The 142,099-nt window shown below is 48.0% G+C and overlaps 3 protein-coding genes, 1 long non-coding RNA gene and 1 pseudogene across 7 annotated transcripts; 2 read left to right on the plus strand and 3 right to left on the minus strand.

Annotated features, from left to right (window-relative positions):
- Window positions 1–258: 258 nt before the first annotated feature.
- Window positions 259–25,062, minus strand: COPS7B (COP9 signalosome subunit 7B). Of its 3 annotated transcripts, none has more exons than XM_014862518.3 (7): window positions 24,861–25,060; window positions 18,842–19,019; window positions 15,115–15,190; window positions 12,765–12,853; window positions 10,824–11,026; window positions 8,832–8,937; window positions 259–1,488 (listed from the first exon to the last, which is right to left on the minus strand). In XM_014862518.3, exons 2-7 carry the CDS (start codon window positions 19,001–19,003, stop codon window positions 1,330–1,332), a joined length of 795 nt encoding a protein of 264 aa, XP_014718004.1. In that variant the 5' UTR covers window positions 19,004–19,019; window positions 24,861–25,060; the 3' UTR covers window positions 259–1,329. The 3 variants fall into 3 exon arrangements, with proteins under 3 accessions (XP_014718004.1, XP_014718003.1, XP_014718005.1); XM_014862517.3 differs by lacking the exon at window positions 24,861–25,060 and adding an exon at window positions 20,709–20,863; XM_014862519.3 differs by lacking the exon at window positions 18,842–19,019 and having other exon boundaries at window positions 24,861–25,062.
- LOC123278429 (large ribosomal subunit protein eL28-like) lies at window positions 17,277–18,257 on the plus strand (annotated as a pseudogene).
- A 364-nt stretch (window positions 25,063–25,426) lies between the features above and the next one.
- PDE6D (phosphodiesterase 6D) lies at window positions 25,427–70,819 on the plus strand. 2 transcript variants are annotated; one of them, XM_070489412.1, is made up of 7 exons: window positions 25,542–25,683; window positions 43,142–43,230; window positions 44,720–44,757; window positions 66,737–66,825; window positions 67,434–67,559; window positions 68,284–68,389; window positions 70,228–70,819. In XM_070489412.1, exons 4-7 carry the CDS (start codon window positions 66,744–66,746, stop codon window positions 70,307–70,309), a joined length of 396 nt encoding a protein of 131 aa, XP_070345513.1. In that variant the 5' UTR covers window positions 25,542–25,683; window positions 43,142–43,230; window positions 44,720–44,757; window positions 66,737–66,743; the 3' UTR covers window positions 70,310–70,819. The 2 variants fall into 2 exon arrangements, with proteins under 2 accessions (XP_014718000.1, XP_070345513.1); XM_014862514.3 differs by lacking the exons at window positions 43,142–43,230; window positions 44,720–44,757 and having other exon boundaries at window positions 25,427–25,683.
- A 3,053-nt stretch (window positions 70,820–73,872) lies between these two features.
- On the minus strand, window positions 73,873–84,848 carry LOC139041038 (uncharacterized). The gene is made up of 3 exons (XR_011495512.1): window positions 84,679–84,848; window positions 83,613–83,852; window positions 73,873–74,062 (listed from the first exon to the last, which is right to left on the minus strand). It is a non-coding gene; the product is annotated as an uncharacterized lncRNA (long non-coding RNA).
- A 156-nt stretch (window positions 84,849–85,004) lies between these two features.
- On the minus strand, window positions 85,005–90,928 carry PTMA (prothymosin alpha). The gene is made up of 6 exons (XM_014862512.3): window positions 90,662–90,928; window positions 89,753–89,995; window positions 86,917–86,988; window positions 86,567–86,660; window positions 86,020–86,093; window positions 85,005–85,747 (listed from the first exon to the last, which is right to left on the minus strand). The coding sequence occupies exons 2-6, from the start codon at window positions 89,795–89,797 to the stop codon at window positions 85,700–85,702; spliced, it is 333 nt and encodes a 110-aa protein (XP_014717998.1). The 5' UTR covers window positions 89,798–89,995; window positions 90,662–90,928; the 3' UTR covers window positions 85,005–85,699.
- Between the last annotated feature and the right edge of the window lie 51,171 nt (window positions 90,929–142,099).

The following is a 142,099-nucleotide window of genomic DNA, read 5'->3' on the forward strand; positions in this document are numbered from 1 at the left end:
TCCCTGAACCGCCCTAATCCCAGCCCCTCAAGATCCCCCAGCTAGGCAACCCCGCACTCCAAAGTCAGATACAGTAAATCTACACTTTTATTTTTTGTTCTAAAATGTGCTTTTTCCCTCAACGAACTTTAATATCAGTCCAGGACCTCCACCTCCCCTTTAAAAAGACATAACACACACACACATACACACACGCCACCCTCCAACCAGGATAAAAATCCCCGGCGATTAGTCTATAACAAATATTGACACAAAGGGGAAAAAAAGCATGTTGAAATGTATTAATCAGAACCTGTACAAAAAAAAAATTAAAATATAACCTGAAACTGTTCAAGTTCAGAAAGGCTAGTCAAGTCCTTTTCTCTTGCCAGGAGAATGCCATCATCAGAGGGCTCTGGGTCATCAGCCAGGAAGGGGTGGAAAGAGACAGAAGCAGCAACAGGTCCTTCACCAGATAGGGGGGCCTTGGCACCACCATCCCCACCACGAATGCAGCCAGGAGGAATTAAAGATCTTGGGAGAGCAAACGTTGGCAGACAGCCCCAGTGTGCAGCTGGGGACTTCACACTGAAAACCAGTCTGAGTAGTCAGTCAGAGGCAGCAGGAAGCATGGCCAGCAGAGAACACCAAGCTGGAAGAAACTTCTGCCACCAGGCAGACCCACAGCGCCCTTCACTGGTGCCAGGATACCAGATGTTAGCCAACCCAGTGCTCCCAACTGAGAGATCAGAGCTGGGCTTAAGAGGCTGAAAACCCGCAGGTTTAGTAAACATAGCCCAGCATCACATCCCTCCATGGCCTGATCGGAGCTGCCAACAAGGAACAAGGCAGGAGAGGGACAAGCATTTGATACCTGGCTAGAGATCGCCTGCACCCTTGTGGGTACTGTGGTACACGGGGCTGGAGGAGGAATACCCCCTCCTCATCAGAGAGGGGCCTCCTTCGCAGTCATCCCGGTGGGCCGGTTAAAGATGCCTCCGGCTTATGACCAGCCTGACACAATGACATGGAGCAAAAGAAAACTGGGAAGGAGACAAGCCCTTAAACAGAGACGAGATCCTCCTGGAGGGAAGCTGGGCAGTGTCTGACCCTGTTGGGATGGCATCAGTGGAGCCCCTGAGTCTGAAGGGAACAACAGGGAAGGAGGGAGTGGGCGAGGGAAAAAGAGTTAACGGTTCTTCTGGAACAGTACCAACAGGGTGGGGAGGTGCTGGTGAGGGGACGGGCAGGTCTGGAACTCACTGAAGGTAGAGAGGGGAGGAAATAGGCCCTTGGTGTCCCCTCCCCACCTGACCCAGGCCTGGTGAGTGCCAGCTGCCCCAGCCGGCCCTAGTGGCGGCTGGAGACCAGACCTTTCACTTTGGACATCTTCTTGGTGGGCTGCCTCTGCTCAGCATGAGGGGGACATTCCCGTTCGGCCAACTGTTGCTCCATCTCCTGTGCTGAGGAGGACGCGGTGGCTTTTAGTGTCTTCTTGATGTTGGTAACCTGGAGAGAGAGACAGAATTGGTGTGCTCAGCCTGTAAGCATGAGAAACTCACTGAGACTTGTTCTTACTATAAAGGGAGCCACCCAGGGAAGGAGCCAGAATACTCTGCAAGAAAATCTGAGATTATCTTCAGAAACCCAGATGAGGAGAAACAAGCAGGGGCTACTCCTGGAAGATACGTGGAAATAGGTCAAGCAAAAAAGTAAAACTAATGCCTCGGGGACCAGCCTAGTCACGTAGTGGTTAAGTTTGGTGTGCTCTGCTTTGGCGGCCTGGGGTTCACAGGTTCGGATCCCAGGCGCAGACCTACACACTGCTTATCAAGTCATGCTGTGGTGGCATCCCACATACAAAATAGAGGAAGATGGGCATAGATATTAGCTCAGTGACAACCTTCCTCAAGCAAAAAGAGGGAGATTAGCAACAGATGTTAGCTCAGGGCCAATCTTCCTCAGCAAGTTAATTACTTTAAAAATCTGAAAAACTAATGCTCTATTGGTTGAAAAGAGAGAACAACCCAAGTGGAAGTGGACCATTTTGCAAAGAGGTACAACACAGAACATGAAAGAAACACCGGTTAAAGCTGCCTTGGAAAAAGAAAGGGTGACCAAGAATGCTATGCTCAACTATCGTTGTTCATATATGAAACCACAGATTTTCACAACTTTGGGAATACAGCTCCATGAGCCCTTCTTGAATAAACTAGAGAAGGGACTTCAGCCAACTAAGTGACAAAGGACAAAAATGCAGTAAAAGAACTGGCAAAATTCAATCCCTCTACCGTTTCCAGTAGACCCTTCTTCACTTAACAAAGGAGGGGCTCAGAAATACTTAAGCATCTCCAGAATATTCTTCCATGTCCGAAGGCACATCCTCTGTAGCATCTGTACAATCCCATTAGGGATCTTCGACAATTTTTACATGGGTTGCCACCTGCTTTTCACTTACACACAGTGCTCCTAGGAACAGCCTTCTGTGCTTACCTTGTGTACTTTTGTGAACATCTGTGCAGGACATATTCCTAGAAGTGAGCTTTCCAGATCAAAGGGTTTGCACATTCCTTTTTAATAACTATGGCTCTACTGCCTTCTGAAAAGTGCTGGACCAACTCGTACTTCTACCAACTGTGTACTCTTGTGCCTGTTTATATATACATTCCCCAACCCAGTTCTAATGGGTCTTCTATGCCTTTGCCCATCAGCTAGCTGAGAGGAAGAAAAAAGGGATGAAAAAAACAGAAGAGAAAATATTAGCCTTTTTTTTTCTTTAATCATTAAAAGGAAGAAAGAAGATATGGCTGGTGCCGAGTAAGGTACATGTTTGTTGGTGAGAAAGGAAGGTGCTTCCATGTTTCCTGGGAAGCAGGTCTGGTTTTCTATAGAAACGAGAAGGGAGTCATCAGGGTCAAAAGTTCTCAGCAGTCAGAGCATCAGGAGCTGGAGCAGAAGAGAGTACAACTGCAGAGATGAAACACCGTGAGAGTGAGACACACGTAGCTTGCTGGAGAGGATCTAACATCTGCAGAAGGAGTCTCAACTGGATTGTAGGTCATTTTTTATCCTGATTTTTGCTGTTTTGAGATACAGAACCACCATGCCCCACCCTGCTGTCACTTCAATCAACACTATAACCTTTCTTAAAGGAGCACTGACAGAGTAGTGTGGGCACTAGTAGAGTAGACAGGGCAGCCTGTCTGGTCAGGGTTTATCCAGTGTCCTGCCAGACGATGTGGCGCCGGCTTGGAACCCGGCGACCTCCTCCCGGTGGCTCAGTGATGCTTGTCTCTCTTGTTCAGTAGTTACTTGGTGAGACAGGGCATGAAGAATCTGGAGCAGTGGAGGGCTCGCCACGCTTTCTCTTATAAAAGAGATTTGTTATTGTTTGTTTTATTTCAAGGCATATTTTGATGGCCTTGGAGGAGATAAGAAATGTGATTTCTCAGTTTTCACTGCTGGATCAAATAACATTCCAAGGTTTCTCCAGTTTGATACGCTTTCTAGGTATTCTGAGAAAGATTAATTAAAATCTTAATAGGCGGTAACAGCATCACTTAAGTTTATTTCTTTGTATATCAATTACTTCTGACTCCCAATGTGTTAAAAGATCCTACAACTTAAAAACATATTAAGAAAATGAAAAAGACAAAGATCCATGCCTCATATTTTCAGTACCTGAGATGCACTGTCTAAGGAAATTTGTTTTAAGGCTTCCCTGAAAGCTGATAAAATTTTATTTTTAAGTAAAACATTAGAAAACTAATAAGTTTTTGTTACCAGGCCTGTATTTCCAAAAATGGCATTTTTTTTTTGACTAAGGAAGATTCACCCTGAGCTAACAACTGTTGCGAATCTTCCTCTTTTTTTGCTTGAGGAAGATCTGCCCTGAGCTAACATCTGTGCCAATCTTCCTCTATTTTGTATGTGGGTCGCTGCCACAGTGTGGCTGACAAGTGGTGTAGGTCCAAGCCCGGGATCTGAACCCACGAACCTGGCCCACCAAAGTGGAGCGCACTGAACCCAACCACCACATCATGGGGCTGGCACCCCAAAAATGGTATCTTTCCAAGCAATTGATTACCTTTCCCATTTAGTAAAACAGCTTTATTAAAAATAAATTAAAAAGTATAGTTTCCTTAATTTTATCTTGGCTGATAAATACCATTTAACCTTATTTCCTCAAGTTCTTTGTGCAGTAATTTTTACTAATCAGCTTATACTACAAATGGTTTTCTATATCAATTCTTCCACTTAATATATCTTAGGTTTACTCAGTCTCATAATCCCTACATGAATAAGGAAAAAGTATTTAATCAATCCTCAAATAATGGTTCTAGTTTCAATCTCTTGCACCTAAGTTTCTGTAGAATAAGTCATTCAAGCCTAGCAGAAATTAGCTGGCATTTCTCTTTCTATCGTGGCCTCAGGTGACTTGGGCTAGCTTTGGAGTCGAGTATCTGTGGCTGAGCTGAGAAGCCAGTTCCCGACCTGCCAGCCCAAGGAGCAGACTATAACCCCATGCACCCCATTCAGCCCACTCACTAAGGCAGAGCTCCCCTGTTGGCCTCTCAACAGCTGACCAGCTTACCTGACCCCAGTGCTTTGCTGTTTGACTCTTTTGCTGTGTATATTCTTTTTTTTCCCCCTCAAAAAGTTCTGAAACTTCCTGCTCATCACCCTTCTCCATTCGCAGAAGGGCCTGTTCACACTCACGCTCGGTCTATACCATCACTCCCCACCATGGTAATGCAGCCTCCCATCTCAGGGAGGCTCGATTCTATTTAAACACCTTTGATTCAGGATCCTGTCAAAAGCATTTGACCGAATAAATAGAAGCACGGACACCACCCCCTCATCATTCAAATGCTATGTATCTCAAGCAGTTTTCTCTTACAGAAACCACGCTCCTAACAAGCTATCACTGTAGGTGCCCAGTGACCCTGGTGCACAAGGAAAAGAGGAATGAGATTTACCCCAAGGGAAAACTCGGTTCTTTCTCCAGTTCGGAAACGTCACTCAAGATCCTGTACCTCCCTCACTCCTCCTTAGCACACGCCCTCCACTTGAGCCCTGCTAGTCTGCTGCACCATGCTCCGAGGGAGGCATTCCACTTCCGCCTTTTTGCCTTCCCTGCACCCGTTACTCTAGCCTGGGTGAGCCTCCTCCTCAGCTAGCCACCCCCGACCCTTCCTGCAGACTCAAGCACCTCTGCCACAAACCTGTCCTGACCCTCCTAGGCCAAGCCCAGCTGCCTCCCCTCAACCTAGGCCTGCCTAGCAGTACCTCTCACTCTTAGACAGACGGCCTCATGTGCCACTTCACATCCAGCTTCCAGTCAGACTACTGACAAATGGAAGGCCTCCATAGTCGTGTAAACACCCCAGAGAGGAAAACAGGCCTTCCTGGGCAAGTGTCTCTTAGCCTAAGAAATGAGGCCCTTTATGCTCAACAAAGTCTCGGCCTGCACAGGAGTGACGTGGCCCTTACACTGGGTTCCACTACAGATGTGCCTTGCTCAAGTCAGCTTGATCACCAGCATTTTAAACACACAGAACTCACAGAGGAGACTGCTGGACCAATGGCAGACTCTCATAGTTGAGGGGGAGTTAAGAGAGGACTAGCATCTTGCAGTCTAACTGTAGATGGCTCCTTCTGGGACCCAAGAGTGGCTGCCCCAAGAGGTCCACCAATTAAACCTGTTTCGGCTTTGTGGAATATTCTTGAGAAGTCTAATTCCTCATTCACAGAGCCGCCCTTCAAATGATGACAAAAATCCCCACAAAATTGTCTTCTTTGGCCTAAATGTCCCTGGTTCTTTCCACTTTTCTTCCTTGAGTGGCCTGGCTTGCAGGCCATCTCTGTCCCACCTACTCCAGATAACCTAGAGTTTGTCAAGCCCTTCAAAACACGGGCCTTGGGGATTTTCAGACAGGACTGCACCAGCTGACAAAACTGCAGCCTAGCTCTATCAGAGACCTTAAATATTCAGGCAAAAGGACAAAGAGGAGCCTCCTGGGGAAGGAAAACTTCCAGTTGTGAGGCAAGGCAAAGGTAAACAACAGGAAGTAGAGTCCACAATTGGAGAAGTGCAACACAGACACGGAGAGCTGGGAGATGGAGAACAGCTCTCCGGGAGGAACCAGGAGGCACACGTTTTGCACTCTAACAGCCAACAAGCATCAAGATCTGTCACTTACTTAACTCCTGTGGGATTTCCTACATAATGGAAAACAGAGCTTACTTTGTCCAATTACGCTTTCTTACCTACATCACCGGAACACAGCCTATTTTGTGAATGTAGCAAGAGCTGTACATTGACATTGCACAGAACATCAGACATAAGCACACTCAAATACAAAGAAAAACACACTCCAAAATCAAATATAAATGAGGTGCTTTGCAATGCTTTGACTAATCACTGTCCCCCTCCAGAGTGACTGCTCAGAGATAATGAAACAGCTCATAATGTTATTGTTCTATCTCCCCCAGGTATGCTGGAATTCTAACTAATATGTGTTCTTCCTGTGAAAGAGAGCATGTGATAGGGTGACTTCATTAAGAGGGAAGGCTCTTGAAGCTAATACTCACCAGAAAAAAGCTGCTGTTACAAGATTTTGGGGGAAAACATCATGGTTTTCCCTCTGAGAACAATCCAATTTAAGGACAATTAAAGAAAAGGTCAACTTAGTTGAGAAAATGGCTAGAAAATTTAGGTCAGGGGTAACAGAAGCATAAATACAAGCAAAAGAAGACAGAATTACACCTTTGTTCTGTGTAGATTTGTTTTCAAGTCAACAGATACCTGACGAGCCTTCTACTGCCTTAAGCTGGGCTGAGGATCAGCATCCTACACGTAGTAGCCAGATCATACATTCACAGAATGGAAAAACTGACAAGGCTCTAGGCTTTGACCACATGCCTTCTCTTCTCATACGGGTCTGTTTCAGATTTCTAGAAGATTATTAAATCAGGAGAGTGCTTTAATTGGTGGCAGAGGTAGCCTTGGTCTTTTCCTCAAATTTCTTTCTCTCAACCTTATTCAAATCCTTACTGCCACCTGGTGGCAGCATCAGGCTCTGCCAGCAGGGGAAGCCATGGCTGTGTTTGCAAACAGTGGGCCATAGTAACAAACCCACGAGGGCTGGCTCTCTCTTGTCTTTAATAACCATAATCTGAAGAGCCTACACTATTGTCTAAGGATTGGTCATGCCTCAACAGCAGTCAGTGCCTTCTTTTTTCAGATGCCATTTGTCACGGAAATACACTTGAAACATTCAAATTCCAAAAACTAGTATCATCCATCTTTGCTAACGACCACAAGCCAAGCCTATCACCTACCACACAGTGAGTGACAGTCCAGGTACCATGGGGCAGCCAGCAGGGATCAGGGTCCTCCTGGGCTACCCATCAGGTTAAAGACAGTTTGTTTCACGCAGGCCACTGCAGGTCAGGTGGGCATGTTTCGTCTCCAAACCTCAGTTGTTTCCAGGGTTTGATTTACAGGGAAGAATCAATGGAGAGGAGAGAGTGGTTAGCCGTTCCTACTTTGCTCAGACCTCAACCCCAGGTCAGAGAAGAGGCCACAATACTGAAGAGGGGGGTGACACAGCTTATTAGAGGAGCAGCAGGCTCACTTTCCTCACTGTATTTGTCTCTGGCTAACACTAAATGAAATGCCGGTCGTAATCCTTTGGCTAGAAGTAGGGTTAGAAATTAACAACAGACTGAAAATTCACAGTGTAGGTATGTATATGTACACAGGAGTGGGGGGGGGGTGTATATCCAAAATAAACCTGCTCTAGTCCACAAAAAGCAGAGTTCAGTAGTCCACTGACACACTTGCAGGGTGTGCCAGAAACAGTACATCAAACACTCGAGGACCTACTACGGGTAGGGTGGGACAAGGAACTGGTCTAACAAAGACAAATGCAACACAGGTTTTATCTTCAAGGAGTACATATAACAGAGGAGAAGAAATCTTCAAAGTTCACAAATCCCCCTTTGAAAGGCACAGCTACTTATTTCTTACGTTCCTTAGCTGTAATCCTGGGCCCCACTCTGCCACACTCTAGGACACTTGATTTATAAAACTCATTAAATACCATTAACACGTCAAGCCCCATCATGCTAGAAAAGGACTTCCAATGCTAACATCTTGATCTTAAGGGCTCCAAACAAATTCTGAGGCCACTCCACACGTGTCCAGGCTACAGGCACACAAACAAGCCCCCATGCACTCAAGGCTGGGGCTGTGTCCCTCCAAGAGGCTAAAAGTGTCCTGAACACCCAGGTGCTCCTAAACCACAATCACACACATCATTTGCATTTTATCCATTGAATTTTTTCCCTTTCTTCTTTTTCAGTACGAGATACATCATACATTTTGAAAGGCTGTAACATATACGTACGGTTTAGAAAAGAAGAATAAAATGAACACTGTGCACCTACCACATGGCTTTAGAAGCAGAGCCGTACCAGGGCCCTGAAGCCCCACATGCCCCTGCCCAACTGCACCCCTCTCCACCGCGCCTGTGACCACCATCCTTCCATCTGTCTTTAACATCCATCCCCAAACTCATTTCTCTTGCTCTATAGATGCAGAGTGCGTATGTGCTGAGGAATTACAACATTCTCTGCTCTCCAAGCCTGCTCCCCCGCTCCCGACCAGAATCAGAAACGAGACAGGGAGCACCAAGAGCAGGGAGCATGTCCCAGTCATCTCTGGCCCAGCACCTAGCCCACTGCCTATCTGTTGGTGACTGTTTGCTTCATCGACACCAAGACTCACACGGCGAAGGAACAGACAGGGATACCCTGGAGTGGGGAACAAACACTCCCTTTCTTACCTCTGCCTCTACCTGCTGCTGAGTTCGGCTGTGGTTCTCCTTGTACTGATTGGCTCGCAGAACTTGCTGCTCGATGCCTAGCAGAACTGCTTCGCAGCCATCACACCTACAAAGGAGATAACCAGCCCTGAGCCACAGAAAGGCCTGGAAGCTCTCCTCCAGCCTCCGAAATCTCCCTCCCCGAGTCCTCCCAGGACTTCCTGAAACACCCCCTTGGCCAGGGTTCTTGCCCCTCCATTCCTTCCAAAAGACAAGTGTTTCTGAATACATAACACAGGGCACGTGGAGACAAACATGGAGGTTGTAGGGTATTCTTAGAATATAGCTTTAATTTCCAAACTTCGTATCCCATGGGAAAGTTTTACAGAATGTGAGATGAAATGAATTAGGAAACTTTACGGGGGGGCTGATTCACCACTTTTCTCAAGAGAAAACATTATTTTCTAAAAGCATCCTATTTTGGAGATCGCCCCTTCTCTCAGACACTTACGTTACTTCCTAATTGCCATCCCCCTCTTCATTATTTTATTTTCTCTTTTTACTTTGAAAATTTTAAAACCTAAGAAAAATCTGAAAGAACAGTACAATGGACACCTCCCTACCCTCCACTTAAGATCTAACAGTTGTGAACATTTTGCCATATTTACGGTACCACTCTACACACCAATTCTGTTTCAAATCTAACTCCCGCACCTAAACACAAGTTTTAAGAATCTGCACTAGTAAGCATCCTGGGATGGCACCTCTGGGTAGAAAGATGTTGGGGGCTAAAAAGTGGGAAGCCAGACTATGGACACAGTAAAAACTGTGTCAGCATCTCAAAAACAGAGTAAGAGAGCCCACTTTAGTAGAAGTGGAAGCCTAGATTCTACGCCAGACAATTTTCATGTCGGGGGTATTTTCTAAGTTTATTTCTCATTTATTCTGATTTAACAGTTTTATGATCTTTTGAAAGCTCCTGTTTGTGTTGGACATAAAGCGAAGGTGTTTGGGGCCAGACTTGGGAGAGAACTTGGGGAAAGGGGTGAACAGTACATGTCCTTGGGACCAATAGTAGCTGAAGTGAGGGAAACTCAGGGGCGTTGGACCCCAGGGGATCAACACTGGGCCATACACCTCTGGATCTACTCCTCTTGGGGACAGGCCAGAGATTCCGTCTGTTTTAAAGAAAACAATTTCCCCAGCCCTCTGCACAAAGCTTGCCTGCTCTGCCTCATGACCCCCGACACACCATGTGTCTGCCTGGAAACATACTCTCCTCACCTGCAATCATACTCTAACCCTGGACCTCCTTCAAAACTCACCTAAAACCTCTTTTACCCCTAAGCCCAGGTGGCTTCATAAGCCCCAAATCATTTAAGTAACTCCATAACAAATCTTTGCAGAACATGCGACAGCTCTTGCAAACATCAAATTCTATTAAAATAGAGTACATGCAAACATTTCACTTCCTTTTATATACCAGAATGTGGTTATCAAATATTCTGCGTTTGAGTCTGTGTTCCAACTGAGAATAACCCATCCTTAACTTCAATATCCCTCACACTGTTTTACAAACACGAGTCCAACATGTTACTGACACTGAACACGGGTTCTCTTATCCAAGGAATCTTACCAACACTAACTTCCTGAGCTGGTTCAGACTCTGTGGCTGAGTTTGGAAAGCTTGGGATCAGCGACACACAGCTGGGCTTCAGAGGCTTCATGTGCCAACCCTGGGCATTTCACGGCCCACTATTAAGTAGCCCCCAGCTGGACTAGGACAAGAACTGTTTTACAACCAGGGCACTGGGAGACCTGAAATGATTCCTGTTGCCACACAGCTGTAGTCACAAATGCAGCGCCCATCTCTGGCTTCCTGTCGCAAGGCCCCAGCTCCCAGGCAGCACCAGCTGATACCTGGAGACCCCATTTCCCTAGGCAGATACACGAAGGGCATGCTAGATATCCCCCTCCCTAGAGAGAAGGGATCCCTCCTTCCTTCAGCCTCACCATTCATGCAAGGTCTTGACAATATTATTGATGTCCTTCTTTCGGATGTCACGGCCAATGCAGAAATCCACTTCCAGCAGCTGGTTTCGCTGGTCCAGCTTGCCTTGAATAATGTCAGTGTAGACAGCCTCAATGATGAGGTCTTCCAATTCCCGGAGATTCCGCATCTCCAGGTCCTTCAGCAGCACGGAGTAGGGGATACACTGTAGATAAGGCCATGTGGTATTTACAAAAACCACTGACAAACATTCAAGAAAATGCAGGCATTACCCACATAGCCAACAGCTGCCTCAGGGCTTTGAGAAATGCAGTTTAGTGGTAATTATCAACCTCTACGGCAACAAGAGATGGACAAATGAGCTGTGAGACCTGTGGGATCCAAACAAGACCACAGCACCTCGGAATGCATTCTCCTAGATTCTCTGCCTCCTGGACTTCACCCAGCCTTCAGCTTTCATGCTATGAAGCATACTCTTAGAGATCCTAAAGAATCCTTCCAGAGGAAAAAGGGAAATACTTGGTATATGCCACTCTACTGCCTTCTGAAAGCTTGCAGACTTTGCATAAAATGTTGGATCATCACAAAACACCAAACAATCTCAGACACTGGAGAGGCGAACTGCCTGCGGGCCCAGCAGAGCAAGCGAAACTTGCAGGATAACATGTCACCCTACAGATGGCCAGTGGGAACTGCCAGCTCAGAGGTCATCCTCAAGTTTACACAGGTTTTCTCAGACTTGCAACCAACGCCAGTTCCCTGACAATAGTCCTTTATCGGGCTGTACCAACATTCTGCATGACTCCAAGACCACTGGATACCTAAACATCCAGTTCTCTGCAAATCATCTGACACATCACTATTAGTTTGGAAATTAACAGAGCAATCAAATCTGCAGAGACAGGAGGAAGAGGTATACAGAGAAGAGAGTAACAGCAAATGTTCCTAGAGGGGTTTTTGATGACTAAACATCTTAAATCCCAGGGCAGTAAGTGCGCTGACAATGACAGGTTGCAGAAATGAGGAAAAAAACTTACTCCTATTCTTTGCTACACTTGAGAAGTCCATGATCTGAAAAAAGATCAGGTCCTCATTTCCTAACAAAATAAGCCTTCCCCCTGAAATGCCAGGCTGAGAATGAGAAATCTGTAATTCAAGCAGGTACAATGATTTCAGCAACTGAAAGCGCAATCCAAGAATAAATATATCTCTCTCAAGTTCAATCACAGAGGGAAAGTGCAAATAGCCCCACAAAAACTTTTACACACTTAGGCTGGGATTGGGCAGAGAGCCAAAATCAATTAAAAATCAACTGAACCTGGATCTTCTTTGTTAATGGCTATGAGCAGCTGGTCGCAAGGCTTCTAAATCAAGTGGGGCAGAGAACTCAGAAAGATGTAGTGGAGTGGTATCCTACAGAAGTTAAGGTCTAAATTTAGCATATAAAGCAAAAATTCCGATCAGTATAATTAACCTTGAAAATCCCCAGAGGAAGGCAGCATATTAAAGATCTACCTCTCAGTAAGTCTGATCTAGCAAGTTTTCTTCCAGCACTGGCACAGTTCACTGTGCACTGAGCAACAGATGAAGTGGTTAACTTGCCTTGAGACGCCCTGCTGTTAGGAAAACATGTATCTTTAAACATGTGTCTTTAAGCAGTCTCCCTTTAGGGTGGCAAAATGCTCACACCAAGTGAGGCACCACGGCATGCCAGAACTGAGACCTGCTGATTCACAATCCCTCCTGGGCATACTTTTCCTGAATGGAATGGTGAGTAATTGTCTACACTAATTTAATTATCGTTTTCTCTTTTGTCCTTTGCCAAGCAAATTTTACGCATTTGTGATGTGACTGCACTGTGTGTAGCTGGGAGCTCCCACACTGATGCAATGAGACACCTGCCTCTGGGTGAGGAGGTAGACAGGAAGGGGTTTGGGACTGACCTTCATTCTCGATGCCAAGCTCACGATGGTAAGGTGCTTCAGCTTGTTCTGCTGAGCTGTGCTCAGTTCTGGCAGGCTCTCCTTGCTGGCTGCTCAGTCCCACCCACCACAAAAATCAAGACACAAAATAAAATTAGGATTTCTTTATGGAATAAGCTAACTCCCCACACAAAACCTACTACCCCTGAATCACTGTCATGACTCTGAATAAGTGACTCACTTATTCATTATGCAAATACTCCACGAGAAGCCCATGGTCTTCCAAAGAAGAATAGACTCAAGGAGCTTAGTCTCCTGAAGAGTCAGGCATGAATGCACAAAACGATTCAACAATTTTCTTAATAGAATACTATCTGTGCCCTTTGTGACATTCAATCAAGTTCAACACGTCTTTACTGAGCATCTGCTATGTGCAATGCACTGTCTTAAGTGATTCAGGGGAATCAGAGATAAATCAGATTGGCCTTGTCTAGGCTGCTATGCTACACAGCTCAAGGGGCAGCAACCACCCAGAGTTGTGCAACTCAATGGCCCTGGACTTGTCCTCAGTTTTACAATCAGATGTTTCAACAGTTACAAATGCAGGACAGAACTATCAGAAGAAAGGTACAAACTACCAGAAGAGAACAAAAGGGTGAGAAGGAAGGGGAGAGACAGAACGGGAGAAAGGGGGAAAGGGAGAAAAAGAAAAAGGGGGAAAAAGAGAGAGCAAGTGAGTGCAATCACACTGGGGAAGTACAAGAGAGGAAAAGGAAGAATGATGGAGTTTGTGATAAGCCTTGAAGGATGGGAAAATTTTAGTAGTAACAATAACGATGATAGAAGCAATGGCAGCAGCCATGGGTAACACATACAACAAGCTTTACTTAGTGCAAATGCACACACAGATCCATGAGTACGCACTCATCCAGCCAGCCCTCACAACAATCCCATGAGATAGATTCCCAATGTCTTCAAATCCTTATTCATAATCCTGGATTCCAAAAAGGGGAATCCAAACTAATGTTTTTCTCTTGAGCATGGTGCTGAAATTCACGTGGTGGCAACTCCTGACCTGATTTGAGGCAGGCTTTTCATCTCACTTGTGAATATTCACTTGTTTTGCTGCAAAATTATGAATGTGTTTAACAACAGGTGCTGCCCATATCCCTCGAGGGTGTTACATAAAAAGGTATATGCATCATATTACCTTTTTAAAGTCCCAAAATTCTAAATTCCAAAACTTCTAACCCAAAGAGTGCAGGTAAGGGACTGTGGACCTGTATTATTACTCCCATTTTACAGATAAGGAAACTGAGGTACAGAAGATTATTTAATTTGCCAAAGGACCCACAACTAGTGGAAGTGGAGGTGGAATATAATACAGGCAGTCTGGTTCCACAGTCTGTGCAATGCTGCTTCTTTAGTGAGGAGAGAAACAGAAGACACACTCGTTGGAACAAAGAGAAGGTCAGAAAGATTGGCAAGTGGCAAATTACTGAGTGTGAGAGCAGCGCAGAGTAAGTAGAAGTGACCAGTGAGAAAGAAAGTGAGGCAGAAGGGGAAGTCAGGGATGTAGCAGGGGAGGCCTTGAGTCATATCACTAAAATAAACTACCAGGCTTTTGTCAGACCACTAAAATAAACAAGGGAAGCCAGACAAAAACGGCTTGGGTGGAAGGTAAGTTAGCATTTGGACATGCATGCACCTCATTCCTGATATTTAAGATTCTAATTTAAAATAACTCAAATGACCTACAAAATAGAATGGGTGAAATAGATTATGGAGTATTAGATTATGGACTAGTAAAAATGACTAAAAAGACTAAAAACATGGATAAATGCCAATGAAATAAGAGGAAAAAGCAAGATACAAAATTGTAGACATAATCTCATTACGCCTACATAATAGAAAGTGCAAGGGGAAAAGTCCAGCACCATAATCCTAACAGTGTTTAATGGTGGTACAACCATGAGTGACTTTTTATTTTCCAAATTTTCAATATAGTCATATTATTTAGATAATATTTTAAATGCCTTAATACTTTACAGGTGGGTATTCTGACATTTCACGGCACTCCAAGCGTTCTACAAATACCAGTCCTCAAGAATCTCATCTAAAAAATATACAGGGGCTACATTTACGGATGAGCACAAACACAGTACCCATTTTACCCAGAGAGAATAAAAGGTGAAAAGGGAAAGTCTTCCTGTGGGGTCACCTACAGCGCACAGTAAAATGGGAAGCAGCCAGGTCAAGAAGTGCCCACACTGTACTTTATGTCCCAGACCTTCGTGATCCTCATGGAGGGAACACATCAAAACAAGCAACATAATTAAGACAAATCTTTGGAGGATCTTAACCAACTCACCTATGTAATCTGGGTATGTTCCATAGGCAAACAGGTTCAGCAACTGCAAATAAGCAGCATTAGCTCCTTCTGCAAGCTGAGGAGGAAAAGAAAACAGTTCACAGGGGCTGGCCCCACAGCTGAGTGGTTAAGTCTGCGCACTCCGCTTCAGTGGCCCAGGGTTTCACGGGTTCGAATCCCGGGTGTGGACATGGCACCGCTCACCAGGCCATGCTGAGATGGCATCCCACATGCCACAACTAGAAAGACCCATAACTAAAAATACACAACTATGTACCGGGGGGCTTTGGGGACAAAAAGGAAAAATAAAATCTTAAAAAAAAAAGGAAAGAAAACAGTTCACAGACCACGCTGCTACCAAGCCCCGCAGGGTTCAAGCAGAGGGTTGGGGGTGCCATGCCTCTGTACAGCTTTATTAGTTGGTCCCTGAGGTCCCTTCTGATTCTTTGATTCTTTGGGAAAAAAATAAATATGATTATTATGGCCCCAAAATTAATTTTTCTCTCTCAGGAATACATATTTTACACTCCACATAGCACAACCAAGTAACTGCTTTTGTCACACTTGTGTGCACACAAAGCAGTAAGTATTGGAAGCAGTTTGTGTTTTCTCAGGATTCCCTGGCCATTAAAACGAAGACTGGAGCAGCCTTGTCTACACACCAGCCTGGCAGGTACAGCACAGCCACTGTCAATCCAAACAGAACAAAGCAGGGGTTGTTCCAAGTCTCAGGACTACGTGGGGACCACAAACGCTGGGAGAGATTAGCACAGCTTAAGGTGCAACAGAAGAGCCTGGTGGGGACAGGAACCCAGGATATCAGGCTGCCCCAAATAAAAATTTTCGTTAAAATTACTTATTCTTCATTATTATTCCTTATTACTTACTCTTTGCTGATGGCAAAGAGCCATCTGTAGAAGAAAAACAAAAGAGATACTATTTTCCCTTGAACTGCTCTGCTCTGCTGTCAGTTACCTTAACTGGTGTTTCTTTTACTCACAATTTACCAAACTTCATAGAGTCTAAATAGGAATATCCAAGTGTATTCTGTGGACATCAATAGTAATACTACTCAATTCTAACCATGTTTTTAAAAAAAGGTTCCAAGAACTACATCCATAATTTCAGACCACTGAAAGGCCACTAGCTTATTCCCAGCTCACAAGTGGAAAAAAAAAACTGTGGGGAGATAAAGGTGATTTGCTAAGCACCCCAGTGAGAACTCTGGCATCCGAATACGCAGTCTACCTTCTCAGGTTATCAAGAACCTCCTGAGGTCCTGAACCAGAGGTGGAAAGACATCAAATCTAGCCCCTACTTTTCAAACAGACAATGACAAAACTAGCCATATTGAGAATATCTTTTCGAGAGCAGATACTCCAAAATGTCTCCCACTGGCCTAAATCAATAAGGTCTTTCAGGCTTTAATTTTCATCCATCTCCTCTTAGCCAATCTTCCATCGTTAAAAAACAACTGCTTGGGAAATTCATTCAGGCTTTCATGAACCTGAAGGAACATATTACTCCTTGGTCATCTCTTCTGTTGAAAAATAACGAGCTATCAAGCCATGAAAAGATGTGAAGGAAATTTAAATGCATATTACTAAGTGAAAGAAGCCAATCTGAAAAGGCTACATACTGTATGATTCCAACTACATAAATGACATTCTGGAAAAGCCAAAATTACAAAACAATGAAAAGATCAGTGGTTGCCAAGGATTAGAGGGGAAACAGGGATGAACAAGCAGAATACAGGGGATTTTTAGGGCAGTGAAACCACTCTGTATGATACTGTAATGGAGGATATATGTCACTATACATTTGTCCAAACCCACAGAACGTACAACCCCAGGCGTGAACCCTAACATAACTATGGTCTTTGGGTGATACTGATGTGTCAGTGTAGGTTCCACTCTGGTGAAGGATGTTGATAATGGGGGAGGCTATAAATGTGTGAGGACAGAGGACATATAGGAAATCTCTGTTCCTTCCTCCAATTTTGCTGTGAATCTAAAACTGCTCTAAAAAATACAGTTTTTTTTTTAATGAACTCAGTTTTCTTATATTTTCCTCACAAGATTCCTTTTCCACCTGATATATCAAATTTTTACTGAAAGCCTACTGTGTGTCAGGCTACATGTTAAGCTCATGTAAAGAAACAATGGGGAGCACAGTAGATCTCACCCTCACAGAGCTTACAGTCTGGCAAGCAAGACTCACAATAAATAAAAATTCACAATTAAAAAATAAAAGTGGCTCTTTCTGTCTCCAGCTGTGGCAGGCAAAGGAGATGACGCCATGTCCACACATCTGCAACGGATAGTCATGGGGACCCGATCCAGTTTCCGGATCAAGAGGAATAAGCACACATACAACAGCCAGCCCAGTAACCTGAAGGCCCACAACTCCTGCTACAATGGGCTGATTCACCACCAAGCTGTGGGCATGGAGCCAGTAGCCAACAGCAAAGGTGTCCTAGTGGTCATGACGTGAAGAACCGGCCAGCAAAAGCCAGCCACCTCCCAGGGCCTGCCCAGTGGTGCAGCAGTTAAGTTTGCACACTCTGCTCCAGCGGCCCAAGGCTCGCCAGTTCAAATCCTGGGTGCGGATCTATGCACTGCTTGTTAAGCCATGCCGTGGGAGGCGTCCCACATATAAAGTAGAGGAAGATGGGCACGGATGTTAGCTCAGGGCCAGTCTTCCTCAGCAAAAAGAGGAGAATTAGTGGCAGATGTTAGTTCAGGGCTAATCTTCCTCAAAAAAAAAAAAAAAAAAAAAAGCCAGCCACCTCCTAGGTGTGGATTACCATAAACAGGAACGCCCTGGCAGCCCTCAGCAGCATCATGCACGTGATCCACAAGAACAAGTACCGCCTAGATCTGCAAATGGCAGCCATCTGCAGAGCCGGCACCCACCCACAGAGCCAGCACCATCCTGGACAGTCAGAAAGAAGCTGTGATGATGAAGAGGAAACCAACCTACCCCACCAAGAACCCCTGAGCACAACCACCAAAGTAATAAGATGTCACCAGACTTTTCAATCAATCAATATAGAAGTATCAATCAATACAAAAGTATCCAAAGTGGGAAGGAGGGGTTGCAAAGTCTAGGTTTCTTTACATCTCTTTTTCCCACCTGGTCATTCTTCACCAGATCTCATTTTTAAGGCACAACAAACATAATCAGATACCTAAGGCTTTAACAACAACAAGCAAACAAAACAAAAAGGATTGCTTCCCAGCTAGTCACATCGTATCTTTTCCACACATCTACTTTAGCACATCACCCTTTTCCACAGGAATAACATATCCCCTACTCATACCCACTGCACGTCCAGGAGCAATCACTTTCTGCTATGCATGTACCTAACCAATCTTCCTTGTCTATATTTGCAATGGAGGTATTTTGTCCCTAAGAATGCCTGAAACTACCCATTCAACATCAGTCCATGCTTATACTCTAATTTATCAGGTTCAATTAGATTTTTCTTTATTTTTCAAATTAGCAACCCAACCTAGTTTTACCCCAAGTTCAGATGAAAATATTGACTAGAAGGAACCTAGGACATCATCCTTGCTCTCCTCCCCTGCCCCACCAATCCCCAGCCCTCCCTCAACAGGGCACCTCACAGGTCCATAATGCTTCAGCCCTGGAACTCCTTGGAAACCTGGAGAATCAAAGGAAGGCTTAGAACAAAGAAGACAAACTGTTTGGAAAATGCTCTTACCTCCTGCACATTGGCCAGTTCCAGCAGTTCTCCAAAGACATACACTCCAGGAGCCTCCAAGACTTGGCTTATGAGAGCAGTGAGGGCTGAGCCACTGGTACCTTTGGCTAGTAAAATAAACTGTTCCAGGAGGTTACTTGAGGGTTTCTGTTCACCTGCCATTCTCCGGCCTTGAGATCTGTCCAAAAGAAAGCTTCAGTCATTCCTCCTTCTCCTCTACAAAGTCTATGCTTATTTAATGCTGGGTCAGACATCAGAATACTTTAACTTTATAGAACTCAAAAAGGAAAAACAGCTCCTGAGTCCGGATGCTATAACCACTTTGTGAGATGGGTAGGGTTCAACCTGGAGTTAAACAGATTTTGTCCTTATTCTGAGGTCTGAAACACACTTAGTAAAAGCCACTTCATCCCCATCTAGCCCTCTCCCAGAGGCAGCACCTTCTAAGCCCTTAAACCTAACCAGGAGCTAAAGAAACCACAGGAGTTTCTCAGTAGCCATTTTATATCCACCTCATTTATAGACTCTAGTTAAGAAACAGAGAATCTCACCCATACACAGAGGCAGCAGGTGTGAGCAAAAGCAATCAGTTATAGCTTCCAGTGTGTCATTAGAATCTCACCTACAGCCAAGTACGGATAAGAAAAAGACACAAAAAGCAGACAAGAAAGACGTGAATTTAATCAAAGAACTTATTGAAGCATAGAAAAAGCGGAAAAATCATCTTGAAAGATAAGCAATAACATATTCAAACTAAGAAAATACATGCTGTCCACGAGGAAAATCCCTCTATTTGGCCTTCTACTGATATGCGACATTTTACCAAACATGACTTCAGAACTTGTAGAAAACCTCCAGAAGACAATAAAAAGACTTGAGAAAACAAGGAAGATACTCTTTTGCCATCCCGAAGACATTAGGTACATGAGGGTCCCTCCACTGTACCATCTAATTACATGCTGAGTGTATGCGAACACACACTGCCTACCTACTCTACAGGGATCCTGCATAAGAAAAGATTATTCCTCTAAAAATGATACATATTGGGGCAGCGTGACAAAATGAAGGAAAAGAGGTATAAGAGAGTAAAACCGAGAACCATTCAAAGAAGGATCGTTGGGTGCAAGAGAAACTAAGTTTTCCTGTGGAGGCAGGCACACAGAGCGGCAGCCCTTTCACAGTATTAGAGAAACAAGTATGCCGCCTCACTTAGGGTTACCTAAGCTCTTATCAGAAACAGCAAAGCGAAGTGCTAGGGAATAAAGGTTGCTGAGGAGGAGAAGGGGAAGGAGGAGAGAGAAGGAAGAGGGGGAGAGGGAGAAGGGGCAGAGGTGATGGTTAGGAGAGGAGGACCGAAAACCTCCCTTCCAAGTGGACACGTGTGAAGAGACTGAAGGGAAGGGCCTGGGGGTGGGGAGAGGGTACAGAAATGGACAGAAACTTCGGTCCCTCAAGATAATCTCGGCCTAAGGAGCAAAGTCCGTGGAGGCAAAGAGGTAAGGAGGCGCTGCTGGTCGCTTTCTTCTGGAGTGGGAGGGCCCGAGGAGAAGGCTAGGGACACAGGGAGATGGATTCCCATCGCGGGGAGCGCTATTTTGATAACGGCAGAGGGGCAAAGAGGCAGCCTTCGGCGGTGCGGAAGCGAGAGCAGCCGCGGGGCGGGAGCTGAGGGTCGCTAGCCGTGGTGGACTCCAGGCAGGGAGCGTGCTCCCGGCAGGGCCGCGGACGCGGAGGGAGGCACCGCGGGGCGCGCTCCCCGGGGCGGGGGCGGGGCTGTGGGGCCGCGGGCTTTCCCGTCGGCGAGCGCGAAGTCGGACGGCTAGAACTAGGCTGGCGCGCCGGGCCCTGCCCTTTCGCCAGCCCCTACCTGTCCTCGCCGCCTCTCCGTCCTCTGGGTCGCTGGCTCAGCCTCCCGGCGCCTGCCCGCAGGTTGTCAAGCGTCCATGATCGGCCCGGCGTCCGACGCTTTTCTGCCTCCGCCGACCCGTTGCCCTTGCGGCTCCCCCGGAAGCCTCCCGCCGCTGCACTCGAGTTCCGCCCACACTAGGTTCCCCCGGGCGCTTTCGCAGTCTCAGACCTCCCGTGAGGCCCGGGCCGGGGACAGAGGGTCCGAGCCCGGGGTATAATCCAGGAGCAGGGTGGGGAGGGACCTGAGCAGAGCAATCCAACCTGGGCAGTACTGGGGCCCAAACCATCGCCATCACCATCCTGGGCCTGAAATCCACCCGTCTGGCGGAGCCTTACCCCTCAGAAGCTCCCTATGGCGACTGCCGCTGCCCTGGGGTCCAGAGACATATTAAGCCTATTAACAATACCGTTTATTGAGCGTTTTCCTATGCGACAGGTACTATACATTGCCTCGTCGAATTCTCCTAACTCCTCTATGGCCTGTAATATTATTCCCATTTTTCAGGTGACTTAACTAAACCTAAAAATCCAAAAGCCACTAAGTGGCAAAGTCCGATTGGAACCCAGACTATCTGAAGCCAAAGACCACGTTCTCGCACTCTATTCAAAAAGCGTTTTAAAATAAACAAGAGGTGGGTTGAGCCAACTATGGTTCTGTGACCGAAATGACATTCGTGGGGTTGCATTTGGTACTTACCGACTCCCTTGGAAGACGGCTAAGGAATGCTACATAAACTGAATGCCTAAGTTGATTCCTTTAAAGTATGCACCACAGACTTTCAGGTCTTGGTGCCTTTTGTGCCTTAGAGTGCATATTTGCCTTTTGCCCATTAGAGTGCAGAAATCAGACAGATGCACAGGAGCCTGGCACCAACCTATTCATTTATTCAAAAAATCTCTTTAGCACCTGTTATGTTCTAGAAGTTTATATGAAGATAAGGTTCTTGCCCTCAGAAAGCTTCAGTGTATTAAGTGCTAGGAGAGAGAGATGACAACACTTTGGAAGCACAGAAGAGAATACCGGAGAAGAGAAAAAAGGCATCTTCCAGGCAAAAAGGGGAAGAGAAGGGGGCAGTAACTATAATCACAGAGGCTTGCAGTGTGCAGCATATACTGATGTCGGAAAGAAACCCAGAGTGGCTGGAATCCTGTGTTCAGGGGTGAGAAACGAGGGCTACAGAGCTGGAATCGGGTCATCAAGGGTCTTGGAGACCACATGCAAGTCACTATATCCAGTAAAAACCTAAATACAGCAAAGTTCCCACCTGGGAGAGCTCATAGCCCCCTGGGAGAGACAGGCCTGTCTGGCTACCACACACGCTAGGGGTACAGATAAGGCTCTCCTGACTGTGCCCTGGGGAGAGGTGATTTAAGGCAGACTTCTGGAGATGAGTCTCGAGTTGAGCCTGGAAGAATGAGCAAGCAGATCATAAAGGGCGTAAGCCACGTAAAGGAGTTTTTATTTCATTTTAAGAGCACTGGGGAGCTATGTAGGGTTTTTAAGGTTTGGAGAGGTATGAATAATTGCCATTTTAGAATGATCACATTAACTGCTCTAGGAATGGATTGGATGTGGAGAGTAGTGGAAGCAGGGACCTCTGGAGGTGACTGATATACTCCAGATAAGAGATTGAGAGGTCTTGAGCAAAGGTAGCGGCAGTTGTGCATGAAAAAGAAGGGACACTTTGGAGACATTTAGACCATAGAATCTGTCAGACTTGGTGACCAGTTGAATGCAGGACTAGGGAAGGAAGATGTCACCCGGGATTCTGGCTGGGGAGGCCAGAGCTGTCTGGAGGTGGTGTGAACAGGGCTGTGGAGGAGAAGAGGCAAATTTGGTGGCGGAAGGAAGACAACTAAGTTCTCTTTGAATTCATAAATATTCTGGCAGAGCCTCCACTTCCTCCAGAATAATGTCCAGGCTCAAGACTGCAGTTAAAGCCCTTCTCAGTATGTCTCCCTCTTGCCCTTCCAGCTTTGTTTCACCCTAGCTTGTTTACAGCCGGAACTCCACGCCTTCCCATGCCCAACACGATTTACACCCTCCCTCTCTGATCCCAGGGTCTATGCTCAAGCTTGCTCTCTCTTCTTTTTTGCAATGCTCTTCTCTCATATTTGCCTGTTAAAATCCTACTAACCCTGTAGGCAAAGGTTTCTTAAACTCGATGCAAAAAGCACTGATCAAAAAAGAAAACACCGAACTATTGGACTACATTAAAATTAAGAGTTTATGTATATCAAAAGATACCAGGAGGAGACTGAAGAGATAAGCCACACACTCGGAAAAGATATTTGCAAATCATGTATCAGACAAAGAATTCTATATCCAGACTATATAAAGAACTACAAATCAGTAAGAAGACCAACAGCCCAATTTAAAAAGTGGGCAAAAGACTTAACAAGCACTTCACAAAAAGAGGACATTCAAATAGCCAGTAAGCATATGAAAAAGTGCTCAACACCAGAGACAATGTAAATAAACTATAATGAAATACCACATCTAGCCAAAATGGCTAAAATTAAAAGGCTGACAATACCCTCTATTGACAAGGATAAGAGTCAACTAGAACTCTCTTACATTGCCGATGAAGGCGAAGATTGGTACAAACACTTTGGAAAACTGGCAATATCTACTATTGCTGATTATATGCACACCATACAAGCCAGCAACTCCTCTCCTAGAAATAAGTCCATGAGTCCACAAGAAGCAACATATAAGAATTCATTGAAGCTTTGTTAATGAAAGCCAAAAATTGATAACTGATAACCTAAATGCCCATCAACAATAGAATAGATAAACAGTGCTATGTGCATACAATGGAATACTACTCAGCAATTAAAAAAAATAAGCTACTGCTACATACCACATGGATGAATTTCACAAAAATATTGATGAATGAAAAAAGCCAGACATACTGTACATATTGTATGATTACATTTAAATGAAATTCAAGAACAGACAAAACTGAGCTGTGGTAATAGAAGTCGGAAGAGTGTTACTGGGTGGGAGGATGCAGTACTGATTGGAAAGAAGCACAAGGGGTGCTGGAAAGGTTCTGTATCTTGATTGGGGGGTGGTGACACAGGTGTATACATATGCAAATATTGTGCCCTTCCTGTATGTTATACCTCATTAACAAAAAAATGTAAAGATAAAATTTTTAACAGAGAAAAAAATCCTACCCATCCTTCAAGTTCAAATGCCACCTCCTCCATCAATATGTGGAATAAATCTCTCCATCAGAGCCTCTGTAGCATTCTGATGGCCTTTTTTAAAATGACATTTATCACAGTCCATCTTGAATCTCAGTTGAGTCTCCTTATTTCCCTAAATAGATGGTTATCTTCCTGGTGGCAATGACCATGACTTTCATCTTTTACCCAGAGAGAGCCTGGCAAATAACGACAGCTGAAAAAGCTGTTTGTTGAATTACACGGAAGGAAACATTGGGTGGGTGCCCAGAGAGGTGAAAGGGGGACAGGAAGAGGAAGGCAGGCCTAGGAAAAGAGATAGAACATCTCCCAGGAAACCTTAGCTTACACTACAATATTACCTAGTTCCTGAAATCACATGAAATGTCACCTTGAGCAACAAACAAAGAACAAACCCAAACACCAAGTCCTACCTAGACTGAAGATAAACATCACACTCCTTCACTTGGAGGAAATCCACCAAATAAATGCTTACCTAACCTCTGGGTGTTTCAACCTGGTTGGGGAAACTTTACCAGGAAGAATAAAAATCACGTAGCCATGCTGCTAAAAATATCGCCACCCTAGTGTGGTGCAAAGAGTCCAGACTGCGGGTCAGCAGACTGAGGGCTGAATTCTAACTTCATGGACAATCTCTTCGCCTCTCGGGGCCTCAGTTTCCTCATATGTAAAACAACAGGAGTTTGATTAGCAAATTCTCTAAAGTCCCTTCCTGTACTGATATTCTGAGTACACTATCGATATCTCTCCCAGCCCAACGCAGAAGCACACCAAAAACCCCTGCAAAACACTAAAAGACGCCCCACACGAACAAACAACCACGACTTGAAGGAGTCATTTTTTTTATATTATCTTTCATGGTTTAATTAGTGTTTTTGTTTGTTGTTTGCAGGCTTACCATGATTTGCAGGAGACTTCTGAGTTCCATGTAAACAGAAGTTACCTCTCTGTGGGCTGTCATCTTCTTTTGAGGGTGAAGAGGGTCTTCCTGCCTGGTTTCAAGTCCCGGGATTCACAAACTACCAAACCTGAGGTAAGGTTTACGAATTTGCGCACACTGCGCGGCACACTGGAGTCTAAGTTACAGAGGACTAGGTTGCAGGGAATGCTGGGATTTGTAGTCCCTGGGCCTTTTTGTTGCGTTCTGGGATCTGTGGTCCCCCGAGCAATCCCCTAGAATGCTGGGAAATGTAGTTTTCACCACATCGCACGGTGCAACCCGCTGTCATCTCAGAGCCCTTGTGTGCCCAGCAGCAGAATCGGGCCCCTCGAGCCTCTGCAGATCCGAAGCCAACCCTCCGCTGGGGCAAACTCTAGGCAACAACACCGAATGAAAAATTTGTCCTACGGGACTTCCAGGGGAGGGCCCTTCCCATTGACGCTCCTCGTCTCCCTTCGAAGCCGCTGAGTGTTTCTATTGGCTGGCCAGGATGCCAATCGCAAAGACGGGCTTTCCATTGGCTTCGGGGCGGGCGCTCTGAGGCTAGAGGGAAGGAGAAGGGATCAGGAGCGGGAGCTGAGGGGAGAGAGAGGCCAGTCCGGGTCTGGCCGCTACCGCTGCTCGCCCGAGGTCTTCAGGCCGGGTTGCAGCTCTATCCACGACTGCTGGGCACCGTTTACGAGGCTCCTCCGGGCCAGCGTGGGAGAGCCGCAGGCGGCGGCCGCCGCATCATGTCAGCCAAGGACGAGCGGGCCAGGGAGATCCTGAGGGGCTTCAAACTGTATCCGCCCGGGAGCGGGGCGGGGCCGGGAGGACTTGGGAGGTGGCCGCTCGTGGAGTACACGGGCCAGGGACGGGGGCCGCGCCAGGTGGGTGCCGAGGAGAGGGCGGGCGGAGGAGAAGGAAGGAGCGGCGTCCCGGGCCCCTGGCGGGACCGGGTTCTGACGGCGGGGAAAGGGGCGTCCTGAGGCATGAAGGGGACGTTGACGGGAGCGCCGGGGGTGCAAGCGGCGGAGCCCCGGAATCGGTCAGGGAGAGGCGCCGGGCGTGGGAAACGGGTGGCGGGGAGGCCAGCGTGGGTCCGAGCTCCGGCCCGCACGCAGAAGCCGGGAAGGGGCTGCGGCCCGCGGGGAAGGGCCGAGGGGACGCGGTGGGCTGGCCTTGAAGCCCAGCAGCCTCTTGGGCGGGAAGCCCTCCGCTGGAGCAGGGAAAAGTGGCTTGGAGCGAGTGACCTTGTGTGGGACAAACGCAAATGCTTGTGTTAAACTCTCTCGGGTGCCCGCATCTCATCCCATCCCACCCCACCCCCGTCTTGTTTCTGCAACTTCTCTTCCTCACTTGTGGCTCCTTCCAGGGCTGGAGCAGAGCAAGGTGGGGAGAGGGAAGTCCCAGATCGAACTCTCTTGGCCTTTTGAGGCATTGGACGGTCGCTGCTTCTCCCTCCAGTTTTCTTTCCAGAGAAAATGAGGACCCCAAACTTTTGCGTGAGATGCCTTGAGGGGTTTTGGTCTTGTCCTGGAACTCTTGGCAAAGGGGTCTTTGCGTGCTCGCGTGTGTGGTTAACGCGTAGACATGGTGGAGCTGTCCAGCAATTATTTGATTACATTGGGGGCACGATAGGATATAGAAATCATTGCCTTAGGCCTGTGTGGTGCCTCTTGTGCAAGCCTCTTAATGTAGTGAGGAAGTTTTGTGTTTTATTGGAGTGTTAATCTCTAACCATATGATGAGGATGAAAAAAATGCAATCTTGTGCATTCCAATTTTACATTTTCCTGCTGACCTTAATCTCTTCTTACATCCTCTGCGTACAATATGGAACATTCTTAAATTCCTCTCTCAGTGAAAATGTAGTCGTCCCTTTAGGGCTCCTCCCCTGGAGGTTTAGTAAAGCGCTGTTCTCCGAGCTGCCTGTGTGTGTTCACAATGCCCATTTCACCCCTGCACATTTTAATTGCTTTGTCATAATAAGACACCAAGTTGGCAGTCAGTTTTAGAACACAAAAGGCAAAAAAGTTCCAAGAAGTTTCTATGTACAAATGAGATTTTTCAAATGGAAGATGACCTGCTGTGTATTTTTTTTTTAATGGACAGCATTATTGCCTTTGCATACTGCCATTCATGATATACTTTCAGTACTTTTATGCAGTGAAGTTTCGTGATAGGCTCTTTTATAGCTCCCTGTACCTTTCCGTGTTGCTCTTCATAACGGTGCCTATAAGTAGATAGGGATGGCTGAAGTGTTTCAACAGCTGTGACATGGATTTTATTTTTCCCTTAAGTAATTTGTATTGTTACTTAGCATGTATGCTATAGACAGTAAACTGGAGACTATGGAGAATGGAGAGATTTCAGAAGTTTTTTGTCTGATTGGAATTAACATGTTGCTGAAAACAAGAAGGGGTCCTTTTAATGGCTTTTGAACAAAGCAGAAAGGGAAAGTTCGAGCTTCACACTTTTGGCTCTTGAACCTGTTGAGAAAGAGGCTAAGGGACAAATCTGGGAAAGAATAGAAAGCAGAGCCTGTGTCAGCCCACTAGAAGGGAAGGTAAATGAACCAATTCAGTGATGACGTTAATGCATCAAGAAACGGGCTTTCAGTGAAAGTTTAACCTTAGCTGATTAAATTGCAGGGGAAGCTGCCACATAAAAGGTTAGCGTGGGAGCGATGGAATGCTTATCCTCTGATAGCCTTTATTGGCATCTGAGGATTATGACGGAAATGGAAGGGAGTTCTAGGATTTGCTGCTACCTTCAGGAAAAAAATAAAATTAATGTTTTAGGAAGAAATTACCTATTGTCTACCTTTTATTGGGTAAATTCTTTTTGTAAACTCTCAGAGTGTCTGTTTTAAGAAGTTTTTACTACAAAAGGAAAGCACTGTTATATTCCCTTATCAACAGTGTTGACAATACTGTTTCCATATTGACTATATCGATCTTTTTTATTTTTGCCAATTTGGACAACAAATGATGTCTTGTTTTACTTTGTATTTCCCTGGATCTCTAGATTGCAGGAGAGGTAATATAGCATAGTGGTTACGGGCTGTACTGGACTGTAGAGCTCTACTGCCTGCGTGGGAATCCCAGCCCTGCCTTCCTGGTTGTGTGTCCCTGAGCAACTTCTTTAACCTCTGCCTCAATTTCCTCGGTTGTAAATGGGGATAAAAACAGTACCTGTCTCATAGGGTTGTTGTGAAAATTAAATGAGTTGATATCTAAAGCATTTCGAAAAGCACCTGATGCCTAGTAAGCATTGTGTATTAACCTTTATTATTCTTGTTGTAAGAGAAGTTGCAAAATGTTCTTTTTGACCATTTCTTCTTGTTAATTTTGTTTTTAGTCACTTCACTATTGAATTGTTTATTTTTCTTATCGCTTCGTAGGTGTTCTTTATTTTAATATCTATCCTTTGCCTGTTAAGTATCTTGCAAATATTTTCCCTCAGTGTATTGCTTGTGTTCTTTTTTTGTCGAAAAGGAATTTTACATTATCATTTCAAATTCATCAGTATTTTCACTGTGGCTTCTGCATTTTGTGTCTTGTTTAAGAAAACCTTCCTTATCCCAAGATTAATTAAATATCCTCCTATGTTTTCTTCTCTTTTTAATGTTTAGCTCTCTAATCCTCCTGGAATGTGTTTACACATATGGTATGTGGTAGAAATCCAACTTCTTTTGCTGTTTGGATAGCCACTTGTCCCAGTACTATTTACTAAGTAGTTAGTCCATCCTTTCCCCACTGTTTGGAAATGCTATCTTTGTCGTATACATACTTTACATAAAACATAAGTTTATTTTTGGAATATTTCTGTTTCATTGATCCATTTGTCTCTTCCCGTGCCTGTACACATTGGTTTAATTATTATTGTTTTATGGTATGATTTAGCATAGTTAACAGTAGGATTGATATGTCATGAATAGAGTGTATATGTTTAAAGTCATGTTATAAGGTCCTTATAAATATTTGTATCCCTTTTATACACATAGAACCTTGCCCATATGCCCATAATAGATACTCAATAAGTATGAGTAACATACTTCATAAATCAGGGATAGTTTTTGTCTGAGAGAATTCAGTAAAAGCTTTTGTATTTCCCATAAGTTATTTCAAAAAAGAAATATTTGTAAGATTTCTTTCTCATATCACCTCCATTCTATCCCCTTTCAGCTCATACACATTGTCTTGCATTTTTTTTCTTCTTTGTTAAAAACATAACATTTCCTAATCGTAAATTAAAGTTATGAATGAAATATTACTTGGGAAACAAATGTGATTCTCCTTCAAAGTTTTTGAATTTGAATATTTTAAGTAGCTCATATAGATATTGTGTTTGTGAATCCCATGGTCCCCATTTCATTCATTCAACAAAGGTCTGTTGAGTGACTTTTTTTTTTTTTTGAGGAAGATTAGCCCTGAGCTAATATCTGCTGCCAATCCTCCTCTTTTTTTTTGCTGAGGAAGATTGGCCCTGAGCTAACATCCGTGCCCATCTTCCTCTACTTTATATGTGGAATGCCTGCCACAGCATGCCTTGATAAGCGGTGCACCTGGGTATGTGCACCCCCAGGCCACCGAAGCAGTGCGTGCAAACTTAACTGCTGCACCACCAGGCTGGCCCCTCTTGGGTGCCTTCTATACAGGGCACTGTGCACTTGAAGGATACAAAAATGAAGGAGTCACAGTCCCTTCTTTCCAGAAGCTTAACCATCTTTATGTCTGTTTGGAAGAGGTATCTTCAAAGGCAATGATTTTTTTTAAAATAGTATTTAATCTTTCTACTACAAACTCCAGCCACCCAGAAATGATGTTTGTTAATATTTAATATAGCTAATGTTTAATATATTTGCTTTTATAAAATGGAAGCATAAGTATTATTTTGTAACTTGCTTTTTTCACTTCACAAATCTACCATGTTCATAATTTCCAAAGATACTTTCAGTTGCTTTCAGTGACATAGATTTGTCACAGTCCTCTTATACTAGTTTTCTAGTATAGTCTGTAATGCACTGTTCTGCCTATTCGAATTACTTTTTCTTCAACATAAATATAGAACTTTATTAAACTGATATCAATGAAAAATGACAGACTGCCATAAGAAAGAATTATGCTTTTATGATTTCATTATTTTTAATCCATCCAGAATTTGCTTTAGTATGAAATAGTGATTTAATTTTTTTAAGATCAGCTAATTGTCCACATTTATTTATTTATCTATACTGCAGATGTTAATAAAAATGACTGCCCACAAATCAATAAGGTAAATATTTTAACTCAAAATGGACAAAGGAAGAAAGATACAGAAGAAAAACACAAATGACCAACACAAATTAAGAGATGGTCAATCTTATTAAAACAACAAACTAACTCTTTTTTCCCCAATTAACTGACAAAAATTACAAAGATTGATAATGTTCAGTGTTGGTAGCTATTGGGGAAAAGGGACACTTCATTTCCTCTGTGTGTGTGTGTGTGTGTGTGTGTGTAGCCTTTGTGGAGAGTCATTGGTGGCTATTAGAATTTACATGTAACTGCAGTAGAGCCTAGAGCAGAGGTTAAGAGTGTGGACTGTGGGTTCAGGCTTCCTGCCTCCACTGTGACCCTAGGCAGAGCACTCAGAGTCTGAATCTCCATGTCTGTATCATTTCCTCAGAGGGTGGTTATGAGGACTAAATGAGACTGCGTGTAAAATGCTTAGTACAGTGCCTGGCACATCATAAGTAACAAACATTAACTGCTGTTAGTATTTGTTTTATTAATAATTATTAAAGTTGTTAATAAGAGTAATGTTAATATTATTTAAAGCCACTTATTTTTCTGAGATGTAACCAATGCCTTCATGCTGTTATTCTCTTTTCTTACTGCAAAGCTATAACATTTCTATTTTGCCTCTTTGAAGGAATATTCAGTTAATAAGCATTGACGTACACTTAGTGCTTGTCTGTTTTCTAGGAACAAATCACATTCCACTTTATGGCAGGTTAGCAAAAAAAAAAAGAACTAATTTGGCTCAGAAGGTTTCTGAAAGCACCTCTCACTTGTGTTCTTGCTTTCCTCTCCCATAATTTGCTCCTGGATCCCCCATATCCTCTTTCTCATAGCACCTTCATCTTTGACTTGACTTCCAGTCAAAAATAGTTGGCTTTAAATCTTCTATTCACTTAGATTTTCTTATTAAGAGTAGTAGACTGTTGAACTTCTCTTAAATGTCAGTATTGCCTAATAGATGCCTTGGCTAAATGTTAAAAATGAGTTTGAGGTTTGTGATTTTCTAAAATGGTAAGTTTTGTCTGTCAACCAAAGTTCTGGGAAAGCAACCAAAGCATTCCACCCATACAGCCAGTGAGCACTGTTGGTCACAAATTGTCTAGTGATGGACTTCGTGTAGACTGTGATTGGCAGTTTGTTTTCCAAGAGCCTCATGCATAGACTCTGAGACATTGTTATTGTTATCCTGAATGGATTAAATAAATATAATGTCCTATTGACCGTGTTGTTGAGGATTTTTAAACCAGCTTTCCTGCTTTCACATTTTTGGGAGGAATTTGTAGTATGATTAAATACTTACAGACTTGTTCAGACCTTCTAAATTTCTTTCCAGGATTGTGTATGTGGTTTATAGTGAAACATGATAGTAACTTCTGGAGAAATGGAACATAACTCAGTAAGACTTTCATGGAAAATTCAGTTGTATCATCACAGTATTTGACAGAGGGCTGGCAGTGGTGCTGAGGTTTGGCAGCTCTAGGTTCTTGTTAGGATTGACCTCACTCTTGCCTCACAGGCCTCACTGTCAGCACTCTCCATGATAGAGGAGGACTTGACTTCTGAATATATGGACCTCTCCTTGTTCCTGAGCTTTAGCATCATAGGAGGGTATTTTAAAGACCATCTTGTCTAGTAATCTCACTGTTCAAACCATTGCTTGAATGCTTAAAACTCAAATTGTCAACATTTTAGGAGAAGCATTCTTTTCTTGCTTTTGACCCGGTGATAATTTTGAAGGTGAAAGGAAAAGCAAATATATTTTCTTACAGTCCACCATCCATAAAGATCTGAGTGGATTGAACTAAAGAAGCACACTGTTTGTAGCAAAGAAGGTGATAATCCCACTATAAGAACACATGAGGAATTATTTAGTCTACAGTGAATTGGGGCACGGCAAAGTGGAGCTGGTCTAGAGGAGAAGCGCTTGAAACATGCCATACATACAATAACTGCAGAACTGAAGATGAAAAGAGTTGAGCAAGGGATGTGAGTGTTCCAACGTTTAAAAAACTGTTCTTAAGAGGAAGAATTAAATGTGTGCTGTGTGGCTATCAGAGTGAGTACAAAACTCAAGGGTAGAAGTTACAGGGGACAGAGTTTAGCCCAGTTTCTAACAATTAGAGTTACCTGGAAAAAAAAAAACATTTTCCAGAAAGTATTTTAAGCAGCAGATAGATGGTTGTCCATCAAGTGTATTGCAGAGGGAAATTACGTATGCGTCAGATAAGACATTAGAGGAGGTGATCTCCAGAAGAACTCAAATCCTTTCTAACACCGCAGTTCTTGATTTGGTCACAACCTTCCTTAGTTAATCTTAGGATTCTTGTCAGCAAATATTTCTAATAAGATATGTGTTACACCTAAAATAGGCAAAACATTTTTTGTGATTTGATGTAATTAAAGTAAGATATCACTTTCTTTTTGTTTTTCAGACGACTCTTTTCTTAGATACTCAGTATTGGTGAAGTAATTTGTTTAATGCATTGTGGATCCACTGATTCAGAGTCACACAGAGCAGTTATTGCCTCTGAATTTAGATAAAGTCTAGAGAACTAAACATAAATAACTCTAATATAAATAACACTATAAATATAGCCACCAGGATAAAAGGGGTGGCCTAATAATATCCAACATTCTTGTAGTCTTTTTCAGGTTTTCAAAGCACTTAGATACATTATTACATTATCGCAACAATTCTGTACATTATTATCTCCACTTTATAGAAGGGGAATTAAGGATTGATGAGAATGTCGCTCAGATAAATGCAGAACCTTAATTTAAACCTTGGTTTGTCCTTCTATAAACTGCTGTTTTCTTCAGTAAACCATAATGCCCATCTGGAGAATTTATTTTTTTGCTGTATCGCTGATTTTGAGTTTAAAATTTTTCCTCAGTGTTTAAGTCACGATTTCTTGTTCACTTGAAAATTATTCTCTTCCATTGTGGTCATATCCCCTATATTCTTCTTTGTTTTCCCTTAACTCTTGGATACAGAGGGCAAGGTTCAGACTGGGCTAAGGAAGAATTTCCTAACAATCAGAGTTACCTAAAAAATGGACATTTTCCAGAAAGTCTTAGTCTGCTAGAGCTGCTATAATAGAATACCCTAGACTGGGTGGCTTGAACAACAGACGTTTATTTCTCAACAGTTCTGGAGGGTGGGGAGTCCAAGATCCAGGGGCCAGCTGATTTGGTTCCTGGTGAGAGCTCAGTTCCTGGCTTGCAGATGGCCACCTTCTCCCTGTGTCCTCACATGGTGGAGAGAGAGTGGATGGGCAAATGGTAGGGGAGTCATAACTATACCATGTGTGGCACTGCTGCCTGGGTGACAGTTCTGTTGGGAACGGATGGTTCGTGGACAGGTCACTACTATCTTGAAAGATGAGTAGGTGTTGAGCAGTTTAATTTTTAAGATACTGGAGAGTAACAGTAAGGAAAGTGATGACATGAAAAATGAGGGAAGAGAGTGTTTCAGAGGGGAGTTGGCGTCAAGAATAAGGAAGAATAAGGATCAAAAACCACGTCCTTGGAATTTCTGGAAATTTCATTCATTCAACGAATATTTGAGACTACTGAGAGCCCCATGATACGTTTTAGATCAGAGGTGATCTTTTTGAGAAGAGAGGCTATTTGAGGAAACAAATTAACTATAATCTGCCAAGATTAGAAAATGGAATATAGATGAGAAAATAAAGTCACCAAGAATATATTACTCTTTCAAGAAACCTGGTGTTCTAGAGAAGCAGACATTAGGGGAGTAGCTTGAGCAGGTAGAGAGATTTTATTAAAGAATAGAAATCACTTGTTTAAGCCGTCTAGCTTTGTGCAAGTTGCTTAACATCTATAAAACAAGGATAATGCTTTCTCTGTCAGCCTTACAGAGATCTTATGAAACATGAAAGAAATAATATATGCCAACTCACTTTAAAAACCATAGCTCTACAGAGCCATTATGTTTACTATGGCATTGTTACAATTATTTGTTTATCTTTGCTTTAAAGTTCAGGTTGCTTTCTATTTTGCAAATTTATAGGTTTCGTGTTTCAGGGTGTTGATAAAGCCAGAGTGTAAGTGATTCTTTTTTACTCCAGCTTAGATATCTGAAGCCTTTTTTCACACTTCTGGGAAGTAATGGTGGCTGTTGAGTGATAGCAAAGAAAGCCCTCTATATGACACATATGTCCCATTTGAAAGCCAAATCATCTTTGGCTTTGCTTTTTATTTTTTAAAAATTTTTTAGAAGATTGGCCCTGAGCTAACATCTGTTGCCAGTCTTCCTCTCTTTTTTTTTCCTCCCCAAAGCCCCAGTACATAGTTGTACATCCTTGTTGCAAGTCAATCTACTTCCTCCATGTGGGATGCCACCACAACATGGCTTGATGAGCAGTCCTAGGTCCTCGCCCAGCATCGGAATCTGCAAACCCCAGGCTACTGAAGCAGAGTCCGTGAACTTAACCTCTCAACCACAGAGGCGGCCCCACCTTTTATTTTTGTAAGAGGGTTGTAACTTGAGGAAGTTGATTTCCCTCTTAATACTGTAGCATTTTTTTTAAAACTAGGTTAAATTCAGGGATCTCTGAATGTAGATTTTGATAGGATTCAAAGCAATATTTCTATGCGTGCGAATAACATATGTGAAACAGTGGCTGATCCTTTTGGGAATGTCCCCTTGGGAGAGGGCCTTGTATTATCTCTTCTTCAATCAGGAGGTTCTGGGAAGCAAATAAAAATGCAAAAGGAGTCTTTAAGAATCTCTTTGGCTATGTCTATTTTAGCTCGTTTCTGACCGGTTTCAGGCACATAACTGCACATACCAGTGGAATAATAGGCTTAGTAGAAAAAGAAAAGTTTGTTTCATTGTTTGATTTTGCTAGTTAGAAGACTGTGTTATGTTTCAAATAGCGATCTTTTTCTCATTACTAAATTACTTGCCTCCACTGTTTCCCAGGCCAGTTTGAATTTGGATTGTGTGCTTTCCAAGCACAGTAGCTTTGCCAGCGCCAGAGTATTATTTTACAGGGATATTACCACTGATTACACTGCTGCATATTGTGTTTCAAGGATACTGAAGCCTGGTTTCTCAGGGCTCCATCTATATTTCCTCACCATGTTCCCCATAAATAGGAAAAATACCACAGGGAAAGTCACCGGGAAATTATTGGGCAGAGTAAGATGTTTAAATGTCCCTGAATTGGAATTGGTTCTTAAGGATGTACTAAAAGACAAGATGCTCTGTATAACCAATGCTGGTGCAGAAGAAGCCTAGAAGGAGGGTTTTGACAGAAGTGATATTTAAGAAGTAATGAAGGTGGGAGTAAAAGAAGGACGTGAGTTCAGAAAGTGAGTAAGGAGGAGAGAGTTTGAGAGGGGAGAGATCATAAAGGCAGAGTGTTAAAAGACAGAGAACAAGAAGAAAAAGAAAAAGTCACAACCAAAAACTAGGAAAGCAGAGCAAAGAAAGGCCTTGCTATGATGAAAATGCTCAGGATACCACTAAATACAAACTCCCTTTGTTTCCTGCTGGTCGCTGCAGCTCTTCCACCCCAGAGGAATGAGAAGGGAGAGGTTTTTCTTATGCCCGTGACCTTGGTGTTGAAGCTTTGCCTCCCGTTGCTGTGGTCTGCCATGGTAGATATTAGCATACATCATTATGTGCTTAGTCAGCCATTTTGCCTGAAAATTTGACTTACCTTGAAATTCCTCAGACTACAGGTAATGAGCTGCATGTCCGTATATAATTTACAGGTACTCTGCCAAGTCATGAATTCAACTTATGCAGGATGGGCTTTTAAATTCTACTATGTTTTCCCCTGCAATTTCGCTGACTGACTGAGCCGTTCTCCTTAGGGAGAATGGAGGTTTTTTTTGGTTTGTTTGCTTTTTGTTTTTTGCTGAGCTCCAGCTCTAAATTGCCCTTTCCATGGCCCGCTGAACCCTGAATTCGTAGCTCTCCTGCTTTGGTTCCTAGACGCTCTTCAATGAGCCTTGCTTTCTAGTTGCTCAGCCTGAAAGAAAATTCTAATAATCCCTCTGACTTGCTGTCATGCTCAGTGCAGTTCAGCACATATTTGAGTATCGATTGTGTGCTGAGCACTGAGAAGAGAAGGGCAAATAATATAGTGCCAATGGAAGCTGACTTGTAAGCTTATATGCACAGTACATTCTGTGATGCAGGTGTAAACAAGTGTACAAGAGCACTGAGGAGGGATCCAATAGCTTTGCCTCGGGTGTATCAGGGGCCACGCTTAGAGGGGAGGTTGACAGCACTAGGTCTTTAAGGAGAGTACTGGGGGGGGGATGCACATTCTAGGCAGAGTGGAGCGGCTGTGCTAAGGCACTGAAGCACAGGCATATAATGTCTGGGAAGTGCAGCAGCTAGGCACGGCCGGAGGATAGTGTGCATCTAGGGGCTGGCGTAGGAGGTGACCCTGGAGAGTGGAATGGATGCAGACACTAGACTCAGTGTCTTCCTCCCTCCAGTAGTTGCCTTCTTGACTTCTTCACCCCAGGCTTATAGCAGTTTATTATACCTGCTGCCTCCTGGTTGATTTCTTCAACCTTCCTACTGCCTGTTGATTTCCTGTTCTTTATCAAATTGTCCTTTCTACTTGACACTACCTTCCTATCTCACACTTCTCTATTGCTTTTTTTAACTTACAACCCTTTTTTTAAAAAAGTCAGTATTCCCCAAACCTCTTTACAAAACCTGAACTTTATATGTTCCTTGGAAATGTGTATGTCTGAGGATGGAAGGACTTTTTTTATTGGACACACACATAGGATTAAACTGAGACGGAGTCCAAAGCAGAGAGCTTGTCTTTCTCTAGAACTGCGCTTCTTCAACTATCACTGGTAAAGAACCAGGTCTTTACTTCTAATTTTTCAGACCAATGTTTTTATAAAATAAATAAAAACGAATTATTAGACAAATGACATATAAAATAAAAGTGAAAAAAATTTATTATTAGAATCAACAAACAGATTACTCTGCTAAACTGCTATTAAAAAATTGGAATGTTTATCTTGTCACAGACTGGTAAAAAATGGATTCACAAACCAGCGCCATTCTGTGGACACATTTTGAGTAACCCCAGTACAACTTGTGCCTGATACACAGTAGAACTTCAGTGCATATTTGGGGAAAAAATATGTGAATTAGATGGTTAGCATGATTATAGTAGTAGGAAGGAAGAAATGATAGTAGCAGCTGTCTTTGGAGAATTGGGAGGAAATAATTAAGTGAGAAAGTAAATTGCACTACAATAATGTTACCCTCCATGTAAGACAAACTTTTTCACATCACTCTCTCTGAACATCGTTCCTTTGGCTCTCTAGTGAGGCAAATATATATTAGTAAATCACTTGTGTGAATTTCTGAGAAATACTAGTTTTGATCTTGCTGTATTTGTAAAACTTACTTAAATGTTGGCAGAAAGATATCAACCTGCTTATCTGAACTAGCTCTTATGAGCAAATGTACAGTTGGCTAGGATTGATTTCAAATACTAACCCCGCTGTTTGAATCAAAGTGTTTCTCCATGTCATGATAAGGACCATACTGCCAAATGCTCTCCTGGCCTGAGATTTTGTTTCCTTCTGTGTCTTCTCAGAAGATTAGCTGAATAGGGTAATAAGTCTTCTTATCAAAAACTTTGTAACAAACAAATAAGGCTTCCATGTCAATTAAGATAATTTCAGATTGCTTACAACACTGCAGATTTTCAGTTCTTAAAAGCAAATTGTAAGGTCTTGAATCCCCTTCAAATGAGAGGAATTCACAGAATCATTCAGGGGATAGGAAAACAGGAGTTCTGCTTTTCAACTTTCAAACACATAGCTGCATTTGAAGGAGAACATTATTTTGAAATATTTAAACTAAATAATATTTGAATGCAACTTATAATATAGAAGTTTTATTACCATAAATAGAATTTTGTTTCCATCATGGATCAGTACAGCATCAGTAACTCAATACATCATCTCATTCTCTACTAAGCATATCCCAAGAGAACATTGTTCAGAAGGGCAAAAGGACCATTTCCATGGTATATTTGGGGGTCTGCCTGCCTTGCTCTCCCTCTCTTCAGTTCCCTCAGCTCTTGTAGCTCTGGAGGGCTGCAAAGATACCCAGGACCCTGCAGATGACTGAAGCCACTCTCTTTCCAAGAGTATGTAGGTTGGACAAACTCTGTCTGAATGCTATGTAATTTACTAGCTATGAGCTCCTGAGAAATGTATTTCACTTCTGAGAACACCGCTATTTCATGTGGGCGCCAGTATTAGGACTCAAAAATAAAAAAGAGAGGGGCTCTTAGTACAGCACTTGGCATGTGTATTGAATGTAGGTACTCAGATGTTAATTCTTTTACCCTGCCTCCTCTGTCTTTGAGGACTAGGTTTAAGCGATGAATGTACCAGATGCCAGAGAAACCGGGAAATATTGTTCACCTTTTCCCTGGCCTTATACTGTATGCAATTATCAAGTTAAACAAGACTGTTAGGAAGCTAGCTCTGAAAAAGGCAAGAGTGAGGGCTTTATCTGTCTGCATTGATAATAAACCATAGATTAAGAATTATCCACCCTTACAGGCATTGTTAGGCTAATGCAATGAATGGGGTTTCCTTTAGCCTTTGGAGATTTTATAGAAACTCAGAAGAGACACCCGAACCTCAGACTGCGTCTATTCTCCTAATCCTGACTGGACTGGATTGTCTGGCCACATCCCTTGTCATTTAAAGGTGGAAGAGACCAACGCCTCAACTAGTACTAGATCTGCTACCCGGACGTGGTCATAGGACTTGACTTGACCATCCCAGAAGATGCTGCACACCAGGGAATTCTTAACCATGTTTGGATTGCAACCTATGTGTCCTATTGGAGGGAATTATTTTTCTAAACTTCCTCTTCAAATCCTTTCTCGATTTTATCTATTTTGATGTGATTCAGTAATTTCTGGAAAGTTTGCCTAAGCTAGAAAATAGTTTCTCGAGTCACGCAACACGTCCTCTTTGTAAGTATATCTATCACACATCAAGGATATATAAAAGATCAAGAATTAGGGGGCCGGCCCCGTGGCTGAGTGGTTAAGTTCACGCACTCTGCTTCGGCAGCCCAGGGTTTCCCCAGTTCGGATCCTGGAGGCGGACATGGCACCGCTCATCAAGCCGTACTGAGGCAGCATCCCCATGCCCCAACTAGAAGGACCCACAACTAAAAATATACAACTGTGTACCAGGGGGCTTTGGGGAGAAGAAGGCAAAATAAAATCTTTAAAAAGTAATAGTAATAGTGCTAATTTAAAAAAAAAAGAAAAGAATCAGGGACCCCCAAAGTGAGTGAGTTCTAACCTGTGGAACACACTAGCAGCATAATCTGAACCGGTGTTCCATGACACCAAAGGCATCCTATGTCCTGCAGTATTTGGAGGTGCCTTTCTAGCCTCATGTCTTGGAAGGATTGCTTGTCCTGTACCCTGAGCTTAGGAATCATGACTCATTCATCTATCCCCTAGTCTTGAGGATAGCCTCTCCCTGGTACAAACTGGGTGTGTAGGATAGCTGATCATATCATATAAATGTTAAGAGCCTGGATGTTGAAATCAGGCAGTCAAAAACCAACTTTACCGCTTAATTGGCTTCCTAAGCAAGGTACTTGCCATCCCTAAACCAGAGATTCCTCATCCATGTAAGGGCTCTAATAATAATGTCTATTTCATAGGCTTGTGAGGATTAATTTAGATATAGATAAAGCAGTTAGCTCATTATCTGGCACTCAGTACACGTTAGCCATCGTCATTATGCAGTAAAGAGGTGCTGGATGTAAAGATCAGTGGTGCTGTTATGATTGCGTATGTTTCTGCCAAAGATTCTTACACCTGAGAGATGTGTAACATGAATCATCTGACGACAGAATTCTTCCCATTTCTTGGTAAAATCTTCCCTTTAAGTTTTTTCTGTTCATTTATACAGAAATTTACTGGGGCTGGCCCCATGGCCAAATGGTTAAGTTCGCGTGCTCTGCTTCGGCAGCCCAGGGTTTTACCAGTTTGAATCCTGGGCGCGGACATGGCGCCACTCATCAGGCCATGCTGAGGCAGCATCCCACATGCCACTACTAGAAGGACCCACAACTAAAAGTACACAACTAGGTACTGGGGGGCTTTGGGAGAAAAAGGAAAAATAAAATCTTTTTAAAAAAAAGAAATTTACTTAGATATGGCCCATTTGATAAGGAATGTCAGATAAAGTGTGCCAGCTGATTCATATAATTGCTCCAGATAATTTTATTTGAAAGTTTTCCTATTTTACTGTCTTTAGAAATTATTTTGGAGGAATAACGATCTGGTAGTACTTAGAAATATTTTTATATTAAATATTGAGTTTATCATTCTAAAAAATATACTAAACGTTTCCAACTTCTATGGAAAAGCCCTCAGGAAAAAAATGTTTTTCCCTTCTCTTTTTTCTTACAGCTCTAGTGAAGTTTAGAAATTTGAAGAAGGCTATTGTCAAGAAGCTACAAAGGGAACCCAAGCTTGAGCTTCTTGACGTTCTTTCTGCGCACAAAGGGAAGCATTTGGGCATACAGTTCACTGTTTGTTGTTGGTTCCTAAAGCACTGCCAGGGGAGACTTAGACTCCTGGGGTCTCTTCTTAAGTCCCCAGCGGGGAGTTGATGGAAGATGGTTATTAATCTACACCAACTTCAGTTTATTAGCTGTGCTGGTTCTCAAACATGGTTTTGGCAGAGAAATGAATTCTTCAGATCCCCTTTCGGTGTTTCTCTATCCCTTTCCAGTACTGCAGCCAAGGGTTTCTTTTCTTCCTTAACAATTTTTAGACATTTGATCTTTTTCTCTCACTGCCCACCTCTCTTCTCCCCCATGCTAGCTTGCCCTTCTTTATGCACACAACATATATAAGCTCTAATGACTATTTTTCCCCTGAAAAATGTGTTGTTCCAGACTTTCAGTTCCCTAAAATCTTATTTCCTAGAAATAACTTTTAACTCCCAGTATCAGTTCTTTGTTCATCCACTGTAGACACCCTATCTCTAATTGGTGGTATAGAACATGGGCTTCAGTGGCTATAATTTTTTCTTTCTGTTCTTTAAAAGTTTTCATTCCCAGAACCCTAAAGCTACTCAAAGTATGGTCCCCAAGACCGTAGCCTTGGCATCACCCAGGAACTGGTTAGAAATGCAGAATCTCGGGTCCTACCCCAGACCTACTGAACCCGAATCTATATTTTAACAAGATCCCTGGGTGATTTGTATGCACGTGAAAGTTGAAGAAAGCATTGCTGTAAATTATGTTTTGCTCAAAACGGGGAAAACTCTGTCAAGTAATGGTTCTCAGCTCTGCTGTTCAGTGGAATCACCTGGGAAACTTTGAAAAATCCTGATGCTTGGGTTCTATCTGGAGATTCTGGTGTAATTGGTCTGAGGGGTGGTCCAGGCATTGGGAGTTTTAAACACTCCCTAGGTGATGCTAATATGCAGCCAAGGCTGAGAACCACTGTTGTACATCAATCTTTAATTTGTCCTATTTCTTAGAATATCATGTGTATTCTAATCAATGCAAGACTAATGACTAAAAACACTATATTTTTTACAATTCCGTTTAATGAGAGAGGAAGTATATATGCATAGAAAAAATTGGAAATATATACACCAAAATATTAAATGGTAATTATGGATTACAACTATTTGTTGTTTTTTGTCCTCTATTTTTCCAATCTTTCTATAATAGCCATGAATTCTTTTGGTAAAGAATCTTCATATGTGTATATACACTTTTTAATAAATGTGGTCACATCATCCATGCTTTGTAAACTGCTTTTTAAATTTTAAAAATTTTTATCCTTTTTCACCTATCAGTATATTAGAAATATTTTCTCCTACCATTAAATATCACTTACATAGGCCTTTTTATTGTTTAAAGTGAATCCTTACCCAAGATGACTGGATTTTTACCTTAAAAATTACGTTTGCATACTGACTGGGGTCTTTGAGAGACCGACTGTTTGACTCCTGGACACCTTTCGTGTTCGGAAGCTTTCCTTGTCCACGGAAGGGGAGGTGTTTAAATGGAGCTGCTGAAACTGCAGTGAGTGAGGTCAGAGCAGACCTTCCCAGAGGCTTTTGCAACTGTCATCAGTTGAGTGCCAGCATTTTTTTGAGCTCTTAAACACATAGGAGTTGCCTTTACCGTCCTGGAAGAGGCTGCACCCCAGGGAATTCCTAACCATGTTTGGATTGCAACCTATGTGTCCTGGTGGAGGGAATTATCTTTCTAAACTTCCTCTTCAAATCCTTTTGGTTTAGTTGGAATTGTGCTTCAGGACAACTAATATCTCTTACATTTTGAGTTTCCTCTGCATTAATACGTACATTATGATATGGTAAGCTGGAAAATCCTTAGAGCAACATCTTGAAAACCTCAGTGGTGTGTGGTTGGCCAAGCTCTGTTGTAATCAAAGAAAGTCAAGTAATCCTCTTTCCCAAACCTTGGGAGTAAATACCAGTCCTACAACTTCAAAAAAAATGATTCGCCTATAAAATTGTTCTGTTCTTGACCTGGTCCAGTTGCATTGTATGGAAAAAGAATAATTTTACTAATGGTTTCTTTACAATCAGGAGAAGGGAGACATGTTTTGGAGTTGGAGAACCTCTCTAAAGACGCAGGAGAACAGCTCTGTTTCTCAACTTTTTACCTCGTTTAACCTTTTCTCTACCAGAACTTGTATATAAAAGTTTCAGAAATGGGTGGTTTTTAGTTTCAGAGAAGTAGCCTTGGTATTTTACTCACAGAATTGAAGTTCTGACTAAAAGAGCTTTTAAACTTAGCGTTTCTTCTCAGGAGAAGCATTCCAAGGCACTTCACAACCTAAAGACTTCAGGAGCTGTTCCTATTGACTAAGGTCATGACAGGGTGGAGTTTGATCTGAGTTTGTGCCTTAACCTGAGATGGTAGCGCTATCGACCTTGGCTATCTTGTCTGCATATGCAAATCAGGAAGAGATGAGACCTCTGGGTGCGGCATGGTATTGAAAGGTGATACAGGTTAGTGAGTGGATATTCAGCTCTGGAGGCATGTTCTAGACACTGATACTTATCTTATCTCGCGAGACCTGATCACAAGCAAGCCAAAGATGGTACTTTGTACAAGCCTCCATTTATAGATTGTCCTTCTCACATTGCGTTGTAATTATTCTTTTACCTGGTGTTTTCCCTACGTGGAGGAGAACTATGGGAATCATGTCTTATTAATCATAGTCTATCCTAGCCCTGAGCCTAAGACTCACAAATGTTCGGTAAATGCTGGACGACTGAAATGTCCAATTTAGCCTTGTTATAATCCAAAACCCTTTGGTCATATTCAAATCTGGGTTAACGTGATATTTTTTAACCAATTGTAAGTTGATTGTTACTTAACACCAGTGTTTAACAACTGTAAAGCAGATGACTTCTGGACCTTCTGGAGGGAAAATAATTATGAAGACTTTTATCTAAAATTATAGCACAATTTGGGGATTCGATTTTTAGACCACATTTGTTTATGTTCAGAATGATACTGTGTTTTAGAGGATGTGTCTATACTGTACTGTCTGTTATCATAATGCCTTAACTCTTAAATAAGATATGATAATTCAAATTAAGGAAAGAATATTGCTCTGACCACTGGTGTTAATGTATTAGGGAAATTAAACGGATGAGACACATGTTTGATTTTGGGATACCTAGCAAAGCTATTGCTCTGAAGCATTGTTTTGACTTCTTAACCCTTAGTCAAAAACTATTTGTAGTAGTCAGCTTGGAATCTGTTTATCCTGAGTAATAGTTTTTTGATTTTTAAAAATTGAAATATATGATTGAGATTAGTGTAAAATATATATTGTATATTAAACTGTGTTTCAGTATGTACCAAATGACTATTTTAAATGAGTTCCAAACACTATATATAAGAGAACATTCATCAAGAAAAAATTGTAATAAAATAAAGGAATATTCTATGCAAAAGAGCCATTTCTTTGTAAGCTTAAAAAGTGGCTTAGTAGAAGAAAGATCTAGGTTCTGTTCCATCTCACCAGCTGTGAGGCTTTAAGTAAGTCTGCTAATGTCTCTGAGGCGGTTTCTTCATCTTTAAATGGGGATAATACCTGCTTCAAGAGGGTCAGCTGAGATAATGTGTGCAAAAGTGATTTATAAACTTAAGGTGCTGTGCAAATGAATGATGGATTTTCACTGATGGCCTTAGTGGGGTTGATAGCCCAGTTCTGTATTTTTTGTTATTATTAGAGCAATGGTTTAGAAAACATGAGGGTGGAAGGTTTATTTGGGCCTGAGAAATAACTAGTATTGAGCTTTTCATATAAATGCAGAGGTCATGTGCAGACCAGACTCTTTTTTTTTTTTATTATTTACACACTAAGACTGCAAACAAAGATGGAACAGGTTGTGCTAGATTCTCCTTAGTGTTATTTTTTCCAAGTTTTATTGAGATGTAATTGACTTATAATGTGACTTTGTTTTTCATATGTTTGTTTTTCAGAATAGATCCAGACGAAGAAAATATTTCATCTTTGTGCTGGATCCTTTCCATTCCTACAGACCCCTTTTTCACATGATTACCAAGTGTCTCTGATTCTTTTCTGGATTTTTGCTTTTGAAACATTTTGTGACCCTTTTGTTCATTTTGAAGGCCTGTTCTTGATATCTGTATAATTGTTATATATATATATATAAAAACATGGGCCAGCCCCCATTGCCTAGTGGTTGAGTTTGGTGCACTCTGCTTTGGCAGCCTGAGGTTTGTTCCCAGGTGCAGACCTACACCACTCGTCTGTCAGTGTCCATGCTATGGCAGTGGCTCACATGCAAAGTAGAGGAAGATGGCAACAGATGTTAGCTCAGGGTGAATCTTCCTCAGTGAAAAAGATGAAGAATGACAACAGATGTTAGCTCAGAGCTAATCTTCCTCAGCAAAAAAGAGGAAGATTGGCACAGATGTTAGCTCAGGGCTAATCTTCCTCAGCAAAACAAACAGCTTTATTGGGATATAATTCACCATAACATACAATTCACCCATTTAAAATATACTATTCAATGGTTATTAGTGTATTCACAATGTTGTGCAACCATCAGCACAATCACTTTTAGGACATTTCATCACCCCAAAAAGAAGCCCTGTACCCATCAGTAATCATTCTCTATTTCCCCTACCCTTCCACCCCAGCCCTAGGAAACCATTAATCTACTTTCTGTCTCTATAGATTTGCCTAGTCTTGATATTTCATATAAATGGAATCATAGAGTATGTTATGTGGTCTTTTGTGACTGATGCCTTTCACTTAAGATAATGTTTTCAGGGTTCATCTGTGTTGTAGCATGCATCAGAACTTAATTCCTTTTTATGGCCAAATAATAGTCCATCGTGTGGATATGCCAGTTTTTATTTATCCATTCATGAGTTGATGAACATTTGGGCTATTTCCACTTTTTTGGCTATTATGAATAATGCTGCTGTGAACATTCATGCATAAGTTTTTGTGTGAACATATGTTTTCATTTCTCTTGGGCATATACCTAGCAGTAGAATAGCTGGGCCATATGGTGACTCTATGTTTAACCTTTTGAGGAACTGCCAGACTCTTTTCCAAAGTGGCTGCACCATTTTACATTTCCAACAGCAGTGTATGGGAGTTCTAATTTCTATACCTCCTCATCAACACTTATTATGACTTTTTGGTAATAGCCATTCTAGAGGGTATAAAGTGATACCTCGTTGTGGCTTTAATTTGTATTTCCTGATGACTAATGATATTGAGCATCTTTTCACATGCTTGTTGGCCATTTGTGTATCTTCTTTGGAGAAATGTCTGTTCAGATTCTTGCCCATTTTTTAATTAGGTTATTTGTCTTATAATGGAGTTGTAAGAGTTCTTTATATATTCTGGATCCAATTCCCTTATCAGATCTATGATTTGCAAATATTTTCTCCCATTTTGTAGGGTTTTTCACTTTCTTGATAGTGTCCTTTGAAGCATAAGAGGTTTTAATTTTGATGAAGTCCAATTTGTTTTTTCTTTTCTCACTGTGTTTTTGTTGTCATATCTAAGAAGGCTTTGTCTAACTCAAGGTCACAAAGATTACTCCTATATTTTTTTCTAAGAGTTTTATAATTTTAGCTCTTACATTGGGGGCTATGATCCATTTTGAGTTAATTTTTAAGTATTGTGTGAGAGTTGGGTGTCCGACTTTATTTTTTTGCATGTAGATATCTTGTTGTCCTAGCACCATTTTTTTGAAAAGACTATTCTTTCTCCCATTGAATTGTCTTGGCACCCTTGTCAAAAATCAATTGACCATAAATGTGAGATTTATTTATTGATTCTCAATTGATCTGTATGTCTGTCTTTATGCCAGTACCACACTGTCTTGATTACTGTAGCTTTGTAGTAAGTTTTGAAATCAGCAAGTGTGAGTTGTCCATCTTTGTTCTCCTAAGATTGTTCGGCTGCTCTGAGTTCCTTGATTTCCAGATGAATTTTAGGATCACTTTGTCAATTTCCACAGAAAAGTCAGCTGGGATTTTGATAAAGATTAAGTTGAATCTGTAGATCAACTTGGGGAATATAGCCATCTTAACAGTATTAATTTGTTCAATCCATGTAATTCTTTTTTGACCTGTTTGAAAGAATAACAAAAAGCATTGTAAAGAAAGAAGTTCTTTGCTCTCTCTCCACAAGTAAAGAGCCTCTAGGGAGAGTTTGACAAGGGGATGAACAAAGGGGGAAACCTCAGACCGGCTGTTAGTCATCCATGAATCCCAGTCTCCCAGCTCAGGGAGTTGAATCTACAGAGCCTTCGAGAATCCACGCCCAGGGTTTCCAGAGGCTGGCAGCGCACTGGTCCCCTACTGATGGGGATGTATATTCCACTCCTAGTATCCTAGGTTGTTAGAGACAGTAGAGCCAGGGGTGGGGCCTGGGGCATACTTATTTCCGAAGTAGATGAACCTGTTGTTTTTGTAGCCTTTAAGCCTTTAACTTTCCTGACATGAGAAGTTTGCTTTTTGTTGCTGTTGTTTTATGGCTGTTGGTTTCTTCTTCTTTTTTTTCTTAAAGATTGGCACCTGAGCTAACAACTGTTGCCAATCTTTTTTTTTTTTTCTGCTTTATCTCCCCAAATCCCCTCCAGTACATAGTTGTATATCTTAGTGGCAGGTTGTTGGTTTCTTTTGTTTGGCTATTTTGGAGTTCTTTTTTTTTTCTCCTCTTCTTCTTCTCCCCAAGCCCCCCAGTACATAGTTGTAGATCCTTCAGGCTGTGTTATGTGGGACACCGCCTCAGCATGGCCTGATGAGCGGTGCCATGTGTGCGCCCAGGATCTGAACCAGTGAAACCTGGGCCACCAACGCAGAGTGTGCGAACTTAACCACTCGGCCATGGGGCGGCCCCTTGGAGGAGTTCTTTAAACTTCATCAGCCAAAATAGTTTGAGAGTTAGCAAGGTAAAATTTCCAGGTTTAGCTCAGAGACCATGCTTTTTCACATCTGGAAACTATAGGCTCCTAAAGAGGCCTAATGTGTGATGATGCCACTGGAAATCAGTTTGTAAACATAATTATAATATCAGTTAATGGTTCATTTTTTTTTCATTTAATTCTTACCCCCCAAAAAATTCTACTTGTATGTGGTTGCACTCTCATGTAATAGATCAGAGTAAAGGATAAATACTAGTGGGGTCCATCCTTCCCATGCCTTTTAGGGTTTTGTCTTTCTGACTCTTAAGACTCACACTCTTTGGAATGTTACCTTTGGGAAAAGTTGGCCTCTTCTATACTCAGAAGACTTGGCTCCTTCCATTAAGAGCCTCCCCCTCCCCCCCACCCCCCAGAAAACTAAAGGAGGATAAAGGATGCTTTTTGCTAATGGAAACTTGGTTTTTGTTCTTGATGTCTGATGGCTTGATTTCTGACTGGAAATGATCTTCCTCTCTTAAAACAAAACATGGGGCCTCTAGTATGCTTTCTTTCTGAAAGTCAAAGGGTAACAGCAGTCCCTGGAGGAAAACACAGGTTCTGGCTGTTTGGGGAGTGATGTTGAAGCCACATCTAGTGACAGTGCTCAGTCCTCCCTGGGGGAAATCTCCAGGTAAGGGAAGAGCAGCAGAACTGGCTCATTAGGACTGCCTAGTGATCGTTTGTAGAAATCCTCGGCAACTTTCAATTTTAAAAATAGTAAATCAGTCAAAAAAACCACCTGCATCCTCATCCCACTAGTTACTAGCTGTTTAATATTAGGTAGAGCTTTTAATATCTCCAAACCTTAGTTTTCCCATCCCCAAAGTGAAGTAATAGAGATAACGAGACCTAACTCATGGGGTTTGTGTCTGTAAAGCACCTAATACAGGGCTCGGCTCACCAGTGTTACTGAAATGAAGTATATAAAGTATGAGGAAACAAGATCTAAGTATAAAAAGTTTAAATGTAAGAGATAAAATAACAGGGCACACAAACTATTACATGCTAGTAAGACTTTATACTCAGAGAAAAGAGTGTATTTGGACAATAATATTAATACTAATCTAGTGAGTACTTACTGTGTTCCAGGCACTGTATAATTTTACAGTCATTAATTTTCATTGAAACTTCACAAAAATCATCTGAGATAAGTAGTTATTACATTATGGAGATGAAGCAAACTAAGCCGTAAGAAGCTAAGCCCGAGTTCCCGAAACTGAAATGGCAGAGCCATGATCCGCACCAGGGCCATGAGACTCGGCGCTGTGCGTTACCCACACGGTCCACTGATGGGAGGAGAGGGCGCGCAACTGCGTGTGAAGGAATGCCCGCATATGGAGAGGCAGAAGGGAAAGAAAAGGGTGTTTCGGGGGGAAATCAGGCTTGGGAAAAGCAGGGAAATGATTTCGGGGGATGGTGTCACAGGTACAGGCAGGTCGGAGGGGTTGAACCACTTTCCCTGGAGCAGATGTTTTCTGAGGTGAACTGGAGACACCTCAGTTAACTCTGGATGTTGGACAAGGGTGTGTGTCTACACTTGATCCAGTGACAGTGGAAGGCACTGAAAGATTTTTGAGCTGGGAGGTGACACAATCCAAGTGATATTTTAGAAACAATAGTCTGGCAGTAGTGTACAGATTGGATTGAAAAAACCGTGAAGATGGAAGAAATAGCAGGCTTGGTGACTGACTGGAAAGGAAGGTCAGGGAAGGTCATGAAGGTCGATGCCCAAAGAGACAAAGCCCTCAGGCAATTTTGGCACCAAAATAAATGTGTTGAAGTTGGAAACCTTGAGATAGGCTATAAATGAGTCCATGACTCTGTTCCTGTGAACTTCCTGTACCTCCCAAAGTACAGGCTCCTCCAGGCACCGGTCCCTTCTGGGGGTCTCATCCCCTTGCTCCCCAACACCCTCTGTCAGAAAGCCCTTTCTAGTCTGCACAAAGTCCCCTCCCTCTCACTGCTGTCTCACTGGAACCTGACCCTCCCCAGGGAGGTGGCTCCCTGGGGACCCTGGGGAGGACAGCTCTCTCCCTCAGCTACTCTAAGGGACCAGTTGAACAGGTGAACATTTGCATTTCTCCTGTGTTTTGCCTAGTGTTCTTTTGAAAGCGGATTATCTTTTTCTTATATAAGTGCTCCTCATAAAGACCTTGTCCCCTTGCTTGTCATAAATCTTCTTCTAGTTTTTCAATTTGACTTTATCATGATTTTGCGATGTCGAAGATGTTCTGTTTTTACTTTCTGAAATACTTTTAAAATTAAATTTAATTAACTCAAATAATACACAAATACATTCTCCTTGTAAAAACTTAAAACAATTCGACTACGTGATCTCTGTCCTCACCCCTAGTCCCCTCCCCCTCCTGCTGAAACCACTCAGGTCCTGAACTTTTCCTACGGAATTGTATATACTTTAGTCTTTTTATGACTTCTCTTTTGCTTTTCTGCTTAGAGGCCTTCCTCATCCTTGGGTCATATAAATATTATTTTATTGATCTCTAACTCTCGAGACCAGTTGGCGTATATTATAGTAACAGTGTGAGATATCCACTTTTCTTCACTGATTTGGAATTTGGCATATACAGAAGCCTTAATCTCTGCAGGGGTCATGATTAGGTTTTCTGGTGTATCAATTTGCCTATCTTTGTGCTAGTAGCACACTAACTGCAGCTTGAAGTAACTTCAGTGTACTTTCCACCACTACCACCTACATGTTCTACATTAGCTTTTTTTTTAATTTCATCCTTGAGGGTTTTGAAGGGCCTCCCTTGTTGGCATCCTCCTCCATCAGACTATTACCAACTCTTTTCCCCTCCTCTCTAAAATAAAATCAATTTTCTCTCTTGAATTCCTTAATTTTTATAAAGTACCATTATTTTTCTAGTGACTGGGTTCAGAACCACCGCCAGCTGTTTATAACTCAGCAGCTCTCTCCACGGCTATTAACTCCTCTGCATCCTTCCCTTCCCCCGAAGCCTGTAATTCTCAGGGTGAGAAATAAAACTCCAGTCAAAGGAGGACAGGAAACTCCTCCTGGTCCTTTCCAAAGTTTCTCTTGGATAGCCTCCCGGCCTCTCTTTGCCTTATTTCCCTATTGAAAATTTTTGTTATATTACTGAGGAAAAAAATGAAGAGATAAGGTTTAAACACAAGAAAACAACAATGGGATATTGAAGGCCATAAAGAAAAGCACAGCCTTAGAGTCTTAAATGTCTGAGAAACTAGTAGTGTGGATGTGCATATGGGTGTCTAGTTCTTTATTTTTAAACTTCATTTTAAAATAATTTTAGCTCACAAGTTGCAAAAATAGTACAGTGACCTTTTCTATCCAGTGCCCCTCAATGATAACATCTTACACAGCCAAGTATGTTATCAAAACCAGGAAATGGACATTGGTGCAATACCATTAACTACCGTTTTACCTGGATAACATACATTCTAGAATTGCCCTGAGAGTTCATCTTGTGAATAACTGTGCAAAAGAGTCGGGGACCCGGCTGCTTTCAGCTGTCTTATTTACAGTCACACTCAGCAATGTATATTAAAAGAAGTGAGAAGTTGAGCAAAGAAACAAAGGGTCACCAGGAGCCTAGTGGACTTTCTGGTCAAAGCCACCTCTCCAGAGTTTCCTTTCGTTCCTTCCTCTGACAGACGTTTCCATGTTCCCCAAGTAGCCAACCTAGCAGATTACTCGTCCTGTTTGGTATGTTCTGTCTCCAGTTGCACCCTGTTTCCAGGGGAGGAGCCAGGAGCCAGGAGCCAGGTTAGGCAGGGGAGGGAATCCATAGCCTCTGCTGTTGTTACAAGTCAAAAGCAAACCCTGTAGCCCTCCCCTGTGGCTTCTGAGACAAAGGAAAATAATATGACAGGGGCACATTGACAGTGGCCACCTCTGCCGGCAATTCCTAACACAGCATAGAGTTTCAGGTTCTCTAGGTGGAGCAAAGCTAGTGCTGCCTTGGAAGTTGTTTCCCATACAAATCATTGGGGCTTGGCCCTTGCTTGAGGCAACATTAAAAGTGTATGGTTATTATAAGGTGGCATTAATATGACAGTGATGCATTTCAGGTTCTTTGGCTTTAAAAAAAGGAAAAAAAATGTAGCTTTATGAAGACATCAAAGGAATTTTCTTTTTTTAAAGAGAGGTCTTGTGCAGTAGGGAAAGATATATTACAATGGTGTGACAAATTAAGTTCTGGCTTTTTAGGGGGTTCAGTATCTGAAATATGAATGTATCTAAATGAGGTATAATCTTTAGAAATTGTTATCATCTAACATGACTGGAATTCTTCCCTATCACATGAAGACTTACCATGGACACACCCTGCCTTAAGAAATCACAGTAAACAGAAATTCACTTACAGCTCTCAGATTGGGGCTTTAAAGGTTAATAGGACAGAAAATTTGTTCCATTTATAAGATAACTCATTTGGAGCCTTTAAAAACAGTAAATTCCTACAGAGCTTTTAAAATTGTTTAATTTACAAAAAAAAATCTTCATTTTCACACAACTGTTTTAAATTGCTAAAATTAAATTCACCTGTATAAAAAGTGTTTTCTCTGTGCTCGTACATTAAGGCATCTCACAGGATTTTTGATATGGTACCTTTTTCTAGTTAAATGTGTACATTCAACTGACCAGCAAGCAGACATACTCATTTATTTTCAAAAGCTAGCAAATCTCTAAAAATGGTATGAAAATATAAAGGAGACTCGTCATATTTTCTAAATTATTGTATTATTTATAATAATAATATCCCATTTAAAAGTAATTCTTTGCACTTGGTCGTTTCATGCTAATAGAGCTAACGATCTTTGTTTCTCTGGCACAGCTTTAGGAACGTGCCCCTGTTTTGACTTTGGTAGCATCTTTAAAAGATTCCATTTTCCAAAGTTTATAATTCTAAAATGTTCTTAAACTGGCAGGAAAGCATTATTTCTAAAATTTGATTATTTTTGAAATAGATTGAAAATAAGAACCGAGTCCTAGATAAGTAAGAACTGTACAATAACTCTAAGATACTTGTTAATAAGTGCCATGAAAAAGAGAGAAATTTATTTGGACTTTACAAAGTAGAATAAAAATAAAATACTGATTAAGAAATTAGTCCTCTTTTTGCCTTAATTCAAACATAATTCTAAAATATTCTTTCTTAGAAAATGTACCCTATAAAAAATTAATATTGACTATTCTTATATAGAGTACCCCAAACCTAATAATCTGTAAGCAGCTTCTCCATTGTTCATTCTTCTTAGCCATATTACCCAAAAGAAAAATAAAATCTTTGCTAAGTACTTTTGGTACACTGGAAAGTTACTGATTGACGTAACCAAATGCCAGGAACTCACAGCCAAAGATTTCCGTTGTTTTGCTATCAACTCAACAAGAGGAAACACCTCTGCCCTCAAGAAGCCCATAATCAAATTAGGGGAACAGTAACTAGTAGACAAAACACCCACTAAAAGCACAAGGAGAGTTCAGAATAAAAGGAAGTGTAATTGGGAGCAAGTAGTGCTAGAAAATCAGACAGAGGAAGACAAGAGACAGGCATTGAGGAGGGGCCATCTGGCAAGTGGAAGCTGATTTTTAAATGTTGGTTCAGAGATGTAGGACTCTAGTGTCTGTTTTAGCCAGGAGGTACAAATGTGTGGCCTGGCATTTCTGCCCCTCTAAAGAAGCCACACACCTCTGCCTTTGGTGAGGGGAAATCAGCGAGACCAGAGTCGACATGGCAGAAGCTGCTGCAAAGATTGTCTCATCAAATTCAACAGATGCTGCTGGAATCCTCTCCTTCCACAGGAGGTTCCTGTATATGAGAGTAATGAGGAACCCAGGTCCGAATCATCACTAAAGAGAAAAGCTTCCAGTGAAAGAAGGAAATTCAGGTGACCTGGGGTATGAAAAACTAAGCCTGTCCTTTGGTTAATAATTAAGAGTTGATTGTTATCAAAGTTATTTATGCTTTTATTTTTAACTAATATACAGATTTAAAATTTCTCAAACAGTATGAAAGGTTATACAGTGAACACTAAGTCTCCCCTAAGCAAAAATGTTTTTTCAGTTTAAAAGATGGACTATGTTTTTAAAAACATCAGGTGGAGGAATAAATTATATATTAAAGAAACAGGGAGCCTTTACAGGCTTTAAGTGGGAGGAATAAGACAATGACAGTGGCACTGAAGTAAGAGTCCTGGCAGTTGGCAGGTTTGGTCAGAGAAGGAAGAGACTGCCTACAAAGGCTTCTGGATTTTTTGCCATAGTAGACCTTTCCCACTGCTAGATTATAAAAAAGATTCCCACATTTTCCCTTAGTATTTTTCTGGTTTCTTTCTTTTTTTAATCTTTGATCTGCCTGAAATACATTTTAATGGAAAGAGTAAGGGAGAGATTTAATTTAATTTTTCTAGATGGCTACCCTTTTGTCCCAACACTATTTATTCAGTAGTCCATCTTTTTTGTCACTGATTTAAAATGTCGCTATTGGGACCCACCCGGTGGCGCAGTGGTTAAGTGCCCACATTCCACTTTGACGGCCCAAGGTTCGCCGGTTCGGATCCCAGGTGCAGACATGGCACTGCTTGGCAAGCTATGCTATGGTAGGCGTCCCACGTATAAATTAGAGGAAGATGGGCATGGATGTTAGCTCAGGGCCAGTCTTCCTCAGCAAAAAGAGATAGATCAAGGCTAATCTTCCTCAGAAAAAAAAAAGTGTCGCTATTAACATATACTAAATTCTGTACGATTTTGTTTTCTTGGTGAACTTTCTATTCTGTTCCATTGAACTGTCTAGTCATATCCAGCACTGCACACTATTTTAATTACTGTAGCTTTGTAAGTTTTAATATCTGGAGGATATGTTTCTTGTTGTTTGTTTCTTGTTACTCTTCAGAATTTTCACGGTGATTCTCATACTTTCCATACGAATTTTAGAATCAGTTCATCTGGTTTTAGAAAAATACTTGGATTGCATTAAACTTACAGATGAATTTATGGAGTATTACATCTTTATGACATCAGGTTTTTTTCTATCCAAAATTAGGGTATTCTTTTCCATTTATTTAAGATTTCTTTTGTGTCCCTCAGTAGTATGTAAAATTTTTTTCTTATAGAGCTTACAAGTTTTATGATATATTTCCTCCTAAATATTTTAACTTTTTGTTGTTTCTGCTAATATTTTTTGTTCCATTACATTTTCTGATTTTTGTTAATATACAAGACATTTATTACTTTTTGTATATTAATTTTGAGCCACGCAGCCTTACTTATTTATTATTTACAATAGGTTTTCATTTGATTCTTTGGGGTTTTCTAGATATATAATCATATCACTTTCAAAGAATGATAATTTTACTTTGTCTTTTCCAATTTTTATATTTCTTTCTCTTATATTATATTGTCTAGTACCTCCAGAATAATGTTAAATAATAGTGGTGCTGGGCGGTATCTCTGTCCTATTTCTGACTTTAAAGGGAGTGCTTCTGGTGTTCCCCCAGTAAGCGTGAATCATGGCTTACTTTATACATCGCATCTTTATTTCTCCTTACTCAACATTTCTTGACTCATTCTCTTCCCTGAATGCAAATATTTCTTTTCACTCATTATTAAAACTTACATTCCTCTTCCATCACCTAATATTCATGTTCAACTCTATGTCATCCAAAGACCATAAAACTCAAGATATACAAGAATGAGCAAACTAAAGGAGACCTCAACTGCTACTGGTTGAAAGGATTAAAAGCGTATTTTACCTGTGAATCACTTTCATGAGCAATCAGCTTTGCCTAGAGTGGGAGCCTATGACTAAAATTAGAATTGCCATTGGTTTGAGCAGTTTGGTGTTTATAGAGACACTTAAGACTTAGTTTTCCTGAGTCTTTTTACAAATAAATTGTTTTTATCTCATTAAGAGAAAAACACGGTAATTTAAAAAGTTGTAATAGAACCAAGGGTGAATTTGGGAGTGGGAAGGGCGGGGGGTGGGGGTGGGGGGTTTGTGAGCAAGATTGGCCCTGAGCCAACATCTGTGCCAGTCTTCCTTTATTTTGTATGTAAGACACCACCACGGTGTGGAGTGATGAACGGTAGGTATGTAGATCCACACCTGGGATCGAAACCTGAAGACCCCGTGCTGCCAAAGCGGAGCGTGCGAACTTAAGCACTACGCCACCAGGCTGGCCTCCCAAAGGTGAATTTTAATCTTTGGAGAAAAGGATAAGAAAGATGATGGCAGAGCACGAAGAATAAGATCTTTGTTTTGTCATTGCTTCATTGTTGTGGGGAGGCAGCAGGGGATAGTGAAAGAAGCTTGAGCTTCAAAGTATGACCACCCTTCCAAATCCTGGGCTGCTACTGCCAGCTGTGTAACTTTGGTTACGGTCCTTAACAGCTCTGCTTCATTGCCTTTCTCTTAGTCTCATCACACAATGAAAATCTCTGCCATTCTTTGGAACAGATTTTGGTGCACAGTGTTTATGGCATTACACAAAAAAGACAAAGGGCGTTTCCTTCTCTCAGCAGTGGAAGTGAAGACTGGTCACACTTGATGTATTGTAGAGAGATTTTCTTGGGGCTGTATGAATGGTACATCTGGGGCATTTATAGCTGACCTCTGCCAGTGATAATTACTGTGTCTTTGTTACTCCCATTTCTCTGCCCGATTGCCTCCACAGGGGTCCTCTAAACTAAAGAAAGGTTTCTTCCCACCTCCTTTTATCAGTTTGTCTGGTGTGGCCTTGTGCTGATCATAACACTTGACTAGGTCTCCAAATGGCAACTCAACCCTTGATTTTGCTGGCTCCTCTTGTGAGATACTTCAGACAAGTGTCCGAGCCGACCAGAGAGCATGGCGTGTGTGAGGGCAGAGTTTATTCCCTGTACCTGGATGAGTGGGATGTAGGAAGGGAGATGTTTGGGCCACAATGTAAAGAACTTTAAATGCTAAGCTAAGAAGTTAGGAAATTTTCTCTGAACACTGAAAATCTTTTGAAGGTTTTTGAAGAAGTAATGACACGATCCAGCTTGTATTTTAGGAATGTAACTCTAATCACAGTGTATTAATTGTAAAGGCTAGACAAGAGGTACTTCAACTTCATTGCACATAAGAATTGCTTTTTAAAAGGAGCATTCCCAGGCCTCGCCTGGAGAGATTCTGATTAAGTAGGTCTGAAATGAGGCCTTGGAAATGGCATTTCTAACAAGATTATCAGACCACACTTTGAGAAACAATGCAATAGAGATTGGAGGAGAGAAATTAGTTGAGAGGCTATTTATCAACAATATAAAAGAGAAAAAATACCTTCAGAGAACCAGCTTAACAGCAAGTACCAAGAGTAGAAAAAAATCATTGTTTTCTAGTGATTTTTCTCAAAAAAATTCTACCTACCTCTTAATTTTAGTTAATCTATATCAGTCATGAGGTCTGTGTCAAATGTGGGTAAAGTAGAAAACCATAAGGAATTAAAGTTAGGTTTTATTTGAAGTTCTGAAACTAAGGGAGCCATCCCATCCTTTAATTTGTTTTCAGTTTAAGATACTCAAACCCCTCAAATACAGTTTCTACTCTCTTTATACCTAGTATTGAGGATATAAGTGTTTACAAGTGTAAAAGTGGAATTAGATCTTATCTGTACTCTTAGATGAAGATGGGAGAAGGGACACTGATTAACATAGGAGCAACACAGGGACTACAGCAGATTTTCTAAGAATTTTAAGGTTTTAAGTGAATAAAACCAAAGTCAAACATTAATTAATACAACTAAGCTTTCAGTGAATTTTCTCTTAGTGAAGATTATTGAGGGTTTAAGATAATATGTGCTTTTATTAGAGAATTTGAAATAACTCATAAGAAGTTATTTCTGTAATTTTTTTTTGCTTTTTCCAATCCTGAATAATTAGAATGTAATAATGTCCTACAGTTGTATTATGTTTTATGATTTATAAACCATTTCTGTAGCCATTGCATATAACCCTGTGATAACCTTACAGCTTTGGTATTATCTGTAGTTTACAAACTAAAACATTTAACCTCAGGCAGGTGAAATGACTTATCTAAGATCACACAGCTATTATGTGGTAGAGACTGGACTCCAATCCAGGTGTGCTGCTCTAAACCAATTGTATTTTCCCCTCTCTCAGCTTTTTCTTTATTTTTATTTTTTTTTCCTTTTTCTCCCCAAAGCCCCTCGGTATATAGTTGTATATTCTTCGTTGTGGGTTCTTCTAGTTGTGGCATGTGGGACGCGGCCTCGGCGTGGTTTGATGATCAGTGCCATGTCCACGCCCAGGATTCAAACCAACGAAACACTGGGCCGCCTGCAGCGGAGCGCACAAACTTAACCACTGGGCCATGGGGCCAGCCCTCAGCTTTTTCTTGTGACTATACACTAATACACCCTGTGGTCTCTATCTGCTCCCCACAGCCCAGATGAATCCCTGAGACTTAGAGATGAGCATCTTAAATAAATATTTTTTTTAAAGATTTTTTTTTCCTTTTTCTCCCCAAAGCCCCCCAGTACATAGTTGTATATTTTTAGTTGTGGGTCCTTCTAGTTGTGGCATGTGGGATGCCACCTCAGCATGGCTTCATGAGTGGTGCTATGTCTGCACCCACGATCCGAACCGGTGAAACCCTGGGCTGCTGCAGCGGAGCATGCGAACTTAACCACTCGGCCACAGGGCCGGGCCCTAAATAAATATTCTTAAGCAGACTGGTTAATGTTGAAATATTTTCATATTGGAAATAAAAATTTAGGTATTGGAGCACAGTCATTTGATAAGAAAACAACTGGATTGATATAAATAAATAATTGAATTAAAAATAAATGGGAGAAGAGACAAATCTCCACCACATAATTCCAAATAATTCACATAGTTATTCTTCCCTCAAGGTGGTGGAACCTGACTCCCCATCCCTTAATTTGGGCTGCATATAGTGACTTCCTTCCAAGAGTACAATGTGGAAAGGAGGGAGAAAGTGACAGTGGAGGAGCCTGACAGGCACTACCTCAGCCAAGTCATCGAGGTCAACATAACAGTGCTAAGTCATGTTAATAGTATGTACCCTTGACGTGATATAATCAAAACGACTGCCTCTGTGGTCTTCCTCCCAAAAACCCACACCCCCAGTCTAATCATGAGAATATCATCAGACAAACCCCAATTCACCGACACCCAGAAAATCCCTGACCAGTACTCCTCGACTGTCAAGGTCATTAAATCAAGGAAAGTCTGAGAAACTCACAGGCAAGAAGAACTTCAGGAGACATGACAACTAAATGTAATGTGGGATCCTGGTGACTTTAGTTAATGATAATGTATCAATATTGGTTCATTAGTTGTAACAAATGTAACATGTTTATAAATACGGGAAACTGGTGTGGGGTATATGAGAACTCTACTATTTTACAACTTTTCTGTAAATCTAAAACTATTCTAAAATTTAAAGTTTATTTTTTAAAAAAAGATTAGAATAACACCTGATAAACCAATTCCCTTCTTGATGAATTGTTATGAATTGAAATGTTGTAAATTTTCCAGCCCTAGATTAGTAATCAGGATTTGGGTTAATATCATTAGAGAATTATCTCAGTATCCTTGAGAATTATCCAGCTTGAGTATAAATTGTTTTGAAGGAGATGAGTAAATAAGTTACTTGGTTTTAAGCAGAGGAAACCCACAAAATTATCAGAAAAATGCCCAAATACTGTATAAGTTGACCCTGAATATAAGGTAATATCTTATCTTTCCAGTGAAAAAATATTTTTAAAAGAGATGTGGATAGAATAGACAAATATATATTTTCACATATATATTTAAGACCATAAATTTTATAAAATAATGTATGAATTTAGAGATACTGTCCCCCTTCACCTGTCACTTTTTCTGAAACAATATTGCCCAAATTTTTTACATGCAACTTTGATGTCAATACCTGACTCGTAGTAGGTTGTCAATAAGCACTTAGTGAATAAATGGTAGTTTGAGATCAAATAGATAGAGAGCCCTAGATCAGTCTGTGAGGATCCATTGAAGGTCTTTGGCCGGAAAGTAACACACTAAATTGGAGTGTATTTAGGCTCTTCTCGGGGGAGATGGAGATATCACGAATTGCCTGCTTAGGGGAGGCCAGGGTGTGGCCAGTTGTTGGTGTGGGGGCACAATAGGAACCCTGACTTGGGAGTCAGGCAGATCTGGATCCAGAGACTGAAGTAGACTGAGTGGTCCCAAGAGCCTCTCTGAAGAGAAACCACTGAGGCCAGGAGCTGAGGGTATGGAGAGTAAGGGCCAGAACACTCGGCGGGCATCACAGGCGGAAGAGACTGGAGTGTGTTGGAGAGAGAGAAAGGCGTCCATGTGGCTAGAGCATAGTGACGGGGCCGGGTTGACCATGCAGAGGACTCAGAAAGGAAAACAGGGAGTGACACCTGACTTACAGTTTTAAGAAACCACTTCCTTTTGTGAGGAGAATGGATTGGAGGGAGAGTCAAGAAAGGAAGCAAGGAAAACCATCAGGAGGCTAAATAGGAGATGATAATGAATTAATAATAATAGTAATAGCCAACACTGCTTACTGAAAATGCCCAGGTGCTGTTGTAAGCAAGCACTAGACATGAACCAGCTCATTTAAGTGTGCTATGCAGTTAGCATCCGCTTTCATTCTCAGCAGTGCCACAGCTTGGATGACAAATTACAGAAAGCTATCAACCAACCAATTAACATTTTCAGAGGGACTTAACGGTTGGAGTGCTTGGTCTTCGTCCTCTGCCGTCCATTTCAAGCCATTCTGTGACAGCCACTATCTAAGACAACCCTATAATCCAGTATTAAAGTAGGAAAAACTGTGGAATGTCATCTCCAGACGTCCGGAGCCTCTTCCTTTTTGCTCCCTTCTATCTTGACCCTGTCTCTTGGTTTTGAGTTATATGTGGGCATTTCTGTTTGTCTCTTTTTCTCAGTTTCATTTTTTCTTTCCCTCCCTCCCTTGGGTCTTTCTCTCTCTCCCTCTGTTTTTGTGTGTTTCTTTCCTCTTTCCACTCTTTGCCTTCCCCATTCCCTCTCTCTCTGCTCTTCCCTTCCCCTGATGTCCCGCATTCCTCCTTCCTCAACTGGCCAGGGAAGCACTGGCATGTACAGTGGATCTGTTCTGTTTAATATATAAAAATTGATGTTGACCTTTTCCATTTAAAACTCATTAAGACTCTAAGAGCCAGTGTACTCATTCCAAAATGCTTCTATAGATGATTGTTACAAAAAGTTTTAAATCCTTTTATCCCAGTTCCTGCATTCACGTCTCAAGGAAGTTTACCCAGTACCCCATTCATCTGACTGGTTTCTTCCAGTCCCCAAGCCTTCCCCTGCCACGCCCCCACCACCTCCCTGACCACCTTCTCCGTCTCTGGTCTGCCCCCGGCACCTGCAATGGCCTGCCCCCTAAATCCTTCCAGGCCACATCACTTCTTTAAAGCATGAGGACCATGCATCCTTCCATGTTGAGCCAAGTGTCTCTCATTTTTCCATAATGTTTATCTCAGTTGATTTCCTTTGTTACCTTTCCTAAGGCTTGACACTTTACAAACTGTTGATTTGGCTCTGAAGCTTATTTTTAAGATGCTCCTACTTTTAAATATAAGAGTGCTTCTTTTGTCTGCCTGGTTCCAAGAAGAGGCTCCCAGGGACAGCTCTCCTCTGAGCAGAGGCTTCCCAGGGTACAGGAGCATTCCTTTGTGCTCATCCTGGTATAGATCGCAAGGGAGCTTTTAACTGAGAAAAGACCTGGCTGACCCAGAAGGTGTGGTATTTATAAATAGTCCTCCAGCCCCCTCCTTAAAGCCTGTCCACCTAATCCTCTCCTCTCTCAAGATTGGAAGTGACTTAACCTTTGAGTCTTAAAACTCAGGCTCTTTTTCTCTGAAAACTCTGGTTAACAAAAAGCTGTTAAAACAAAAATATTTTCAGCCAGATGATGATCAGCCATCAAAACTTGCCTTTCATTTCCAACATTTTTAGCTAAACATGCTTCCTCTTTTGAGGACCAGCTTTTCTCACTGTTACTATTTTAAGACACCTACCTCAATAATTTTTATTTCTTTTTACTAATAGGCTATCATAGATTTGTATTTTTATAATTTGTAAAGCTGTTCCCAAATGTCTGCATCTCTACCATGAACTAGGAACTTTCCTTTTCACCCCTAAAATTGCAGAACATGGAGGGGCTCTAGTAGCCTCCATCCCAGCCTCGTTGGATGGAGCTCTGTCTGTACGTCTCTAATTGTGTATCATTTATTGAGGACAGGATCTTACAGGTCTTGTTAGGATTATAAAATGAAGCATGTGATATAGACACTGATGGACAGTTTTCTAGATTAGAAGACTTGCAGGAAATGCCTAATCGTTGAACTGGCTAAAGATATTTTGAAAAAATATATTTTCCTAAAAGATAATTAAGTCCTTAACCTGATTATTTATAAAGACAAGAGACGCTTATGGGGGCCAGCCGGTGGCGCAGCAGTTAAGCTCGCACATTCCTCTTCGCTGGCCCAGGGTTCACCAGTTTGGATCCCGGGTGCGGACATGGCACCACTTGGCAAACCATGCTGTGGTAGGCGTCCCACATATAAAGTAGAGGAGGATTGGCAGCAGATGTTAGCTCAGGGCTAATCTTCCTCAAGGAAAAAAAAAAGAGATGCTTATGTTAGGGAGATAAACCATGTATTTTTAGCAGGTTCTCTCCCTTGCTATAAAATGGAAGGATCTTAAATCCACTACCCGCTAACTATCACAAGGAACCCTCTAATTTAAGGCTTTTTTTCTTATTATCCCCCAACAGAATGAAGAGCAAGTCCTGGTCCCAGGCTTGTCTTTGCTGACCTGGGCCCGCGGCAGTAATGCTTTTTCTGGAAGCTGCTGGGTGTCATCCAGCTGTTGCTCTGTGAAGGGAGTCCCTTCTCCAATGCTTTTCTTGCAGTAGTTTTGCTAAAATGCCCCATTTGCTTGTGAGCTTAGAACTTTAGAAGTAATTTTAGTTTTGTTTGGTTTTGTTGTTTAACTTAAGAAGTCTGGTGTCCAATGTGGCTGTATCGGTACATAAGAGACTATGTGTAGAGAAGGAATGAAAAGTATGTACAGAGCAGATTGAATGAGTACTGTGTCTTTGGAAACCTTGGGTTTCAATGTCTAAGGCAGTTCTGTGTAGATCTGAGCTCAGGGTGGACTTGCTAGAGCACTAGTATGTGTTGTTGTATTTCTCCAGTTGGGGAAGCGTTCTTTCAATATGTGGATACCCGGGGCTGGCCCCATGGCCAAGTGGTTAAGTTCACGCGCTCCGCTGCATGCGGCCCAGTGTTTCGTTGGTTCGAATCCTGGGTGCAGACATGGCACTGCTCATCAAACTACGCTGAGGCAGCATCCCACATACCACAACTAGAAGGACCCACAACGAAGAATATACAACTATGTACCGGGGGGCTTTGGGGAGAAAAAGGAAAAAATAAAATAAAATGTTTAATATGTGGAGACCCCCAGAATGGGTAAGGATATTTGTAGTAATTAGAATTTAAGACATGACCTAAGCAAGTATGTATACTTTTGACTTGCTTTTGAATTTAGTTATTAAAAAAAAAAAGTGGTGAGGCTGGCCCCATGGCCTAGTGGTTGGGTTTGTGCACTCCACTTTGGCGGCCCAGGGTTTCACCAGTTCAAATCCTGGGCGTGGACATGGCACCACTCGTCAAACCATGCTGGGGCAGCGTCCCACATGCCATAACTGGAGGGACCCACAATTAAAAATGTACACAACTCTGTGCTGGGGGACTTTGGGGAGAAAAAGGAAAAATTAAGAAAGCTTGAGGAAAAAAAACAAGTAGAGTTTGGAAATATGAAGCAGAGGAGAGAGAACCACCTAATCAGTATCTGCCAATATACAGCCATGCGCCACATAGCAACGTTTCAGTTAATGACAGACTGAGCATACAACAGTGGTCCCATAAGATTAGCACCATATAGATGAGGTGTGTAGTAGGCTGTACCGTCTAGATTTGCATAAGTTCAGTCTGCTGTTTGTACACAATGAAATCACCCAACGACGCGTTTCTCAGAACGTATCGCTAAGTAACGCATGACTGTAATGAGCATTCCAGGAGAGTTTATTAGGATTGCATACACAGAGGGGAGAGTAGCACAACCAACACAGCTTCAAAGCAGTGACAGGTCCATGCGTGGGGGAGGCAGTGCACAGGTTGAGGGCACAGGAAGCTAGGGTCCACATCACATCACAGGCCTCTACTGGAGAACCCTTGGGTATCTTTTGTGACTTCTTTTATGTAGCAGCAATCTCTCCAGAGGCTTAAATGTAGTACCATTGCACACACAACGATGTGAATCACCTGTGTTGCTCACGGTTCCCCACTGCAGGCTGCCCAACAGTGGGAGGGGTTCGCAGGCTCTCTGGGCCTTTCAGAACTGACTGGCGGTTGGAGGACCAGAGCCACTGACATGAAAGGAAAGGTCAGGTTGGCACTACCCACTGCCCTACCCTGAAGAACTGCTGACTTTTCCTCAAGGCGTTGTGTGACTACAGCTTCAGGGCCCCAGAATGAGGTACCCAGATGTCAAAGCCCAGGTCACATGCTTGCCCCCAGCTGTACCAGAATCGGGAGAGAAGGATCTGGATCATCTAGTTGCTATAGTGCAAAGCAGTCACTGCCTCCCATGGGGAAGCGAGGCTGCAGGGTGCTGTTGGGAAGAGGGTTTGGTTGCTAGACAGCAAAAAAAAAAAAAAAAAAAGACGCTTGTAAACTGTATCACCTGTATTTATATGAAGCTCAGTCTCTTTACAAATATTAACCATCTTTCTCAGACTTAGCCTCCATGCATGGATAATATTCACTTTCTTTTCCTTTAATGATTCATCCATTGTTTTAAATTTTTTTAGAACTTGGAACTATCTTTTTAAATTTTGTCTTTATTTTTATCACAGTTGTATGTGTACGTTGTTTGGAACCATAGTTCTACCGGTTTCTAATGAGGAGCAGCATTCCATGTCCTCCCACTCCTGTTTTCGCCCCAGAGAAAACTATTTTCAATTCTTTCTCGCTGATTTATTCAGTATTTATCTTGATATTTCTAAATGGTACACTGTGGCTATGTCTTCATATTGCCATTTTAGGCATTATTTATCGACTTCCTACTATGGAAAATGAATTTTGTTTTTCTCAACACTTTAGGCCTAACCGCACCTACGTGCTCTTCTCCTTCCCCCATCGCAGGATAATTGCATCGGCCCGTATTGTTATGACTCCGTCAGCTCTGCTTGCGGTGAAGCCCGTGGTATACTGTGACTATTGCCTTCTTCCCGTACCACCTTTGATTCTTCCCTGATATTAATTGTCTTGGTTTTTTATTAATTTGCTTAGATTTTCTGTGCTTCTCACTAATTTAACCCCCAAATCTTCCCTAATTGTATAAATCTTCTTTCCATATAAACACATTAGATATTCTATGAATTTCACCTTTTTAAAGGAAATCTGTCCCTGAGCGTCTGACCTGCTCTTGTCTGGACCCCGGACCAGTTGCCCTCCAGGCCTACTAAAGAGCTGTTGTTCTGGAGTCTCCTTCTCTGTCACTCCCAGGACCCCTTCAGCTGTCTCTTGTTTTGGATCCCTTGCTTCCTGGATCCCATGTCATCCTCTTCCTTGGTCTTCCCTGTCATTCTGAAAGAGCATATTATCATTAGTTTTGGAGATCATTTCCCTGAGAGTTTAAAGGCACTGCTCCATTTTTTTCTATCCTCCAGCGCCCCTATTGAAAAGTCTGATTCACTCTGATTTTTTTTCCCCATTCTACTTCTGACCTTTTATGTGAGAACTTGTTTTCCCTCTGGAAGCTTCTCTTTATCCTTAACATTCTGCAAGTTCACAATGATGTGGCGTGGGCGCTTGCTGTAGCCCTTCAATCGGGGACGTTTTCTTGAGTTAATTCACTGATGGCGTCCTCTCCCTGGTTTTTTCTGCTCTTTCTCGAACTCCTGTTAGCGAGATGTCGGACCTCTTGGACTAATGTCCAGTTTTCGTATCTTTCCTCTCCTATTTTCTATCACTGTTATCTTTTTATTTTTCTTTCTGAAAGAGTTCAACTTTGTCTTCCAACCCTTGGATTGAGTTATTTGGTTCTGCCATCAAAATGTGTGTTTTCTGGAGTTCTTCTTTGTTCTCTGTTCTTTTTTTAAATTCGTATTATTGCCTCACATCTTGTATGATGAACAATACAGGACCTAGAAAGTAAAAATACTTAAGTTAGAGGTATTTTCTGACTGAAAGAGATTATCGACTCACCAGCCTCAAAAGTTTTAACCTTGAGCCAGAGAAAATCACCTAAAATACACAAAATTCAATTGTATATAATTTTTACTGTCTGTAAGGGTTATGTTGTCTCTGATTGTTTGTTTGTTTGTTTATAATGCTCCTTTTTAAAAGTGTGTCTTCCTCAGTAGTCTCTTTTTTCCTCTCAGTTGCTTTTTTCTCTTTGTCTTGGTCTGTCTTTCATGGTAAATGCTTTCTTGGGTTTCTGGCCATGCTTGGCTATCTTCTCACATTCAAGAGCAGACCACTAACAAGCTACAGGAGAGCTCTGGGCTTGTGGGTGAAGCTCCTGGACTGTGATCTTCACTGTAGGGCGATCTGCCTGAGTCGTTTCCTGGGATACCTCTCAAGTCTGTTTCTTTAGGTCTTTTATCTTGGCTGGTCAGATTCTGTTGGAAATTTTTAAATTTTGCACTGTTCATTTTCTCCCTCTTTCTTACCATTTCTAGATGTGTACAGTCTTTGGGTTCTTATGTCGTGGACAAAAATATCTCCTCTGGGTCTCTGCTTCTTCCTCTAGCTGCCTTTTGGACTCTCCTACACATTCTTATTCACTTTCATGGCACTTAGCAGTTAGACTGACTTACTGAAAAGTAAACAAGAGTTGGTAGGAGCAAATCTGAGACACCTAGAGTACAAAGTAGGAGTCACTTTGAGTGCCTTGTTTTTCCTTAATATATTTGATCAGAAATTGGATGAACCTTCGGGATGCTGAGACAGGGAAGATACTCTGGCAAGGAACAGAAGACCTGTCCATCCCTGGAGTGGAGCATGAAGGTACTCCCCACCCCTTTGTCTGTCTGCACTGGGCAGTCGGAGCAGGACCTAGGCGTCAGGGAGCTGAGTTAATGCAGACCTCACAGGGGGCAAGCTCCTGGAGGCACAACATGTTGGTCCACATGGTGTTGAGATTTCCGGTTCCTTTCTTTGTTTCTTTCTCCCACTTCCCAAAACCCACTTTGTGCTGAAATTTTAGCATTAGAACATACCCAAATATATAAACTAAGATCTCAACTTTCTTTTCCAAAAGAAAATTTGCATTTTTATCTCCCTGCAATAAAAGAAAAACTAAGGAGTTAAAACCAACAGAGCAGAGTAAAGAGAAGGTGCCCATTCAGCCCCCTTCCTGATGAGAGTAGGTAGGTAGGGCTCTTAGATGCACTAAATTGGGTAGACCTCGAACACTGCGGTCAAATGCACTCGACCACTTGGGGACCTCTGCCTTTAACTAAAAATTCTGTAATTCTATTACCAAGGCATTCTCTGAAATTTAACGTAGATAACGTGCTCTCTAAATCAGCTCTCAGAAGCTCCCAGAAACTTGAAGCACCACGGGCATGGGGTTTTCATTTAGAATGACTTCGATATTTCTTTTTCTTTACCAGCCCGTGTTCCCAAGAAAATCCTCAAGTGTAAGGCAGTGTCTCGAGAATTGAACTTCTCTTCAGCAGAGCAAATGGAAAAATTCCGCTTGGAACAAAAAGTTTACTTCAAAGGGCAATGCCTAGAAGGTATTCTGCTGCCTGTGTGCCTGAAATCTGGGCTTAGGTCACAGGGACAAAAGGCACATCCCAAGGGACCAAAGCACTGCTTCGGTAACATTCATTTTGCAACTCAGTTTGTGATAGGATTCCTATACCCTGTGAGATTGGGACCCCCAGCGAAAACAAACAGAAACAACGCTGACAGCTACAAGGGGCTTTGAGCCCAACAAAAGGGTTTCTGACACTGGTGGGCCTGGGGTTGGTACCTCCTTTGTCAGTGACATGTTATTGTAACATGGTCACAAGGCAGCTGCTGACTAGGGCCTGGTACGGTGCTCTCCATACGGTCTCCTACAGATTGACCAACAAGGCCACTCTGCACTGAGTTTTCAGCACAAGTGTAAGAGTGCACATGTGTGTCTCAGAGCTGAAATTCCAAGTCAAAGGGCCTATTCTGTACTTCTCTTTATACTTTACATCCAGCCTACTTCTAAGAAAGTGTTGCTTGTACTGTATCCTCCTACTGGTTCTTGTCCTTTAGACCCCAGTGCATAGGGAGCAGGCCCCTCATGTGGTTCAAAGGACAGCCTGAAGGGGGCTTCCGTGTCCTTTCTTATGCCTCTGGCCTGGGAGGTTTCTGATGGGTTCTTTGCGGGTTCTCCAGGTAGGAAGAGGTTCCCTCTAAATAAGGGGGACAAGGAGCCCTGAAACTCTGGGGTGCCCTCTCACCTGCTTTTCCTTCTTCCTTCAGAATGGTTCTTCGAGTTTGGCTTTGTGATCCCTAATTCCACAAACACCTGGCAGTCCCTGATAGAGGCAGCACCCGAGTCCCAGATGATGCCAGCCAGCGTGCTAACGTGAGTGACAGGCCACGGGAATTGTGGAGTATGTCTAGAAGCAGGCATTCCAGGCAGGTGGGACTCGTGGTCCCGTTTAGCAGGAAGGCAACCTAGGCTGAACATAAGAATAAAAGAGTATCCAGGGGAATCCGGGTTACCGGTCACTGACATTGTCATGTGAAGAAGACAGTGTGATGGAATGGAGAGAGTGAAAAGATTTAGATTAGACTTTTAGACTAAATTCCTGATTAACCCTCACTAGCTGTATAATCTGGGACAATGTACTTTACCTCTCTGGGCCTTATTCTTCTCCTTTCTAAACAGAGAATTAATAATTCTCTTTCACCAAGGTGTAGTGAGGATAAAATGAGATGATACGGAAAGAAACTGGTATATAATATATATTAAACCTATGCTAATTTGCTCCCTTTCCTGACTACCAAACTTTTGGTACTCTATACTTTGTTTGGATGGCCTTTAATGGAATTTGGCAAAGTCCTAATTCTGTTTCAGAGGACAATGTTTGGTTGCAGTTTTTCAGAGACTAGCATAGCTTAGCTATGCTTCCTGCTCAAAGAATAGTTTGTCCATTGTCCAAAAATAGTCAATAACTGCCCACCTACCATTTTTTCTTGGGAAAAGATATCAGTCTTTCAAAGGTTTTGGTCATAGTGCCTAGTAATAAGTTATTCACACAGATAATTGTGTAGTATTGGCCCATCTCTTTAAACAGGTCCTTTAGGAAAACCACATTGAAATTTATACACAGAGGTTATTTACTTTATAAGTCTTTAATAGATTTTTAATTACAATAGTGGGTATTTTTATATTCTATCAATCAGTCAGATCTTGAGTTCCTTATCTATTTTATAACTAATTACTAAAAAAAGTATCTGCTGGCTATTAATTACCCTGGGAAAGTACAGTGTAGTATGTAGAAGGGCATTTTTTAGGTTTCATTAAACTTCGTTTGACTTCTTCTTGGCCAGGCCTGATTTCTTTCAGGTACTAAAACCGGTAAGTCTGATAACATACTTAGGTTAAGTCCTGTCTTGCTTTTTAGAACCCAAAACAGTGCCTCTCTTGCCCTTATCATGATTCAAGTGTGGTTTGGTTTGGAAACCCTGAGATACCCACCAAGAAAAATGAAATCCCACTCTGCACAATACAGCTGTGCCGTTTGGTTTCTTTGGTTAAAGCCACAGAAACTGACTCTGGCTAACGTGACAGAGTTGAAAGGGTAGCGCTAAGACCTGGGCAACTAGAAAGATGCAGCAACCTGGGGGTGGTCTCCTCCTCAAGGAGCAACCATAGGAAGGATCCTGCTCAGGGGAGAGAGTCTGATTGGCCCAAATTCCATCCTGTGCCCACCCCTTTGCCAGGTGAGGGAGGGACCACTTGATTGACCCAAGGACTGGCGATGGGGTGGTTCCCCAAAAGAAGAGCAAGTGAGGAGAGCAGATGCAGGACAGGCCGACCCACAGCTGTCGACTGACATGGGCATTGGAGGGACAGCTACCCTCTGAGTTCTGCAGGCTTCCATGTGTATCAGGAGGCCAGCCGTATCCTAAGCACCTCTGTGTGCAGAGCACCCTGCTAAGGGCCATAAGTGTACCAAGGATTAAGACGTGCTCTCTCTTCTGATTTCTGAACTCGAGGAGGACACACCTAGTCACGTAAGTTAAATGTCATGTTAGACTTCTAACCCCATATGGACACAGATTTAATGTCCTCGAGCCAAGGTTCTAGGTGGGTGCACGTCCGTGGGCCCAGCAGACCCAGATTGAAACCACTTTGCGCCAATGAAATCGGTTGCCTAACATGCTCGCTCTTTCACCCTCTCTTCTTCCTTATAGTGGGAATGTTATCATAGAGACAAAGTTTTTTGACGACGACCTTCTTGTAAGCACATCCAGAGTGAGACTTTTCTACGTTTGAGAGAAGAATGTGTGTGCATTTCAAGAATTTGGGGTTTTTTGGGGGAAGGAGGAAATGGTTTACTTTTTTCCTCCACACTTTTGATTTTTGACACTTCTACCCCTAATTCCCTCTATGGCAAAACCCACCTGCGGCCACCAGGGGACCAGCTCTGTGTAGGTAGCCAGATGGCTTTTTTCTCTCAAGCTGCCATCTTCCACCCACCAGACTAAATTCCCAACCCCAGACCGGGGCAGAGGACGTGCCTCAACTCCTCCCAGAGTAAACCTGGGGACGAACACATACCACGAGCTGATGCTGTTCCTGTCACCCTCCCTACCTCTTCCTTGGGCCCGGTAGGCAACATGTCTTCCTTTGGCCCCCCGTTTTGGAAAACTTCTAGTTCGTGACCCATGTTTAGTTTTTTCGTACCATTTCTATTTCATACATTCTCATACATTTAACTTGTAAAATAGACTGTGATATTATTATGTACTGAATTAAAACATGAATTAAAACATTCCTACAGTCTTTAGCATGGCACTGCTTTCATCTCTCCTTTTTCTGGAACGTGAACCTCGCTCCATGACGAGAAGGAAGATTTATCAGACCGTCGGATCACAACTATATTGTACTCCGGAGATCAACTGATAGATCTTGCGATTCCTGAGCGCTTCAGTTGCTGCTTTCCAAGAATGTACAACGAACCCGAACAAGACCCATGACCTTAACATTTGTCTTCAGGCAGCATAGTCAGTGGTTCTCTTCCACAACACATGCACCCTTGTGTTTGTTCATTGTCATTGTTTTTAACTTTTTCCATTCCTTTATAATGTGCATTTGTTCAAGAGGTTTCCAGAAAGTGTAGAAGTGCTAAGCTGGTAGAGTAGGGACTAAGTGAGAGAATAGAAGTTACAAAATGAAGAAAAGATCTCCTGAACTTAACTGGAGGACGATGGGCAAGCATTGGGATGCGGCGGGATGCTGGGAGGCCTTACAAACCGTGGTCAGAGGAAGCCAGTGTGGGGGAGCAGTGATTACATCTGCAGTGCTCTCAAGTCTGGCATAAGAGAGAAAAATAAAAAGCGTTCTGTTTTAGGAACTTACCTCTGAGCTACCAGGAGCCTTCACTGTCCTTTATAAAATACCAACAATTAAAAGTTTTCTGGTTCCCAAAGTAGTAAGATCTGAGCCAGAGGAGAGCAGAATACACCAAGAGATGGGCCTTCTTTGGTGTGCCCCTGCTCTGGTTCCTGCTCTCCTCTGTTGTTCCTGAAGCGTCTGTTTGCATCTGTGCGGGGGGAGGAGAAGCAGTATATTTAAGCATCCTCTCGCCACCTTTCCCTGATGATTCTGTTCCTCACGTTAGATCTCTTGTCTTCAAAAACTGATTTTTTTTCCTTTTTTTTCTGCTTTATCTCCCCAAACCCCCCCTGTACACAGTTGTATATCTTAGTTGCATGTCCTTCTAGTTGTGGGATATGGGGCACCGCCTCAACGTGGCCTGACGAGCGGTGCCATGTCCGCGCCCAGGATCCGAACCCTGGGCCGCCGCAGCGGAGCGCGCGAACTTAACCACTCGGCCACGGAGCCGGCCCAAAAGCTGATTTTTAAATACCAAAGATTGGATTTAAAAAAACAAGGTAAAAATGAGTCAAGGATTCCTTTTGCGTTCTAAAAATGCCATCAATATTCTCAGAGTAAACCCGTCTCCTTCCCATTTCCTGAACCATATCTGCTCCCCAGAATTCCATCAGGGAAGGCTCTCAGAGCACGGGACACATTCTCATGGAGAAAGGGCTTCCCAGCGAATTCTCTACCTGCTTAGAGCCTCCTTCACTGTCTTCTCCACTTGCTCACCCAGCCCGGACGGTCAGGGACACACTGCTTTGCTAGCTGCTCTGAGAACACAGAATTATAGGCCAATTGTAGTTAGAAGCTTACCATCTCTCTGGGTAACAATACATATGCTCAGGAAATATTTATCATTTTATTATGAAATAAGCAAGGCAAAAAGTGTGTGCTCCAGGGACAGCACTGATCAAGGGGTTCTGTAAGCTGTGCAGGTGGGATCTGAGCTGGCAGAGGGGACGGCTGAACGCTACGGTGGGAGCACAAGGGAAGTGGTACAGGCCGGGGTGAACGCAAGCAAGAGGAGAGGACACAGGAGCTGCGGGGACGAAGACCCTTGGTAGGTCCAGGGTGGCCCCTGTAGGGTGGGTGCAAGTGCAGATGCCTGCGTCTGGGGTTTTTGTGGATACATCGAAGGCCACAGAATGTTATTGGAAGCAGCAGCATGCAGACCGGGCCTGGCACGGTGTACAGCCACTGGTTCTCAAACATTGATGGGCACCTGCCACACCCCAGCAATTCTGATTCAGTAGATATGGGGCCCAGAAATCTGCCTGTGAAAGCACCCAGGTTTTGATGCAGGTGGCCTGTGGACCATACTTGGAGAAACACTGGTCGAGGCACTTGGTGAATGTTAGAGACGTACGCACAAGCGCGATGGCTGTAAAATAAACAGGTCTCCGAGCAGCATGCTCAAGGAACAAAGTGTGGGCCCAGTCCCGCCCTGTGAGGCTGAGGGGAAGCGTTCAGCCGCTCAGGGCAACAAGAAGACGTTTAGAGTCTGTGTAGGGGAGGAGAGGACAGAAGAATCAGGAAGCACAGCCCTGCAGAGGGATTTGGGAGAACTTAGAGACTCTTTCAAACATAGATTTCTATTTCAAGAATCGTGGTTAACCTCTGCCATGTGCATCCATCTCCCCATCTGTGTTACTTGGCAGTATTTTGAGAGTTGGACTTGTGTGGTGGGGCGTGTGGTGAAGCACTGAGTCTGACCCTCTTTGGGCATGAGGGGGTAGCAGGAAGCAAAGTCTACCAAAGGGGATCTAGCCACACTCCGGCCACACTCACAGGCCTATTGTCTGTATCAACAAGATGTCGTGCGAGGCACAGGGCTGCCTTGACGGAGCTTCCTCTCCAGCAGAGGGATATGACAAGTAATTAGAAATGCCTGCCAGCAGGGAAGTACAAGGTGGGAGTTTAAAGGAAAAAGAGATTACACACAATTCAGAAAAATCAGGAAAGCCCTCTCTTCTCTGGATCCTTCAACTCTGAGCCTACAAAACATGTTCAAGTTACCCTAAAAAATAAATTTTTAAAAATAAGGCTTTCCTTCAATCCTGCATCGCCTCCAGCCCCTGCTCCATCCTCTTTCTCTACAGATCCAAACTTCTTGGGATTGTCTCCACTCCCTACCTCTCATTTGCTCCTCAAGCCCGTGCTGTCTGGCTCCGGCCAGTGTTCTCCTCCACTGGGGTGCATCAACGAACTCCACTGATCTACCCCTTCCAGTCCTCCTTGCTTAATCTGCTGCATTCTGTTCTTGCGCCGTCTCCTGGAAATTCTCTTCTTGGATTCTGGGAGCCCCTTTCCTGGGTGTTCTCCTTGCTCCTTTGCAGGCTCTTTATTTTCTTCCAGCTGCCTTGTCCCTAAAATATTTGTTGGTGGATTTTGGATTTTTTTTCTAGCTGTTGTATATTGAGAACGTGCTATGTACAAATTCTTGAAGCATTATACATTCCCTCCATGCATATTTATTGAGCACTTTTTATGTACCAGACGTTGTTCTAAATGATGGAGATACTTGCTGGACAAGATGAGTGAAGTCCCTACCGTTAGATTCTAATGAGACGAGACAGAAAGCAAACCATTTCAGGTGGTAATCAACGCTCTGAAGAAACAGCACAGCACAATGGCAGCGTCAGTCTGGAGTGAGGAGGTGAAAAAACAGAGAGAAGTCAGGATTCAGCTTTTGACCACCAAAACAGGAGGGACAGTCCCCAGCATGTCAGTAGTCTGGAAAGCCACGTTTTACTTGAAAGAAAAGATTTTTTAAATCCCTTAAACCATCATCAACAATGCAAGAATCAGGCGTGCCACCCGCCTTTGTCTCCTTTACTACAAAGAACCCAGGATGTGACAGGATAGGCCTGCCCTGCGGGAGGAGTGAAGGTTGCCCCTCCAGCCTGGTGCAGGTTAGAGAGGAGAAATGAGGAAGACGAGGGGCAAAGAGGTCAGGTGCTGATGTCCTGCTTCCTTCACCCCCCAGGCTTGGCCGGGAGGGGTAGATAGAAACAACCACCCAGGTGTGGGAGAAAGATGAGAACTTCCTGCAGGTTAGAGGGGAGAATGGGCTGCCCCACAATCCAGTAGACGGAGGCCTATTGACTGAGCTTCAGGAACATCTCCCCCATTGTGTCCTTCATCCCCACTGCCCCGGCGCACTTCCTATAACCATCTGGGGCCAGTCCAGCCAATGAATGGCACTGCCTCCCCTTCTGATTTATCCTTCACATCACAAGAGAGAGCCCCAAGATGTGCATCTGGTCACCAATCCCTTGGTACTGTCAAGTTTATTTTTAGAACTTGATAGTGCCCTGGTAATTGTTTTGCAGCATTCAAAATGCACTGTTACAATGGCCCTCAAAGTGAAGACATAATCTGCTTTAGCAGTTCTTTTGGTGCTTTTATTTGGTCTGAAACAGTGGCTTCGACTGTAGCTTTGAATAAACTGAGGCGCAGAGTGCAATGGAGTAAGAAGCAGAGATTTGGTGGATACATTTGGTTCTCAAACTGTACATCAAGGCACCCCAGGGCACTGCAGCAAAGTCACAGGGGTGCCTCAGGATCTTTTAATTTTCAAAGGAAACACAGCAATACGAGACATCTGTCGCACGCTGCTCAAACCATTAGCTTGAGATAGTTCGGTTTCAACATTAGACCACACTACATTCTTTTTGATGAACTATCTTTGGGAAACCTGATTTTTGAAGGTTTTGGTGATAAAAAGCAAGTACCCTTCAAAAGTCACTGTGAACAAGAAGTGAGGATGGTGGTGTCCAATCTGATTCCAAGGTCTGAGAAGCTGTGCAGTGCCCAACAGGCACACTCACTCCATTAGTAAGTCATTGTGATTATAAATGAAATAAAAGTATTTTTCCTCTCAATTGATGTGGCTTTTCTTTCTCCAGAATAATACAACAGCTACTAAGATATAAGTACTTAATAAAGAGAATTGTTATTTATTTTGGTCAACTTGCACTGTGAAAAAGTTACTAAGACACTAAGTATGCTGGAACAGAGAAAGTTTGGAGAACTCTGGTAAGCCCTTAGTTTTAAAATATGCCTTTCAGAGGGTTAGAAATGTTACTGCACAAAATTGGGGTTCTCCTACCCAATGCACATAAAAAAGCCAGCTAATTATGGCAACAGCTTTTGGGAAAAGAAATCAGCTTATTTTGCGAGGTTGATCTGCAAGGAGATAGAGGGTGTGTCCCCCCAGATCTCTCTCCTTGATCCTGGGTATGGGGCAATTTATGGGATGAAGGGCAGGGTGGTCTGAAGTGTGGAGATAGATGATGGGAGGTGAGGAGAGGTGAGGTAATTGATGATCTGTGCAAGCACAGTCAAGCTTCATGCCTCTTCTAGGATGCATGGTTACAAAATGGCAGTGTTACCATGACAGAGGGTGGAGTTTAGCTCCTTGATGTCAATAATATTGAGCATTTGCACAGGCCCAGTTGATGGCTTGGTGGCCTCAACTGGCCTGAACTGGACAAGGGGTCTCAGTTCCTGAGAAACCACTCTGAATTTCTCTGTTGACAAGATGGGGTCAGTTGAACTGGTTGTGGAGGGCCCGCACTTATAGAAACATACATCACTGACGGCAGCAACAACAAGTGGGTATTGACCACTGTGGAGGATCAGAACTAGCCACCCCAAAATGTGTCTCTTTAGCTTGATTATTTTGAGAGACAAAAGACTCTGAAAGAAACGTTGACCTTCCCCCTAATTGCCTAAAAGAATTTAAGATAGAAGGCCTGTTCCAGGAAGTAGCTAATACAATAAGATAGCCCTAACATAATATAAACTAGGTGTGGTGCAGGAGGAGACTCGCAAGCCCATTTTTATCAAAGTTCTCTGCTCTCATTGTCTATAGAGGCCCAGCAAACTTTTGTTTACCAAACATTTGCTTTTCCATCTCCATATAAATTGCCTTCCTCCCCTTTGAAGTCCCAAACCACTATCCCCAACATCCTCCTTTGTCTTTAGCTAAAGATGGTATTTAAGGTGGTGGCTTTGGCTGTTTTGGAGAGTTACTCAAGTTTTCCTGGGTTTCACCCATGTATACGTGTTATTAAACTTTTATTTCCTCCTGTTATTCTGCCTCATGTCGATTTAAGTCTCAGACCAGCCAGAAGGACCCAGAGGGCACAGGAATAGTTCCTCCTCCCCTGCAGCACCTGCTTCTGAACTCTGAGACAGCTCTTGGTTCCAGGGAATGCTTTTGAATTCTTGTACTTATTAAAGAAATGCATTCAAAGAAAGAGAATGCATTTACTCAAATTTCCTAGAATGACTTTTTAAGTGACTTGATTTATTCAAATCATCCCCCACATAGCTCTTCTCAATTATTAGAGGATAAGCAAAATTATTGTCACTTGGATGTTTCATTTATATTATAATCATTACTTTGATTTTGGGCTAAAGTGTGTGCATGAGAGCTAAACATTATGGCATCTGAATATTTGTGGTACACAGGGCACCCCTATGTAGTAGAGCTATACATGGTTGGTCTACCTATTTACAGAACTTAGAATTGCATTTTACTGTTCTATGTTATCACAGAGGTTGATAATGGTCATTTCTCTTCTTTCATGGGAGATTGTTGGTCATACATACTGTGTACTGGGGGCCCAGCCCTTGGTCAGGATTGGAATCCAAACCATCTCTTCTGGCAGATGGTCTACTAATCGTTACTCTCTTTTAATTGGCTTAGATTCAGCAACAGTCTACAATGCATTTGCCACAATCAGGCTAAGGTTCTTCTTGGAGGGTTCACACTTACTTAAAAGTAGATATTTTATGATATTGAAATGCTTGTATGACAATATCGATCCTCAGACACTTCCTGGCCCCAATGGTATTGTTATGGCAGGAGTTCTGGGACCTCAGTTGTGGATCTGGCGGTGTTCTGGAGGAGGTGCACAATCATTTGATGAGGAAAACCTTGCCCCTGCCCACAGGCACCTCCTTAGCCTCCCTGGGGAGGCAAGTAACCATTGGAAGTGCCACAGCTAAAAAATGGCATTGCATAACAAGAGAATAAGCATTTAAAAGTGAAGTCGCTGTTTGTGATTTTGGCAGGCCCCAGAGCTGAGCAGAAAAATAACAGAAAGCCCACCTACCTAGTAATGGGACCCACTTGATGCCAAGGTCAGGAAATGTTCTCTCTTTAAAATGGATTCAGGGGCTGGCCCCATGGCCGAGTGGTTAAGTCCATGCGCTCCACTTCAGCAGCCCAGGGTTTCACCAGTTCGAATCCTGAGTGCAGACATGGCACCGCTCATCAGGCCATGCTGAGGCAGCATCCCACATGCCACAACTAGAAGGACCCACAACTAAAAATACACAACTATGTACCAGGGGGCTTTGGGGAGAAAAAAGAAAAATAAAAAACCCTTTAAAATGGATTCAGACTACATTGTCTCCAAGGACAGGAATGAGCATCTCCTGGGGAGAGATGCTTACTGAGAGGTTGACTGGTAGAGAAGCTAGCAGGCCCTCAAAGCTCACCAGGAACACTGTTGCCCAAGGGTTCAGAATTGTAGAATCCACTGCCACCTCTCCTATGGGACTGGAACCTGTCCTTCCTCAGCACCTTCTAGGTGACGGCCCAGCATCACTGTCCAGCAGGCCACGGCCCCAGGCTCCAGTGGAAGCCACAGGAGTCAGAGTTGGGACATTGTGGGGAGGCTGGCCAGAAGGATCCAGAGAATAACTAACTGTGGGAAGCGGTAGATGTTTTCCTAGGATACAGAATGGGACTGCAGATGAATTTCTAGGTCAAAAAAAAATGTGTACATTTTTTGGATCTTGATATATAGGGTTAAATGCTTTCCAGAAAGGTTTGTACCAGTTTCCACCCTTTACTGTCCCCCGACCTACTGACATCAGTCACCTCCTGGGCTGTGTTGACAAGGGACACCACTGTGAGCACAGGGCCCCGAACCCCTGCAGCCAAGGGAGCCTGCATGAGGCCCACGCAGGGTTCTAAGAGCCAGACTGTGAAACTGGTTCCCAAAAGGAATCCTTTTCCATCATCTGTTTAGTTCAGCAAATATTCCTGAGCCCTGGTGAGGGTCCTTGTTGTGCAAGATCAGCTTTTTCTGGACACTAATGTCCTTCACTATGTTAATAGGCTTTTGGTGAAAAAACTCCAGGTCAAATAAATTTGAGATGAGCTGCATGTTAAACCTTCCTCTTGGAGACTCCTCGGTTTATTAAAGACCCAATGAGTTCTGCAGAAAGAAAACCCTTTTAACACTGCTTACCCCAGCACTTTGCCAAACGGGATGGATCTCATCTCTCAGGCAGACCTTGGGGCCGAGAGACAGGTAGGAGGCGCCGGGCTGCATGAAGATGGGGGTCTCACCCCTTATCCAGGAGCCTCACAGAGCAATCGACTCAGTTCAATGAGACTGTGTTTGGCTGTGAGGCACGGGTGGGAACAGTGTAGGTTCAGAGGGTCCCTGGGAGGTCAGAGGACCCAAGAGCACCGCCAGCTGGAGAGGAGGGAAAAGTGGACTCCAGGCAGGGGACACAAGGTGGGCAGCTCAGATGACCCTGGGCCACCCCCCGCACCACCACCACCTGGCTGGGAATGAGTCAAGCAGTACTCTGCGATTCCATTGAGAGTTGGACCATGGGCATCACAGCCTCTTCTGAGGCCCATTCATCTCCTTCTGTTCCCTATCAACCTGAGACCACACCAGGGAAGCAATCCCCCACAACTCTGAGCTCCTCTCTCCTCTAGCTGTCTGTGTTCATGGAGGCCTGGTTGGTCTTGGAGACTGGAGCTGGGAGCCCCATAGTCTCCTGTTTACTGGTATCACTCAGTTAGAGATGACAGAACACCCAACCTGAACCTTCCTAAGCCAGGAAGAAACTGATTGATATATAACTGAAAAGTCCAGAGATTGATCTAGCTTCTGGCATGGCTGGACCCAGGGGCTCAAGGAATGTTGTCAGAACTTAGAGTTCCTCTTCCTCTTGGCTCAACTCTGCTTCTATCTGCATGGGCTACAGCCTCTGCCTCTCACTCAGCTGCCTAAGTTCAAGGCGCAAGGCCCAGGCCCAAGTTTCTTCCCTTCCCAGCAACTGAATCTAAAATCCCAGGGCTCACTCTGATTCAGTCACCAGCTTGGGTCATATGCCAGCTCTGAGCCAATCAGTATGGCCAGGGAGAGCAGGCTCAGAGCACTGACTGGCCAGGACGGAGTCACGTGTTCTGCCCATTCGGCTTGATTGAGAGCAGGAGAGAAGAAGTTCTCCAGGAGGCAAACTGGACCCTGTTTCAGGAGATTACTGCCGAGAGGAGGGTGAAGGGATGGCTGCTGGTGGCAAAAACAACAGGTGTCCCCTGGTACCTTCTGGAATCCTCACCAGCAGCTCCTTCCTGCAAGGGATCTGCTCCCTGCCAAGAGCCTCGCAGCTGGGCCCCAGCACGGGTGCATGTGAAATGAGATTGTCTCAAGTGACCACCTGGCACTTCCTGTTGCTATGGGCAGCAGCCTTGACAGACAGCTTGTGAAGGCATCTACCCTCCAAACTGGGTCCCTTGGCTGTGCTCAGGACTTCACAGAATCTACACCAGCCACTGGCTGCTAGGCCTTTTTCATAAATAATGCACATATCCTTCACCCGGTATACAAGGTGAGTGTCCCAGGCAGCCTTAGAATGTTTCAGCTGTGTTTCCTGATTTGAGCTTTCATCACCACCAATCGGAGCTCAGACCAGACCCTGTGAATGTAGGCTGAGGTCTCTGGAGAGATGGTCCTGGGGAGAGCCCTGCCCCCTTCCCTGGCTGGCCCTGACCTTGCCTTCAAAGGCTTGAGATTCAGGGTGGGGACAAGCAGCCACACTGCAAAATTAGACTACTTCAAGTAAAGCTGAGACCAGGGTTTCCACCCCCATTAAGCAGCTTCCACCAGGAGGGCACCAGGGAGTGGCCAGGGGCCTGAGGGAGGCAGAGCTGGCCTGCATCCAGGACACAGGAGGCCACAGAGGAGACCTGGTAGGAGGATGCCAGCCGTCGGGGCCCTGGAAGGACTCAGATCCAGGAGGCCTTTGGACCCTGGGCCAGTGATGGCAGTAGAGGAGAGGTGGCACCAGATCCTGACCCTCAGGCCTGGGGTAGAGAGTGCCAGGGAGTGCAGCTGGGAGCCCCCACCCCCAGTCCCCAATTCCAAGCAGCTGAAGGCCCTGGGGCTGCACTCAGGGCAGCGGCCAGTGTGAAGAGTCCTACAATAGGGCCCAGAGATGACCTAGAGCTGGCCTGCCCTGGGAGGGCACTGTGCACACCGAGCATTTGAACAGAGCTAAGCAAGAGGGAGCCTAGGAACCTAGAACCCAGAGATGGCCCGTGACTCCGGAGGAGCTGACTCGGCCTCAGCTCTGGCTCTGGGGAGGCCTGGGGTCTCCCTCCAGGAACAGAAGGACCAGATTCCTGGGATGGGCCATCAGCTGCTCACAGGGAAGACTTGGGAAATGCCACTGACTCGCACATCTAACTGGGGTTCCAGCCACAGAGACAGAGGAAGGTCTTGTTGCGGGGAGGGGGTGGCCATGTCCTCTGGGGCCAGGGCCCATTCAAGGACTCTTTCCTGGTCTGAGCAAAACCCAGGGGAGCCCCCTGCAGTTCCTCTGTGTCCACCAGAGGGCGCCCGTCCCCTGCAAATCTTCCAACTTTGGCTCCTTGGGTGGCCCAGTCCTTGCCCCTGGAGGCAAATTTGGGAGTCCCATCCGGGTGACCCTTGACCCCGAAGACAGGTTGCCAGGCAGTGATAAATCAGGACTAGAGGAAAGGGGGTTCTGCTGAAAAGCCCTTCAGCAAGGGCTGTTCCAGGCCAAAGCTTTGGTGGGGCAAGGCCATGCCAGTGGGACAGAGGGTACAACGAGCTCAGCACCGACGTGGGACCCTAAGACAGGCAGCTCTGGCCCTTGGCTCAGGCCTCATGCCATTGCTCCCACTGTGCAGAGGAGGAGATGGAGGCCCAGCAAAATCCAGTTACTCGCCCCATATTAACATGGCTGCCACGTCTGCATCTGGACATGGCTAAGATCCTCACCTCCTTTCTGGGGCTTTCGGGAGGTAGTAGTTCTGAGTGGGCCTCAGCCTGAGGGAGCTGCATTAGACCTGGTCCCAGCCCCGGGCGTTGCCTGCTGTGTGGTCTTCCTCGCCCCTTCTCCTGCCTTGGAGACCCCGTGGCACTGGGCCTTGGGAACATCCACAGGACGGAGCTGCCCTTGGCAGTGGGACAGAGAGCAGCCGGCCAGTCCGGCTTTGAGAGACCAGCAGCCAGCCTGCGCAGGGCCATGGGGTGGGCACACAGGGTCACAGGGTCGCTCCTACCAAAGCCTGGGTCTGACCCTGACCCTGGCCGCGGTTTGGAGACAGCTCCGTGGGAGACGGGCCTGGGGCCTGAGCGGCCAGGGAGGGCACCCCACACTGTGTCTCCCTCCATAGCTCCAGCACCTGGGAGCCCCCAGAACGTGGCGCCTGGCGGAAACCACAGATGTGGGGGAGTCAAGGTGTGGAATGGTGTCCCGCCACCCGGAGGTGTCCTGCTGTGTCAGGAGGGGCCTCGTCTCTCTTGCTCCTTTCTCTGTCTCTGGAGCCTAGAACCATGGCTGGCACAGAAAGAACACTCGGTACATACACGAATGAATGAATGAATGAATGAATGAATGAACAAATTAAGGGAATGGACAGAATACTGACCGTCTGAAGGGAAACGTGGTGAATAAGAAGTGGCCCCTGACTTCAGTGGGGCCAAAAAACACACAAACAGGTAAATAAATATACAAACTCACCTTTTTTGTGAGAATTGCTATGTGGCCAAGGGAAAGAATTGGGGAGGGCCTTCTTTAGATTAGGGACCAGAGAAGGGCTCCCTACAGAGATAACATTGGCTTTGAGACGTAACATGGAGCCAGACATGAGAAGTCTGGGAGCCAGGCATTTCTGTGGCAGAAGTAGCATATGCAAAGGCCCTGAGGGAGGACCACGCTTGCCATAGACATGAGGAGGCTGATGTGGCTGATGAGTAAGGAAGGTGGGGCAGAGGGACAGCACCCAGTTCGGTGTGCTCCCTGGTGTGCCCTGAGCTTTGTCTCTTCTTGCTGTGCCCTCACCCTGGCCTGCCTTGTTCACACCCTGGCCTCTGTTACTCTGGCCCAGCCCAGCCTCCCTCCCGCCCTCGAGACCTGGGCCCCCAACATCGTTTGACAGTTCACCTCAATGCAGTGAGGCTGCCAGGCGGCTCCAGACCTCCATCTCCTGCCCCTTCTCTGTGGTAAACAGCCCCTCCCTGTGCTGGAGGGCTCAAGCCTGAGCTCAGGGCATTCTTGGTGGGCCCTGCCTCCAACATCCAACCCATCCCTCAGTGCTGACACCCTACCCCGTGTGGTCTTCCATGCACCCGTCTCTCTGCCTCCCAGCACCTCCTCTTAACCCAGGCCCCCACCTCTGCAGATACCTCTTCAGTGCTTTCCAGTTTTCCTGCTTAAAATTCCTCCAGAGCTTCCTCAAATCCTATAGGCCTTGGTACCTGGCCTGCCCCTTCACCCCTGCACCCTCACCACCCTCCTGCATCGGGGCCTGTCCACACACTGCTCCTGCCCCCTAAACTTTCCCTGCACCTCCTTTTTCATCCTCCTGGCCCTTCCAGCCTCAGCTTCAGTGTCACCTCCCCAGGGAAGCCCTCCCTGCTATGTCAGTCCCTTGTCCTTGTGCTCATCCCTTGTTAACCTTTGTGCCCCCAAGCCCCTCCCCACTGCAAGCGTTTTGATGACAGACGACTCCTTAATGCAAATAGTGGTGGCCTGAGAGGGAGGAAGGGAGGGAGAGAGGAAGGCAGGGGAGGGGGGTGGATGAAACCCCACAAATGTGTGTTGTCCCCCACCCCCTCCCCCGGCCCCGCCCCGCCCCAGAAGGGTCTGGGGTCCCAGGGGCTCTTTCTTATTTTAAAGCAGTGTGTGCCCCACCCCAGTCAGCTCAAAGGTGAGGGAAGGAACGTCCACATGGCCAGAGGGTTGGCGGCGGGGAGCGGGGGTGGGGGGGGGATGGCTTCTCGGCCCCCCACCCCCTCCTCTGCCCACAGCTCCCCCTGCCTGTGGGACAGACTCAGGGGCACTGGAGGCTGGGGAAAGTGCCCCCGGATTCTGACCCTGCTTTCCTCACGCCCATGAGTACCTCACTTGGATCCCGTGACATCAGAGAGAGGCGTCTTTAAGACCGCGTTCAGGAGGGAGAAGGAGGCCCAGGGTCACCCAGCTGGTGGCAGAGGTGGCAGCAGGCCCACACCTCTGCATTCTCAGGGCCAACACAGCTTCTCCCTCAGGGTGGGTCCTGCAGCCTCTCCACCTCGAAGTCAGAAGCCAGAAGCCGACTCCCGGCCCCTCCACGCCTGGGGTCTTCAGCCTCCTTGAGCCCCTAGAGAACCGGCACAAACACCCCCATTCAAGGACGCACACTACGGATGCCCGCGGGGGTCTTCGGCCTGTGAAGCTCATCATGGAGCCCAGAAGGTTCTGAGTGGGCTGTCACCTCTCTCCCTGAGGACTGGAGCTCGAGGTCACACTTCCTTCAGTTAGCTCTCCTGACTCTGCTCACAACCTGCCTGAGAATTAAACGGCCTACTCGCCGTCTCCGGCCGGTCCCGAGGCCGGGTGGCCGGCCTCCCGACCGCCCAAGCAGTCGGCCCTCCGTGTCCACCGGCACTGCACCGATGCTGCACCGTACTGAACGTGTAGGATAATGAACTTGGTCATTATTCCCCACAGTACAACTATGTATATGGCATTATTATAATCTAGAAATGATTTAAAGTGTAGGGGAGGACGTGCGTACGTTATGTGCAAATACGCCATTTTATGTAAGGGACTTAAATATGCGCTTATTTTGGTAACCGAGGGGGTCCTGGAGCCGACTCCTGGCGGATACCGAGGGACCCCTCTACTTGTTTCTCCTGGAGGTCAGAGCTGGGGGAATGAGGCCGAGACCGCACCGGTGCCCTGGAAAATACGTCTTAAGGGCCCAGAAAATGCCACATGCCACCACCAGGGGGAGCCACTCCGCAGCCGAGCTAATCGGGTGAGGCCCCTGTAGGAAAGGCCGCAACCGCCAGTCCTCCCACTGGCAGGCGGAGTCTCTGGCACCTTCCCCCTGGGTGTACGCTCGGCCCAACACCCACCCCAGGCCCCACAGAACGGCAGCCCCACCCGCACCGTTCCGCCAGGGTGCCCGGGGCCGTGCACACCTCCTTCCAGAGCACCTGGCACCAACGTGGTCCCACATCGGTAAAGGTTCTTGGTACGACCAGGGGGCGACCGAACTTGTTAACAGCTCCTTCGGTCCTAACTCCAGCGCCCCCCACCGTGTCCGGCCTGGCAGCAGCAGCTCGGTCACCCTTGGCCACCCACCACGCCCAGTCGCCCGAAGGCACGCCTACCCCTCCCAAACTGGCGTCTCCAGCGCACTGTCCCCGCGATCAGCTGGGCCAGTTCAAGATCCACCCCTCCTCATCCTCGCGCCCTCCCCAGGCCTAAAGAAACCCAAACACAGAAAAACCAGGCTCGAGACAGCTTTGTTAGAACAACTCAGCAAAATAAAATTCCGGTTTATTGTTGGACAACATTGTTTCACACATACATCAAACAGGCCAAAAAAAATAAACAGCAACTTCATAGACAAAAAAGGAAAAAAAGAAACCTTTTATCTTTGGCCTTTTTAACCATCTCATACAAACCAACTACTTATAGTACAGCTAAGTACATACACAAAAAAGTTACTGGAATGCTCGGAATAAGATTGTTTTTTTGTTGTTGTTTTTGCTTTTTTTACAAGGTTTTTTTTCTCCTTTGAGATTATAATGAACATGGTCACACCACAAGTAAAGTCAGAAGTAGGACAGAGGACGCTCCGAAGGCTGGTTTGGTCATCCGAGATCATTAAAAATGGCTGACCCCTAACAATATGTACAAAAATATAAAATGTAAATAAAAAATACAAACAAATTTTCCTTTTTAAAGTACTTTTAAGAAAAAAAGCAGGGCCTTAGAAGTTTTGGTTCTTTTTTCCTCCCCTGTTGCAAATTCACGTTGTGGTTGTGGTTGGGTGGTGATGAGCGTGTGTCATCTGCGGGTGGCACTGCCTGCGGTGGGCAGGCGGGCGGACTCTCTACTCGAAGGTGACCACGTTTAGATTCTGAGACCGGAAGTGGAGGGTGAATAGGTCACGGAGGCCTTTTTTTTTAAGTTTAACTTTTCCTTTTTTGCTGTCTAGTCATCCTCGTCGGTCTTCTGCTTCTTGGTGTCAACATCGTCGTCCTGGGCAGGGAAAGACTGTCAAGGTCCCCTCCAACCCACTGGGCCCACCCACCAACTGCCTCAGCTCCTGCTGGCAGAGCCAGGACAGACAAGGACCAGACCCCGGCAGCTAGAGGCCTGCGGAAGCCAGGCCCCATGCTCCTCGGTCCTCCTCATGAGGGTCCACTCAGGACCACAGACAACCCCAAGTACAAACAGTAGGTCCCACTCAGCCCCTCCAGCTTTATTTAGGGCCTCCCGCCCCAGCCCTCTCCCCTCAAACCAGAACTCACCTCATCATCTTCAGCTGCCCGTTTGCCCGTAGCTGCCTCAGCCTCCTCATCTTCATCTCCATCCTCTTCCTCACCTAGAGAGAAACCAAATCCCAGGTAAACCACACTGCCTTCCTCAGCCTGCGTCCGCTCACACCCAGTGGCAGCCAGAATGGGGGGGCGGCTGCTCCTTGCAGAACCTCCCAGGAAGACATCTGCCAGGGTCGAGTGTCCCTGATCTGGCTCTGCGGCCTGACAAACGGGGCAGTCAGGGCACCCACGCCACCCATACAGGCACTTGGCCTCACAGGGGAGAAGAGCCCAAGCCGCTGCACCCAGAGACCAGAGCAACAGCACACGGAAGGCAGTTCCGTGGGAGCAAACATGCATGTGTGGGGCACGGCTCCACATCACTAACAAAAAATTAGAAAGTTCCGACTCCATAGGAGCAAGCCAGTTCTAAGTGGTCCTCCCACCCCCATCCCCAGGATCCCCCAATACCTCCCCATTTGCCAGACAAGGCCAGAGAAAGGTACCCAAAAAGGAGGAGACGGACAAGGCTACTCACCATCGCCTTCCTCCTCCTCCTCCTCCTCCTCCCCACCTTCTTCCTCTTCTTCATCTACCTCGTTGTCAGCCTCCTGCTCCCCATTTTCCTCATTCTGCTCGACAAAAAACATGCCAGGTTATTAAAGAGGACAGAGCATGACCCCTTCCCCCAGACCCTGCCCCAGGCTTCCACAGCCTCAGCCCACCCGAGGCCCTCATCAGCTGATCCCCTGGAAGCTCTATCAGGAGAGCTGCACACAGGAACTGCCCCAGAGCTCAGCCACCGCCTCCACCTGGACTAAACCCAACACCAGACTATGACAAGTTCTCGGCCAGGAACTGCTAAACGTCAAAAGCAAGGACACTCACAGCATTCCCGTTAGCAGGAGCGTCTCTGCCGTTCTCCGCCTCCTCCACAACTTCCTTCTTCTCCTTTAAGTCCTTCAAAAAGGAAAAGGGAGCCAATGAGTCTTCTCAGCAACCCAGGGCTGGCAAAGGGGCCCGGGACTACAGGTATGTGCGTCGTGCTGAGCCGGATACCCAGTTAAAAGGGCCCCAGGATCCCAGTGTGACTGTGGTCAGGATTTCGTGCCATTTCTCAACCCCTGAAGAAACACACTAAAGATGGCGCACTACAGCTGTTCCCACTGCCCCCTTAACTTAGGTTTCTTAGGAAAAGAGCCATGTGCCCAGGCCCAAACCCGTCTGGCCGGGCGGACGAGCCCGGGAACACTTCACTCACATACACCTATCACAGACTTGTTTCGAAGCAGGAGCTCCGCCTCCCACAAATCCCTCTTGGAAGGCTGCAGGTATGCGCCATAAATAAACCTAGTAATACAGGAAGGACCCTGAGACTGCGGGAGAACTCCCGTGGGTGGACCAGCCTGGGAAAGGACTGGGCGGGAACTAACAAGCAGAGCTGGGGAGGCCGCCTCACCAGCCAGGCCTCTTCGCTGAGCCCAAGCGCCAAGCCCACAGGAGCCCAGGACCCCAGAACGCGGCAAGCGCATGTCTTTGAGAAACCCAAATCCCACCAATCCCCTGCATCAGCCAGCTGTCCCAGCAGGTCATAGACCGCTGCCTGGAAACGGGGAGCAGGCGCCGCGCACCCAGGCCCAAGGCCTTCCCTCGCTCAGAGGCGCGCCGCCTGGAGCGCCCCATCTCCCTCCCAGCCCCTCGCCCGTCCCCGCCGTGGCTCTCGGTGTCCGTCGGACCGCACCTCTCGGGGCGCACACAGCCCGCATGCCAAAGAGCAGAACCACGCGGCCACCCCGAAGCCCCATAACTTTTTCCACCCGGCGAGGCCGAACCGGCCGCCAACACAAACAGGCGTCGAACGGCCCGAGCTCGGGGACCGCTCGGCACGGTCCGGCGAGAAGCCCCGGGGCACCTGCTGGCCCCGCTCGCCCCAGACTGCCCGCTGCGGACCCCGGCGCCGCCCGCTCCCGCCCCCTGGCGGCCGAAGCCCCGGGGAGCGGGTGGGGGCGGGGAGGTCGCGGCGCGCAGGCGCGCAACCCCCGCCCGGCGGGCTTTGCGCGCGGGCCTCGGCACGCACCGCGCGCGCGGAGCACGTGGCCCAGAGCTGCCGAGTGCTCCCCTGACCCTGGAGACCCGGAGCCCGCGGGCTGCGATAGCCCCGCCGAGCGCGCGAGTTGCGCGCCAGTCCTTCCGGACATCCCACCGGCTCCCCCCCCGGGGGGCCTAGATACATCCGCCGCGTCTCTGCATTTGGCGGGCAAAGTCCCGCGGGAGGCCGCCCCGAAGTCCGCGGGGTTTTTGCAGTCCCGCAGCCGGAGGCCGTCGGGGACGCGCTCCACGGGGCGATTTATTGCCCCTAGCGGGAAATTACCTCGGAAAAAAACGAGCGCGGATGCCCGCGCAGGGGAAGGCCGGCCGTCTTCCCCAAACTACTTCCCGGGCTGGGCCCAGAGGCGGCCGGCGGGAGCCCCTGCGGAGATGCGGGTCGCAAACTCCGCTCCGCTGGGGGAGTCGCCCATGGGACAGAGCTAGAAGTGACGCCAGGGGCACCGGGGTTAAGGAGACGCCAAGGTGACTCGCGCCCATCCCCGAAGGAAAACGAAAAGAGTACGGACAGGGACCAAAGAGTAAAAAAGCCGATCCTTCTCCAAGGCCCGCGCTCCCGCCGAGGGCGGAGACGCTCGCCCCGGCGCGAGCAGCAGGACCGACGCGGCGCGCAGAAGCGGAGCTGCGCCAAACGCGCAGAACCTCTAAACCGAAGGCAACGAGCCCACAGCACCGAGCCCGACAACACTCGGCGCCCGGCTCGACCTCGCCACGGGCCAGCCGCGGCCACAGCTTTTGTTCGCCCGCGGCGCCCCCGGCGCGCTGCGCACCCGGGGCTCCCGGGCAGCCGCGGGGGGCGCCCATCGGCACCCCGGCGCGCCGCTCCTTCACTTTCCGTTTCCTCCCCTCCGGCGCGTGGGCTCGCCTCCTGAGCCAAGCCCGGCACCGCTGGTGATTTACTGAAGCTGGGCGGCTGCTCCCAGCGAACACCCCCGCAGGACGCCCACCCCCGCCTCCCCGAGAGCACCCCGGGAGATGAAAACCTTCGCATCTCCGCGGAGACAATCGACGTCGCGGCCGGCCGGCCCGCCGCCCCACTCCGCCTTATCGGAGCTTAGTCCAGATAAGCCTCCTCGGACCCACAGCAAGGCGCGAAACCGGGCGGCCCGGCACCGAACAAAGAGCAGCGCCGCCGGCGGGCGCTCGCCGCGGAGCCGCCACTTCCCGCAGCCGGCCCGCGCCCGCACGCGCGCCCCCCCAACACTTCCGATTGCAACCGCGCTCGAGTTTCAAAGTTATTTCCGTGCGCCCGGCGGGCCGACGACCCCAGCCCGGCCCCACTCCTCCCGCTGCTGCTCAGGCCATTCACAAACAAGTTTCAGGAGCCGTGGAACAACCTCCCCACCAGCCCCGCAGCCTCCGCGTCCGCACCCCCGGCGTCCCCGAGGGCGCCCGGCCCACTCCCCGACGGGCATCACGTCTGCCCGCGGCGTTTCCCGCCCCCCCCACCCCCGCGCACACAAAGAGTGGGCTGCCTGGGGGCCTAGGCCGGGACGGCTGGCCTCCCCGCGGAAAGGAACCGCAGTGGGCTCGGGGCAACCCAGCCACCGCGCGCCAAACACCGCTCCAGCGGCAGCGGCGCGCAGAGCCCGAAGGGGCGGGCGGCGTCCAGCCTCACCTTGGTGGTGATCTCGGAGCTGGTGTCCACGGCCGCGTCTGACATGGTGGGGCACGCCGGTGATCCGATGCAGCGGATTAAAAACGAAGCGAGAGTTCGAGGACTCTGGCGACAAAGCTGCCGGAGTCGGCGGCGGCTGAGGCGCGCGGCGGAGGTGGCTGCGGCGAGCGGGTGCCGGGTACGGGAACAATGCAAAGATGGCTTTTCAGAGCAGCCAGTGGGGAACTCACGCGGCGCCAGAACCTTTAATATAGATTAGTGGGCGGCGCTCGGCCTCCCCTGCCCGAAGGCTATTGGCTGAGCGCAGGGAGCGGGCGCTCGCTCATTGGCTCGATTCCGAACAATGGGCAAGCGTGCTTAAAGCGGCAGTGCCTTGGTGCGTCCCGCGCTGCGCAGTCGCCGGCCGCACTGTCATTCAGGGCCTGAGTTTGCCGGGTCTCAGCGGCGCCGAGGCCGCGGGGGAGGGGCGCGCGGGCGCGCTCGGGGCGCGCGCTCCCGCCGCTGTTTTGCTGGGGCTGCTGACGCAGAAAGCCAAAGCGCGGCAAAGCTGCCCGCCCAGTACCCCGTCCTCCCCCTCCCCGCGACTGCTGGGAAGGAGGGGGAGGGAAGAGGGGGCGGCGGTCGGCCTTCGCGACGGCTGCCAGCGATGGGGGAGGGGAAGGCCCGGTGCTGGGCTGCGCTCGCCCCGGGCGGTGCCCAGCGCAGTGCCCGCGGAGATGCCCGCCCACCGCGCCTGGGCACCTTCGACCGAGAATTGTCCCAGCGCATGTGGGCGGAAACCCCAAAGACGAGCGATGAGGGCGCGAGGCCGAGATCCGCGCACCTGGTCCGCCCCGTCTCTATCACGTCCACCTCCCCTTCCCAGCCCCGGACGTCCCGAGCCCTTGGGGAGGTGACCCCGTCGCCCACCGCTAGCCCAGGCGTCCGCCGCCCGAGTCAGCCGACGAGCGGGCTCCCTGCCAAGCACACACAGTCGGAGACTCATGCATCGAGGGGGCGCTAGGGCCGGTGCGGGCTCCTGCCCTCGAGCAGGACAGCCCGCGGGGGTCGCGCCACACAGCGGTCCCGAACGCCAGGGTTCCGGACGGCGCCTGTCACGAGCGGTTGGTCACTGCCGTCGCGACAGCCTCAGGGAGCCTCTTTCCAGGGCCCGGCCATCGAATCTGCCCCGCTCCCACTCCACTTACGGGGCTGCGAGGGGCACATGAACTTATACATTGCAGGGTTATTGGAGAGAAATAATCATCTAGACCAGTTGGGTTAGTCCTTGGGGGCTCCTTGAAGTTTAGGGCGCCATTTGGGGAACCACGCGGAGCCCCGAGAAGGGAACCATCAAGACGCCACACTCAAGATGGCGTTGGGCTCGGCAAGCGTGGCGTGACGCGGCGATCCAACCTGCGCAGATGACCCGAAAACCGTAGCTTACACTTTCCTTATTGCCAGCGCACTCGGCTGTCTAACTGAGAAACCAGCTGCGTGGAAGGAAAGCTTGGAATAGGTGGAAAGATGGTCCAGAAAAATATCCGTGCCACACACAAGATGGCGACAGATACTGTTCATCCCTATGTTACCAGCAGGGGGCGCCCGACACGGAAGGCGGGACTCCAGAGAAACGAGCACACATTGGCTGAGAGTGGCGGGCGAACACAAAGTTGACGCTTTGCGTCCTGCCATTGGCTGGTTCCGCTGCCTGTCTCTTGGGGCCGCCGATGAGGGAACGAAGAAAACCCGGAGTCCGGGATCATGGAGGAGGGACGGATGTCAAGTCCATTAGAGCTTGAAGTCAGAGGCGAGAGGGGAGACTGAGTCGCCCTTCTTAGTTTTCTTAGGTCAGGGGCCAACTCGCCCCATTACCACCGCGAGACCCCCCCCTTTGCTGAGGGTACCACGCACTCGCCCGGCTGCCTCTCCGCGCCCCGGGCTCCGCTGCCCGGCCGGGAGGAGGCACAAGTGCCCGGGCGCCACCCGGGTCTGGGCCCCTTCCTACTCTCCCTCTCCTGTACGCCTCATGCCCGCATCCCCCTTCACATCTGACAGTCTGGCCGCTGGCCTGTGGGGCTTTCCCGAGCGAGTTGTCCTTAGGGGAGAGAGAAGCTCGGGATCCCTGTCCTTTCGCCGGGAGAAACATGGGGCAGGTGCTGGACAGGGCGGGGGCACCGCGCCACCTCCCGCTGCCCAGCGGTCGCCATCCCGTCCCAGGTACACAGCCGCGGCGGAGGCGTCCGGCGGGTCTCCGCCCTGCCCCAACGCGCCCCAATGGGTGGAGGTGGGATTCTCCCCCAGGATGGGCGCGCGCCGATCCAAGAGACTCACAATGGTGTCCCCGAGGGCCACGCGTCCCAACTCTTTGTTCGGTCCCCTCCCGCCCGCCGCCGTCTGCCTTTATGGCGGCGCGGACCTGCGGCCGCCCTTCGCCCCAGAGGAGAAACGGGTTTCTATGCCCGCTGCCGCCGCGACCCCCTCCTTCGTGCCACATTCTCCGAGAGGTGGAGGGACTGTGCGGCATCGTAAATAGAGCAGGAGAGCGCCTTCTACCTGCGGCACATCCGTTAAACTCTGGTTACCCTCGAGGGGATTGTTCAGTCCACAAAACCCGGATGCAGCAGCCGCAGCGAGAGCTGGGTCTGTGCCACATCTAGGCGATGGAGTCTTCTTCCCTGTCTGGAGGATGGTCTTAGGCAGTCGTCTCTGTGTCCACAGCTGAAAACTAGACGTGACTATTTGGATTCTGGCTATTAGGGGGGATGCGGGTGGGGGTGGGGAGCAGGGGCAAACATGCGGGAGGAGCTAGGTGAATGTGAATTTCCCTCGAAGAACTGCTTTGCCTGACCCTGTCCCCATGCAACTGGCTTTGCTAGAACTGGGTAAGGGAGGGGCTCACGTCTGCTTAGCTGTGGAACCAGCATTCACTTTTACCAAGCCTCACCGAGTGCCTGCTGTGTACATGGCAGTAAGCCTCTGGCTCATGCGTCAAGAATTTTCATTTATTCTCTGCACCTTGCAAGGTAGGTTGGACAATTATAGGGTGGAATCGTATGAAATTGATGTTTTTGTAGGTCAAAACCAATTGAAAATCAGCAGATTTATAGGTTCAACCTCTAATATGGTATCACTCTCCTTTTAACAAGTCAAAAAAGCAGACTAAGGGATTATAGCAAGGGACTTGCAGTAACCAAGTAAATCAGTGACCAGGCTGGGGCTAAAATCCTAGGTTGGAGGAATCTGTGTTGTTAGATGAGCCCTGGAGCAGAAGTGGTCTCCTCGGACCTCCTCCACCGTAGAAGTGTGGCTTTGATGGCTCATGAGTGGTGGAGTTATTTAGGCTACCAAGAGCCTCATTCCCCAAGTGACAGGCAACTCCCCACCTCCTTTGCTGTTTGTGAACAGGCCATTCTTCCTGTCCCCTGGCACTTCCACTCATTAAGGCATCCTTGCCCTTTGCTGCTTCTGTGGCCTTTCAAACCCCCCCAACACCAGATGGTATGCCCAGGTAGGCTGCATTTCCTGGCCCAGGTCTGTTTACAGCCCGAAGTGCACTGGGCTTAAGTTAGAGCTGCTCTAAGCCAGGGGCCCCAAATGGCCTCCAGGCAAGTTTTGTTTTTAGGGAATTTGCATAGGGTTGCCTACATGCTCTCCAGTTGGACCACAGGCCTCTCCCTGCCCGGCCTGAGTCATACGTTTATTTCACCTGCTGAGCCCTGTAGGCACTTAAGTTTGCAACCCTTACACCTAAGCCATTTCCAACGTATTCCTAATTGGTTGTCTTACAATTCTGCTTGATTCCCAAAAGATCTTTCTGATGAATGCTGGTAAAGCTGCTTGGGTTCAAGTCCCAGCCTGCCACATACTAGCTGTGTGAAATTAGGCAAGTTACTTCCTTACCTCTATAAAATGGAGACCACAATAATAGTGCCTACCTTCCAGGGTTATGGTGGGAACTGAACGAGTTAATTTTCAGAAAGTGCTTAAAATAGTGTCTGGCGCATCCGGGAAAACCATCCGTGTTCTGGGACCCCACTTTCCAGTTGCCATCTGCACCTAAGTGGGTTGGTTTCACACTGTTTGGAGGACTCTGGGCAAAGGAACAATGTCTTCAGCAAATTCATCCCATATTCGGTGGGAAATGAGGGCACCGGCCTAGCTGAGTTGCTGAAAGCCTATGATTTGGTGCCCAACATGCTTGGCAGCCCCTCTGGCCTCAGAGGAATGACAGAGTCTGGGAGGCAGCCTGAGTGGAACAGGCCTCAAAAAATCCCGCCTTCCCGCCCATCAGAAACCCAGGAGTTTCAGGCTGTGGTTTCCTGGCCCAGGCATAAGGGCCTGGGGAGCTGCCAGGGGCCTTTCAACTCTCCCGCCCTACCGACCGGACGGGATTGTGTAAGAGCCATCCCCATGCCCCACCCCCCCACCCCCCCATGCCTGCTCCCTTGTGCAGCACGCCCAGGCCTGCCCGTGCTCCCGAGGAGCTGTGCCAGAGGCCCTGGTACCCACACAGGTCTGACTGCCCCTAGAAGCTCCTGCCTGTCAGGGAGAGGGTAGGGAACATCTCTTGACATTCAGGGCCTGCCCCCAAACTGATACCCTGATTGGAGATGAGCTCAGGAGGCTGGGGGAGGTGTATGTGCTGTGTACACAGCCATTGCTGCCTCCTGTGCACACTTGTGCTGTGATGCCAGTTCTGGACTCCCTGGGCACATGCCCCCTGCAGTGTCTCCAGGAATCTTTCTGCCTCTTGGCGCCATTTCCCAGCCCCTCTTCCCTGCATGCATTTGTCTGCACACCTATTTGCATAGCTTGAGCACCGTGGGTGTTTTGCTTAAGCTCTGGTTACCGTTTGTGAGCGTGTGGGCACAGCATCACGCTGGCAGGTGAAGGAGCCCGTGGGGGAGCACGGGTGAGGACACACAGCTGGTTGCCCTGCCTGGGAATGCCTTTGAGACCAGTGCCCCCGAGGAAAGGTTAAACACCGGTATGTGACCATGAGGAGGCATTTAACTAGGCACCTCCACACCTGCCCCTTCCTGCCACCCAGCCCCATGTAGGAACCCAGCAAGACAAGGAGCGTCAAGAGGCCCCCTAAGGGTCTGTGTGCCCCGGGCCAGGCCAGGAGTCCCAGCCCAGCTAAGCTTGGAGTTGAGAAGAGGCAGGCTCTTCAACAGCTTGGAGTGTTCTCTCCTCTTCTCAGTTAATGTCAGATGGGTCTTTTCTGCCTTCCCTTCAGCACGGACGGGGGAGAAGGTGTCAGGGATGGAGGACACACCACTAGCCAGGATCTGCTCACTCTCTCTCTCCAAAGGGGAGTACAAACAGGGTGACCAACTGCCCGGGTTGTTGCGGAACGTGGAACTCTCAGTGCTACAACCAGGGAACTTCCCAGGCACACGGGGACACGATCGCACTGGTCCAGTCCTTGTTGACATGCTGGGGAGAATGGCATTTCTGAAGGAATCTATAACCCCCGCCAGAAAGCAGAGTCCTGTGGCCCTCCATCCAAAACAGCCTCCCACTTGGATCCTCCTGCCGTTAGCCACGGAGAACCCAGGGGGACGCCGGGAGCGTTTGGTTTGCACATGGCAGAGCAGGATTGAGGGGCTTAGTGAAGATCACAGAACAAGCTGGCGGCGCTGGGATCAGGACCTCCCGCACCCTCCAGGGAGGGCTCTTGGCTGCCATGTGTGTGAAGGCTGCCGTGGGCTGTGACAGCTGTGAGCATGGGAATCCGCTCGTTTCTAGATCCAGGTAGGAGCAGGGGTCTCTAGAACTGGGGGAGGAGATTTGTCAGGCTCCTTTCAAGCACGTTCTCTCCTCCAAGAGGTTTTCTGAGACTCTCGCAGGGGGAAGAAATTGAGGCTCTCCCTTGGCCAATTCTGTAGGAAAACCTCAAAAGGGGATGAAGCACAAGCCCAGAACTCTAACCTCCCCAGGGAAGGGAAGGGAAAGGAAGGTGATGGCACTGTTTCTTGGGAAGTGCGAGCTCCACGTGCATTTCAAGCCCGCGGGGAAAGCCAGAGTACACACACCTGAACTGGGAGCTGCCCTGCGCTTTCCTCAGCTGTGCTGTCTTCTTGACTTGCTGCATTGTAGCCAGGCTTTGAATTGTGACCATTTCCTGGCACTCAGCGGCTTTCTCAGGTTAGCCCATTCTCTCTGGCCACTTAGGTGCTTTAAGAGTGTTACCTCAAAAGCATCGGCCAGACACCTCCCCATCCACTTGGCTGCTGGCAAGATCTCAGTTTTCCCACTTGCTAAACAGAGAGGAGAATATGGCCCAGCTCCCAGGGAGAGAACAGTATGTATGGCTGTTTGTCCCCTCTCTGTCCTGCGCTGTTCGCAGAGCCACAGGGCTCTGACGTGGAACGTCCTTGGCCAAGACACAGTTTTGAGACCCCCGAAGTATTTATCACTTTAGTGGGAATCAGTCTCCTCTTGGGCCACGTGTTGGAGGTTTCCTCAATTAAGATTTTCAGGATGAGACAATGTATTCCAGGATGTTCTTCAGAAGTCACCATCACTGCTAAACAAGGCCGAATTTGGATTCAGGGGCATTCAGGAAGGAAAGTAAAATGTGTTCTGAAGACCTGCACAACAGATAAAATGGAAATTAGAAATTAATGATTAACAATAATAAATGAGCCTACATGAAATGAAACAGCTCTCAGAGCCGGGAGGGACATGCGTCCAGACTCATCCTTAGCCGAGAATCCCAGCTTCTGGTTACTAAAGCTTCCAGCTTCGTGGAAGGCTGTCAGCTGGCTATGGTGGGGGTCCTCAGTGCTTCCTCTCTTTTGTCCCAGCCTCTCTCCTCACGGGGCCACCAGGAGGAGTGCAGCCTGGAGGATCCACTCCTAGGTGTGACAGACACTGGTTCTAAGCAAGGCCCTTTACCTTCCCCACCTTCTTCCTCTCATCTGGACTGAAATGGGGGGATTTCTGGCCGTGGACAGTGGACTAAGCACTCACGTCCCTGCAGGCACCTGGGCTGGGGGTGGCAGGGGCAGGTCTGGTTGTGTCCCCTCTCAGTGTGGCCCTGTGCCTTGTACAGCTGGCTATACTTCATCAAGAAATGACTGTTCCGTGGCTCTGAATCAGATGGAATTGGGCCTGACGTTTGCCTGAGCCCCCATCCTGGAGTGTTCACGCCTGCTCTGTGCCAGAGGAGAAGAGAAAAATCGAACACATTTCAAAGAGCCATGGCAGCACCCCTGCAGATGGAGAGGATGGGAAAGAGCCTCATTTTACAGATGGAGATGCTGGGACCCATAACGGGAGCCTGATTTGCCAGCAGAGTGGCCCCTGGCCAGGAATAGAGCCCCCTCGGCCCTGGCTGCCAGGGCTCTATGCCACCTACCCACCCTCTTGTGGAATGACTGAGGCCCTGGCTGACACCAGCTCTGAAAACTCAGAGACCAGGGCAGACCAGAGCGGTTGGGGCCGCTTCCTGGAGCAAGTAAGACTTGGCAAGAGCCTGAAGTCAGGGTAAGATGTGAGGGAGAGTGCACTGCTGAGTCTGGGCTGTTCCAACATGGAAACAAGCCAGGTGGGCACACCAACAAGAACACAGGGCAAGGGGTCAATGGGGAGGGGGCACTTCTGAAACCTGGCTTGCCCCAACCAGGCAGGGACATTCCAGTGTGCCCGTCCACTTGGTGAACAGCTATGAGGATAGAACCCTGCAGACCTGCCCCATCGGGACATAGCAATGACCACAGCCACAACCCCAGCAACCTTAGATGTGAGCAGTAGAAGGGGCACATGAGAATGGCACCTCCTGCTTACTGAACAAACTGGGCCAGGCATTGTTCTGAGTTCTAGACACACGTTTACTCGTTCAATCCTATGAGGCTTGTTCTTATCCCCACCTTATGAAAGGGGAAACTGAGGCACAAGTGGCCAGGTGTTGCCCAAAGTGACAGAGCTGGGATTGGAAACCAGGCAACCTGGCTCCAGGGCCCCATGCTCGCTGCAGCTGCAGGTGCAGCCCCCAGCTTTCAGAGGGAAAAATCACTGGTCATAAGCAAGCCCATCGTCATCTGCCTCTGCCCATCCCCTCTCCTCGAACGTCCTGGACAGGATCTGGGGGTTTCCTCTGTGGATTGGTAAGTTTATTCTCACCACCTGAGTGCTTATCCCCCAGCAGATGCCTCTCAGGTTGCAGGGGGAGCGGAGAAGGAGTCCCAGATAGGTGATTTCTGGTTGTCAGGCAAGATTTTTTTTCCCCTAAAGGAAGATTAGCCCTGAGCTAAAATCCACTGTCAATCCTTCTCTTTTTGGTGAGGAAGATTGGCCCTGAGCTAACATCTCTGCACATCTTCCTCTATTTTATATATGAGGCCTGCCACAGCATAGCTTGATGAGCAGGGCTTAGGTTTGCACCCAGGATCCGAACTGGCAAACCCCAGGCTGCTGCAGCAGAGCACACGAACTTAACCAGTGCGCCTCTGGGTGGGCCCCTATGAGGCAAGATTTTTTTCCAGTGGGACCTGATGACCTGGGGGAAAGGGTTTTTTGCAACTGTTTGTCACCAGGGGCTCACCAAAAAGCCAGCCTCCTAAAAACTAAGTGCTCCCGGGGTGTTCCAATGAGCTGTTTCATGGCCTCAGTAGACAATTGGTAACATCTGCCTTGAATGCTTCTCCCGCTACCATTTCCCCTGGCTTGCTCCGGGCTGTGGAAGTACAACATTGCACAACATTGTACGACCCACAGGACAAATTTCTCTCGGGCCTTAGGACCAGCAGGGCAGCGTGGCCTGGCATTTAGGAGCACAAACTTCGGTCCCCCCTCCTGTCCTCCTGTGTGAGGGGCAAGAGCCCACCAGACCAGGGCTCCATGCCTGCCTCTGTGGCTTAGAATGAGGGTCCTCGGGCAAGACTGAGCCCCCGTGACCTTCACTTTTCTCCCCGGTAAAATGGGGATCAATAACAACCTCCTAAGACTCTCCTGAATAACTCGTTTCATTTTTTCTATATAGACCCCTGTGCTTCATAACTAATCCTATTTCCCTATTTGTCTGGGCTGCCAGGAGCTCAGCACCCACCAGAGGCCCTTCTGGATTCCAGAACACCCCCCGAGGTTGATGGGACCAGCCCTACCACTGCCTTCCTCTTATTTCCTGACCTATTTTCCTTAGTCCAACTTTTTCTGTGACTTTCTTTTCCTGTTGGCCTTTAGGTATTTCTATAAACTTTCGAACCAAGGCCTGAACTAATTAAAGGGGTAATTTAAGCCGGAGCCCTTTATACCTAAAGCGCTTTCTCGCAGGGTGTGCCATTGAAGCCTCACGCCCACCCAGGTAGGTGCCCCTTTTTACAGAACAGGACATCAAGATCCCTAAAGGGAGCTGATGGGGTGGAGACAGGTCACCCCCTGCCAGCCCCGCCGCCCAGCGCTGGCCTCCCTTTGCTCCTGTGCTGCCCCCATAAGTGGTTGGCCCCACTCTCCCAGCCCTTCCCAGCATCTCCGCCCCTCCCTCCCACTTCACTTCCATCCCACCTTCCATTTCCCCATGTCATTCTCTTATCTTTTGGGGGGCTTTCCAAGAGGGGGTAAAGTTCATTGAGTTATTGGAGGATGAGCGAGGAATCGGCCACCCCTCGCTAAGGCCCCCTCCATAGCATTTACACCTAATAATTCAGATTTTGAGCTCTCCTGGAGAGACAGGAATGTCCCCGGAGTATTGGCATGGTGCTCAGCCTTAAGGAAGTATGGCCCAACACCCACAGGAATAAGCACAGGAACTGGGAACACGGACGGCCTCCCTGCCCCTTTCCTGGGACCACTGACCTGGACACTCCACGGCAAGGCCCAGGCCGGTCCCTCAGAAAACCCAAAGGCAGGCTAAGAAGAGCCATCCCCAGCCTGGCACCCCCTCACGCCCTGAGTGGGCTTCCTGGGGAAGGCCCAGAACCCCAAGGGGCTCCCCAACTCCCAGTGAAATGCAGAGGGGATCCTCTCTAAACCCCAAGCTGCCCTCTGAGGCTCAGAGCCTTTGAGTCCAGCTGAACACCTGGGGCTCCAGAGGCACCCACGTGGGTCTGGAACTGAGTTGGGGCCAGAGTGGAGAGAGATGAACCATTCTGCAGAATTGGGGGGGGGGTTCTGAGCTTTCCCAGGAGGCTGAGTACCTCTCATTTTGTTGACATCTCAGTGGCAAAGCAACCCACAGCTTAGAACTTGTTGGTAATTTTTATTATATTACTTGGTGGGAATTTCCCTTCTCAGCCTACAAAGCTCTCGATTGTTGCCTTTCAGAAACCGGCAGTGCGGTTCATGGTATTACTCCGAGGTCACCCAGCTCTGCCCGAAGGCTCTGCTCCCCGTCCTCGGGTCGCCCTCTCAGGGTGCCTCAGTCCTTATCTGTCCATGCCGGCCGCACCCGCAGTAAGCCGTCCTGGAGCCAGGGCTGCTGCTGCTCCCAGCTGCTCGAGGTCAGGGACTGATCTGGCAGAGGGGACAGCAGGAAAGGCTGGAAAAGAGCCAAGTGTCACAGCCTGAAACCTCGAAAATGGGGTCAGGGAGCTGCAACCCTGCTGGCTACTGTGGGCTCCCCGTAGATGAGGGAGCCTGCCTTCTCTCTCTAGACAGAAGCATGGAGTGGGAGTGGCAGTCGGGGCGGGTCTGGAAACCCTCTGCAGACAGACACACGGCAGGCCCACAGTGGCCACACCCCTGTCCTTGGCCCAGCTCCTCGCTTCTCTGGAATAGGCCCCTTTCCAGTCCTTCCACATCCCGATTATGGGGGTGCACGTGCATTGTAGGTACAACCGTGAACATGTATTCATGGTGGGTAACATGTTTCATGAGGTTGGGCCACACGTGTGTTTGTGCATGTGCAGACATGATTGTGTGCCTGCCATGTCGGCAGTCACACAAGCACCCTTCCCATCTAGGGATGGGGCACAAAGCCAGTCCCTCCAGGTACATGGGCATTTGCTTCATTCTCCTTTCATTTTTCTATATTTTTTTAACCTTCCCAAATATAAGCTTACACACACACACAGGCTCCCTGCCCTGCTCACCACCCAGTGGGGGAGGCAGGCACAGTCAGGAAGGTCGACACTGAGTGTGTCAAGGGCCACAGGAGTGGGAACCTGGAGGAGAGAGCAGAGAACTCTGCCTGAGCAGTTAGGGAGGGCTTCCCAGAGGAGGCATCCTCTGAGCTGACTTCAAAGATGAGGAGCAGCTCCAGGTATATTGGGACCTTCCCTGCGATCGCTCTTCCCTGCCCCCATCCCCTTTCCCTCTCTCCTGTGGCTCCTTGCTCTGCTGTCTTCGTCTCCCATTCTTACCTCACTGTGCCTCTGGGACAAGGCCACAGACCTCCCTGGTGCCTCAGTTTTCTGACCAAAACAACAAAATAAGCAAATCAAACAAACAGCTAATAATGCAGCTTATCTGGGTAATAATGGAACCTCAGTTCCAGTGGAAGCGTTTCATTTGGCCCAGTCTTTTTCCAGAAGTTTCCGAGTCACATAAGCCTAAGAACAGAAAGGGATTCCAGAGCCAACCTAGTCCCACATCCCACCCCAGAGGCGTGATCCCTCTATAAGCCCCCTTGGGGGTCACCTGGTCTCAGCCTGCACACTTGCACACACAGGTGAGTGCATGATTCTGTATGGACGCCCATGCACCCAGCCTGCCTGGGGCAGAGTGAACTGCCCGCCTCCTCCCTCAGCCATCAGACCCCAGGTTGCCCCTGGACTCCTGCCAAGCTCCCTCTCTGTCCCTCCCTCCCCTGCCTGGAACTGGGGACACAGTGGGCTGGGGGCCTGCAGGCCCCACGGGCCAAGGAGGGGTGAGCTCGCCTCCTCCTCACTGTGTGGTCTTAGAGAAATCAATTCACTTCTCTGAGCCTCAGTTTCTTTTTGTAAAGGTGGGAAAGGGATGAGGAAAAAGGTACAGTTCGTAAATGGCTCTGCAGATGCTATTTATTATGATGAAACCATTTGAGAGCAATTACAGAGTAACCATCAAGGATTAGAGAACAATACAGGGGAAATTGCACACATGTGCTAGGGAGGGCCCCAAGGAAGAGCACTTTGAGCGGAGTCCTCTTGTGGCTGCCATTTGGGTGGTATCTCTGTGCCCTGTGTCCCCTGCACAAGATAAACGCCTTTAATCCTCCGAGCCAGCCTGGGGGAGGGGAATCAGCCCCACGTGACCATGAGGACCTGTTGGCTCAGAGACGCGATCTAGACCACAGGCCGGGTCTGGAATTCAGGTCTTCTGGCCGCAAAATGTGGGCGCTTTCCACTCTGTAGCTGCAGTAGGACAGTTTTCAAGCCAGAGAGATCTAAGAAGACGTGAGTCACATGAATGGATGCAGAGAAGTCACATTTGCTGGGAGAAGGGCGTTCATTCATCACCACCACCTTCTGAGCACCTGTCTCCTGTTGAGTAAATGAAAATAAGGAGGGGGTTATTGAAGGGATGCAGGTGGGCTCCTAAGGGCTTTGGTGGCAGAGACCAAGGTGGTGCCTTCCACATCTGTGTTAGTCCTGAAGCCGAGGCCAGCCTGAGGCTCGCAGGGACCAGCCCCGGGCACCTATCCGGGGCCTCCTATGCACAGACAGGACTTCTGGTTTTCATCAAAACCAGTTAAGTGGATCCCAGGGCTTCGGTTGAGGAAGGCAGGAAGGCACAGAGGGAGGAGAAACAAGAATGAGGGGGCCTTCCTCAAGTCACTCAAGGTGCCCAGGGATGAAGGGAGCAGGAGACACAGCCTGGCAGGGCACACCAGGTTGGCGGAAGCAGGGCCGGGCACAGACCCAGGGCCACCAGGCCTGCATGTGGGAGGGGCGGGCGGATGGAAGCAAGCGCGACCCGAGGGAGCAGGGAGCAGCCTGATTAATAGGATGATAGGGGCAGATGGACGGGCAGCCAGGACCGCTCTGGGCACCAGCCTCCCGCTCCCCGCCCGCCAGCCAGGCCGGTGGGCTGGGGGCAGGGATGCCACTGGCCTCTGGCAGGGGTGAGGCCATGGTGAATGAATCACTGGCCAGTGCCAGGAGCCTGCAGGCCTCAGCACTCGCTCCCCCAGGACCAGCTAATTCACTTGGAGCGAGGCCGGGCTGCTAATGACGAGAGCAGCCTGCCCGGGCCCTGCTGAGCTCCACGCACGACTGACCACTGAGCAAGGGGCCGGCAGCAGGGGACAGGAGGGCCCACCCTTGCCACAGGCTTGGCTGGGGCTCCCCACTTGCCTTCAGGAGGGGCAGCAATGCTCTGAGGGAAGGGAGACCCCCATCCTGGGCCAGCCCGAGTCTGGGGATGGAGAGGAGGCACAGACACTGTCCCCCTAGAGTTGCAAAGAGCCTAATTATGGTGGGACAACTGCGAAGGGGTCTTAGGGGAATGGACAGGGAGGGCCAGCTTAGTCCTCCCCTCCTGGGAGAAGGAAGAAGAGGAACCCCGTTCAGCCAAGGCACATGGCCAGGTCAAAAGCTCAGTCCCACCAGGAATAGACACTCAAGTCCCCAGGAAACGAATCACTTGGAAAACAAGGCCTGGCCTCCTGCCAGGCTCTCCCTGGTGCGCGCTGTTTGCTGGTGGCACAGGGGCGGCATTTTCGGGCTGCCCCCATCGTCTTGATGTCCCAGGGTTTAGTGAGCACATATTGCCTGGCTCTCTGCTGGGGTCCAAACGCTGTCCCAAAGGCTCAGCCAGGAAAGGGCTCAGCACAAGGAAATCACACCAAACCAAGGCTCTCCACATGCTGCCTTGTTGGTCCTCACATCCACCTGCAAAGCAGGGACTATTAAGGATGCCCATTTGACAGATGCGAAAACCGAGGCTCAGAAGGGTAGCTCACGCGCGCCAGGTCCTTAACTCGTAAGCAGCGGAGGCAGGTCTGGAACGACTCCCGTGAGTAACCTCTGCTTAGCACAGTGCCAGGACTCCAGGTTTGGGGTGCAGGGGAAGGAACTCGGGCTTCTGTCCTTAAGGAGTCAAAGACCTCACCAGCAGCTTAAAGGGGCCAAAAGAGCTGGGCACTGGTGGAAGGGGAGGACCAAAGGGCTTGCCTTTGGGGTCCTAGCTCTCATTTCCGTGTTCTCAGACACTCCCCCGCCCAGGGGACCACACATTAAGGAATTCTTGGAGAGACAATGGGGAGGGGTGTGAGCTGGTAGGGCCCTGGGGGCTGCATGTTCCAGCCTGGACCGGCAGCGGGCGATGAGCCATCCCTGCGCTGGGCACAGGCCTTGAGCCTTGGTCGTATCATTGCCCTCCCCCCCAACCTCCCCCAGGGCATAGCATCCCCAGGCTCATCTGACCAGGCCAGCACGACCAAGCAGGGCCTGGAGAACTCTGTGACTGGGCGGTCCCCAGGCTTGGCGGACTCCTCCTGGGGCGGGGAAACAAAGAGGACCTGGCTTGGGAGAGTGGGTGGTGACCACACGCTCTCCCTCCTGCCAGGGCTGAGCATGGAGGGAAGGGGCCTCGGGCGCCCTCTGCCGGCCTGGGGGCTCCGGGAGGGGGAGGGAGGAGGTGGCAGCTGTAGGCCTGGATCAGCAGTTCCTCCTCCTGCACCTGAGGCCTGGCTGGGTGTGCGCTGGTGGGTACCTCTGTGTGTGTGTGTGTGTGCTGTGCATGCAAGTGTATGTCCGTGTCTGTGAGTGTGTGCCTGTGTGTGAGAGGGTCTATGTGTGTACGTCTGTAGCTGTGTCTGTGGGTGCCCGTGTGTGGCATGTATCTGTGTGAGTATGTCTGAGTGTGCATATCTGTCTGAGCACATATCAGTGTGTGTGTTGGTGCGTGTGCACACCCGTATTTGTATTTGTGTGTGCAGTTGTATGTGTATCTGAGTTTGTGCCTGTCTGAGAATGTATGCATCTGTGTGCATGTGTTTCTGTGTGTGTCTGTGTGGGTACACGTCTATGTGAGTGTGCGTATCTGTGCACACATCTGTCCACCCGGGCTTGGACGTGTGGGGTGTGAATGGAGCCGGGCTCTACCTTGTAGCATTTGCACTGCCCGCATTGGTTCAGCTGAAAGTGCCCTGGCCACTTGGTCCCCAGAGTAGACAGCTCACATGGGCATCAGTGGGAGGCTGGGAGGGGCAGAGTTGGCCACTGGCCACTTTAGTGTTTATCCGGTGCCCACAAGCAGAAAGAGAGAAGATACTGAGTCAAGTTCCATTTCTAAGGAGCTTTGCCTGTGAACAGTTATAATCCAGCCTGACCACTAAGATGATAACTACGCTGGAGGTAGCTGAAAAGGGGAGGGGGAGCCTAAGTCAGCCTGGAGCAATCCTGGAAGGCTCCATGGAGGAGGCAGGCCTGAGCTGAGGCTTGAGGGGTGGGTAAAGCCTGAGAGTTGGACAGCAGGCAAGATGGGCAGGACGTGGGGTGCCCAATGGGCTCAGGGCACAGAAAGCAGAGAATCAGTGAAGGAGGCGGGGGCATGCTGGGCGGGCAAAAGATCCCCTAGTTGTCTAAAGGTGAAAAGTCATGCTAGAGAGGGGGGCCAGGCACAGGCACCCGGATCCGCCTGGTGGTGGAGGGTCACTGAAGAGGTCTAGGTAGGGCAGAGACCGGCCATTGTGGGGTTTGAGGGTTGAGGGGGAAGGAAGGCCCATGGTTCTTCCTTCCAGGGGTGTGTGGGCACCATGCCTGCCACACAGAAACACCTTCAGATGAGGATGCCCAGGGCACCCACACTGCCCAGAGATGCTCAGGCCTGGGCCCCGGGACCTGACAGAGGCCTGGGTGTTGCAGGGATCCTCTTGCGCCCCCTCCAAGGCTGGGCGATGCCCACATGCGCCAGCTGCAGCGGCCTCTGGACGCCTCTTTTACCATCAATGCCTCCTCTGTGGCCTGGGCCTGGGAGGGTGGGCCGGGTAAGGCCTTGGGCCCCAGCCAGCCTGGTCCCCTCTCGGGGTGGCACTGGGACGGCCTCCTGGGCACTGGCCTTGGGTCTTAAGTGGGCTTTCTCCATCCTTAGAGCCTGGGGCCCGTTGTCTGCCAAGGCTGGCCCTGTGCTCACTTGTGAAATCAAGCTCAGGGAAAATGTCCCTGAACACACTCATTCGGGCTCCACAAAATGGGCTCATGTGCGCACACATGTGGGCGTGGGAGAAGCGCAGATTTGTTTTTCTACACTCCAATGGCCTTTTTATGTCAAGCCCCATTCACCATCTAGAACTGTGGTGGGGTGCAGGCTTCTTGCCCCCACCCTGCCTTTTCCCTGGTGGTGCCCAGGCCTTGCATGGGGGCCCTGGAGATCCTCAAAGCCGTTGGCCTCTGCAGGCCACTGCTCCAGTACCCCCGTGCTTGCCCCCACAGGTCCTCTGAGGCTGAGCTCGGCTCAGGGACACAACCTGCGCTTCTGGTCGCCGGCTTCCCTGCCATAGCTGGGCAGTGCCCCCCTCGGGAGCCCATCAACATTCTGACTGTATACACCACTGCTCCCCCCACCCCCCAGGAAGGGAAGGGGACAACAGTGCCCTTCTCGGACCACACGAGCCCGCCCTGTGACTCAGGAGCCCGAGCCCCCATTCAAGCCACTCTTGCTTCCCACTAGTGACAATAGTTCACGTTCAGGAGAGCTCCCGCATGCATTATCATCCAACCCTCCCAACAGACCCGTGAGGGAGGTCTCCTATTGCCCCAGAATTACAGCTGAGGGAGCTGTGGGCCAGAGAGGCTCAACATCTGGATTGGAACGCAGGCCTATCTGTCACTGGACTGTGGCTGTGGTCTCTCCACTGCCCTGTCCATCTTGTCACTCCTTGCTCAGCATCTTCTGTGGCTTTCACAGGCTCCAGGATATACTCCTCACTCATCTTGGCGTTCAAGGCCCCTCTATCGCCTGGCCCCATGCAGCCCCCTCACTGTGAACCTCTGCTCCTGTGCCCCTCTCAGTCCCGTCTCTAAACCTTTGTCCAGCTCTTCCACCTCCCTGGACTGCCCTCTCTGGCATTGAGGAGAGGAGAAGTGAGCTGCTGAGAAGGACACTGAAGGGGACAGTCCTCTCCCCTACTGTGCTCTGGTCCTGGGCTCCTGATCCACACAGTGGAGGCTTCCTCCTTGCTGCTGCCCACAAAACTCAGCCCTGGCCCCTTAAAGACTGACCCACAGAAGCCCAAGGACCCACGCTGTGCAGTTTGCCACAGTCGGTTGGTCCTGCCTCTGTCCTTGGAGCCCGGCCCCAGGCTGACCCTCTTCTGGAGCAGGTGTTGGCAGGGAGCTCAAGTAGCAAGGGAAAGAGGACACAGTGGGCAGAGGGGAGTGCACGAGAGCTGCCATCCCTTGCTGGCACCGTCTCTCCCAGCCCCTGGGAGCGGTTGCTAGGCTGGCACACGGCAGTGACAGGAGCACACGCTCTTGCACAGACGCAGCCTGTTGGCTGCACCCACAGCCCACATGGCAGGAGGCAGCTGTGGGCATGGGGCAACTCTTTGCCCAGGGGAGATGCCAACAGACTAGCCAGACCCTGGGGGCAGGGGGAGACAGGCACAGATGGAGCCGGGCCCTGGGGACAGAGGAGGTGAAACCCTTCTACAACCATCCAGGTGTGGGTGACCAAATGGTGGTGGGGGTTCCACCCCTGACACCCAGGGTCCCCGATGGTCTTCCTTGGGCCTTATTTATCTGCATCCTGTCTGAGGGGCCTCCCAGGGGACCTCCTGGCCTTACTGGGGGCCAAGGGGCTGACAAGAACCTCCTGGCCTCCCTCTAGCCCTGGTCTGCTGCTTTGCCCTGTGGGGGAGGCCCCAGGGGCAGAGGACTCTCCCTAGCCTCACCTTTGGAGCCTCCTCTCTTCTCCAGGCACTCAGAGTTCCTCCAAGGGCCTGCCTTCTGATCAGGAGCTCAGAGCCTAGGAGTCTGGGCCTGCTCCTCAGACGCCCTTGGGCTCCATCAGACTCAGGCTTTTCCTGTGGGCTTCCCCAGGGCTGCTCTCAGGATATGTGTGGCCTGAGGGGGAGGCTTTGAGCTTTGGGCTGAGGGGACCAGATCACCCAGACTGGGCCCTTCCTGCCCTCCCCTGCCACAGTCCTAGGAGCAAACGTATGGCTGTGTGTGAGCAGTGAGGGCCAGGAGTGGGGGGCGGCGGAGGGAGGGGCACGATGATTCTGGGCAGGCTCTTCAGCTGGCAGAGGCTCCTGCCAAGACATTTCCCGCCCCGCCCCTCCACTCATTATCAACTTGGGGTTTGTGTGCAAACAGCAGCTGGTCTCTTTTGTCAGCCTCCCCTCCTCCTCTCCCCCCCTCTTCCCTCCTCCCCATGCCTCCCACCTGGCTCTTCCTTCTCTGGCCCTGCCCCTCCCCCAGGTGATTTAGAAGCTGGGCTCTGGGGAGTACCTGGGAGAAGAGGCAGCTCCAGCCCACTCTTGGCCTCAGATCCTAAGTTCTCCTCTAGCCCCTCAAAGAGGTCATATTAAACCCATCAGGGATGTGAGAGCCAGAGAGGGTGAGTAACAGAGCCAAAGTCACAAAGTGGACATGTGCAGAGCCAGGATCCAGACCCAGATGTGCCTGTTTGCAGAGGCTGTTTGCTGAATCAGTCTACTCCCCAGCCTTAGCTGTTCCTCTGATCACCCCAGTGCCTAGCACTGCTTCTATTATGGGGCCCTGGGAAGGTGGACCCGCTCCCAACCTCCTAGCCTGTGTCAAGGGCTTCAACTGACATAATTCTGTGTGCCTGTGGCTGAGACAGGAAGGCAGGCAGGGCTGGACGGCAGGGCCCTGTCTGTTATACCCAGGAGTTGAGACTGGAGGCTGAGGGTGGTGGGAGACGGAACCTTGCAAGCAGTGGGCCCTGCAGACTGTAGGGGCCGAGAGCAGAGGCCTATGAGAACAGACAAAAAGTGGAAGAGTGTGGGCCAAGGCGCTGGCCCTGGGGAAGCAGGGCAGCCAGATTTGAGAGCCACACAACTGGTCACCTGGCTGGTGGGCGAGGGGCTGGGGATGACACCCAGGTGTCTGGCCTGGGCAATGGTGAGGGTGTGAGTCCTTTATAGGTATAGGAGCAGACGTGGTGGGATGAGGACCTTGAGTTTGACACAAACTGGGTTTGACATGTTTCAGGGATGTCCAGGTGGAGGTCTTCAGGGGACCCAAGAGACAGGGCAGGGCAGGACAGATGGAGGTCTGGGAGTGGATGAGCTCATGGAAGGTGGAGAGAATAAGGGCAGAAAGGGGACTGAGGTTGGAGTCCTGAGTAGAAGGCTCAGGGGTCAAGGGAAGGGACTGCAAGGAGGGGGAGAGAAAGCAAGAGGAGTGTCCACTGGATTTGGGAATTCAGAAATGGCAGCCTTCCGAATTCTGGGAGGGCTGTCCATGGCGTGGCCCTCTGATCTTCAAAGATTTCAGTTCTTTTTATCCTTACAACAGGCCTGGGATAACATCCTCAGTCTCAGGTAGAACCAAGATTAGGCCTGAAGGAGCAGTGCGACCCCCGAAGTGCTCAAGACAAGGGCTTGTTGCTGCCCCTTGAGTAGACATGCAGGGACCACCATGCTCTGCCAGGCGCTGGAGTTACTGAGCCTGGGTCCCTCAGGGGCTCACTGCTGCAGATGCCACAAATCCAGACTAGAGGGGACCACGTGCTGGGTGGGGGCTTGATGGGGGGCAGCAGAGGGAGGCACCTGCGACTCCACAGAGGATGCACTCCCCAAGACAGGTCTGGAAGGACGGCTCTGAGTTCATTAGGTGAATGTATCTGAAAGGGGGAAGCAGCCAGGCCAAGACAAGGAAGCGTGAGTGAGGAAAACCAACCATGGCCCAGGAAGGAAAGGTGCGGCCTGAGCTGGACCTCTGCCCAGATCCTGGGGCTCACTCGTAGCCCCCCGCCCGTGGTCGAAGTTAAGGCTCTCGAAAGAGCTCTCTGGGGCTTTGGCCAGGCACACGGGGGTCCTTCGGGCGGCTGCGGCTACACGAGCGAGCAAGGCCACGGGCAGGCCTGTGCCTGGCAGCGAGGCCCACAATGTCCCTGGGGCAGGCAGGGGCAGGCCCTGCACACGCGCGTGCACACACCGAGTACACGGGGGCGTGCACACAGCCCGGTCCGCGTGCGCCGGAAGTCGCAGGGCCAAGGCCGCGAGGGCCGCGCCGGGGGCCGCCAGGGAGAGCGGGAACAAAGGACGCGGCGGGGCGGGGGCGGCCGGGCCGGGCCGGGATTGGCGGCTGGGGAGTCCGGCCGGGCGCTGATTGGCCGCGGCCTCAGCGGGCCTCTCGCGCCCGCCCCGCCCCTCGCGGCCGAAACCCGAGCCCAGACCGGCGGCCGGGACCCGCCCGCGGCCGCGCCATCTGCGCCGGGGGCGGGGCGCCGGACGGAGCCGGGTTCCTGCCCAGCCCCCTCGGCCAGCCCTCTGCAGAGCCCGGCAACCTGTGCACCCAGCGCCCCCACCGCCGCCGCGGCCCAGCTGCGCGCAGGGTCCCCCGGGGCCCGGGCAGAGAGGCCTCGGCCGCCGCCCCGTGGGGAGGCCTGGAGAGCAGAGTTTCCGGGCACGGGAGGGCCAGGGTGCCCAAATGGAAAGGGGCCAGGGCCCAGGAAGCTGCCCCTTCCGGGAGCCTAGACGGGGAGAGGGGTCAGAGAACAGGGCACACTCCGAGAGGACGAGCTGGGGGGAAAGGAGCGGAGGAGGCCGCGGGCTGAAGGACGCCTCAGAGGAGGGGTGGTTGGGTGACCTGAGGCTTGGGCCACCCAAGCCTGGCAGCTTGGGGAGCCATCAGGGCTGATAGCGGCCCCAGAACGGCAGACAGGGTCCCGGCAGGGCTTGGGGCACGAGAGGGAGTTAATTGAGTTCACTGCCAGCCAGGCCACCCCTCAGTGCTTGAGGATTTATGATGAGGGGCCTTCTCAGCTCCATCCCCCTTTCCCAGCTGCCTGGGAGGTGAGAGAGAAGGGGTGGAGTGAGGGACCCTGGCCACCAATCACAGCCTCAGCTCGGCTTTGAATCTGGACTGGCGGGCTCAGCTCCTTGGCTGCCTGGCTGCCAGGTGTGCTGGCGCTCTCTTTGTCCCCACTTGCTAGCCTAGGCACCTCCCACTCCACCCGGTCCCTTTGGGAGACCCGGTGCCCCAGCTGGTTCCCCACGGCTCCCGGTTCCTCTACCTGGAGCCCTGGTGACTCCACACCATGCCCCAGTCTCAGCCCCATTCTCAGCTCTGCACAGAGACAAGTAAGCTGCAGGGCAGAGCTGCCTCCACCTCCCCAAGATGGCCACCAAGGGCCTGGTGGTGCCGGGAGTGGAGGGGGTAAGAGCCCATGATTTATGCAAAAGTCCCGGCAGAAGGCTGGTCCAGGCACAAGCTGTGTAGCCCAGGGCAGGCCCCTTTACCTGTGTCTGAGGTGGCCCCTCAGTTGTGAATCCAAGATAATAAGGGCTACTCCCAGGTCGTTGTGAGGGTTCAGTGTAATCCTGTAGAGGAGAAAGCTCTGTGAGGCTGAAGCCTCCATGTGTCTGGGAGGGGAGGGGGATGTTTTCACTCTGTCCCAGTGCTGGGGACAAGCAGCCAGAGAGGGTGGGTGGGAGTCCCAGGTCCTGCCCTGTGAGCAAGGGCCAGGGTGCAGGGTGGGATGGGACAGACCAGCACAGTGCCATGCCTGTGGAGGCCAGAGCCCCATAGGCTGTGAACAGAAGGGAGCCAGAGTTTAGGGTTCCTGGCCCTCACTCTGTTCCCAGGCTTTCCAGGAAAGATGGGGCAGAGGGCTCTGGGGGCTGCTTTTCCTTTATCTTCTTCAGCCATGAGGGTGAGGAGCCCTCCCCCAGGGCAAGGCCAGAGGGCAGGTTGGGGACCCACACATTTCTCCCTTCAGATGCCCCACACGCTCCTACCCTCTCCCCAGTCTTCTTCCCTGTCCACTGCTTTCTGCCTCTTCCCTCCCCCAGCTCTGGCATGAAATTGGTCACCAAGACCCTTCAGGCTGCTTCCTTAATATCTCTCAGATCTGTCTTCTCCCCTCTACCCCTCCACTGCCATCCTTGTCACAGCTGGGACCATGGTGACGGCCTCCAACTGACCAGTCCGCCTGCCACCAGGCTGGCCCACCCTACAGCCAGCATGAAATGCAAACTAGGTCTTGTCCCTTCCTGCTAAAATTCTCCAGTGGCCCCCCATGGCCCCCAGGACCCCCTGATTGGACCTGCTGGACCCCAGGGGGTCTAGTAACTCAGTAAGGCCATACTCTGGAACCAGCCTGCTCAGGATTGAATCCTGAGGCCACTCCTTGTTAACTGTGCCTTGGTTTCCCCATCTGTAAAATGGGGATGGTGCTGACAACTGGGCAGTGTTCCGAGTGGTTTGCACATAATCCTATTGATCCATTTAATTCTTCTAACAACTCTGTGGGGTAAGTCACTGTCATTATACCTGCTCTACTGCACCCACAATAGCCACAATAAGAGCAGAAGAATGGGAGTACCTAGTTCATACAGTTGTGGATTAAGTGAGTCAATGCATATGAAAATCTAGAAGAGCTTGAACACAGCCGGTGCTCAGTACATTCTAGCTGTTAGTTCTGACCCAGACCCCCACCAACGCCTTCCCCGTAACCTCCAGTCCCACAGAAGCATAGGCACCTGCCAGTCCCCTTGGCCCAACCACCTCCACCCCCTCCTCCCCTTTCTTCTCTGGGTCGGTCACCTGGCACAGAAGGGGGGCTTTATACATATTTAAGAATGAATGAAGGAGGGTTTGGGGAGGAGGCCTGGCTGAAAGGATTATTCAATGCTCATGCGCCCCCTGGTGGTAATCCTGGGCATTTCAGGCCTGGGCCGAGCCTTTCAAATGGGAGGGCAGAAGACAGTCTCCCGGCCTGGGAAGGTGGGAGGGGGCCCCCTGAGGACAGACTCTGCCACCCAGGGGGTTGATGCCAGGGCTTAGGCCCCAGTGTCTATGGGGCTGCAGCGACTTTCAGCCCCCCAGACAGCTCGACCTTTCTTCCCTTCTCTCTGAGAGCTCTATGTATGTGTGTGTGTGTGTGTGTGTGTGTACTTGTCAGTGTGAGCTGGACTCTGTGCCCAAGACTTCGACTGTGTCTGCACAGAACAGATGGCGGCAGCAGGCTCTGTCTTGGGAAGATGTATGTGTGAGGGGGCGTGTGTGATGGAGCCCACATTCATATATGTGTCCCTGCTCGTGTGTGGCTATCACCAGAACCTGTCTGGGTTGAGAACACTGGGCCTCGGCCTGCCAGTGAGCCGAGGGTAGGCTGCAGCATCGCTGGAACCCTCTGGATCTTAGTGCACTCCATGGTGTCCAGGTGTCCACATTCTAGAAGGACCAATACCCAAGTCCAGAGCCTGCCTGCATTCATGGGCAGGTATCAGGACCCCGGGCTGTGTGCACACCTTGGAGGGCCCGCTGGTTTGCCTCCCCTTTCTCTCACATGCATGCATGCATGTACATATGCGTGTATTCACTGTGCTGTGTAACTGACCCGTCGTAGTTCCACCTGCTTCTGCTGAGCACCTGCTGTGTGTGCTCTTGGGGTGGGAAGGAGTCGTCCAGCCTCCCCCATGAGCGTCTCGTGAGTATACTCATGTCTCTCTTAGTTCTCTGCCAGATGATCTTCCCGTGCATAGGCAGACTTGCATAAGAGCAAGGCATTTGGAGTCGGACATGTCTGAGCTCCAATTCAGTCTTCACCTAGCTGTGTGATTTTAGACAAGGGATTTAACTTCACTGAGCCTCAGTTTCCCCATCTGCTCAGTGAGGATAATAATAATGTCTGTTTCCTAGGTGGTTGTGAGAAGTAAAGGAAACGAAGGAAGGAAAGCCCAGGGCATGGTGACAGACACACAGAAGGCCTGTGGTAAATGGTGGTGATTACTGGTACTGGTGTGTTTTTGGCTTCTAGCTGGGCCTCTGCGCTCTGCTTCCTGTCCCCATGTCTCTGCATCCTGTGACCCACGACACAAGGCAGAGTGTTAGGCCAGGCCCTGCAGATAATCCTCCCCCGGTGTTCAGAATGGCTGCAAGCAATTCCCTACCATCTGGCTAGGAATACTTCACAACACGTGGATCACACACATTGCTGGTTTCATACAGATACCAATACACATACAGGGGACCTGATTTTTCCGAACCCCAAATTGGAACACCTAGTCTTGACCATGCAGACGTATTTACAGGGCTGAAGGGGCAGGATGCTTGAAGCCAGTCCTTGCAGACTTCCCAGCTTCTGGCCTTGGCACATTTGGCCACCTGGGGGAGCCCTCTGTCCCCTTCGGTGGGTCAGAGGGAGTGGAGGGGGATGTGAGAAGGGAGGGGTGCCTGCTGCTCTGGGGACCAAGGAAAGGCAAGGAGTGGAGGGGGCATTGCGTGCCCTAGGAAGCATCCTGTCTAGGAGCCAGGCCAGGAGTTAACCCATCTGTGGCCAGCCCGCACCCCTATGCCCCAGGGGCCTCCAGGCTCTGGATAGAGATGCCCAGAGTAGGGTGGGCTGGGGCGACTCGACCTCCTTGGGAGCAGTGGCAGCAGAGGGGAAAACACAGTATTCCGTGCACATGACTGAACCCCTCGAAATGTCCCCACCCCATGCCCAGGAAGAGCAATGCATGGACTGGCTGAGCGTGCCTGGGGCTTCTAAGATCACTGGCATTCCCAGGTCACCCTTGCTGCCCAAAGCCCGTGGCAACCTGGCCCACTGCTGTCACTGGTGGCCCAGTGCCACGGGCCACCAGGCAGAGCCCAGAACCGGTGCCCCCTCCCGCTGCTCCGAGCAGCAGGCGCTCTGCGCCAGTCCGTGCTAAGGGAGGGCACGTACTTCTGAATCCTCACAGGATCCAAGAGGTCCCTTCCATGCTGTCCCCCCACTTTACAGCTGAGGAGACCGAGGCACCGAGGGTGAAGGGACGTGGTCAAGGCCGCCCAGCTGGCAGGCAGCGAGGCCTCTTTGAACCAGGGTGTCTGGTGCCAGTGCCCTCGTTCCGCCCCATCCCGCTGTCTGCCACTCGCAGAGGGAGAACTCCAGCAGTGTGACCCAGACAGGCAGAGGGAGCTTCCAGGGGGACAGGAACTGCGGAAGAGGTGGACGCTCGGGGGGAGCAGGGAAGAGGAGGACAGAGCGGACCTGGCGCAGCAGAGACGAGCTCTGAGCGGTTGCAGGGCAGCCAGGGACTGAGGAATGAGGAAGGGAGGAAGGGAGGAGGAAGCGGAGCCGGGCGTGGACATCTCTCTCTAGAGGGTGGCCGTGAGGAAAGGGGGCTGACAGGGAGGCGAGCTCGGGGCGCTCATGTTAACACGGAGGGTCTTGGTGGCTTCGGCGTTGACGGAAAGGCGCCAGCCTTGAGGATGAATGATGTGGAGTCAGGTGCCCGGAACCAGGGGTGGGGGAGGGGGGAGCCAGCACAGCGGTGGAGTCACCTCTGCTTCCTCATTGGGGACAGGGATCTGAGCGTCGCAGGTGACAGATGCAGGAAGTGGGATGCCGTGCGGGGTGGGGCTCTCTTTTCTCTGGGACCTGGATGGGGGGGAGAGGGACCCAGAGGAGGGCTGGGGGAAGGGGAGGAAGTGGTGCTTTGCAGCTGCTCAGGGCTGGGGGGTGATCAGATGTGCCAGCCCTGGGGGGACAGTGTCCACAGCCTTCCAGGTCTGTAACCCCTCCTCATGCCTCCTCCCTCTGAGGCTCTTCAGGGGGACTCCGAGGACCCTCAAGAATTGAGGCTGACTGATTTTGGTGGAAAACAAGAGTTTCAGTAAAATGGGGACCTCTGTCCTTGTCCAGGGCCTGAAAGGGCTTTGAAACAGCCAGCTGGTCTAGGTCGAAGGTGTTTTTGGTGCCCTCCAGCAGGCAGGGGCAGGGAAGGAGCTGGGGGTGGACCCCCCGTCTTCTCTTGGGGTCTGGCCCTCCTCCCTCGGCCTGGTGCCCCTCCAACACCAAATTCTCAGGGTCCTACTGGGGCTCACTCTGGGCAGGGATCTTGGGACCCATCCCCTCCTCAACCCCTCAGGCCCCCACTAGGACCCCTGGAGTGGTCCCTGCATGCTGGTGCTGGGAAGCCCCTCCCTCGCCATGGCCCATTCTGCTCCCTGCAGCCTGGGGAACAGATGGCCCCACTCTCCCTCCCAGGCGGCTCCTCAGTAAAACCCAGGGGGCCCCTTGGCTCCTCTGTGTGGCCTCCCCGGGCTCCCCCCTCCCACTTTGGGAAGCAATGAGCTGAAAAGAGACAACATCTGGGTCTCCCCAGGGCCCCAGTGGCCCAGCTGCCTGCCTGGCCGGCAGCCTCAGAAACAGGCCCCCCACCACCCCAGTGCTGGTCACCCTGCCCGGCATCGTTTGAGTGCCTGGCATCCTTGGAGGCAGGGTCCCAAGCTTGGCCCCCTCTCACCTCAAGGTATTTCATGCAAGAAAGAGCCTCGGGGGCCTGGACTCCAGAGACCCCTGCCCACAGCCACAACTGTCCCTGTTATAGTGGGTGGCCAGCCAGCTTCTCAAAGGTCTTTGCCGTATCAACCCCCAGACTCAGAGACTGAAAAACATTCCACTCTGCTCCTGGGTGGGGACAGATGCCACCCAAAGTGAGTGGGACGACACGGGACACAAGAGACTGCAGAAGGGGCAGAAAGCTGTGTGTTTCACTGAGCAGGGGACCGAGTGCCCTGGGCTCCGGCAGGGGAGGGCCGGCTTCCAGCTGGGCCCCCGTCCCAGCAGGTCAATGCCACTGTGACCCCAGATGCCCAGCCTGCTCCTCTCCGTGAGGACACTCAGGGGAAGGTCATGGGCACTCTTTGAGACATCTGCTCGCACTGGGCCTTGTGAGAAGAGAAGGAACAAACATAGGCTGATTTACATATGGGGCTCCCATTTGCATTTCATATGCAGGCTCTGGCCTTGACCTTCTCCTCCCTGCTCCTTCCCACCTCGGGAAAGCTCAGATGGCTCGCTCCCTGAGAATCACAATGACGCAGAGCTGGGATCCGGAACAGAGGACCAATGAGCAGCATGATCTGCCCGAGGTCATCTGCCCAGCTAGGGTCAGAGCTGGACCTCAACCCCGTCCAGAGAACCCGTCTAGGGCTCTTTCCGTACGCACACAGCCTGCCTTAGATGGACCACAAGGGGCTCCAAGGGACTCTCTCAGGCTCTCGAAGGCCTGCGGCAGGACCCATGGGTCTGGGCCTGAGCGGGTGTGCAAACCCACACCGATGTCAGCGAGCAGAGGCGGCACCTGCCTCCACTCAGAGTCAGCCCAGTTGGGAAGGGGGTGATGGAGCGAAGGTGTGTGTGGGAGCTGGCGGAGGGTAGGGGATGTGAGGCTGGGATCTGGGCATGGGCTCCCGCTCTCCTTGGCACATTTGGGCCCCCCTGTGAGCCCCATGGTGTGGAGGCCAAGCTGTGGTCCTCCCGGAGCTAGCCCGAGCCAGTGGCCCCAGTGCCCTCCGTGCTGAATCATGCTGACCAGAGAGCCTGCGCAGTTCGAGGGCCAGGAGTGCCGCCATCACGGGCCCCCTCCGAGCCTTCCTTCCCTTCTCAGACTCTGGCGACTGTCATCTTCCTTTCGGTTGCCCTGCACTGACCTTGTTGGTTTCTGGCGTTTCCTCCTTGTCACGATGCTCCTGCCCTTCCCTCTGCCCTCACGGCCCTCCCCCGCTGGCCAGGCCCCTGCACCATCAGATGACCTGGAATGATGCCTGCGCCCTCCCTGGCTGCCAGGCCATTCTAGTGGGTGGGCACTCTACGTGGCATAAAGCCCTTTCAGGAGAGAACAACCTCTCTGGGCAGAGGCTCCCAGTCCTTCCTTGGGGCACTTTATGGATTTCACCCTCCATCAGCCTTTGGTCTGTAAGTGCAGGCCAGGCCTGGGCCCAGACCAGACTCCCAGGCCACCTGAGGCAGGCTCAGGGCCAGAGCCTCCTCTCGTCGCCCTTCAGCGGATCCACAAACTGAGGGCAAGATGGGTGAGTGTGCCCTGGCTCCAAACTGCAGAGGGGACAGGGAGAAGCAGATGTCCAAGGTGTGGACGCCAGCCTGGGATTGCTCCTCACCTCCTTGCCATCTAAGAGTCAGTCAACAAACACATATTAACCCATAGCTGTGTGTTCACAGCTATCCCGCGCCTGTTCAGCTATGTGGTAGGGCAAAGCTGAGGCACAGCATCCGGAAGCCCTGGGGCCTCAAGGGGCTCCACCAAGCATGGTCGGGGACATGCTGATTACCCAATTATGGGTCTTAGGGGGTCTTTGGGAGAGCCCCGAAACCAGATTTTGATTGTTGAGCAGAGGGCACCCTCTGGCATCTTCTTTGCCCACAACCAGAATCTTGGCCCCATGAGGAGGTCCCGCCCAGGAGGACTGGGGCTGCCCATTCCCCAGCCCAGCCCCCTGACATGCCAGTGGGCACCAAGAGCCCATCCCAGGGCACGGCACTGCTGTCCCATGCAGTAAGGAGCCCTCCTCTTTGTTAAAACCGTGACGGTTACAGTTACAGCATGCCACACAAAGGACCAGCCTGGGGCTCAGAGAGATGCGACCACAGCAGGCTGCTAAAAATAAGGCCTAGAGTGGATGGCTTTGAGGTGGCACTTTGGCGAACATTTGATATTGCTGCATCCTTCATTCGAACACGTTCTTTGAGCACCACTATGCTCCAGCACTGTGGGAGGCAGTGAGAGTCACCGGGACTCTGCCTTCACAGAACACTAGGTCGGACAGACGAGCGGCATGAAGATGGACATTAAAGAAGGCAGATTTTAGTTCTATATGAGATAGAACACACCGAAGTAGTGAGTTCCCTGCCACTGGAAGCAATCAAGGAATTTGGTAGAAGAGGTTTCTGCTTTAGGTAGTTGGGGTGAATGAGATGACTGCTAAGATCCCTTCTGACCCTAAGACTTGGCCATTTTATCAGTGAATGGGTTACAGAGTGTCTCATGCTTTTGAGTGTCCATTTCCCCATCTTCCTTCTTCAGATTCCTTGGGGACCTCTCCCCAGTGTGAAAAGAGAATCTTAAAACTGGACAGTCTATCCACGGATGTACCGTTGCAGTGCAATGGGCAAGGACGGCCATTGCCATCTGACTGGCCCGATTCTTTACTTCAGCTCCCAGAACCTGGTGTCCCACAGAAGAGTGGTTCCCAAGTAGGGGACCTGAACCCTGCCCGTTCCCACAAACCAGGACAGGGCGTGGGCTGGGGCTGAGGGGAACTCTGAGGCTGGAGATGTTTTCCCAGTTTTGAGTAGCAGGGGCAGTGGCAGGGGAAGGCAACTTGAGTATGAGTGCCCAGGGACCCAAGGGAGCCAGGGATCAAGGGGCTGCAAGAGGAGGGAAAGGAGGCACCGAGAAGCTGGTGGGAAGGGCCGGCGGCCAGGCACAGAGTTTCTTCCCGAGCAGCCTGGTGGGGGTGTTGCTGCATGCAACGGCCTCCGGCTGGGATTCTCTCTCAGATGCAGCCTCAAATTATACTCCCTGAAATTAGACCAATTAGAGATTCACTGGGGTGAGCACACGTCCTGCTAAAAGCCCCACTTAAAAAATATCCCACGGGAACCTGCCCTATCAGATAGTAAAGTCTGCTCCAAGGCTCTAATACTGGAGAAGAGAGATACCGGCCCAAGAATCTAGAACAGTCCTGGTGTCAGAGCCAGGGGTCCACTAATCAGGGTCTGGGAAGCTCTGCACGTGTCCAGGCCACTGTCCTGCCCCCCACCAACCCAGCAGAGCAGGGCCCCTGGAGACGTGCCCTTGCAGGGAAGGCAGCCCCATCTGCCCCACGTTTTGACGTCAAGCCCTCTTGGGCGGCTGGAACCTGAAGGCCGCCTGGAACAGAAACAAGCAGCATTTCCAGCGATGCAGCTCGTCCACTGCCCATTCGCGGGCTGTTCCGCCCATGAGTCACCCTGTTATCCCTCCACGGCTAAATATAGTTCTCAAGGCCGATGAGGGGTCTGCATTGTGCAGATGGCCGGGGCGGGACCAGGGTGGTGCCGCGGACAAGGGGAGCCACCCGGTCCGCCCCCTCCTCGCCCAGGCCTGAGGTCCCTGAACCTCCCATCTCAGGGTCACTTTCCCACAAATGCAGAGGAAGTCGGGGAGAGAAAGGGTCTGGCCTAGAAGCAGCGGCTACTTCCTCCTGGGGGAAGGTGGGATGGCTCCAGGGGACAAAGAGCAGAGCAGGGGGCCGTTGCTCTTTGTCGAGTCCACGAGATGAGGCTGAGATGCCGTGGGGCGGCGGCCAGGGTCGCCGCGATCGCCCAGGGCGTGTCCGGCCGTCCCCAGCAGCCCCCGGGGCGCCGCCCCGGCCCTCGGAGCCACCACATAAGGAAATGTTTGTGCCTCGGCGGGGCGGCCTCCGGCCAGTGGCTCCACTCGCTCCCTCCTCCCTCCTCCCCCCGGCCGCCTCCCAGACGGACCGAGCTGGGGCGGGCGGACCCGGAGGAACCGCCCCGAGCGCGCGCAGGGGGACCGCCCAGCCCCCGACGCGCCTCGGCGGGCGGGTGGGGCCGCGCTGGTGGCCCTCCGGCCGTGCTGCCCCAGGGGACACCCTGCCTGGCTCGGCGGAAGCCTTCTCCCCGCCCCCACCCCCAGTCCCAGCAAACTGCTTTTGGGCCCAGGGCTGCCCTGCGCTGGGAGGGGAGGGAGGACAGGACACATCTGGGACCGCCAGGACCCTGGCTTTGCGATCCGGAGGCGCCACACCCAGGAGTCTGTGACCAGGACCGCGGGGCAGCGGAAGGGATGGTTTTCTCGAAGAAATCCCGCTGCCCAGCAGAGACGCGCACAGCCCCGCTGTCTCTCCCCGGGAGCCCAGAGCCGGGTCTCATGGCTCTGGGGTCCGACTGCATCATCCTTGACCCCCAGCCACTGCTTAAAGGGGAACATTTTATAACCTGCCTGCTGGCCCGCAAGGTCAGGCTCATGTGGGCTGCCTCCCTTCTGGAGTTTTCCATTAAATTATTTACACAAGCCCGGAACAGGCCCACAGACCTCTGCAGGAAGTCGGCAGGCACAAGGTGGCATTTATTCTTCTGCAGACAGTCTCATTTCTCAAGGGACCCCTCCTCTCTTACTGTGAGCAAGGGTAGCACCTTCTAGGTCCCTGTGGTTTACTCTTGGGAGCCAGAGAAATTGCCCACGATGCCCAGTGCGTCAGTCAGACGGGGCTGCTCAGGGGCTAGGGGGCGGGGAGCTCACTTCTGGAACCCAACTCCAGGAAAGGGCCCTTGAGGGAGGATGACATCACCCAGATCCTTGGGCCTTTGGGAAAAGTGTGAAATGCAGAGCAGTGATCCAGTACAACCTGCCTGTTCAGCAGGAGAGCAGGTGAGACCACCTCACTCACCTATTTCCAGCTTACACAGACTTTATTTACATCAGATCTCAGGCTTGGTTTCCTAGGAGGCTCCAGCCTGTGGCCCTGCTGGCTGGTTAAAGTGGTAGAAAAACTTGCCCCAACGCCTGAGCCACAGAGAAACAACAGCTGCTTATCCCCAAGGCCCCACCTCCCAGGCAGGCAGGGCTGCCCTGAAGTGGCTGCTGAGAGGGCTCAGCAGGATGGCCCCACCCCTCAGGACAGCCAAGTGTCTTCCATGCCCACATCCATCTTTCTGCGGAGGATCCTAGCTGGTTCTTTCTGCGTAATGTCGCTGGTGCTGCTGAGCCGGGGGTCAGCTCCCCCTACTCCCAGTAGCATGGACTATGGACCATGACCAGGCCTGAAGCGAGCACCGGAGGGACGTGGGAGAGGGAGGCTGTGCCTGACAAGGTCGCTCCCCATGAGGGGAGGGGGCATGCGCCCATCCAATCCCCACCCCCGCAGCCCCCTACAGTTTTAATTCAAGATGCAGGAGGGCAGGCCCAGGGTGCTGTAATCACACTGCACAGACTTCCAGTCTCATTGTATCCAGTATGAAGAGGCTATTTGTCTGCTCTCCGATCCTGACGTCCTGCAATTTAGGGTCTGTTAGCTCCTAGAGGCAGGCACTGTATCTGGCTGCTATACCCCTAGCCTGGACACAGGCCTAACACACAGGGTGTGCTCAGAAAGTATCTTTTGGGTGACAGACAAAAAGCCTTCATTTCAGATCCCAAAGATCTGGGCCTCATAAAGGTAGACTTTACATGCTACAGAAGAAACTCTGTCCTGTGAAGTGGCCTGTTGTCCATCATGACTCATGTTCAAACCGGGGCTCAATGACAACATACTGGGGATTATGTAGAGGAGTTCTCAATGGGAATGTAAAGGACTCCCGTGCCCTTAATATGTACCTAGGAACAGCAAGCATATCAAGAGAATATCCACAACCATATTAAAGGTACCCTCCCCCCAACAGGGTGGTTCTCTGTTGGAAGGGCAAGGAGGGCCAGACACGGGAACTTCTAAAGTGAGTCCAGCTCAGTGCTAACATCCCACGCTCACTGCACACTTCCTCCGTGCCTCCACTGTTCTCCTGCAGGCAGAGCTCCCTCCACCCCACTGACATAGGCGCTTGCCCAGCTGATAAAGGGCAGCGCTGGGGCTTGAGTCTCTGTCCTTCTAGAGAGAGCACTATGCTCCACACAGAAGAACCAGAAGCAGCAGCAGGCCTACAGCTGGTGAGCAGTCCCGAACCTGCTTTTCCTCCCCATTCCCTCCTTCGGGAGGCCAGTTGCCTGCTAAGCCTAGTCCCAAGCAGGCCTCCTTTGCCCACACACCTCATCTCCATCACCTGCTCCCTCTGCTTCCACCCCCCGTCCTCTCTCAAACGCCAAATGTGGTGGCATGTCCTGTTTAAATGCCTCCCAGAACAAAGTTCTCAGGCCTGAGCCTGAACCTGGGGCTTCCTTCATTCCTTCTGCCACCAGGCCCTGGCTGGCTAGACTGCCCTTGGGTCGACTGGCCTCGGCTCATGGCTTCCTCCAGGAACCACTTGACCCTGGTGGGCCAGGCACCTCCTTCACAGCTGCATCATGATGCCTCTAACTGCCCGTTTCTCGGTCTGTTTCCCTCCCCGGTCGCGCATCACTGTCACCAGTGACCCCCAGTGCACAGTTGGGTCCACAGCAGGAGCCCAGTGAACGGGGGAGGAAAGAATAAATGAAAGGTTAAGAATAGCAGAGAATACATTACGGTAAGCGGACAGGTGGTTATGCTTTGCATGTAAACTCAGCAACAGGGAATGAGTCCAAAACAGGCCAGAAACCGGATAGTTTTCATGGGGGTGGTGCTTACACTCGTGGATCTGCCCACAAACCCGGGGCCACGAAATAGAGATTCGTGCATACACCAGATTCGTGTATGCACGCGTCCGTGCATATCCCGGGGTCGTGCGAACATGAATCCATGGACACCAGGCCTCTGTCGGTAGCCGCGTGGTGCGAACAAAAGTGCGGGCATAGTCCACTGCGAGCACATCCTCGAGGTCGTGCCACAGGAATACATGGAAGCCTACGGGTTGGTGCGTGCCGGAAGGTGCAAACACGAGTTTGGGCATGTGCACGCTCCCGAGGTGGTGCATACACAGGAAGATGCACACCCCAGGGGTGTGAGCACACGAGGACGTGCAGGCCCCCGCGGTCAGCCCATAGGCCCAGCCGGGGGAAGCAGAAGCGCCCATTTCCCTCCACACTCAGGCCCAGCTGCAGCCTCCGGGCGCCATCTTCGCCCCGCGGACAGCGGAAGGCCCTGCAGCCAGCGCAGCCCCTGCGCCCGGGCCTTTGTTGTCCCGGCTTCCGGGCGTCCATCACGCGGAGGCCGCGCGCGCCGGGCCCAGGCGAGGCGCCCGAGCACGAAATGGCGGCAGGGGGCGGGGCGAGGGGCGGGGCGCCCGGGAGCGGCACCCACTCCCGGCAGGGCGCGCCGCCCGCCCCCTTGCGCAGGCGCACGGCGCGGCGCGCGTTCCCGCGTTGCCTCCGACGCGCGCCAGGACACAAAGGGCTGGAGGGAAAGCACGGAGCGCGGCCGGCGCCTACGGAGCGGCTCGCGGTCCGGAGCGGCCTGGAGCGGACTACCGGCGCCGGAGCCGGGCTCGCCGGAACCGCGCGCTCAGACGCGGGGCGGGGCCTTGTGCGGTGCTCCTTCCCCTCCCCTCGGCCTCCCTCAACGGCTGTAACGGCCTCGCGCGCCGGGGCGGGCCGGACGCGCAGGGCGCAGGCGCGGCCGCTGCGGGGAGGCCTGGGTACTTCCATTTTTCGTCGCGCGCCCCGATGGCGGAACTGGGCGCCGTTCCCGGGCGCGGAGGGGAGGGCTGGCCTCCGGGAGAGCCCGAGGCCTTCTCGCCAAGCTCTTTCTTCGGCCCCCGCGTTTCAGCGCGGAAGCAGGGCGATGGAGCTCCTGAGGAAGTTTCTAGAATGTGATGCCCAGAGTTTTTCATAAAGGGCACGCAGATCCCTCCGCAAATTAATACAGTAGTTTGCAACTTGCTGCTTCAAATTGAGAATGTGGATTTGGGGGAGGGGGGAGGACACTGATGCCAAAAGAGTAAATTGTTTCCCATTAAAGAGACGTTCTTTAAAAGCAGTAGTCCAAAAAACATTTTTCAAAATATTTTTCGTCATTATAAGTAACACATGTTCTTGGCAGAAAACTTAGCAAGAAATGACAGGTGGCATTCGCTGAATACTTACATGCCAGGCGCTTTTTTAAGTGCTTTAATCTTCATAGCCAGGTACAGATGGAGAAGCAAGCACAAGGAGGTTAAGTCCACAAAAGTACTTAAAGTACAGGGAAGTAGAAAAAGCAGTAAACCCACTACCAAGACGGCCACTATTTAAGAAGCTGGCGTTCCCGCCAGTGTTTTTCTGTGCGTTAGGAAGTTTGGTTCATGTTATGCATGCAATTTGTGGCGTTTTTTGCTTAATTGGGAGCGCTGTGGTTGAACGGATGGAGAAATCTTGGCAGGCTCCTGGAGGTTCCTCGCTGTCTCTGGGCACCTTGGTCCTGGGCTGTTAGGAGACTGCACGGGGTGATGCCTCAGCGGCACCCAGCTCTAGAAGGTTGACATCTAGCGATCCTGGAGCACTCCCGTGGCTCATGTGATCATTTCTGGGGATGGGAGGAAAAGCCTCCTTATTCCTTCCTTCCTTTTTTCCCCTACTTGGCAGCTTCTCAGGTCATTATTGCCTTACTTTATAGTTTCCCAAGCTCATTTTAGCCTATAGCAACGGATTTTCACAGATCAGGATAGGGTCAGCTCTCAAGGTGGCAGGAGCCGGGTAGGGAGACTCCTCATTTACAGATGAAGCAGCTGAGATGGAGGGTCTTGCCCAAGCTCATCAGCTAATAGACAGTGGAGCAGAGATCCTTCATCCACGTTGAGGCTATTGCAACCTCAGTCTCCAGGTCCTTGGCTTTCAAAGGATCTGTAATTATGTCCATGCTCATTTGTCTAAACTCTAACAAGATGGAGATCCCAACACCCAGCATTACTGATAAATGGTACCTACTTCTCTTGCTTGGTGAAAGATTGTCTATTCTTTTTTTTTTTTTAAAGACTGGCACCTGAGCCAATCCTGTTGCCAATCTTTTTTTTAATTTTTATTTTTTTTAATTTTTCTTCTTTTTCTCCCCCAAACCCCCCAGTACATAGTTGTAAATTTTAGTTGTGGGCCCATCTAGTGTGGCATGTGGGATGCTGCCTCAGCATGGCCTGATGAGCAATTCCATGCCCACACCCAGGGTCAGAACTGGTGAAACCCTGGGCTGCCGAAGCAGAGACACCAACTTAACCACTCAGCCACAGAGCCAGCCCCCAAGATTGTCTATTCTTAACCATCAAGGGGTATGCAGCTAGCACATCCCTCACATTCATTAATCCTTTAGTCCACCTGTTTATCAACACCCTTTTTGTCCCTTTTGTTTGTTTACTTGTGTAAAGCAGCTCATCCTTTGATTAGTTTCTTATATTGCAATATGAATTTGGTTTTTCTTTACCAAGTAATATGTCACCTACTTTTATTCATTAATGAGTCATGAATATGAGAAAACCCTAATGTTCTTTTAATTTTAGAACTGGAAAAAATAGGAAATGGAACCAAAATATGATTTCAAGTCTCACACACAGAGATATCCTGTCTTCTTGGTCCCTCTCTTTATTGAATCACGAATTCCTAATAAGCATTTTGAATTGTTCCTAGAAAATCAAAAAGTTCCAGCGACTGTGAAAAGCTTCCTAGATGATTGCCTTTTCTGACATTTTGTAAAAGAAAGTACTTTAACACTTAGTAGCTGGTGGCTTTGCCAAGTTGCTTCTGATTCTGTCTTCTCATCTGTAAAATGTGGATGAGAATACATCCTGGCAGAGTTTAAGGGACAATTGGAGATGTTTGTAAAGTCCCTGGACCGTAGCAGGTGCTCAATAAATAAACGGCAGCACTTGTGTTGAGTTGCTATTCTGTGTTAAGAGTAGCAGAATCCTTTGAGGAAACAATATAGCTCCATGCAGATCACAACCGTGTGCCCAGTTCCACCCCAAACAACATCTAAGTCTACAATTAGAATATACTATTGCCAATCTTTTTTTTTCTTCTTCGTCTCCCCAAAGCCCCCTAGTCATAGTCATATATTGTAGTTGTAGATCCTTCTCGTTTTGCTATGGGGGACGCCGCCTCAGCATGGCTTGATGAGCGGTGCTGGGTCGGTGCCCAGGATCCGAACAGGTGAAACCCTGGGCCACAGAAGCAGAGCACACAAACTTAACTGCTTGGCCCTGGGGCTGGCCCTTGCTCAAGACTTTTGATCAAGGAAGGAGAAGATTTTAAACTCACCGCAGAAATGACTCAGGTTCCTCGATGCATCAGGCACATGCTTTATCTGGAGTAAATAATAAAAGGGCTTACGTGAAATGGTCTCATGTAAGGTCCCCCTCCCATCTTTGAAAGGGTCTGAAGGGTGGGGTTGGATGTCAACTGGAACACTGAGAGGGGAGGACCCTTGCCCTCTCAAAGCAGCAGAGCCATCTGTAAGCCCAGGGCTCAGCCTGTCTGCATCTGGGCCCTGTGTTCTCTGTTCAGTGGATTTGTAAGTGCCACCTCTGTTTGGGTGCTGGTGGCAGAGGATAGAATAGTGAACAAGACAACCCATCCCTGCTCTCATGGAGCCTAGAGTTTACTGAGGAAGCCAAACCCTGAGCAGATTGCCAGGGTGGTGAGTGTAGGATGGTGGGGTGCTACCTAAGGTGGCAGTGGCCCTGACTTGGGTAGAAAACCAAGGAAGCTTCCTGGAGGCAGTGATGCTTCAACTGAGCCCAACATTGTCTTAGAATCTGAAGAGAGAAAGTGCACATCAAAGTTGAGGAACTGAAGTCCAGAAAGCCTGGGCATGTGAGCTGGGGGACAGGAGCGACAGAAGCTGAGGCAGAGAAAGGAGCCAGACCGTGGAGATTTCTGTAGGAGTATAGAAGAAAAAACCTTTTTCTTCTCCTCATTTTAGATTCTCTGACTGGAGCCTTGTTAATTAGAGTAACAAAAGACAGATTACCAAATGTGCATCACACATACACAGGGGAGCGCCCAGTGATGACTAACTCAAAGGGGTGGTTAGAACTTGGGCTTATTATAGCATCTTAACAAAAGAACAATAAATTTTTAGAGAAGTGACAAGACAAAAGAAAAGGACTTTGAGTTTCTAGGGTGACAGATTGTGGGAAGGTAAATATGTAGGGGAATTAATGGTAGATACGGGCTAGTTTTAGCAAGGTTTGTTATGTCGGTTCCTCTGGTGCCATCTCCAGGCTGAGGAAGGTGTAGGGTTGTCTCTGGTAATTAACTTCTGTCCTTCCTGGTAGAGAGAGGAGGAGGGACATATCTGCAAATTTATGTCCTGCTTTTAGGCAAATAGGAAGAGGGGAGAAAGCTTTTCTCATATCTGCTTCTTCTCAATTGCCTTCAGCTCAAAATAATCCTTATGCCAAACTTTTTTTTTGAGATATAAATTATATGCCATAAAATTTACCCCTTTAAAAGTATAACTCAGTTAGTTTTTAATATATTCGCAAAGTTGAGCAACCATCACCACAAATTCCAGAACATTTCATTACCTGAAAAAGAAATCCCAGACTCCTTAGCAGTCACTCTTTGTCTGCCCTCCCCTTAGCCCCATCTCTAATCTGCTTTCTATCTCTATGGATTTGCCTATGCTGGACATTTCATATAAATGGAATCCATAGTATGCAGTCATTATGTCTGGCTTCTTTCACTTAGTATAATGTTTTTAAGTTCATCAAGGTTGTAGCATCTATCATACTCCATTCCGTTTGTGGCTGAACAATATTCCATCGTGTGGATATGCCGTAGAAGGCTCTTGAGAGGAAGGCATTCATATCTGTGACCAGAGCGAGTGCCTTGGGGCCCGGGCTCAGTGGGAGAAGCACTGTGCTGCGAACGACAGTGGACTGCCTGGGCACTCCCCTCCCTGGCTGAGTGACCTGGCAAATCACTTTCTTTGTGCTTCATTTTTCTCTCATAAATGGGAATAGTGGTAGTAACTCTCGTAGGGTTGATGAATTAAATAAGTTGATAACATTTAAAGGGCTTAGAAAAGTGCCTGGTGCAAAGGTCCAGTTGTTACTATGGAGAAAAAGGCTGGAAGTTGCAGAACTCCCTGCTGACTACTTAGTGAGCACACTGCCCTTCATTCCAGTGTTAAAAAACAAAATTCAACCGAGTAAACTTGAAGATCTAATTGGCTTTATTCAATGATCCATGAATCGGGCAGCATCGCATCTAGCAAGTAGGGAGATAGTCCAAGGAGTCTTACAAAATGCAAGGTTTTTATAAGCAGGAGGGTGGGGTGAGGAAGTTATTAACAAAAGAAAAGAAAGGATTGTTTCAGGCCAGGACATCTTTTGGGGGGGAAGAGAACACAGGAGTGTTATTGTGCAGATTACCTCTCTAGTCCTAATCAGGAAATTTCAGATTGATTGTTAAAAAGGTCGCGTTCCTGGGATGGGGTGAAGCTGGAGTTAAGTCTTGGTTTGCTGTCTTGAGGGCAGAGGACTCCATTTGAGCCTGTTATTTCTTTTCTAACACTTTTACCCTTTTGATCAAACTCTCAGCCTAAGTGAGAGATGTGATCAAAAATTAATGCATTAGGGGCCGGCCTGGTGGCCTAGCGGTTAAGTTCATGCACTCCGCCTGGTGGCGTGGGGTTCGCAGGATCAGATCCTGGACACGGACCTACACACCGCTCATCAAGCCATGCTGAGGTGGTGTCCCACATAGCAGCACTAGAATGACCTACAACTGGGCTATACAACTGTGTACTGGGGCTTTGGGGAGGAAAACAAAGTGTGATGCCTCAGCTCCACTCTCAGCTAGCGCTCTGTGGTTCTCGCAGCTTTGACTGCTCCCGCGTGTCATATTGATAGGTCATGGCTCTGGGTCCACAGTTTTAAGTTGATCATTCTCTTTGCTTCTTTTTTCTTTCCAGTCTTAAAGAGATCATTTGCTTGGTAGTTAGTGGCTGCAAACACGCATTTAAAGCTTTTGGGAAGATATGACATGCCAGGGAGATTGTAAGCAGGATAATTCCCAGTGTTTGGAGAGTACTTCAGAGCCATGGTGCCCAAGAGCCAAACCAATCAAAATCAAGTCAGTCCAAGACAGGCCCCATTGAAGGAGTCACTTTTTTTTTTTTAATTTCTTTTTAAAATTGAGTTCATAATAGTTTACATCATTGTGAAATTTCAGTTGTACATTATTTCTTGCCCGTCACCACATAAGTGTTCCCCCCCACCCCCTGTGCCCATCCTCCACCCCCCTTCCCCTGGTAACCACTGAACTGTTTTCTTTGTCCATGTGTTTGTTTATAGTCCACATATGAGTGAAATCATCTGGTGTTTGTCTTTCTCAGTCTGGAATATTTCTATTAGCATAATTCCTTTTAGGTCCATCCATGTTGTTGTAAATGGGATGATTTTGTCTTTTTTATGGCTGAGTAGTCTTCCATTGTATATATATACCACATCTTCTTTATCCAATCATCAGTCGATGGGCACTTGGATGGTTTCCATGTCTTGGCTATTGTGAATAGTGCTGCAATGAACATAGGGGTGCATATTTTACTTTGGATTGTTGATTTCAAGTTGTCTGGGTAGATACCCAGTAGTGGGATAGCTGGGTCATATGAAAGAGTCACCTTTTTAAGCCAAATGGCTTGGTGAGTGATCTTAAGTAAGTGAATTTCAACTTTGCCAGGAGTGTTGATCCAGGTACAGCTGGTGGTGTTGGCCACACCATAGACACCTCCTTGCTCAGCTCAAAGATGATCAAGGGCTATCCCATAATCAGGAACAACTTTAGCCAAAGAGCCTAAGGATGTTTGCTAGGCAGATAATGTCTTGGAATCTACATTGTCTCTAAGAGTTAAGGAGAGGTTCCTGATCGTAGCCTCATTTGTATTTACTCCTAACCAGGGAAGTAGGGACCTGCCAAAGGAAGCGAGCCCTAAATCATGGAAGCCTCCTAGTAGGTCTTTTCTAGAGCAGTTAGGGGCACAGTTAGATAACCTAAGAGGCCTTGCCCAGCTGTGCACCAGCTGTCTAGGCCTTCATAGGCCAAGGAGAATGATAATCACCACAGATAGAGATATATCCTGTCAGGACACGCACTACTTCCTGTAAGGTGGTACTGTTAATGGATTAATTTGCAGGAATTGTTGCATTTGCCCATTCAAGCCAGGCGTCAGTTAGGTTTTCTCTTAGCCCGAAATAAAAAGTTGTTCTAAATTCCAGGGGTCACCCACCTTAGCGATGGCCTGCGAGATATGGATGACGGCGTTATCCAGGCCAATGCCAGAGTGAAGGACAGAAAGAAAGGAAGAAAAGAAGAACAGGTTTACATTTAAAGTATGAAGTCTTGATCTGTCATGTTAGGCAAAAGCTGTCTACCTTGATGTCAGCTATTTCTCTTCCTCGTCAATTTGATTGAGAGATTTCCAGCGTCTGTGCAGGACCAGATGTCAGGTGGAGCATTCTTTAGCTGTGAGATGTGTATCCAAGGCTCAATGCCTTCTAGTTTTGCAGCAGTGTCAGTGGTCAGGAGCACTTGGTAAAGGCTCTTCCAACAAGGCTCAAGGGCTGTCTTCCTCTGATGACATTTCCAGAATACCTAGTCACCAGGCTCTAGACTGTGATCAAGAGGATCCTTTGAATTGGGATCCAGGAAAGCTTCTTTACCCTGTTGATAACAGGCTTGAACATAAGACATAGAGACTTACAGTAACTGGTCATACTAGCATGAGGCAACAAGGGGTCAGCAGCAGGTTGTATACCAATAGACTTGGCCTACCAGACTATATTGTGTGGAGTGAGTTTATGTCTCCCAAAGTGGGTACTGTGAACAGTCAGCAAGACCAAAGGAAATACTTTAAGCCGAGGGAGTCCAGTAGTTTTGGCAAGTTTAGGAATTTTAATTTTGAGGATCACATCAAGAGGTCAAGTTCTCTTGACCTTGCCTAATGATTGGGTGATAGGGTGATAGGGATAGTGATAATTCTAAGAAGGAATTCATTCCAAGGTTTTCATTAAGGTATGATTTCCCCAGGGAAGTGGGTGCCTCAATCATTTTAGAGATTATGGAAGGTAGACCCCAAGTGGGAAACACATTTTCTAACAGTTTCTTTGCCACTGTAAGGACATCAGCCTTGCAGCAAGGGAAGTCTTCAGCCCATCCAGGAAACCTACATAAAATAACAAGGACATATTGATAACTCAAGTTGCATGAGTCCAGCTACAAGTGTTCAAAGGGTCCAGAGGAGACAAAAAAGCCCATGGGGACAAAAAGTAATTTTTCCAGGATTATGGACCTGGCAGGTCAGACATTATTGGTAAACTGTTGTTGCAGTTTTATAGAAGTCTTCCCACCAATGTCTATTCCTAATTTGAGTCATCTTAAATGCTCTGTGGCGGGTGAAGGAAAGCAAAAACCAAAAAAATGAGGTTATCCAGGGAGTGGCAAAGAATCAAGCAGCCATCTTGAGTTTCCCATAGCCCTAACTGTTTGTTAAATTTACAGCCATTGTTTGCCCATCCTAACTTCTCTGATTCAGAAGCAGACTATTGCCATGTTGCAAGGACATCAGGATGGCAAAAGTCTGGCAATGGGGGGCCATATTTTGCAAAAGCAAAATGGACTTCATCTACTTGTGCCATGATCTTTATACAGTGGATTCTGTTGCTGCTGCCTTTGCGTGAAAGTCAGCCAGGGCATTTTCCTGATATCCAGATTCAGTTCTTTTAGTGTGAGCCTCAATTTTGATGTCAGTGATTTCAGAAGGTTAGAGAATAGCAATAAGTAGAGTGCTTATGTGTCGCCCAGTTTTGATTGGGGTCTCAGAGAACATAAAAAAACTCCCTTGTTGCGGCCGGCCCATGGCCGAGTGGTTAAGTTTGCGCGCTCTGCTGCAGGAAGCCCAGTGTTTCATCAGTTCGAATCCTGGGCACAGACATGGCACCACTCATTGAGCCACGCTGAGGTGGTGTCCCACATGCCACAACTAGAAGGACCCACAACTAAGAATATACAACTATGCGCCGGGGGGCTTTGGGGAGAAAAAGGAAAAAAATCTTTAAAAAAAACAACAACAAAATTCCCTTGTTTCCAACTGTGTCCTGTTACAAGAAGAACAGATTCTTATTGAATTTATACAAATAACTAACTATATTGCCATGAGAAGAATATGCAAGAGTTTTCAAATTTTGCAGGGATCAGGTAGGGAGAAAAAGTAAATGTTTCCGTCTTTGCTTACAAAGGTATAATTTACCAAACTGCTGTAAGTCATACTTTGGCTAAAGAGAAAAGGTTTCTTTATATCTGGAGGGAAAAAAAAAAGAACCATCACTATTTTAAACACATGGGGGCAGCCCAGTGGCATAGTAGTTAAGTTAGCGCACTCCACTTTGGCGGCCTGAGCTTCAGGGATTTGGATCCCAGGCACAGACCTACATGCCACTCATCAGGCCACACTGTGGTGGCGTCCCACATACAAAATGGAGGAAGATTGGCACAAATGTTAGTTCAGAAACAATCCTCCTCAAGCAAAAAGAGGAAGATTGGCAATGAATGTTAGCTCAGGGCTGATCTCCCCCCACCTCAAATATATATTTTTAACACAAAGTCATAAAAATTATAATCATACACTAACAGACCCAAATATCTTTAGTTCCTCTGTAATAGAGGTCAAAAGTAGGTAAACTTAGGCTTGTTTTGCAATTAATGTTTCAGTATTTTATCTTATTTGGAAATGATCTAGACAATCAATGAATTTCCATCATTTAATTTAACTTAGCAAAACTCTAAGGTCTCAAGTTACCAAAAAAAATTTTGGAAGCTATTTTTAAGTACACATACCATAAAATGTAATTGTTGCTAAAAAGTTTATCTATAAACTCTTATTCCATTTACATCTATCTAAATCATTTGCTCCCAACTATTATGTTTAGATTACCCACAAAAACATCATGAGACATTAGACAAAATCAGCCATCATTCTTTTTTTTTTTTTGGCTGATAAGTTTTGTAAGAGATAGCAGAGCTTATTTGACTAATAAACTCAAGTAGAATAAAAGTTGTTTATCTGCATTACATTTAATGCAATAACTCTGAAGACATGTTTATTTTAATTAAACCAGCAAACTTAAACTAGCTTTTGTTTACTAAAGATGATCTCAGATTATGTGAACTTGAAAAACATTTGGATTAGTTTCTATATTTCTAAGAGTTTTAGAATGGCCGACCCTTACAAGCACTTGACCTTCAACCCAATTAAATAGAGCTCTTTTACCAATCAATTTTCACGATACAATCCAGAGGCAGAAAAATATCTCACATTTACAACATACATATATGACCACAAACACAAACGCACAGACAGATGCAAACAGAGATTGTATAGCTTTTGTTTACTAATATTTGCAGAGCGGACATTTAAGGTTTTTCATTAGCCCAATTTCCAAATACACTCCCCTCCTTTTTCTCTTTGGATGAAAACAAAAACTTCTCCCTAAGGTTTGCATTTCAAAGAATGGCTCTTAGGTCCTAGAGAAGGTGAGGATAGAAAATTTACATCACAAAGATTAAGTGCATGACAACTCTGTTTCCAATGTCCTGATATTTTCGAGCATTTTGAGAGGAATGGGCAAGGTTTGGGAGATTGGCAAAAAAGGGAGGTAACCCTAGAACTTCCAGAGCCACGTCTTTGGCCCTGCAGAAATTTGCAAGACAAAGACAGTTTTCAATTCCCCAAAGAACTGGGTTGCCATCTAAATGGTATCAAAAGGCTGGCACACCCATTCGCCTATGCTAGAATGTTTTTCTTTCCCTCTAGATACATTTAGCTTAGAGAAGGCCTAAAAAAAATTCCCATCAGACTCTGAATATCAGCTTCCAATTTGGCCAAATTTCTGATCATAAAGTTATTAAATCCTTTCAAATATTTCATCAAGTTTCAGCTGGGACAAACAGTGGGTATTTCTGGCAGTACTGAGCAACCCCATTAATTGTAATTTTAGTTTGCCCTTGGCTGTTTAAGGGAATTACTGGCAATAGTTTACCAGAGAACCCCTCAGAGCCCCAGCACCTGTAGGAGGGGCCCATATGGAGGCCCTCCTTTGGAGGTAGATATGAGGGCATTTGAGAAGAGTTTGCATAGGGCCTTTGAGGACACCTTTTTTCCCCAGTGTCCCAGTTGATTACAAATTAAGCATTGAGCCTTGTGGGGACTGGAATTGGCCACCCCAAGATATGTCTCTTTGGCATGAGGATTATTTGAGGCTGATTGCTTTTCATAAACTGGGACAGGGAAGGAGGCTCTGAGGAGTAGAACTTGCTTGCCCTTTGTTAGGAGACATTTACATTTGTAAGGTAAATCTCTATCTGTAAAGGTGCCTCCCTCTCTGTACCAGGAAGAAGAAAGGAGATGACCTTGTCTCTAGAAACTCTTAATCAATGGGGAAGGCAAGGACTTAAATCTGCATTTGTTTCTTGTGCTTGTCTGGTAACCTCCTGTAACTGACTTCCCTCCCCTTCCCAACACTGGCATTTCTTTAAGGATTAAGCATCTTTCCTTAGGCTAGGAACTGATTGCTGCGCTCACCTGTGACCGCCCAGCTCCAGACATAGACTTGCCTCCTGCTACGCCCACCAAGATAGCAGACCCACTATCTGCTGTGTCCATCAAGCGCTGTGCCGACAGGACAATCTTGTGACTATTTTGGGAGGGACATTTCAATCATATGCGAAATATCCTGTTTGGGGGTATATAACCACTCTGTGCACCCCACTTCTTCAGTGCCCTTTCTTCCTTCAGGAAGAAAGGCCCCTGGCCATGGTCCTCATAAAGCTTTGTTTAATTTTCTCTTGCTATTCTGTCTCATGTGAATTTAATTTGTTCTCCGGCCAGACGAACCCACATTAGGTAGAGGAAAAGTCTTCCTCCCCTACAGCCTTCAGCCATTGAATGGATAATCAATCTCTAGGAGAATGTAATGGGGGAGGCCGACTTGTTGTTTTAGATAACTTTTGTTTTTAATTTTTTATTAGCCTTTTGCAATGAATCTTTCAATGAAACTATTTTAGAATCTTAAAGGTTTTTGGAAGCTTCTGCATACCAATTAAAGGCATCCCATTCTGTCTGTTCAACTTGGGATCTTTTGCTCTCTAGTGTATTTCTTGTTTTTTTTTTTTTAAAGATTTTATTTTTCCTTTTTCTCCCCAAAGCCCCCTGGTACACAGTTGTATATTTTAGTTGGGGGTCCCTCTAGTTGTGGCATGTGTGACACCACCTCAACGTGGCCTGATGAGCAGTGCCATGTCTGCGCCCAGGATCTGAATTGGCGAAAGCCTGGGCTGCGGTAGCGGAGCGCGAACTTAACCATTAGGCCACAGGGCTGGCTCCTCTAGTGTATTTCTTAAATGAACCATCTTGTCTAATTGGAACATTCCCCACAATGGCCATTGTAATTCTAGGTTGTTTTCAGTGAAATCTTTGCATCTTATCTGCAATTTACTGGTCTATAGTTGTTAAACATAAAATAAGCAGGTGTGCCAGAAGGTGGTGCCCTCAATTCTTTGAATATAAAGGATCCCATTTCTTTTAGCTATGCCTTTGGGTTTCTCACAGCCAAACTAATACTAAGAAGGACTTGCTGTGAGGTTGGGAGGTGGTGAGTATTTTAGCAGCCTTTAAATGTTTGGACCATGCCCACTAAAGTTTGTTGCTTTTTTTTTTTACTTCTGAGATTCCCATTAGGAGCTGCCCTTTATTTAATATTCACCTGAGGCCTTCCAATGGACCTAGTCTAGCTCAAATCCGAACCAGTCCAATCCCAGACCCTCTCTGGTTCTGGAATCAGACCCAGCCCCATTCTTAAGTTGGACCCAGTCCAACTCTGGTGTTAACCCCCAACAATGCCCACGGGACTCTGGACTCTGGGGAAAGGATTGGACCAGCAGACCTCAAAGAATGAGGACTTCAGAGTGATCCCAAACAAATAGAGAGCTGCAGCTGCCACCAGCAGTTCCCAACATGGAATCTGAGGAGAGAATCAGGGCTGGGGTTTCCACTCAATAATCTGGGAATTGTGGTCTGAAAAGCCAATTAAATAGGGAGCACAATGTAAAAAGAGAGCAGAGCTCAAACCGAGAGGAACTTACCAAAACGCCCCTGGAAATGGTGAAAAAAGACAGCAAACTCAGAAGTGTTCACAGGGCACCACACCTGTGTTTCTCTTTGTCCTCGAAGTCAACAGAAGTCTCCTTTGATCCCACCACTGCCACCAAATATGTTAAAAAAACAAAATTCAACCGAGTAAATTTGAAGATCTAATTGGCTATATTAAACAATTTGAATCAGGCAGCATCCTGTATAGCAAGTAGAGAGATAATCCAAGGAGTTGTACAACTGGAAAGTTTTTATAGGCAGAAGGAGGGTGGGGTAAGGAAGTGATTAACAAAAGAAAAGAAAGAATTGTTTCAGGCCAGGATGGCTTCTTTTAGGGGAAGGGAATGGAAAGGGTTTTCATCATGCAGATTACCTCACTAGGGCTAGTCAGGAAATTTCTGATTGACCGTTGAAAAGATCACATGCCTGGGATAGGTTGAAACTATAATCAAGTCTTGGTTGGCTATCGTGGGGGCAAATGACTCCATTTTGGGCCTATTTCTTTTTTAACACCAGAATCTTCCAAATGGCTACACGGCTACTTTATAAAACTGGAAATTACAGCCAGGTGTGCGTATGAGAGGGAATGAATTGAAGACAGCAATTTCTATACCTTTTTTAGGCATTTAGGATTTTGTAGTTCTGCAGACTTTCACGTGTGTCGTGAGTGATGATAAGCCACGGAACTTTTTCTATATATGTACTTTTAAGGTCATCTACCTTGAGAGCAAACTGCTTTAAATTTTTAAAAATTTACATCAATTTTCAACATACAGAAAAGTAGGAGTATGATTCCCCGTGTACCTTCAACCACATTTATTCCTATTTTAAAATTCTTGATGCATGGGTTTTATTACACAACTGGATGGCAGAGGCACACCCAATAGGTAGGAACCATCTTGCAAGGACCTGGGTAAACTGGTTTTATGGGTAGGTTGAGAAATGTCTGCTTGTGTAGGCAGCTGAGGCGCTTCCTGGAAGGTAGGGGTGAGGAGAGAGGGCTGTGTTCCCCCTCCCACCCCAGACCCCTCAGTGGGGCCAACACAGGATGAGAAGGCTCACTCTGGGGAGCTAGTGCCAGTGGCATGATGAAGTTGTCTCCAAACACTGCCAGTCGTGGCAGTGGTGACACCAGTGTCCATCGGGAATAAGGGATGCCATGGTCTAGCTCGTACTTATGGCTCAGAAACTGTCTGGCAGTCACATTGTAATGGACATTGACAGGCCGTGGAAATCCACAGGAGCAAGATGAGCAGGGTAGGGGCCTGTGGGTCAAGTGCTCCAGACCTTCCCCACTCAAGTGAGGCCTGGGAACTGATCAGAAATTAGAGTCTCGGGCCCCACCCCAGACCTACTGAACTAGAGTCTGCACTTTGACAAGAGCCTACGGCGATTCCTTGCACATTTCACGTTGGCGAAGCGCTGCTCTAAAGGACTGAACGCGAGATGTGTTGGAGAGAAGATTTAGGGTGCTGGAATCCCAGCAATTCCAGGTTGGCAAGCAGCTAGTCCAGCCCTTGCCCAAAGATGCATGAATTCCTTCGACAAGACCCTGGAGAAGGCGTCTCCAGATGAGCCAGCAACACCTCCACTCACAGGCCGGGCAACAGCTCTTTCCGTCTTGGATAATTTCTGTTGGAGGGGCAGGCTGTGGGTTCATACTTCATCCGTGTGGCACTGGGACCCTTCTTAACTAAAGAAAACCCCACTGGGAATGTCCTCTTTCTGTTGCCCTTGTTGTAAATTCCAGGCCTTCAAGTTAAAGTTTGAGGAAAACTCTTCCTGTGTTAATTATAGATCCGTTTTTAGCCCCGTGTTCAATGGTCTGACTAGTATCCAGGAAAAGAAAGTATTTGAAAAAAACACCTTTTCTTATTTTAATAATTTTTTTGAAAGTCCAATGGTAGTGTCACTGACTAATTGCCCCAAGGAACTTGGGGGAAGTTTTGGAAGCATATAATTGTTTCTCCAAATTATTTTTTCTTTTCGTTATGTTCAGAGATGCAATCACCAACCACCCCGAACTGGTCCAAACCCCACCACAAGAGCGATGCCTGTGCAGATGGGCCGAAAGTGCCCAGGAGATGACCTTTGCCTCATTTTTAATGCTAAGATCTCCCCTCTTGGAGGGGCTTAGGCCTTGTTGCCATAACATGTGATGTATGTGGAAGCATGTTTTCCAACTGAGCCTGCGCAAGCGAATACCCACCTCTCTCCTTTGAATATTCATTCCCCATCTGAAATAAACGGCCCCTCCTGTCCTGTGCTCACAGAGAGCCCCGACTTTGGAAATGATTCCCCGAGGTCTCCTATTTGCGGCAAATAAACTTTCCTTTGTGTGACAACTACTTCTGGTGAAGGCTCTGATTTCAGCTCACCAAGAAGCAAACCCACTTTGCTTCGTGACAGTAGCACGTGTTTGTTGTTAATTTTTTTTTAAATGCTGATGCCTATACAAGTAAAATGCAGAAGCCCTTGTCTCGCCTCCCTGCCCCTGCCATCCCCAAGGCAGGCGAGCACCTTGAGCAGTGCGCCGTGGATCCTTGCAGAGCTACTTCTTTGTGTTTAAACAGGTCACACACACATACAGGCTTTCAGAAATTTTTCCACCTTGACCCAACTCTTCTCTTTCACAGCCTTTTGTACTTTCTTAAGAGATAACTACTTGAGTAATCAACCCTCTATTGGGTAAACTCATTGACTAATTTTTAAAAAGTGGGTGAATCCTCAGGGTCAAGTGGCTTTAAGGGAGGGATGCACAGAAAGCAGCATTTTGTGAGAAAGAGCGAATGCCGTCAGAGAATCTGTGTGTGTGTAACTCATGAATACACACAGCCACCCCATGTGGTACCATTATTATGCCCATTTTACAGAGGAGCAAACCGAGGTACAGACACTTGCCCAAAGTCACCCAGCTAGTGATCAGCTAAACTGGAGTTTGAACCCAAGCAGCCTGGTTCCCAAGTCTGTGCTCAGGACGTCCCGTTATATTCATGGAGATTCAGAAATCTGGGACTGTAGCCCACCCTTGTGTCCATTTCAGAGTGGGCTTTTCACTCTCTGGGCTCCCAGGTCCTGGGGCGAGGACGCCTCCCGGGAGCAGCTCTGCCTGCCCCACCCCTTCCTGCGCTGCCTGTGCTGGAAGCTCAGTGTCACCACTCTCTAGCTGGGTGAACTTAGTTAATGTTTTCTAAACTGTGTGGAAGGGGATAATAGTACTTACCTCCTCCAGTTCTTGGGAGGATTAAATGATGAAATGTGCATAAAGTGTCAGCCATTGTTATTGTTATTATACTTCTGAGTTTCAAGGGTAGGAGAAGGGTGCAGGGGGAAGGGGCACACCAGTTGACGCGGAGACATCCAGGAGATTAGAGTAAATATATTAAATTCCAACCCAGAGTTGGATAACAAAAAGGCATGATGGGGGGCCAGCCCGGTGGCGCAGCAGTTAAGTTCGCACGTTCCACTTTGGTGGCCCGGGGTTCGCCGGTTCGGATCCTGGGTGCGGACATGGCACCGCTTGGCACGCCATGCTGTCCACATATAAAGTAGAGGAGGATGGGCATGGATGTTAGCTCAGGGCTGATCTTCCTCCAAAAAAAAAAAAAAAGGCACGATGGGGCAGAATGCTTCTACCTAGGAGATCTTATCTTGGACTGGGGGATTCTCATGGACTCTAGACCCCTTATGAAAAGCCCAGGTGTTGGGTGAGGGCCACGGACAGTCAGCTCTTGTTCTAGTTCATTCCAGTGGACAGCAGCTCCTGTCAATGATGTGCAGAGATGCCCCAGGCAAGAGATTGCTCCAGGCCAATGCACAGCACACAGCCACGTCCTGGCATCCCAGCCTCCGTAACAGGGGAGGATTGTGGAACTCAAGCACTTAAGGGCCTCTGGGGCCAGCACCAGGGGGGGCCAGACCTGGGGCTGCAGAGCTCCCTGCCGTCAGGATGGCCCCTAACACTGCCCACCTGCCCACGAGCCACTTCAGTCATCTTGGCACTGTTGCCCCTACCCCAGGGTTCTGCATGCAGCCATTGCTCAACAAAATGGGCCTGGTTTTATGAATATTCTCTGTAGCCTTTCATACAGATGCAAATGAGGGTGGGGCAGAGAATAAACAGAATTGTGAGACAGAACTCTTTCAGCCTGGAATCTCGGGACTTGCCTCCCAGTTGTTGGCACCCAGGGCAGGCTGCTCCAAAGTGTCCCACAATGGCATATGGACTATTTTGAATTTAAGTTATTTGTTTTGACTTAAAGTTTTGACTCTCCTCTCTCTGTTCCTCCTGAAGGCAGGAAATAAATCTCCCATGAGAAAAGTACCCTCCTTGCACCAGGAAATAGAGACATCCTTATCACAGAGCTGGGGAGTTCAGGGCTGAGAAGCCTGTATAAACAACTCTTGTTACTTTTACTAATTTACTACCTCAAGCCTAAACTCTGCTTAAATTCCTCACAATTATGTAATTAACATAGCCCAAAGCTAAGTTTCTTTGTCTTGTCAATTACAGATTTTTATTATTTATTTGTATAAAAAGATATATAAACTACCTGATTTGTTCACTCTTCGAGGATCACTTTTATGATCTCCTGTACGTACGTATTAAATTGCTTTTTCCCTCCTGTTACTCTGGTCTTGTGTCAGTTTAATTATTAGTCCAGGCATAAGAACTCAAGAGGGGTAGCAGGGGCATTTCCCTCCCCAACACAGTCAAACCCACAGTGGCCATTTTAGATTTTAGATGAATCTTAGGTAGGGTGGCCACATAATTTATTGTCCAGACTAGCACTTCTCATTGGTTTGCTAACATAGGGTTTTTTGTATGTTTTTCTGGAAATAATTCCAAACTTACAGAAAAATTGAAAGAATACAAATAGTATAAGAACACTCCTATATCTTTACTCAGATTCACCAATTTTAGCATTTTTCTTATTTACTTTCAATCTCTTTCTCTCGATATATATACACACACATATGTGTACACACGTATACACACACACGCCTATGTTCACATGTACATATGTGTACACACACGTATACACACACGCCTATGTTCACATGTACATATGTGTACACACGTATACACACACGCCTATGTTCACATGTACATATGTGTACACACACGTATACACACACGCCTATGTTCACATGTACATATGTGTACACACACGCCTATGTTCACATGTACATATGTGTACACACACGTATACACACGCCTATGTTCACATGTACATATGTGTACACACGTATACACACACGCCTATGTTCACATGTACATATGTGTACACACACGTATACACACACCTATGTTCACATGTACATATGTGTACACACACGTATACACACACGCCTATGTTCACATGTACATATGTGTACACACACGTATACACACACGCCTATGTTCACATGTACATATGTGTACACACGTATACACACACGCCTATGTTCACATGTACATATGTGTACACACACGTATACACACACGCCTATGTTCACATGTACATATGTGTACACACACGCCTATGTTCACATGTACATATGTGTACACACACGTATACACACGCCTATGTTCACATGTACATATGTGTACACACACGTATACACACACCTATGTTCACATGTACATATGTGTACACACACGTATACACACACGCCTATGTTCACATGTACATATGTGTACACACACGTATACACACACCTATGTTCACATGTACATATGTGTACACACACGTATACACACACGCCTATGTTCACATGTACATATGTGTACACACACGTATACACACACGCCTATGTTCACATGTACATATGTGTACACACA

The sequence above is a fragment of the Equus asinus genome, chromosome 19 (assembly GCF_041296235.1).
Source record: "Equus asinus isolate D_3611 breed Donkey chromosome 19, EquAss-T2T_v2, whole genome shotgun sequence".
Lineage (NCBI taxonomy): Eukaryota > Metazoa > Chordata > Mammalia > Perissodactyla > Equidae > Equus > Equus asinus.

What these genes read in the sequence shown, in the direction of transcription:
- COPS7B (XM_014862518.3), bottom strand. Translation starts at nt 19,003, where the DNA reads ATGGCAGGTGAACAGAAACCCTCAAGTAACCTCCTGGAACAGTTTATT. An exon ending in AACATACCCAGATTACATAG is followed by an intron (nt 12,854 to 15,114) that starts GTGAGTTGGTTA and finishes GGGACTGAGCAG; the next exon opens with CCAGCAAGGAGAGCCTGCCA. An exon ending in GCTTGGCATCGAGAATGAAG is followed by an intron (nt 11,027 to 12,764) that starts GTCAGTCCCAAA and finishes CCTTATCTACAG; the next exon opens with TGTATCCCCTACTCCGTGCT.
- PDE6D (XM_014862514.3), top strand. Translation starts at nt 25,634, where the DNA reads ATGTCAGCCAAGGACGAGCGGGCCAGGGAGATCCTGAGGGGCTTCAAA. An exon ending in CAAAGGGCAATGCCTAGAAG is followed by an intron (nt 67,560 to 68,283) that starts GTATTCTGCTGC and finishes TTCTTCCTTCAG; the next exon opens with AATGGTTCTTCGAGTTTGGC. An exon ending in ATGCCAGCCAGCGTGCTAAC is followed by an intron (nt 68,390 to 70,227) that starts GTGAGTGACAGG and finishes TCTTCCTTATAG; the next exon opens with TGGGAATGTTATCATAGAGA.
- PTMA (XM_014862512.3), bottom strand. Translation starts at nt 89,797, where the DNA reads ATGTCAGACGCGGCCGTGGACACCAGCTCCGAGATCACCACCAAG. An exon ending in GCTCCGAGATCACCACCAAG is followed by an intron (nt 86,989 to 89,752) that starts GTGAGGCTGGAC and finishes TCCTTTTTGAAG; the next exon opens with GACTTAAAGGAGAAGAAGGA. An exon ending in GGAGGAGGAGGAAGGCGATG is followed by an intron (nt 86,094 to 86,566) that starts GTGAGTAGCCTT and finishes GTTTCTCTCTAG; the next exon opens with GTGAGGAAGAGGATGGAGAT.